At 36.7% G+C, this 144,179-nt stretch overlaps 1 protein-coding gene across 9 annotated transcripts; it reads left to right on the top strand.

Annotated features, from left to right (window-relative positions):
* The first annotated feature begins 458 nt into the window (after positions 1 to 458).
* Positions 459 to 116,378, top strand: LARP1B (La ribonucleoprotein 1B). Of its 9 annotated transcripts, none has more exons than XM_045799000.2 (19): positions 459 to 590; positions 9,197 to 9,255; positions 9,668 to 9,727; positions 11,988 to 12,177; positions 15,205 to 15,345; positions 19,545 to 19,688; positions 19,930 to 20,095; positions 23,505 to 23,649; positions 29,822 to 29,996; positions 34,882 to 35,054; positions 37,563 to 37,928; positions 85,418 to 85,541; positions 93,820 to 94,031; positions 94,487 to 94,593; positions 107,277 to 107,437; positions 107,812 to 107,956; positions 111,766 to 111,875; positions 112,597 to 112,724; positions 114,309 to 116,375. In XM_045799000.2, exons 3-19 carry the CDS (start codon positions 9,686 to 9,688, stop codon positions 114,552 to 114,554), a joined length of 2,775 nt encoding a protein of 924 aa, XP_045654956.2. In that variant the 5' UTR covers positions 459 to 590; positions 9,197 to 9,255; positions 9,668 to 9,685; the 3' UTR covers positions 114,555 to 116,375. The 9 variants fall into 9 exon arrangements, with proteins under 9 accessions (XP_045654956.2, XP_045654957.2, XP_045654952.2 ...); XM_045799001.2 differs by lacking the exon at positions 459 to 590 and adding an exon at positions 672 to 780; XM_045798996.2 differs by lacking the exon at positions 459 to 590 and adding an exon at positions 697 to 1,567.
* The last annotated feature ends 27,801 nt before the right edge of the window (positions 116,379 to 144,179 follow it).

The raw sequence follows: 144,179 nt of genomic DNA on the forward strand, positions 1-144,179 counted from the left end.
GAGCACTTTAAAAATATTTCATTCGAGGGTGGAAATGAAGGCGGGAAGTGCACTAAACCAATTGCCTGGGCAAAGGTTTCATAAACAGTTACCTACAAATTACACAATTTCCATTCTGGACGTGGCTCAGGATTACAAGTGATCGAGGTGCCCCAAAACCTCAGGGGGAAACTTTTTCATCGGGCAAAGCGACTGACACAGAGAGCAAAAGACCTCCTCCGGGACCCTGGCCCGCAAGGAACTGGCCCAGGGTCGCCCGCAAAGACAACCCCTCCTCAATTTAGCGTCCTGGCCTGGGGCAAAGCGACCGCCCCCGCCCGTTGGGCGCCACGTGCGTAGGCCGCCCCGCCCCTCGCCCGCACCAGGCAGAGCGCAAGCCATTGCGCTGCGAGTCACAGAGGCCCGGTGAGCGCCCCGCCCCTGCTCCCGCAGTCCGGGCTGCGGTAGCCCGCGAGCGCCGGAATCGTCCAGTTCGCCCTCCCTCCCCCTCGGCTGGCCGCTGGGGCGGGGCCGGCGCTTAGGCCGGGCAGCACCCGGACCGGCTCGTCAGTCAATCACCGCAGGCGGCGGCCTGGCGAGGGCAAGAGCGGGTGAGTAGCCACGTCACGCTCCTCCGGGAGGCCCCGCCCCCACCCTGTCCTCTGGGACCGCCCCTTCCACGCCCCCGCCTCCGCCCCCGCCCCCTCGAGCAGTTACCGGCTGTGGGGGCACGCGCCTCCTTGACTCCGCTAGAGGTCCTCCAGCCCCTACTTGCAGCGCCTCTGCCACTGCCCGCGCCAGGTGAGGGCTCGCGGCTCCGGGCTGCGGCTCCCGGCGCTTGTTGGCTGGCTCGGGGCGTGCGCCTGTGAGGCGGGCTGGGCCGGCGGGCGGTTAGCGCTCCGTTCCACGCGGGGAGGGGCGGCACGCCGGGCGCTGCACGGCGTCGGCCGACGCGGGCTGCAGTGGCGGCCGGGCTTTCGGGTTTTCTGCCCCAGGCCGGAGCCAGTCGGTTCCCCGGCGGAGAGACGGGCAGTCGGACTCCCTGGCCCCAGGCCCCCCCCCCCCCCCGGCTGGGGTGGCTGGGGCAAGGGGACGATGTCTGCTCGCGCCGCGGTGCCCGCCGCTCACTCTCGGGGAGAGCTACCCGCGGTGGCTGCTGAGAAGGAGTCGCTGTTGGTAACGGCGAGTCGGCAGGCCGAGCAGCTGTCCCCGCCCGAACGGGAGGGCAAGGAGGCGGCGAGTGAAGAGAGGGCCGCGACAGCCATCATCGCGGGTGCGCGGGGAGAGCCGTCGCCGGCCCTGGTGCTGGGGCACAGTGTGCCCCAGGCGGCCGTGCCCGTGAGACCCCTGGCGCTGCACCTGGCGCACAAGGCGCGCGGGCCCGGGGGCCCCTTCGGCGGGGAACCCCTGCCACCGCTGCCGAGGGACCCGCCGGCCGAGGACGCCTTGGAGGATGAGGCGGCCACCGGCCCTGAGGAAAAGCTGCCGCCGCCGCCTAAGGAGAACCCCTGGACCAAAAAGCCTCCCCAACACCTGTCCCCTGCCGGGACGGGACCAGCGCCGTCCCCACTGGAAACCCTGGAGGCAGGTCTGTGGTTTTTGCGGTGGGCACTGGGAGGGTACGTGCGGAGGTGATTCGCTTGGCTGTAGAGGCTGTCGTGGGGCTGGGGGAGGGGCAGGCCTCCTTTCCCTGACAGTCGGAGGTATTTTGTTCCAAGGTGTCATTCACTCTGCCTATTTACATAAATGGACATCTGGGAAGGGAGCGGCAGGAAGAGGTGGGACCTCGGGTTCTCCTTGACTGGTGGGGGCACTGCGGGAGTAACGTAGCTGAGCCGCTCGGCTGGCGCGGCCTCCATTGAGTTTTGCCCCCTCCTTCCCCCACAACGTGGTTGTGACTTGAGAAAGCTAACTTTAGGTAGATAGTGCAGTTCATCCTATAGAAGAGTTTTCGTGGACTTGTAAAAAAAAGGGGGGGGGGTGAAGCAAGTCGGAACAAGGGGATTTATAAGTGGAAGCGCGATTGTAATTTTCTTCGTTGTGAAATAATTGATAAGCTGAAAATCTGTTTTGGAAACAAGAAATAGTCATGTTAAAAATGATACTATACTGTAGTTACTAACAAAATGCTTGGAATTATGATTGTGGTGGAAAATAATTGAACAGGATAGTTGACGTGAGAGTGGATTGCACATTAGGTAAAGGTTATAGTCTTAACATTCGGTTAGCCCTCCTTCTCTTCAGAGGAGGTTAGAGTATGCCGCAGCATTTGAGAGCTGACCAATACGGAATGGCCCTGGGTGCTTTATTTTGGTTGTAGTTTTTTTTTTTTTTAAGTTTAAATGGAAATACTAAATAACAAAGTAGTATCTCCTAGCTTTATTTTCTAAATTACGTTTTAGTAAGTTAATTGAACTTTTTATATAGAAATTACAGCTGCTTACTTGCATATCTTCACTTTTCTTAAAATTAAAGGTTAACAATAAAATGGGGAAGATGTGAGCATGTTTACAGGGTTGTGAGGATCAAGTGAATTAAAGGATGTGGTATAACTGTAAGGTGATTGTTATAAATACATTATATTGCAGGTATATTAACATTTCTTCAGAGGAACTCCAGTAGAGTGAGTTAAGTGTTAATTTCTTTAGCTTTTACATGGTAATACCCATCATTCTTGATACGTTTTGACACTTGCAGAAAAAATTACTTAGAAATTTGTTCTAAATTTAATATTACCGTCATTCTCCTAGCTGCAAAGATTTGTTTGTTTACTACTATCACTAACTGAAGGAAACAAAAATCTTAAGGCGTTATCTCCGTAAATTTAGCAAAGACAAAGAAAGCTCTTAATGAACCTTAATGGGCTGTCCAACCTCCCTACTTCTAGACTTACACACAATTATAATCTATATTCAGTGAACTACCAAAAAATGAACTTTTTTGATTGTAAAGTTAATTTGACACTTTTTAAAACTTTCAAGGTAAGACTCAGGAATCTTAATTGGAAATGTCCTTTTGAAAAGTATTTAACAGTTTAATTAACCTCAGGTGCCTTCATTGGGGATCTTAATTTTTGTTGAAGGTTAAGAACAAGGTGGTGCTTGAGCTATGTTGTGGTTCATGGGAATTTCGATTTTGCTGATGTCTCTCTGTAGGCAGTTCTTTCTGTTCTTGGAATCCATTCTGTGCTTAGGGGAATACCATTCTTCACTACTTGGAGTAGTGTAGTAACTTAAAAACTCTCCCCAGTACTGGCTGTGCTACAACAACTTCTATTTGTAGTTGGTAATTTAGAGATTATGGTGTAGAAATGCACTGTTCTGAGAGACTTGGGTTCAAATGCAGATATTGTTACTAACTAGCTAGTCAACTTTTGGCAGTTTTTCTGGGCCTTGTAAATGAATGAAATGGGTGTAATTCATCTCTTCCAGTCAATACCAGAGTGCCATCTATAACCTGGGGTGCCTTGGCTTCCTGTTTTCCTAAGCAAATTTGCAACTTTAAAAACAGTGATATAGCAGAGGACCTTTAAGGTTCAGAGTAGGTGCAAACCAGCGATAATCTATTAGTAGGGGGCCTGTATAATTTATCCTACAAACCAGGATACTAGAGAGGCCCAGAGAAGGATATTAATTACGCTGAAACAACAGACTTAAACCATGCTTGTCCTGGCCAAACCTGGATCTACTATCACTCTCTTAATGAGGTGGAGATTTCATCCACAAAATTTTGCCAGAGAGTTTATTATCAGAGATGGGAACATTATAGGAAATGAAAAGGATTATTTTGGGACAGATAATCATGAATTTTCTCTGTTAGAACCTGCAGTTCTAATTGAACTGCAAGTGAATCATTTTTGCTTCTTCAGCCCTTCTGAGACACTTTATTCCACTTTTAGGATGGTTTTGGCCTGTGTATTGCTGTTTCTCTTAATCTAGATAAGGCTTCTTTTCAACCAAAGCCTGGTTCATCCAAGAGGCCTAGAGTAGTGTCACAGCAGTTTTGAATTCAGTCAGGAGACCAGAAAGGATTGTCCCCCAATCTGTCCTAACCTTGTTTAAAGTACATTTATTTTGGAGACCTGTATTAAAATCACAGTATGGGATTTATTAATTTCTTACTTGTGGCTATGGCTGTATTCTGCATATGAAAAAAAAAAAGCTTTCTAATATAATTTCAGTTCTTTTACTCAAACATGGTATATAAAAATACTGATTTTTCCATCTTTTTCATCTTTAGTCTTCTCTGACCTCACCAACTTTCCTTTTTCTTAATGTCTGCTTCCCAGAAACCTCAAATAAGCTTATTATTACCCTAAAAACATTTTAAGTAAGTTATATAAATGATACATAAATACATTCTCCTTGTAAAAACAGAAATTTTGATGTCTCCTTCAAGAAAAGAGATAATCATGCTACCTGTTTACTGAATATTCTTTTAGGTCTTACTTCCAAATATAGTGTTTTGTATATGCATTTAGAACATAATATCATCTTCCATTTCGTTTAAAGTTGATTGACCCTTTTTATTTTTTGTCTTTACAATAAGTGAGTTTGGGGGCATCTGGCTGGCTCAGTCAGAACTTGGGGTAGTGAGTTCAACCCCCCCCCCCCCCCACCATTGAGGGTGGAGCCTACTTTAAAAGTTACATACCTCTTGCATATATGTCTCACTTTCTCTAGGATAGATAATGAGAATTGGAATTGTTAGGTCACAGGGTATTTGTTAGTTGACAGATTACTCTCTAAAGTGACTGTACAGAGCAATACTCCCACTTATAGAGTACGAGAATTAAATAGTTTTTAAAATGTTTTTTAAAGCACTCACTGTAGCAAAACGGCATTTTACTACTTTCTCCCTTAAATATAAAATTATGTGAAATATTGGTAATTTTCAGCACATTTTCTTAATTAAAACTTTGCTAAAGATTATAGCTATGGGGGCGCTTGGGTGGCTCAGTTGTTAAGCGTCTTCCTTCTGCTCAGGGCTTGATGCCGGAGTTCTGGGATCGAGCCCCATGTCAGGCTCTTCTGCTGGGAGCCTGCTTCTTCCTCTCCCACTCCCCCTGCTTGTGTTCCCTCTCTCACTGGCTGTCTCTCTCTCTCTGTCAAATAAATAAAATAAAATCTTAAAAAAAAAGATTATAGCCATAAAAATTAAAGTGAGTAGAATTGTCCCTGTCACGTTGCATCTCCCCCCCCCCCCCGCAAAAAAACCTACTTAAATATCCTACACATTGGTATATTAGTTGTTAACAAGAGAAGAGAGTACTTAAATCGGGAGGGAACCTCTAATGTGTCTGGTCTTATCCTACCTTTCTAGCTTTTTGTTTATGTTCCCTTCTATGTACCCTGTGTTTTGGATAAATGCCTTAGGTTTTCTTGCATGTTAAGGTTTTGGTCATTATCCTTCCCTTTGTTTTAATTCTCTTTATCCCTGAAAAATAAGTCAAATGCTAACTTTGTATGTGGTCTTCTTGGCCTCTCTGAGATGCTCTCCCTTTAATAGTTCATAGCTCTCTTACAGAAATTATCCCTAAGTGGCTTGTACTGGGCACTTACATATTCACATGTTTTATCTCTTGTTCTAGTTTGTAATGTTCTTTGAGGCAAAGGCTGTCTTCTTGATGTCTGTGTATTGTCCACAACAATAGCTTTCTTTTAAATGGTACTCAATGTATGGACTTTATTAATTTGAAAAAAATCTTTTTAAAATTATGATTAAATGCAGTCATGCTGTAACAGATGTCTTTCTTATGGGGTTAGCCAGAGTCAGTCTTTAAAGAACAGATTATATTAATGACTCTCAAATTTTAATTTGCTTAGGAATCCACTATGGGTCTTGTTCAAATGCAGCTCTGATTCTGTAGGACTTGATATTTTGTATTTTTAGTAAGTTCCCAGATGATGTCAGTGACGCTGATTCACATATCACAGTTTGAATAACAAGGGATTTCAGTCCTAATGATGCACAATAAATCACTGTTAACAATTAAGGATGTTGCATCTACCTCACTAGGTAATAGTGTTGCAGTTTTTGTTTTCTGTGACCAAGCCCTTGAAATGGATTGTTTTCCTTATCAATTTAGAATTATAGGTTATAGCTTGTAGATTCCCAGAGTTAAAGAATAACAGTTTAAGGTGCTGGAATATTACTCAAAAAGTTGCAGTAGTATAGTGAAAAATAGAGATGAAGATCACACACTGTTCATGTATATTTATACATATATTTGAAGCTACTAGCAGCTTTTTTTACATCTAATCTGTTTGGAAAAAATTTATACATTTTTTTTTTTAATTTTCTAGGCTGGCTTGCTTTTTCAATATTACGTTTTCTCTAAAAACATGCAAAGCAATTTCCTCCATTTTAGTTAAAACAGGAAACTTTTAGTTAAAATTACTTTTCTTAGGCTTGTTTTACCTGTTCTATATGTATATAAAATACTTTTAAAACCTGGTAGGCTTCTTTCATTTCATACAGACATCTTTGTACCTTGTCTTTCTTTCCAGGTAATTTCCCAGAATTGGAATTGTTTTATTAAGAGGTACATAGATTTTAAATGACAGATTACCCTGGAGAGAGTATACTACTTTACACTATTACTAACAGCATGAGAGAAATGACCATTTCTTTCTTTCTTTCTTTTTTTTTTTAAAGATGTTATTTATTTGATAGAGAGCAAGCACAAGCAGGGGGGAGGGGCAGAGGAAGAAGCAGACTCCCTGCTGAGCATGGAGCCCAGTGCGGGATTCCATCCCACGATTCTGGGATCATGACCTGAGTGGAAGGCAGAAGCTTAACCAACTGAGCCATCCAGGTTCCCAGCTTACTATTATCCTTTAAAATGAAAAAGTCTGGGTTGATGATGTGGTCTAAGTGAGCAGCACACAGGAGTTCTTTATGTTGAACTTGGAATTAGACAAATGTGTCCACATGGTTGGTGTTGCATGTGCAGTTGCGGCACGTTCTCCTATATGGTTGAGGAGGCTGTCCCTCTGAAGATGACACGCATGAAAAAGCAGCCCACAGTGCTTGCTTTTTGTGGACAGCTATCCCCCAAAGGAAAAAGAGGAAAAGATGCTGGCTTCGTAGGTTCAGTTTTTTTCCTAAACTCATTAATCAGGAAACTTAATTGTTTCCATGGGAGGAATTAGGATTTGGAAACAGGAATGTTCTGGGAAAGTCTTCCTCTTAGAAAAGTAAATTAACTCTTAAGGACCATTTAATAACAAGTGTTAAGAAATCACTGTTTGTATTCTAGAGTATCCAACCACCTTGGCCAGCATAGTTTGTCAGGTACTCTGTGATGAGATTAAATTATTATATTGATAACATGTACATAAACATCCTTGTTACCGTGTGTACATAAAGGTACTCCATTAAAATGTCAGCATTATTGATGCCTCAGAGTTAAATGTAAATTTCCTGAGGAGGAATTAAAGTTGAGAGATTAAAGAAAAATTCAAAATTTTGAGTCCAAAAGAATTTGCTAAAATCAAAATCTCTTCCTTTTTAAAATTTTTAAATGTGCAAAGAAATAAATACTCCTCCCCAACTTTTTCTTCATGTTTAGCTAGAGGTTATAATCAATGTCTGAGTGGAGTATGGAACTGTATTGGTTTTTAAATCAATAGATTATTAATTTTTTTCATGGTCAAGTATCTTTAAAAATTTTGTTAGTAACTTAATTGTGTCATTTAGTAATGAAGTTAAAAAGTTTATTTTTATGTGGTCAGAATAATTTTTTATCTTTAGTTTCTGACCTTAATTTTGTGATTATTAATGTCTAATTGATTTGTAATAAATCTAAGTAAAATCTGCTTGGGTGCCCTCTTCCTTATTATTTTCCATTTCATCAAATATTTTGTATGAGGCTTTATTTTGTAACTAACAGGCACTTAACTTACTTAGCATTATTTTGGGACATGTTTTCCACTTTGAGGGGAAAGTCCTCCAAATGTTCTATATTGTATAACTTTCATAAAATATACATAGTATATATAGAACATGCTTCAGTCAAATTCTAGATAATGTTCAGGCAAATACTGTTCTTTATTAAATGAGATTTTTTTTCCTGTCCCCATTTTTTGTCCTGTTTACCCATATTTTTTAATCTGATTTTTCTTAATGAAATGTTTTATTCTTACACATTATACATGTATACACATATATATGCATACTTAAAGTATAAAGAAGAATAAAAGAAATACCTGTGTACTCGTTATTTCGCTTCAGGAATAGAATTACTATAATATTCAAGATTCTTTTATGTCCATCCCTGGTGACATCTTAATCCTTCATCCCTCTTCCTCTGATAAGTTCTCTATGTCTTTTTAATATTTGCTTCTGAGTTTTAACTCAAAGATTGCTTTATTCTATGAATTGGTCATTGCTGTGATTTTTTGGGTTCATGTTTTGCTGGATTATTATGTTTTTCTATAGATACAGATCCCAATTCTGCTTTTCAATATTTACTTTAGATCACGTTTAGGTAGGTGATACACCATCTGATCATCTTGCTAAGTAATGAACCAAACTAGAAGATAGTGTAAAGTTTCATTTAGAGAGAGAGTCAGTCTCTCTTTGTCTCTTTATCTATTTTATTGTCAACCACTGTCTTATTCAAGATGGGACAAGTGGTGATACTATGATAGTCTTGTACAAACTTATTGTTTTTATGACTTCATCTGTATACAACCTATTGTGGTTGTTAAACTTGTTTGTTTTCAAGGACAAAGAGTTTGAAGTCTTCTGATTTATTTTTGGATAGTCCTGGATGAAAGTCAGTGTATGAATTATATAGAAAAATGTATCCCTTTGGGAAATGTTACTGACTTTACTGTATTAAAATGTGTTATGTTTCTAATTTTTTCATGTATTCTGTCAGAAAAAGGATTGGTCTGTCAGTTTAAGTAAACTGATTATTTCTCACTTTTGATTTGTGAATACCAGTTTGAATCTGTTTGAACTGTAGTTGACTTCTTGTTAAGAATTTGAGTTTCAGAACTTTGGATTTTGTTGGAAATGACGACACTGGCTTACTGAAATTCATATAATAGTTATTTTGTTAAATATATTGAATTAATTGTAAAATTAAAATTGTTAAATATATTGAATTAATTGTAAAACCTAAAAAAACCTGAAAAAACTAATTCTATGTTTTTCTTTTTTTTCTTTTCTTTTTCTTTCTTTCTTTCTTTTTTTTTTTTTTTTTTAGAGCTCAGTTCCCCCAAAATTATAAAAGCAGGAAAACCCAAGACAAAGAAATCCAACAAGGTATGTTTTTAGCTATATTCTTCTTAGCTATGTTGATTTTGAAAATTGGTATTTTAGAAACTCTTATTAGAATATTGTGTACTTTTCTTCTAGTTGTATCATTGATGTTAGGTTAAAGTTAATATACTAGAGAATTGTAGCTTTTGTCCAGATCCTATGTATATTAATTTATTCTGTTATCCTATGTAAATCAATTTAGTGTCATTAAATAGTGCTAGACGTTAGATCATAAGACCCAAGCATTATTATATTTCAGTGTTCTGTTGTTTGGAGAGGTTTTTGAATTAATTTGGCAAATGCCTGCATATAATTGTTTGTAGGTGATTTTTAAAATTGCTTTCACTTTTAGAAAATATTTTTTCTACTTAAGATTTCTAATTTGCAGATATAACACTTATTTATTACTTCTTAGGCTAGTGATTTCAGCGATATGGCGAATTGGCCAACACCAAGTGAATTAGTGAACACTGGAGTGAGTATTGTTTTAAGGCTTTTTCTTAGTAAAGGGAAAATATTCTCATTTCAACATGCAAAATTTATTTTATTTCACATTTAGAGAATTACATTAATAAAGTGCTGAAAACTTAGCAGCTATCCCTTTTATAGTCTAATCCATTTTTCAGATACCTGATTTTATTCATCACATTTTCATCTCATTGTATTCTTAGGAGGTAATCTTATATTTGGAAGGGGTGGTTACCATGCTGTTATCTTCATGTAATATCTATAATTAAAGAGATTAAAATTTTTAAAAAAAGATTTAATTATTTGAGAGAGATAGAGAATGCCCATGCATGGGCGTGAGGGAGGAATAGAGGGAGAGGAAGAGAGAGAATCTCAAGCGGACTCTCTGCTGAGCTCAGAGTCTGAGGTGGTGCTCTCCATCCCATGACCCCGATCTTAGCTGAAATCAAGAGGCCTGGTACTCAACAGTTTGAGCCACCCAGGTGCCCCAAAAGAGATTAATTGTTAATGAGTCTAAATTGAAGCCCATTTTATTTCATAATTTGCTATATTTTTTTGATGTATAATCTTTTCAGTATGTATTGAAGTGCTGATTATACACACACACACACACACACGGATTTATAAGCAAATCAAATCAAGAAATGTTTAATGAATGGATTTTTAATTAATTATTTTTTTAAAAAGATTTTATTTGAGAGAGGTGGGAGGCACAAGCAGGGTGGAAGGGGAAAGGCAAAGAGAGAAGCAGACTCCCCACTGAGCAGGGAGCCCGACTGGGGCTCCATCCCAGGATCCCAAGATCATGACCTGAGCCGAAGGCAGACGCTTAACCGACTGAGCCACCCAGGTGCCCCAATTTTTAATTTAAACTATGAAAGAAACTGAAAGATGCTTCTGAGATATTCTGTCAAGGGGCTTTTTATTTATTTTTTTAAAGATTTTATTTATTTAAGAGAGAGAATGAGTGAGAGAGAGATAAGGAGCAGACTCCCCACTGAGCAGGGAGCCCGACATGGGGCTTGATCCCAGGACTCTGGGATCATGACCTGAACCAAAGGCAGACACTTAACCAACTGAGCCACCCATGCGCCCCAGACATCAAGGGGCTTTTTAGAGGAGCGGTAGCATATATGGTTATCTGGTTACATGTTTTCATTTGATACTACACTTTGCTATTTGTAATTTGTGCACTATTGGTTTGTAGTTGTGGATATATATTGATTTAAACAGCTTAATTAGTGTGTAAATAACATCATAAACTGCATGTGCAGTATATAGTTTGCTAGGTTTTGACCTATACATATACCTGTGAAACCACCACCAAAATCAAGATAATGGACCATTACCTCAGAAGCTTCTTCACACTCCTTTATAATCTCCCTGTCATATTCCCCCCATCAACCCAGGCAACCACTGATATGCTTTGTGTCACTTATAGTTAATTTGCATTTCTTACAATTTTATGTAAGTGGAGTCCTACAGTATGACTTTTTTCCCCTGGCTTTCCCTTAGCTTAATTATTTTGAGATTTATTTATGTCAGTTATGTGTATTAGTTCATTCCTTCTTATTGCTGAGTAGTATTTCATTTTATGAATGGAATGTTTGGTCATCTATGGATGGACATTTGTATTGATTCCAGTTTTTGGCTGTTAAAAATAAAGCTGCTATATAAACACTTGTGTACAAAATTTTGCATGGATATATTATGTCATTTTTCTTGGGTAAATACCTAGGAAGAGAATGGCTGGATTGTGTGGTAGCTACTTGTTTAGCTTTTTCAGAAACTACCAAACTTCATTCCCACCAACAGTGTATGAAAATTGTAGTTGTGTCACATCTTCACTAATATTCGATATAGTCAGTCTTTTAATCTACTTGTATCGGGTATGTGGTGGTATCACATTGTAGTTTTAATTGGCATTTCTCTTGACTAATGATGCCAGCACCTTTCCATTTACATTTGCTATTGGCATATGTTTTTGTTGAAGTGTCTGTTCAGTTGTAGCCCATTTTTTTAAAAAATTGAGTTGTTTTCTTATTACTGTATTTTGAGAGATCATTATAGATTTTGGATCCAAGTGCTTTATCAAATACTGAGCAAATATTTTCTCCCAATCTTGACTTTTAACAGTATTTTTTGAAAAGTAGTTTTTTTATTTTTGCTAAAAGTTGTCATTTGTTTTACAATATTTAGAAAAGGTTGACTAACCACAAATTTTTGGATATATTAGTGAAAATGTTCATGGAAATTATTTTATTCAGAGGAACTTTTTGCACTGTCAGAGTGTCATCAGCCAAGGAAATAAGAAACCACAAAACAGAAAAGAACGAGAAGAGAAGATTGAAAAGAGAATTAACAGTGAGAGCAAAGAAAGCCGGGAAACAAAATTGGATGGTCCTGGTGAAAATGCCAGTGAGGATGAGACTCAGTCGAGTAATCAACGAAAGAGAGGTCAGTTCATCTATAATTTCATTTTTTCTAGCAGTTTTATTGAGATATAATGGATACATAACATTGTGTAGTTTAAGGTACACAACACAATGGTTTGATGTGTGTATGTGTGTGTGTGTGTGTGTATAGTGAAGTGATTTCCACAATTTTAGTTAATATCTATTACCTCCCAGTCACAATTTTTTTTAAAGATGAGAACTTTTAAGATCTAGTTTCAGCAACTTTCAAAAATAGTACAGTATTGATAACTATAGTCACAACGCTGTTTATTACATCTCCAGAACTTATTTGTCTTATAACTGGAAGCTTGTATCTTTTGACCACCTTCACTCATTTCCCCCACTCCTGGCAACCACCATCTGTTCTTGGTTACTGTGAATTCAGCCTTTTTAGAATCTACATGTAATTCAGATCATACTGTATTTATCTTTTTAACTTATTTCACTTAGTTGTGTTGCAAATGGGAGGATTTCCTTCTTTCTCATGACTGAATATTATTCCATTGTATATTTATACATCATATTTTCTTTATCCATTCATCTATCAGTGGATACTTAGGTTGTTTCCATGTCTTGGTTAGATGGTCCTGGTGAAAATGTCACTGAGGATGAGGCTCAGCCAAGTAATAAATGAAAAGGAGGTTAATTTAACTATATCTTCATTTTGATTTTAATTTTTTGAAGAAAGTTGTAGTAATGAATTACATTTAATCAGCTGATTCCTAGTAGTCACCAGTGGGTATTTTGGATTTCTTCAGGATACCATCTGCAGTGGTAACTGATTGGCTTTTGTAACATTCTTGAACCATGAGGCTTTCCTTTTTTGTCCTTGACTTGTACTCTATGTAAGCATATAATGAAGTTGCACTTACAGAGATAGGTGTGTGTGTGTGTGTGTGTGTGTATATATATATATATATATATATATATATATATATATATATGCATTTTTTTAAAGATATATTCTTGAAAAGTTGTGTGATAATTATTTTTTAAATCTATTGGAACTGCTCCCTGTTTTTTAGGGAGGTTTTTTTGGGGGGGCTGTTAAAGATTTTATTTATTTATTTGACAGAGAGTATAGCAGGGGGAGCATTAGGCAGAGGGAGAGGGAGAAGCAGGCTCACTGAGCAGGGAGCCTGATGTGGGGCTCGATTTCAGGACCCTGGGATCATGACCAGAGCCAAAGGCAGATGCTTAATGACTGAGCCACCCAGGTGCCCCTGTCAGGGAGTTCTGAGAAAATGTTTTTCTAAGAGAAAAGTGAGAACAATTTTGGTCAACTTTTTTTTGTCATAGCATTTCCCCATTAAATTACCCTTTGAGGAAAAAATAGTCTTTGTATCCTTTTCCATATTTTTTACACAACTTTTCATGTGTCTAGGGACAGATTATGATTTAACTGCTTTGTAAAAGCATATACTCATTCAGTGTTCTGAGCCTAGGTTCAAGTGTCTTCAGGGGCCTTTAGGCAGAAAAGTTCTTTAAACTGTTGGAAGGTCAGTAGCTGCGACAAGGTGAACATTGGGAAAAGTGACAGTAGATGCTATGGGAGAGGTAAGGAAGGTCTGCATTGTACAGGGCTTTGGTAGTGTGGAATTAGAATTTTATTTTGAGTGCTATGGGAAGCCATTAAAGCATTTTAATTCATGGAAGTGAAGTGGCATGGGAGGGGACATTTTATAATGAGGTGTAGTTTCCAGCCAACTTCTTTAATAATGGAACTAACAATCTACTGTATATTGAGCACTTATTTGAATTTTTTTTTTAATGAATATCTAATCCTTAGCTGCAGTAAGCATATTAGGCTCACTTGATACAATGAGCCAAGGCTAATTGCTCAAAGTGGTTGGCAACAGGAAAACCATGTGGTTGTTAGGAAAAAATTTCCCCATTTCTTAAACATTTTTATCACTTACCTTTTTCATGCTACTTAGATACGTAAGTCTTTTTTGACTGTCTAGAAGTAATAGAGATGATAGGTCTGTCATCCTGCTTTAAAATTTGTCTTCTGTGTTAATTGCTTCAATTAAAACTGATCAGCCAACACTAAAATCCAGGTTTTTATAGATAAATTCATACAGGAATTATGAGTTGACTGTCCTTAGAGCACCCTTTTTTTTGTCCTTTAAAGAAGAACTTGTTTAATACCAGAGAATCTCACTGATAGAATTTATAGTACAGAATTTAAAGAGGTTTTTTTAAGATTCTTTCATATTCTTTTCCTCATCTGTGAGTAGTTTGCAGGATTTATAGGAAATCAGCATTGTAGTTGCATACTGATAATTCCCTTTTCCTTAATTACCTTGGTGGTTTTTTTTCCTTTATGCCTGAGTCCTGCCGTTTTAGTCAAAAATATATATTGAGTAGAAGACTAAATATTTTGAAACCTTAACTGTGGATTCCACAAATTAAGTAATCTTCAGAATTTCATTATAGTATAACAATTACTCTATCATTTAGTCAACCAGAGAAGTTAAATTGCTGTATCTCTTAAGTTAGGAAGGTGTGTAGTAGCTATAAAAAGATTTCTCAAATGCAGTTAGACAAATTTTGTACTCTAATTTTGAGAAACCTCTTTCATTATTAGTAATGCTAGATAAACCAATATTTTGGACAATGACTTGAAACTAAAAGTGTTTTGAATCATTAGCCAATATTTTTCAGTGTGTGCCTTATAATGTCTTATCAGATATACCCCATTCTAAAGTGAAAGAGTCAGGTATTAGGAGTAGTGTTTTTACATATACTGCTTATTCATCAGAATTAAGAGTGAGCATTTTGCTTGAAAGTAAAAGAATACCAATGATATTCCATCAACTGGCTTTTCACATGAATTTTAGAAATAGTTGCACAGGTAAGTTTATAAGGAGCTCTGTAAAAAGAAAATTATTTTGGTTCTCTACAAGAACCTTTAAGGACAAACTAAGTCTCCCATTTGGTTAAAATTTAGCGTCCTTTCAGAATTGCAAAGCTTTAATGAAAATTGTACAGTGTCATTAAATGATTTTATTTGGTTTTCTTCAAGCTAATAAGCACAAGTGGGTACCACTCCACTTAGATGATGTAAGACCAGACAGTCAAGAAAGACCAGGATCCCGGAACAGCTCAAGATATCAACCTGAAGCAAATAAATCATCACATAATAATAGGAGAAATGATACACGAAGTAAGTTGCATTCTAAGAGAAGAATGACACTAAAGAACTTAGTGTTAATGTTCATAATTTTAAGACTGTATAGTATAAACTATCTGAGAATAAGTTGCAGACATTGTGCCCCTTTTAGCACTAAATACCTTCAGAGTATATATCCTGAGAACAGTAATGCTGTCCATAGGCAGATTTTCCCCATAATGTCCTTTTCAGTTTTTTTCTCCCTCCTTTCCAGGATCTAACCTGAGATCACACATTGCTTTTAGTTGTCTGTTCTGTTTAGTCTCCATTAATCTGAAACAGTTCTGCTTTTGTCTTTGATGACATTGTTTTGTTTTCGGTTTTTTTTTTCTGAAGACTTTGAAACAGTTAGGTGGTAGATATCTCACTTTGGATTTTCTGGTGTTTCCTTATGATTAGATTTGGGTTATCAGTTTTTGGCAGGAATACTGCAGAAGTTAAATGGTTTTCTTCTCAATGCATGGAAATGCACATGATCTTGGTTTATCTTATTGCTGATATTAATTAACTTTGAGCACTTGGTTAAGATAGTATGCTCCAGGTTTCTTTATTTTAGAGATAGTTTTTTCTTCTTTATAATTGATATGTAATTTGTGAGAGAGACTTTGAAATTTTGGAAATACCCAGTTTTTCATCAGACTTTTCATACGAGCTTTAGTTTCCCTTGATGATTCTTGCCTGATTTAATTAAATTATCATCATCATTGCAAATGCTGATTTTTCTTGCTGTATCATTACTTCTGTATTTATTAGTTGGCACTCTACTATAAGGAACAAATTCCCTTATTATCAATGTGGACTCATGGCTTATTTTTTTGGTGGATTATAATCCATTACCATGATTTTTTAGTTTAATGTTCAGATTGTCCCAGATTTGGCTAGTGGGAGCCTCTTATGGGTAGTTTCTGGCTCTTTTTTAAAAAAATCAACTTTACTGAGCTGTAAATTATACATGTATAAAATACATTCACATTTAATGTTACAACTTAAAGATCATTCCCCCGATATAGTATTTCAACAGGATTTCTCACATTTCAGAAAACAGGAGGACAGTAGGAGGATATGCGGCAACAGTTAGATGAGCATTTGGTTTTATAGGTCTCTGCTGAAATCTTAAGTCTGATAATTTTTTTTTCTAGTCTGATAATTTTTTTTCTAGTCTGATAATTTCCAAAGCATGCATGTTGTCCTGTGAATGGTTTGAGAAGGCTTAAGAAAATTTTAAAAACTAATACTACCTACCACTTAAAAGTTTCCACTTATATTATGAAAAACTTTAAACACACCAAAAGTTGAAAGAATTGTACAGTGAATACCTAACCACCACCTAGATTTAGTAATTTTGCTATATTTAACTCACCTATCTATTGAATTATTTGAAAGTAACTTGCAGACAATCATGACACTTCAGCACTGATGTCCAAAAAAAAAGCAGCATCTAGGAAAATCAACAGTTATTTCCTAATATCATCTGAAATCTAGTTATATTTACTCAGCTACCCACAAAATATGACTTTAAAATTATGAAACTTGTCTACTGAAAAACAGACATTTTGCCTTTGTATCGTTGTTTCTCAAATATATCACTTTAATGTTAAAGAAGTAATATATATTCAGAATTAACATTTTTTCTTAATAAATATTGGGCATATAAGAAAACGTGAGGGTTTTAAAGAACAACAATATAATCAACTGGGAACTGAGCACCAGGTTTAGAAATGTGATTACCATTACCTTTGAATTTCCCTGTGTGCCCCTGCAGTTTCATCCATTGCTTCTCTTCTCAGAAACAAAGGCCTGAATGTTTGTTTTTTGAGTAGTTTTTACATGAAACCGGCATTCAGTATGACTGCATTAACATATTCTTTGGCACTGATTTTTTTCACTTTAGTCTAATTTTCTTAGATTCATGCATGTTGGTGTGTTGCTGTGAGTCCTTTTCCTTGCCAAAGGGTATTTCACTATTTGATAAAATCTGTTGTTGGTAGACCTTTGGGTTATTTCAGTTTTTTGAAATTAAAGTGCTGCCGTGTACATTTTTATGTATGTTTGCCAGTAAAGATGTCCAAGAGGTTCTTTGGGGTAATTTCTTCAGACTGCAGCCCATGAGTGCATGATGAAATTGGTGTACTGGGTCATGATCAGGTTTTTCAAAAAATTGATAGATTCTAGAGTACTTCACTCAAAATATATTTTTCATGACAATTGTGAGGTTTTTTTTTTTTAAGGTTTTATTTATTTGTTTGAGAGAATTAGCAGTGGGCAGGGGCAAAGGGGGAGAGAGAGAGGCAGACTTCCTGCTGAGCAGGAAGCCCAGTGCGGGGCTTCATCCCAGGACCCAGAGATCATGACCCGAGCCGAAGGCAGACACCCAACTGACTGAGCCACCCAGGTGCCCCCCACAATAGTGTTTAAATTATAAAAAAAAAAGTTTTGTGTGTTCTAGGGTGTAACATACAGTAAGGCTTCCTGTGGGATGAGGCAGACGTGTTTGAAAAAGACAACTGAGGGCTTCACAGGGGAGGGGAGTGGGGGATTGGGATAGGCCGGTGATGGGTATTAAGGAGGGCATATATCGCATGGAGCACTGGGTGTTATATGCAAATAATGAATCATGGAACACTACATCAAAAACTAAGGATATACTGTATGGTGACTAACATAACATAATAAAAAATTATTAAAAAAAGAAAAAGAGTATGTTAAGATACGCATTAAGGTGGAATTGTAGCATCTAGGGCAGTGATTCTCAATGGAAGTGGTTTTCCCCTACCCCGAAGGGGGCATTTGGCTTTGTCTGGAGATACTACTATTTTTCCACAACTGGGGGGTGGAGGGGGTGAGTGCCTGCTACTGGCTTCTAGTGGGTAGAGGTCATGGATGATGCTAAACATCCTCCAGCCCCCCTATACTAGAGAGCTATCTGGCTCGAAATGTCAGTAGTGCCAAGGTTTGAAAAACCATGGTCTCTAGGATATATATATGTACCTTTGAATTTATTTGATTATTCCAAATTGTTTTTTTCAAAGTTGATGTGCCTGGCTTTGTTCTACCTTTTTCTGTCTTGGTCAGTGTTTGGAATTATAGGATCTTAAAATTTTGTCAGCCTGGGGTAGATCAAATACTCTGTCTTAATTTGCATTTCTCATGACCAATGAGGCTGAATGCTACTTTCTGTATTTATGGTCCATTTGCTTTTCCTGTTTGCGTTTCAGCAATTTTTTCCCATTGAGTTACTGTGTGTGTGTACAGTACATGTGCACTAATGCATTCTATATGTATTCTGGATATAATTCCTATATTGTACTGAAGATATCTTCTAGGTTTTTTTTTTTTTTAAGATTTTATTTATTTGAGAGAGAAATAGAGAAGAGAAATCATGAGCGGGAGGAGGGGGACAGGCCAACTCTTGGCTGGGCAGGGAGCCCAGCGCTGGGGGTTGCGGGTGGGGGTGGGGGTGGTGGTGCTGTATCCCAGGACCCTGAGATCATGACCTGAGTCAAAGGCACACGCTTAATCCACTAAGCCACCCAGGTGCCCCTCTTCTAGTTTGTTTTGTGTTTTCATTTCCTTTTCTCTTTCTTTCTTTCTTTTTTTTTAAATTTATTTGATAGCGAGAGATAGGCAGCGAGAGAGGGAACACAAGCAGGGGGAGTGGGAGAGGAAGAAGCAGGCTCCCAGCGGAGAAGCCTAATGTGGGGCTCTATCCCAGGACTCTGGGATCACACCCTGAGCCAAAGGCAGCCGCTTAACGACTGAGCCACCCAGGCGCCCCTCATTTCCTTTTTTCTTTAAAAAGAATGTCTTTTACTTAAATTGAGACAACCTTTCCTTAAACATTTTGTGAAAAGTTTGTTTTTTTTAAGTTTTATATAATGCAAACTCACTAGTGTTGGAACTTACTGAATCTTCAACAGTATCATCTTGACAAAGGACCTCTATCTTTTTAGTGTGTTTTTTGCTTATTAAGAATGTCTTCTGTATATGTCAGTATTTTTATGGGCCGTCTTTTATGGTAGGGATATTTTGATAAATTCCTATGAGATCTTTTAAATTTCTGTCTATCTGAAGAATGCCTGGTTTCTAGTAACTAGTTACAAGGTGGGGAGGGGTAGTTACCATGTTTTCTTAAAAATAATCACATTTTTCACCATTGCAAATTGGAATTATAAAAATATTTTTGTTTTTAAAAGGTTGGAGGCGTGATAGAGAAAAGAGAGACGATCAAGATGACGTTTCCAGTGTGAGAAGTGAGGGTGGTAATGTCCGAGGTTCCTTTAGAGGTCGAGGAAGAGGCCGAGGACGGGGAAGAGGACGGGGCAGAGGAAATCCTCGATGTAGGACATGTATTTTTATTTTGTTAAATTAGTTGGAGTTTGAAAAAAGTGTGCAAGCCCTCTTTTCCCTACTATCCCATATAATGTTTTAACTCATTCCTTTTGGTCTGATAATAAAGATGGTTTTATATTTGTTATTCCTTGAAATACTTCACTTTGGATTTTTCTTTATGGTGACTGTTTCTCTTTTTTTTTTTTTTTTAATTTGTAATCACCTTTATTTTTCTTTACTCACATCAAGTGAACTTCGATTATTCATATGGTTATCGAGAACACGGTGAAAGGACTGATCAGCCATTTCAAACAGAACTTAATACCAGTATGATGTATTACTATGATGATGGTACAGGTGTGCAAGTGTATCCTGTGGAAGAAGCATTGCTTAAAGAGTATATTAAACGCCAAATGTAAGTCAGACATAGACTGGATAGTAACATCAAACTTTAATATCATTTATAGTGAATACATTGTGACACATTTTCTAAACTGTTTATTAGTAAAATTGGAAGATTTTAATAGTATTTTGTGTGTTTTTTTTTTTTTTTCCTTAGAAAATGTTAGTAAAACATGAAGTATTTTTTTAAAAACTTTTATTTGGTTCATGTTGTGCTATATAAATGACTCCTGCTTTGTCTACTGTTCAGGTATTTCTCTGTTTAAGGAGTATTAGTTTAAAGAATATTGTCAGGGTGTAATATGAGTGATCAAATATAAGAATATAAAACTGCTATGTATATATGAAGTTGAACAATGCCTGGCTTATTATTTGCAAATACATTTTTATATTGAAATTTGCAAATGAACATAATGGCAAAACACGGTGACATTTTTTTTACTTAAATGATTTCAGAATTCTAAGTTTATTTTTTAACTTTTAAGTTCTCTTTCTTTATGACACATATTGAAGGGGAACTACCTCATCTTTTTTAGTTCAGACTTTTTACTCTAGTTCTCGTAATAGTTGCCTTCTGAATACTGAAGTTAGAATATTTTATTGTAAGAAAAAAATAACCCTGTACATATTAGTATTATATAGGATGTTTTGCATATTTATATAATGTGTTTAAATGGTGGTGAGAAAGATGTCCCCAAGTGATTTGCATAACCAGTTTGTTGAAATTTGATTATTTTTTTTATTCTTACAAAGTGCAGGTAAAAGGCTATTTTTGAAAGGGTATAAGCATCTTAAAAATATCTTCCTTTATTTAAGAAAGAAAATTTACTCTGTTACTAGAAAATAGTTTTTTCATCAGCATCATCCAGGCATCTTCCTGGGATGCCTTCATGGTGGATTTGATTGGCTTGCATACAATATGAAGCAACTTGTTTATTTTGTTCTTGCTTCTTCTGTTACAGTTGACGCAAACACTGAAGAAAAGGGCCTTTTTATGGGCAGAAAGTGCCTGGCATGTGGCTATCAACTTCAAACCACTATTCCTGTCTTTTTTGTAACTCTTGCTGCCAGGTCCCTTCTGAGACCTGACAGTGGATATGCAACTCCATGTCAGGATAATCGGCCTCCAATGTGCTCATACAAGTGAGGGAGGAGCAGAGCTACATCAGTGTTGACAAAATTTCTGATCATGCAGTGTAGAATCCAGAGCTTCTAAGGTAGGACATGATAATGTCCCCTAGGACACTGAACAAAATGTCAGACACAGCCCTGGGCATGACTCCTTTTTTTGTTGATACTGTTTTAGCAATAGGATTTTTGGCAGATGGTAGAGCACCAGGTTTAGAATGGCTCTTTACTGTTAATCGTTCTTTGATTAGTGGAGTCATGCTTTGAGGAGTCATGCGTTTGACTTTTTTTTTTTTGAAGTTTCTCATAGATAGGCTCAGGGTTTACATTTTTCTCTTTGAGAAGTTACTGAAAAACTTCCTTGCATTTGTGGAAAATTGTGCTAAGTGTATTTTGAAGTAAGAAGTTTAACTATATTATGGATGATTGCATTTTAAAAATTATTTTAACTGAAAATATATCAATAATTTGTCATTTTGGTGTCAGAATATTAAAAATTTAAGATCTTGATTATTTCTAGCTTCTGAATCTGTCATTCAGATTTAGAGATGAGTAGTTTGTAGTCCATTAGAAGTTTAAAAATATATATACTGTAGGTAATAGGGTGATTTATGAGTTTATTCAAATACTAAGGTTTTCACAAAGTACTAGAATAAAAAGGCATCTTATTACTTCAGAGAAGTTTTTGTCTTAAGAACCGTTTTTACTTGTGACTGAGTCAAATGTCTTAATTTGTGAAAATTTAGAATTTAAGCAATATGTATTTTGTGCCTACCATGTCAGGCACTGTGAAAAGGACTTTTGACGTGTAACAAAAATTAGAACACATGTATTATGTGCCCACCACATGCCAGGCACTGTGAAAAGGGCTTTTTGAGGTATAACGAAATCAGAGTGGTTTTTTCGTCAAGACCTAAGATTTTTTTTCTTCAGTGTTTAAGATGAGTAAATGATTTACTGGTGTTAACTGAGATGTCAGTAGTATTTCACTGATCTCTAAGGGAGCTTTGCACTTTGATAGTTGGATAAATATCTGAGTATAAAGAAACAACTTGTGTATTTATATTTCTAAAATAAGATTTTTTTCTCCCAGTGAAAAGTAGCTCAAAGCCATTTCTCATTTATGGGTGATTATTTTTTCAAAGTTAGAATTTGACCTAAATATTTCAGGAGTATCTTTAGTCACCCAGTGTTACACCAAAGTATATGATTCGGTGTGCTTTCTCATACTTTGCCATCGATCTTTGAAAACTGTCTCTGATTTGGAAACATTATAGGATTATTAACCTGTAGGCCATGTTATCATTGATGTCATGTATTTCTCTTGTATTCTTTTGTACATTTCCCCTCATTTGTCCTCTTGGTCTCTCTAGAATTCTTATTTTTCTATATGGAGGCTGTAATTTTAAATGTGTTTCTCAAATGGCATTATTAAATATATCCATATTATCTTTGTATCTTGGAACTTATAGTTATTGATTATACAGTTTATCCGTTTACATTCTCTCTACTTTCTTAGAGAAGATCAAGATATTTAAGCTTTTTCTGTATTTTTACCCCTATGTACCTCATAGTATCATAGATATTCCTTGACTAGGTATATATTCTGTTCACTCTTAATTTTTATAGTTCTCTCCATCAAAGAAAGAGGGAGATCTTGCAAATATATAATTATGTGTGTGTGTACACCTGTGCTCATGTATTCACTAAATTTTTACTCAGCATTGTGCTGATTGCTAGGATTCTGAAATATTAAACAATGTCAGTATGCTGCCAATTTAGAAAACAAAACAAAACTGTAATCTCTGTAAACCTGACAAAGGGTACTTCTCAAAAATAATGTTCTTCTCAGTGATGGGGAAAAAGTTGGAAGGCAATCTGTTGATCTGTGTTTAGATCATTAGTGTTTAAATGAAGCAAGTCAAAGTAGCTTTTAATGAAAATTTTCACTTAATTGACTCATTTTAGAAAATCAGTTATTGAACTATCTTAAAATGCTGGTTAATTCTTTATACTTAGGTAAAGTTGATCTAAGTAGAAGTTAATGTTACATTTTTGGAAGGGAATCCGTATTCTCAAGTTCTTTCTACTTATGAATAAGAAATTATAAACTCAGTAGGGTTTTGCTCTTTCTTGTATTTACCCTATATCTAAGTTGTATTAAATCTATATGTTAATAAAATAATTTTAAAGCTGTTGATATATAAGCCATAGATATTATTTCCTGTTGAATAAATGCATTAAACTTACATCTATTTCTTCTTGTTTATGTTTCTTTTTTTTTTTTCTTTTAGCGAATATTACTTCAGTATAGAAAATTTAGAACGGGACTTCTTTCTTAGGAGAAAGATGGATGAACAAGGTTTCTTGCCTATTTCCCTGATTGCTGGTTTCCACCGCGTTCAGGCTCTCACTACAAACCTTAATCTCATTTTAGAGGTAATTATTCATTGACAAAACAGTTATAGAAAACAGTCTGTACTTTCCATTCAGTTATGCTGTGACCTAAAACGTCTCTAAGAAGTATATTAAAAACCTCAAGAAAAAAAAACACAAAAATAATCTGTAGTTGCCTAAGGCTTAGACTACATTTCATGGCTTTCTTTTTTTTCATTCTATAAAACCCAAGTAAATGCCTAACCTTGGAAACCCCTCAAATGGGGTTTACTAATGATGTTTCCACCTATTTTTAACCTGATCCTTCAAACTTGGACCTTCTTGAGTGTGCTTGGTCCTTTAGTCTTCTCAGTTGCTGCAAAATAGCATGTATTTCTATTTATTAAAATTTTGAGAATATGTCCTATGCTATAGAAAGGCTAATATATTTTATTGTACTTTATTTTTTAAAAGATTTTATTTATTTATTTGAGAGAGAGATAGGGCACAAGCAGGGGGAGCAGCAGAGGGAGAAGGAGAAGCAGACTCCCCCCTGAACAGGGAGCCCGATGTGGGGCTAGATCCCAGGACCCTAGGATCATGACCTGAGCCAAAGGTAGACGCTTACCTGACTGAGCTACCCAGGCACCCCTAGAAAGGCTAATTTAAAACAGTCTTTCTACTTGTATTCTTAATGCTTTCATTAAATTTTTTGTGGGTCCTGTTCTACAAATGCTTTGAACATTTTTGGTTTTCTGTTCCCTACATACGTACAATCAGATTTGTCCTTTTGCTATAGTTTTGTTAGACTTCCATTCTTGTGCCCCTCTGTAGCCAATCCCTTTTCCCATGCACAACCCCTGGAACCACTGATCTGATTTTTGTCCCTTTAGTTTTGCCTTTTCCAGAATATCATATACATAAGTTACATGTTTGTATGTAGTTTGTAGCCCTTTATTTCTGATTTCTTTCACTCAGCATAGTGCTTTTTAGATTTATTCATGTTGTACATTATCAGTAGTTTGTTCTTTCTTATTGATTAATATTCCATGGTATGGATGTACCACAGTTTATCCATTCACTTGTTGATAGACATTTAGATTGCTTTATTCATAATCTCCAAAAACTGGAAACAGAAAGGTCTTTGTGTGGATATATGTTTTCATTTCTGTTGGGTAAATATTGAGGATTGTGATTGCTGGCATGTATTGTAAGTGTATTAACTGTAAGAAGTATGTCCAAAGTGGGTTTGCATTCCACCATTTTGTATGAGAGTTCCATTTGTTCTATAGCCTCATCAGCGCTTGGTATTACCAGTTTTTTTGAATATTAGGTATGTAGTAGTTTCTCACTGTGGTTTCAGTTTGTATTTCCTTAATGACTAATGATGCTGAGCATCTTTTTTATGTGTTTATTTGCCATCAGTGTACCTTTTTTGTTGAAATGTCTGTTCAGATGTTTTGCCTATTTTTAATGGAGTGTTTGTTTTTTTATAATTTAATTGTAAGAGTTCTTCTGGATACAAATCCTTTGTGTTTTATAAATATTTTTTTCCCAATTATTGGCTCAACTTCTTATTTTCTTAACAGACTTCTTTAGCAAATTATTTTTGAACGTGTGTGCTCCAGACTTTAAAAACTAGCTACAGAAAGCTTCAAGATTTCAGAAACAATAAAAACTAGTGATTTGTTATTTGTTGGTGTATAATTAATGCATCTTTGATTTATGAAAGAAATTACTTCAAGTACTACTGTTATTACATTTGTTTATTTATAGATGCCATCTAAATAGTTTCTGTACACTATAATTTGATCAGAAAAATATTATATTCATAGTAGGATGAGTTTATTAACTACTGCCATCATTTGTACTATAGCAAAGATCTATCTCAGTTGTCATTTTCAGTGAATTTATTACTGATTTCCCCCACTCTGTGTACTTCTGTAGGAATCTGGTTGTAATTTCATTATCTTATGGTTTTTTGGTCTGTTGGTATCCCCATTAAGTCCTCAGGCATAATTTTTAGGTTATTGATTATCTGTTTCCTTATAACTTACAGCAGTAGGGAAGGGATATTTAAAAGAACTTTTGCATTACTGTTATGAATTTACATATAAGCGCAGTGATTTAGAACAGCATAGGTCTGCATTCACTTAACATTTATTCACCTACCATTGGTTACAGCGGGAAAGTTGTCCTTTTTCTGTTATGAATGTAAGGTTTCATTGGGCTTTGCAATAGAACATTGATTTAGAGCACGAACTTGAGAACCAGCATACACATCCTTGTAGTTTGTGACCTTGGGCAAAGTCCTGAGACTTCTGTAAAGTGGAAATGGTAATAATACATACTTCATAGGTTGTCTTGAGGATGAAATGTGTAACAACAGTATCTGGCATAAACAGTAAGCCCTAAATAAGAATTTGCTATTATTGTTAGTCTTCAAGGAGTCCCTTCTATTGTTCAGTCCTTTTTTTTTTTGGATCTTCATTTCAATTCTATCAGCATTTTGTTATTATGCTCAAGTCTTCTTTCCTGAAAAACTATCAAAAGAAGCAAAATATACTTTAGTTCACACCCCTGTCTGTCCCAGTTGAGGTTTTCTACATAGCCAGTCTTACTGAATCTGTTTCCTTCCATTCATTTTCAGCTTACTGTACTTTTTGTTTACTTTGATACATATGTATTGTAATATGATTGGTATTGTGATATTTCTCACATAATTATAGTACAATATTGTTGTCTGTAGTCATTATACTGTGCATGAAATCTCTGTGGTTTATTTACTACTTGTTGTAAGTTATTACCCTTAAACAACATCAGTCTTATCCCCCATCACCTGGTAACCACCATTTTACTCTTTTTTTTAAATATGTTTCACTTTTTTAGAATCCACATATAAGTGATATCATATAGTACTTGTTTTTCTCTAACTTACCTCATTTAGCATAATGTCCATAAGGTCCATCCATGTTGTTGCAAATGGCAGGATGTCTTCCTGTCTCGTGGCTGAATAATATTCTGATATATATGCATGCCACATTTTCTTTAACTCTTCATCTTTTGATGGGCATTTAGTGTGTTTCCACATCTTAGCTACTGTGAATAATGCTACACTAAACATGGGCATGCAGATATCTCTTCAGAATCCTGTTTTCATTTTCTTTGGGTATATACCCAGAAGTGGAATTTCTGGATCATATGGTAGATCCAGTTTACTGCATTCTTGATTCTTGCTCCACAGCTGAGAGCTATTTGTGACTTCCTTTTTTTTAAAATTCAATTAATCCTTGATATTTAGCTGATCAGTTGTATAACTTTTCAAGTTACTTAACCTCTTCATGCTTGTTTCTTATTGTTAGAAAAGGACAAATAATACTTAAACTATCATAGAGTGTAAGGGCTTAAGAGAAGTAAATATATTTGTAAAGTCCTTAGAACTATTTTTGTACTTAATCTGAAACTGTTTTCCAAATTGGCTGACTGTGGTTCCTCAGAGTGTATGCTGCTGTCTTATCTTTAAGTCTTTGCAAATGCAAATCTTTTCTCTCAGTACCTCGCAGAGGACCAGGAACTAGGAATACATTATCCGTGTATTCTAACATTGGTAGTTGTTCATAATAATAGATACCATTAAGAGAAGGGCCAAAATAATAGTTAGAAAAACCTTCAGGTATCCAGAATATTAACTGTACACTGTAACTCATTGTTCAGGTGTTCAAGATAATCATGGTTTGGTTTTAATAAAACACTTATTTTGTCTAGATCTTTTCCTTAATTTTGTGTAAACATAATGTCTGTATGACGTTTTTAAGGTATAAATCACAACATTCACTTCTGTTCTCTTTATTTTCTTCCTGAACTTTTTCAATAGGGAATAAATTCCCTTTGATTTAAAATTCAAAGGGTCCATAGTGAAGAATTTCCTTCCCATCTTTTACCAGTTGTCAACTAGTTAAACCTTTCTTGGTGACAATCAGTGTTACTTCTATTTTGTGTATTATTTCTCCCGAGATAGTACATGTTATATACTACGTATATTGTTATGCCGCTTCTTTTTTTAAAGCAGCATGTATTAGATTATTCAATAGTTGTATATAAAGAACTTTGGGTTTTTTCCCCCACTCAATTTTTTTCTTTTAAATTGAGGCATAATTTATACACCCTATATTAGAAATCATAGGATTACATATGACTTTTCTCCATGTATGTGTTGTGTAATTGCCCCCCAGATTAAGATTTTTATAAAACATTTTCAGCATCCCAGGAAGCTCCCTTGTGCCCCCTCCTTGTCTGTATCACTGCTCTCCTCAAAGGTAATTACTTCTCAGAGCTCTCTCATTTGTTTTTTAATTTCATCTCATCAGAGGTATGTGTATTCTTTTATATCTGACTTGTACTTATCATTTCTGTGAGGTTTACCCATGTTATTGGTGTGTAGCAGTCCATTATGGGGTAATATTTCATTATATGAATATAACACAATGTATTTTTCCATGCTACTGTTTATAGGTACATGGGTTCTTTCCAGTTTGAGTCCGTGGTACTGTTGTGAACGTTATCGTACATATTTTTTGATGGTCATATGCACTTATTTTCCTGTGACATGGGTAACAGGAGATACACACACACAGCTTTTGTAGATACTGCTAAACATTTTTTTTTCCAAATTATTGAACCAATTAAAGCTACCACCATTGAGAGTTTCACTTGCTCCATATTATATCAGCGTATTGGCAATCTTTTACCAAACATGGTTCTGAAAAATTGTAATCCAGTAGGAAAGTTTGAAAGATTTTTTTTTAAATTCAGGTATAAATAGCATGCTGTAAAATGCAGGAGTCTTAAGTGTTCGTTTTGGGTTTTGAAATTGTATAAGCCTGCCCCCGAAAAGAAATAGCCCATTCCTCTAAGAACGTCCTTAATCGCCCTTTCCAAAAGTCATAGTCAAACCACCCCCACCCCGAACCCTCTGCTACATCCCAAATCACTTTTCTGATTATATTAGCATAGATTAATTTTGTCTGTTTATTTGTACACATTTGTGTGAATGGAATTCTTCTGTCTCCTGGCTCTTTCATTTGTAGTTTTTGAAATTCATCCATGTTGTTGCAGGATCTGGATTGTGTGTATACTGGTTTTTGCTACTAGGGTGTCATTGCTTCTAGAATGTTCAGGAGACAAAACTAGGAAAATATATGTTAGAAAAAAACAGCTATTACCAATTCAAACCCCTTATCATAGACTTCTTCCATATTTCCTTTATTCCATATTTCATACTCTCTATTTTTTTCAGAGAGTATCCTAATTCCCATTGAAAAGGTTTGTTTTTAAATTTTAGTAATTTTAAAGTACTGTCCAATTTTGAAAATATAACTTGAAAAGTGAGTACTATACCAAGGGCATACAAATGTAAAAGTAATACATATGAGTTGTTCTTCCACTTAAAGGTAGTGAGTTTTAACTTTTATAAAATAACAAGTATTTATGTTCAGTTTTTTAATTATATTTGTATTTTTCCTGATTTAATTTCTAAAAGGTGAGTACTCTTGAATTTCAGATAAAATTCAGATCAGTAAGTCCTTTATTTTGAGGAAATGTTGTTCTAGTTTTATTTTATCATTAAATTGCAGCATGTTTATTTTTGCAAAGCACTACAGCCTACTGACTAAGACTTAGTGGTAGACAAGAAATTATTTGAGTCCTAGTCTTACCTCATACTAAGTCTATGATCTTTATCAGGTTATTTCTTTGAGCCTCAGTTTCTTCATCTGTGTACATTATAGGATATTGTGAGGAATGTGTATGTGTTGTTTCTTATCATTTAATTAATGGTGGTAGTTATTAAAATAGTGCCTAAATTTTATTTGGCAGTATTATATTAAGGTAAGAAAAAAAGAAATATGAGAGAAAAAAACTGAAAATAAAATTTAATTATGGTAAAAGTAGTTTGATTCTAGTTGATGTAATAATCCTTAAATGCCTGTTCTGTTGTGAAAACCAAATTATGTGCTGCATGGTATGTGAGGTTATCATATCTATTACCTCTCACAGGGGCAAATGATTTAAAAGTTTGTTCTAAGTAGTTAATTCATTGATATTTTTAGAAACATTTACTGTAATAATGTCTGCTAATTTCAGATTTAAAAATTATTTAGGTTACTAGAAGTATAGGATGTACAATTACAGTTTTTTGGATGAAAGTTCTTTAATAGTTCAAAATACCTATTTATAGGCACTGAAAGATAGCACAGAAGTGGAAATTGTCGATGAGAAAATGAGAAAAAAGATAGAACCAGAAAAATGGCCAATTCCGGGCCCTCCTCCACGTACTGTGCCACAAACAGACTTCTCTCAACTGATTGATTGCCCTGAGTTTGTACCAGGCCAAGCCTTTTGTTCACATACAGGTAACAACTTTCCTTTTAGAGCAAGCCGTGTAATGGTGGGCTATTTGGTCCAATTTACCAATCCTTTAAAAAAGTCTATTTAGATTGTACAGGAAAGATAAAGATAACGAAATGATTTTTGATGCTCTAAATTCTGTTCAGCCATAAATTAAAAAGGGATTTAAGAATCATGGGTAAAGCTCTGCTCTATTCTTAAATTTTGTGTACTTTGTCATGTATGGAATTTCTACCTATCTTCTTAATATTACTAAATAATTTTAGATATGTTGTGCCAGTTTCCTCTTGTAAGATTGGAGTAGTCTAGTAGGATGAAGTAGTTTAAAAGTCCGAAGAGTGGGGCTGACTTTAATTTTGTTACTAGTGTGCTTCAATCCTGTCTTGTAAAGGCAGGATGACCTATATTCAAAAGCAGCATTGGGGTACTGTTATCAAATTATTACAAGTAATAGATTAAAGAATTGATGGTAATTAGAATTTCCAAAAAACTGCTTTAATATTAAGAATTTTTTCCTGGATCATTTTTAAGACATTCCCTCTTGGGAAAAAATGTGTGTGCTTAAACTTTTTTCAGTCAGGGTGATGATCTACTGATGCTTGGATGTCATTTGATCGAATATGCAGAGGAATAGGTGACTCACTGAAATATTATAAACATTGGAACAAATCGAGCTGCAACAATGAAAGCGACCAGACTTCTATGCAAGAATGTCTACTCCCAACTCCTTGTGGAGGAGGTTGGGCCACCACTACAATGGAGATAAACACGTTTGTGATGATAATGAGAGAGACACCAGAGGACTGCTGTTGTTTTTATGGGAGCCACCCATTTGTGTGTAATTAGCCTGAGCTGCATGTGCTGCTTTTATTTACGGTGGGAAAGTTAATTACCATTCTGGAAATATTGCAAGATTCTGTCTTTTCCTTCCAGACTTATGTTCCTGTGTCCAGATTAATAAAACAAAAATAGAGAGGCTTGAGTGGCATTTCCCAGATTGTTAGGTCTTTTGCTATTTGATTTGCCCTTCAGTATAGTGTACAGTGTACAACTCACATGTTGTCATAATATTTCACATGGACTATAAGATGTGTTAATGTGGACACTGAGGGATAAGAAATTTGAGAAGTAAACAATATTTTTTTCTAAACTCTTCAAAATATATATTTTTTTATACATCAGTATGTGAGACCTGCCATCAATAAAGTACCAATGGACAGTCTCACAGATATTTTTATTTAGTGTTTCATTTGATTGTCAGCTCTCTGTGCCTCTAACCCTAGCAAGCAACTTGGGCAGGTGTTTTAAAAGTTGAAGAAAAGTGATATTTTTTAGGTTTTCTTAAAAAAGACTTAATGTCTGATTGTATAAGTTAATTTATTTGTGTAAACTTGGGGTCCAAGATGACATTTTTAACGTGCTTATGAACAGGCATTAGGTGAGTTAGATAAAAAATTTTTCCACAGGATAGCTAAGATAGGTCAGTCAAGTTGGTGATGCCTGTTCATTTAACCATTTATGAAATATTAATAAAATTACAAGAATAAAATCACAATGGCTTGTACATTTTTGTGTTTTTTAAATATACACTCATTTACATCTCACATACATATTGCCAAAAAAAGTCACTGTATACTTAAATGTCAAAAATTTTAGGTTCTTTAGATTATACATCTGTAACTAGATGGATAATGAAGGCGTATAGAAAGAATGTTCTTAGAGTTATGGACATTTACATTACGTCATAGGAATAAATGCATAAATTCAGCCTTTTCCATGAATTTCCATATTTCCGACCTTAATAATTACCCTCTGATGAGAAAGCATTAGGTCCTAAATTCAATAGAGAGTAGTATGTCACCAAAAATTTGAAATGGATATAGGAATAGGAAAAGTAGATTGTGTTTATTTGTACCTGTGGGTAAAGAAACTTTTATCTATATTCCCCTCTTAAAAGAAGAGTCTAAATTTCAAAAACATAACCATTGATGTATACTTCCTGAGGGATTTATATGGTAAAATATTTAAACATTTTTGCTGTTGTTTTTTTTTTAATTAAAGAAATTAAAATGTCTATTTTTCCCTCTATGGAGGTTGAATTGTGTAACATGAGTTCACCTTTGCACTGAACAGAGAGGACCTCAATGCACCAGAAAATGTTGATTATGGGAATGGTAAGATGTTAATTTTAAAATTTAGGTTTTGCAGTTCAGTGGATCGTATTGCACTATCAACTCTTTAAGTAAAAGGATTTCATTCATCAAAATTGAGAGGGTCAAGTCCCTGACCATCTTGGGGTTTTTTGTTGTTGTTTTTGGCTTTTTGGGAAATGTGTAGGAGGATCCCTAATGATTTTTTTTTTAAAGATTTTATTTATTTATTATTTAACAGAGAGAGAGACAGCCAGCGAAAGAGGGAACACAAGCACGGGGAGTGGGAGAGGAAGAAGCAGGCTCATAGCGGAGGAGCCTGATGTGGGGCTCGATCCCATAACACCGGGATCACGCCCTGAGCTGAAGGCAGACACTTAACAACTGCGCCACCCAGGCGCCCCCCTAATGATTTTTGAATAAGCTGTGGGATTTCCTTTGAAAAGTTGCAGAAGTATTCTTCAATGTGCCACACATAAAGTATATTATCCTTTTAAAGCAATCTATATCATTACCTGGATTCAGGGTAAATAAAGAAGTCAAACTATATAGATAATCATGGAATATATAGGGTGATTTACCCCTGGAGAGTCATGTTAACAATTTTCAATTAATGAAAACAGCAAAGATAAATGTTTTTCTATGTTCTCACAAATTAGAGCCTGTAAGTGTCAAAGTGTGTGTCTAATTTTTTATCTGTAAGTTTAATGCCAAATGATCCAAGTAATATTCAGACTCATTGGTTCTGGGAAGATTAGGGCTTTACTGTTACCCTTAAATGTTTGAAATGTTTTTGTCATAAAAGAAAACAAATCATATAGAGCATATGTGTAGGTAATTATAAGGTGAACATTTCCCTTTAAAAACTCAGACTACTCTTAATTTTCTTGTCTTACCCAAATTCTTTGGTATTTTAATGTTTAATTTGTAAGCACGTGTTGTGGATGTAGTGAAACACTTGACTTCATAGTAGAAACATTCAAGCTTAGCGAGCATGTAGAGATGATTATATAATAAAGTTAAGTAGGTGTTTGAAGATTAGATTTCTGTGTTAAAAATAGTAGTTAACTGATTTCCCTACCATGTGCCAGGTGCTGTTCTGATCATTTATACACGAACTATCCATAGTAATTTAGTTAATTCTCACAGTTGCTAGGGTGGTGGTTCTTAGTCTATTTTTAAAGCTACGTTCACTGCATGAGGATAGGTGATTTATAGTTTTAGAAATAAGGTTCTCTGCTGTTAAATGTTTTCCCAATACTATAACTTCAATATCAATATTTGTAGCCCAAACCTAGCATTTCACCTGTACTACCTCTGTGGATCAATTGATGATATGTGTACCACTAATTAAGAAAGTGTAAGCAGCAGTGTCAAATAGAAGTATGTTTGGTATACGTGTAATCCTAATAATTTTAATAGCCTGAAAACTACAAAACAAATGAAATTAATTTAAAAACATTTAAAATATCTTAATATACCCAAATATTATAACATTAGCATAAAAAATTACAGATCCATTTTACCTTTTTAGTTATTTTGTACCAAGACTTTGAAATCTGGTATGGACCTTAACACTTATTGGCACATTTTAGGACTGCCCATGTTTTAAATGCTCTGTGCCTCCATACGACCAGTGGCTATACACTGGACAATGCAGTTTTAGAGCCTTTTTCATCATGAAGCAATGTACTTTTAAAAAAAGTAATATAGTAATTTGACATTTGAATCTTGGATCTAATGTGTTTATGGAGAGAATAATAACACTTACTTGATTCTAGCATATAGATGGAAGTAAAATCTTGGAATATTCTCAAACCCAAAGTCCTGGATTGTCCCTTTGCATTTTCATTTAGCAAATAAAAGAATTGTTGCTGTTCATTTATTTCAGCTTTCTCCACGTAATATTCAACTTCGCAATATTTTCAAGTAATTTGCTTTGGGGACTAAGTGAAATGATATTTAGAATTTCAGAGTATAAATTTGTATTTAAAACTCTCTGTCCAAAGGAACTACATATTGCATTATAACTTAAGTATTTTAGACTTTCTGGGAAAAGATTTGTAAAGGAATCAAATAGGATTTTATTTATAGAGCATGTAATTATTTTGATTAAGAGATAGTGTGGAGAAAAGCATTTTTAATTCCAATAGCGTTTTTAAATGTTTTAAATTTTATTACCAGAGCAGTGCACTTTAATGATGTGACATTCTACTCTTTACAGTATCCAGTATGAGCTAAGTGGGCACACTGCATTTGGGTAAAACTCATTAAGCAAAGGAAATGTGAAGTGTGAATAATGACTGCCTTGCTATAGATTGTAGCGGAATAGTGAAGGACTGATACTGCCTTGAATAAAATATGCATTTACTCTGGCTTAATAGCATTTGAGATTCCATAATTTTATTATAATTGATAGATTTTAAGATTTCACAGGGAACTGACCCCTAGATTAAATGTATTATCACAATTAGTGGCTCAATTGATATGCTTAAGAAGTTTGAATGAATGTGATCTGTGTAAGAGTTGGTGACATTTCTTTTATCTATTATTCACTGGCTTCACTCAGATTCATCTTACATTTCATCTTTTCAGGTTTGAAAATCATTGGAAAAATTGTAATTGAGATATGATTTATCATGTTTTTGTGGAAAAAAAAATCAAGCCCAAGTAAAGAAAAAGAAGTGTTTTATAAGTAAGAAAACCATTATTTTAACTAAGTACTAACTTAAAATTTTAGAGTCTGCCCCAAATTCTCCAAGAATCGGAAGTCCACTGAACCCAAAGAAAAATACTGAAACAAGTAATCTTCAAGCAATGTCTAGAGGTTTGTCTACCAGTTTGCCTGACTTGGATTCAGAACCTTGGATAGAAGTTAAAAAGAGACATCGTCCATCTCCAGTGAAATTGAAGGTAAATTGTTATAAACCAAGTGAAGTGTAGTACATTCCTGGGTTGAGTGTAAGGCCAGTGTATTTTGTTTGTCAAGTAAATACATAAAATTTGGAAGAGTTTAAAAACTTGTAAAAATTGGCTATAAGTAAAAACTTAAGGTTTATTCAGTAGTTGAAAATAAGTTATACTGTGTTAATTTTAAAAATTTATCTTCTATTTCTGAATATGATTTAAGTATATTTTGAATGTGGTCTTTTTACTTGTGACTAATTTAAATTTGAATAACTTTTTTAAAGTTATTAAATTTTTCTAAATTGTGAATTTATATTACAACCTTGTTATATACATATATACATATATATACACACATATACACACATATATATACGTATGTATATATACATACATATGTATATATGTATATGTGTGTATATGTGTGTGTGTGTGTGTATATATATATGACCTTGTTAATTATTTATAAAGGGTACAGATTAGGCATATGTGTGTTTTTGGTGATTTTGTGTACAGTAAAAAAGGAAAAGAGAATTGATTTCTTAGGGGCACATGAGGTAGTGGGATGTGTGGTTATGAAACAGCAGAAGAGATTGTTTATGGTAGAACTGCTATATTTTTGACTCATGGTTGGATACACAAAATTTCAAATGTGATAAAAATTTCTCTGATATAAACCATAAATAAAATGAGTACAAATAAAGCTGGGGAAATCTGAGTAAGATTAATGGGTTATTTCAATGTATATCTTGTTTGTGATATTTTGCTATACTTTTGCAAGATGTTACTATTGGGAGAAACTAGGTAAAAAAAATGCGTATGATTTCTATTTCTTATGACTGTATGTGAATGTACAATTAACTCAAAGTATAAAGTTTACTACAAATAAATGTGGAAACAGTGGTACTCAAATGATTCAAATATTGGAAGTAAGCTGTGTAAGGAGAAGGTCACTAAAAATAACAGGACCTAGAATTGGGAAGGATAAAGAAGGCTATCATACTGAATATTCTAATGAACAAGTCTCTCTATCCTTACCATCACAGCATGAAGAAGGGAAGCATGAAGGGATTTAAGAGTGGTTCTCCACTGGGGGAATGAGAGAGTGATGAAATTTTGCTCCATTGGGATATCTGGCAATGTTTGGAGACATTTTTGGTTGTTAAAACTGGGAAAGTGCTGTGGCATCTTGTGAGCGGAAGCCAGAGATGCTGCTAAATATCCTACAGTGCACACACCCCCCCGCCCCGCCTAAAAACCGAAGAATTATCAAACAAAACATGTCAGTAGTGCTGGGTTTGAAAAACCCTGATCAAAGATAACTTTTTAATTAGCTGTGGTGGTTAAACATAGCATATTTAAATGTTAAATGAGGTGGTTTCCTTCCCCTGCCCCGCTTCAGGGGACATCTTAAAAGCCTAAAGCAGCTGTCTAGGGGTGCCTGGGCAGCTCAGGTGGTTAAGTGTTTGACTTTTGGTTTTGGCTCACGGTGGCAAGATCCAGCCCCATAGGGGGCTCTTTGCTTAGCACAGTCTGCTTGAGATTCTCTCTACCTCCCTCTAACTCCCCCTCTGCTCCTTCCCCTGCTCCTGTGCATGCTCTCTCTCCCCCTTAAAAATAAATAAATAAAAGTCTTTAAAAAAAATTCTAAAGCAGCTTTCTCAAGACAAGATTTTCTAAGGTTCCTGATTAATTTCTTTTTTTTAATTATTTTTTATTTATTTATTTTTTTGGTTTATTTTTTTTTATGTAAAGTTTGATGATTCATTAGTTGCATATAACACCCAGTGCACCATGCAATACGTGCCCTCCTTATTACCCATCACCAGCCTATCCCATTCTCCCACCCCCTCCCCTCTAAGCCCTCAGTTTGTTTCTGAGTCCACAGTCTCTCATGCTTCATTCCCCCTTCTGATTACCCCCCTTTCTTTATCCCTTTCTTCTCCTACCAATCTTCCTAGTTCTTATGTTCCATAGATGAGAGAAACCATATGATAGTTGTCTTTCTCTGCTTGACTTATTTCACTTAGCATTATCTCCTCCAGTGCCGTCCATGTTGCAGCAAATGTTGAGAACTCGTTCTTTTTGATAGCTGAGTAATATTCCATTGTATATATAGACCATGGCTTCTTAATCCAGTCATCTGTTGAAGGGTATCTTGGCTCCTTCCACAATTTAGCTATTGTGGACAATACTGCTATGAACATTGGGGTGCATATGGCCCTTCTCTTCACTACGTCTGTATCTTTGGGGTAAATACCCAGTAGTCCAATGGCTGGATCATAGGGTAGCTCAATTTTTAACTTTTTAAGGGACCTCCACACTGTTTTCCAGAGTGGCTGTACCAACTTGCATTCCCAGAATAATACTGGCTTGATTTTCTTTTATAATTTGCCTGCTAACTAGTCACTGAGCATACAGGCTTCATATTACTAACTTGTAACATTATTATGTGATGTTTATTTTTAAAGTGATAAAAAAGTTTGAATATAAAATACCATTTTCTTCCTTTAGGAATCATCATCTCTACCTGAAGAGGCATCAAAACAGCTGTATCCTTCAGATGAACAAGAGCAAGAAGAACTTGATTTTTTATTTGATGAAGAGATAGAACAAATAGAAGGACGAAAAAACACATTTACTGATTGGTCTGATAACGATTCAGATTATGAAATTGATGACCAGGATTTAAACAAGATTTTGATTGTAACTCAGACACCACCTTACATGAGAAAACATCCTGGAGGAGATCGAACAGGCAACCACATGTCTCGGGCAAAAATTACATCTGAACTTGCTAAAGTCATTAATGATGGCTTATATTACTATGAACAGGATCTGTGGATGGAAGAAGATGAAAACAAACACACAGCCATAAAGGTAATATTTTCTGGCTAACATTTCGGCTGATACTAATTTTTTTTATATATTTTGCTCCCTGTATTTTTCTAAACTTGAGGCTTTATTTTATTAAATTTTGAATATGAATAAATTTAATTTGGAAAAATTCCCAGAATATGTCGAATAGTCACAACCTGAGAAATAATTTTACTAAAGTGACAGTGAGGTGAATAATTACAAAAAAACCAGCACTCATTTACTAAAACCCTTTTTTCAGGTGAAAATAATAAGAAGGCTCTTTCGAATAAAAAATCCTGAAGTTATGGAAAAGCTTAGTTTATATGCTGATTTCTTACCCTGGCCTATAATCACCTCAGCTAAAATGAGTAGGGCTTTAGAGAAGGGTTACTTTTGTTGGTCCCTTCCATTGTTCTCTCCTTTGTCTATGGGGTACACTTTATGGTAGTGGAACTGGTTGTAGACAAGGATTAAAGATGATAATGGCTGATTGTCTCTCCTTGCCCAGTCATTACTATGGTACTAGGGGTGCTCTTTGAAACCTTGTTCCAACATCTTCTTGAATTTCACCCCACATCCTAATACCTATCCTAGTTATTAAGGTAAAATATGAGAACACTACATCAAAAGCTAATGATGTACTCTATGGTGACTAACATATCATAATAAAAAAAATATGAGAGAACCAGAGTAGTCTACTGGCTATCTGCATTCCTTTGATATGAATTTTAGTGATAAATATAGGGATTAAAGGGATCTTTTTCTGCCATTAAAGAAAGTTAAATATTTGTTTTGGGGATAGAATAATAAAGGCAAAGTTGTATAACTATACTATGCCAAATAGAAGAGAGATCTTGGTCAGAAATAGTTACAGTTATAGGAAGAAACGTCTGCCAACTGGTGATTGACTAAAAGGGACTGGCTGTCCATGGAGGTTTGTATCATTAAGAAGGAGTGTGCTTTCCTTCTTGGCTCTTCATTTCTTTTTCTTTCTGGAATTTCCATCAGTGCACTCACCCCCTTAACCTTCTCTAGCCATTGCGTTTTTGGAGACCGTGCCTCAGGTTATTGTAGCTTGTCTGTAACTCAAGAGCCTGAATAGTTCTCTGTCCTACTACTGTGAAAAGGAGGTTTTTTTTATAGTTTCTTGGTTTAAAGTCTTTTCTTGTCTAAGCATTGTTATTTTGTTTGTGATACTTAGGTTCTATAAGTAATCTCTAACTTTTGGAACAGAAAGAGCTAGAAATAAATTTAACTAATAATAGGTTAAAATTATACTCCCTCCATTCCCTATCTTTCTACCCTGATTTGTTCTTCACCATCTACCATTCTGTATATTGTACTTCTTTTCTGTTTTGATCACATGGGTATAAGATCTATGAAGACAGGAATTTTTGCCTTATTTTGTACACTACTATATCTCCACTGCTAGAACAGTTCCTGGCACATAGTAGCACTCAATTCATATTCATTAAGTGGATAAATGAGTTATGGATTAAACATTATGAAATAACCAAAGAAAAGCTAACCACCGTATATAATATTGGTTCTGTGGGGAAATTTTTTGAGTTCCAAATAATGAGCTTTCAGGCCATCTTGAGAAACATATTTGTGGGTGATTATTTATTTGCTTTAACTAAAGTGTAGGCGACAATAAGGAAAAGCCATGTATTGAGTTAATTAAAAACCTACATCTGCGCACTTAACCATGAAATATTTATGACTCTTAAGCATTATGGGTCTGTTCATAAGTGTGTTGTATTTTAGCCTGATCCATATGTACATTCTTATCACCTGACTTATTTTCATTGTGTCTAATTCTGTGTTCAAAATGTAATTTCTGATTAGAATTGTACTTTTCCTGTGGGTCTGCTTAAAGGAAAAGAAGACCATGATTTAATATATATTTGTTAAACTCCTACTGTGAACCAGACATTGTGCTGGGTCCTGGGCATGGAACGGGAAGATAACAATAGGGTCTATACATGCCTGGTTCTTACAAATAATTGGAAGGACAGACATTAAAATAAACCCACAATAAATACTTAATCATAAATTATAATAAATGTGCTAAAGGAAAGAACAGGATGCTACTGGGTTGGGTTGTCAGGGAATGAATGCCTGTGTGAAAGTCACAGTTACAGTGTGATCTGAAGTATGAGTAAGATTAAACCCTGCAAAGACCAGGTAAACCATATTCTAGGAGGAGGAAACAGCAAGTAGCAAGGATCTAAGGGAAGGAAGAATTGGGTGTATTTTAAGAACCAAAAAACAAGTCCATTTGTTTATAGTGTTATATAAGAGGACAGTTATGGCAGTATATAGGCAGAAGTCTGATCATACAAACGTTTTGTGGGCCATGTGAAATAGTTTGGAATTTATCTAAAGTTCAAATAAAGTACCTTAGAGGGTTTTACACAGGCAACAGGGCTTAATCTAATTTTTCTTTTCATTTATTTATTTATTTTTAAAAAGATTTTATTTTAGATAGACAGCAGAGGGAGGAGCAGGGGAGGAGGGAGAGAGAGTCTCCAGCAGACTCCACGCTGAGTGTGGAGCCTGACGTGGGGCTCAATCTCATGAACCTGGATCATGACTTGAGCTGAAACCAAGAGTCAGACACTTAACCAACTGAGCCACCCTAATTTTTGTTTTTATTATTTTTATTTTTTTTAAAGATTGTATTTATTTATTTGATAGAGAGAACACAAGCAGGGGAAGTGGGAGAGGGAGAAGCAGGCTTCCTACTGAGCAGGGAGCCCGATGTGGGGTTCGATCCCAGGACCCCAGGATCATGACCTAAGCTGAAGGCAGATGCTTAACGACTGAGCCACCCAGGCACCCCACCCTAATTTTTATTTTTAAAAGATAACTCTGGTTATTATGGTGGAGAATGAATTAGATAGGTACAAGAGTGGCAGAAGAAATCCACTTGGGAAGCTATTAAAGTAGTCTAGGAGATGGCTATTGATAATTTAAGGTAACTTGGTAGCAGGGGAAATGTTGAAATAAGAAAACCCACATCTGAGCCCTGAGGAATCATCATTAGGAGTTATAATAGGAAGCGGTGCTATAGAAGCCAAAAACCGACTTCAAGAGGAAAGAATAATCAGATGTGTCAGGAACTGGACAGATTGAGTTAGATGTAAATGAAAGGAATGCCAGATCGATAGGGTAGTTCAGTGATCTTTCTGACTTCGCAAAAGGATTTTTTACTGGATCCAGAAGTTATATTGAACTGCACTAGACTGAGTATAGGCTTTCTGTTCCTGCCATGTTCTTACTGCTAAAAACAACTCAAATGGCCTTTCAATAATAGATGAGAAAACATCTTAAAATCCTTGAAGATTGGCAAGGTAAGTTATTATCAGAATAAAACCATAGAGAAGTGTGGAGTGTTGCCCTGGAGACCATTTTGGAATTTGGGGGAATTTGAAGAATTCAACTTTCCAGAAGCCCCCCCAAAATAAAGGGGGAAAAGGCACAAACTTAGGACTCAGCCATAAGTTGGGGATTCCAGAAAATCTTGTATTAAATTGGTACCTAAAAGAAATACAACCTCAATGAAAGATAACATGCTTTCTCACCTGCTCCTCTAGGGGACTACAAGAAATTTCCCTAGTTGTGCTGAACAGACTAAGAAGAAAAAAACGGCTTAGAATTTATAATCATCCAACTTAAATGCATAGTATCTAGATGACTACATAACCACTAGTCACGAATTTAAAGTGATTGTGACCTGTTAATTTCCCAGAAACCTAGCAGAAGCCAACATAGCTCCTTTGTGAGGACATTCACTTTTATCCTAGACCTTGAATAATTTACTCAAATTATCTTAAAAGGAACGTGAACAACTCACAAAAGTAATAATCAAATAAGGAAATGTGGTACCACATGTGAGAATGAGCAAAGCCATACCCTGATAATTTAGGTAATGGAATTATGAAACAGAATGTGGAGTAACTGTTAATTATGTTTAAAGAAATAATATGTGCAGGGAAGAAGAGATTCTGAACAGTAACATTCCTAGAATTTCTGCAAGTAAAAATAGTTAAGGTTAAAATTAACTCAATTAAAGGGATTAACAGCAGATTAGATAGAATTAGAGAATCAGTGAGTTGGAAGTTTTACAAGTTTTACAGGAAACTACTCAGAAATCACAGGGAGGCAAAGAGAGTATATGAAAGGCTCTGTAGTGATATTCTGGAGAGTCTTTACTATTTACTACATTTCAGATCAAGTTGTAGAATTTAACATCTGGATTTTATTTTATAGCTTTTATTTCTGAGAAAAGGTTTAAAAAAGCAAGAAATATAGAATACAGAGTGATAAAAATGGTCTAAAATAGACATTTAATCAGAATTTCAGAAGGAAAGGTTAGAGAAAATGGGCAAAGTCAGTATTTTAAGAGGGACTTTTTCTGAATTGAGGAGAGGTACTGGAGTAGAGCAGCCAGGGGACAACAAAAGACAGATTACGTTTAAAGGTAGGAGAGTGAACAGCTGACAGCTGATTTTCCAACAGTAAACAGTTGACTGCAACAGACAATGGAATGATAGTAGTAATATACCAAGGGACATAACTATCAACCAGTTAATTGTATGCCTTGCAAAATGTCTTTTAAGTAAGAGGGTGAAATATAATGAAAGAAATTGTAACTTAGGAGAGCCTCATCAAAGGAGATTGCAGAGGTGGAATAAATGAGTTCAGATGCCAGGTATATGGAAAGGACTGCAGAGAAAAGGAAGAGATATGTGAATAAATCTAAATATTAACTGTATAAAACGGTGTCTTACAGATTTAACATTAACACGGACTTGGAAAGAGCAATTAAATGAATAGTATTGAAGGGTACTTTTTTGTGTAGGAAAAAGATACTGATTAATTTTTAAAGTTTTCATGTTGCAGTTTGAGGGCTACCCATTCAAAAATAAAATTAGATGAAATAACTGTGAAACTAGGAGAAAGGGAAAATGTAGAATAGGAAAAGGGCTTCCAGCACAAAAATAAAGTGGTAGGTTTATTTATCTATCTGAGCGAGAAAGTGTGAGCCACTGAGCAGGGTGAGGGGCCAGGAGGTAAAGGGAGAAAATCTCAAGCAGACTTGTGCTGAGTCCGGAACCCAATGCAGGGCTTGATCTCATGACCCTGAGATCATGACCTGAGCCAAACCAAGAGTTGGACGCTTAACTGACAGGCACCCCTAAAGTGGTAGATTAGTGGTAACCCAAATGTTTAGATAGCAAAAATAATAAATGTCCTCAGAGTATATGTTAATAAAATCAGTTGTGTTACTTATATGTGACTTCAGAAAGCTAAGGGAGCATACACCATAAAGTAGTAACCAACCAAAATCAATCTGTAGATTCAGTGTAATCCTTATCAATATCCTAACTGGCTTCTTTGCAGAAATCAATGAGATGATCTCAAATTCATATTGAAATTCAAGGGACCCAGATAGCCAAAACAATCTTGAAGAGAACAAAGTTGAAGAATTCTTATACAGTCCTCATGTTAAAACAGTGTTGTTATTAGGATAAACATAGACAAACAGCTCAGTGGTGAAGAGAATTGAAAGTCCAGAAATAAACACGTATGTCTATGTTCAACTGACTTCTGGCAAAAGTGCCTAAACCGTTCATTCAATAGGGAAGGAATAGTTTTCTTAACAAGTCATCTTGGGACAGACAAGTGGATATCCATATGCAAAAGAATATATTAGATGCCATCCTAACTCACCATGTACAAAACAATTAACTCATTTGAATTAAAAATCTAAATATAAGAGCAAAAACTATACAAGGATATTACAAGGAAACAAAAATCTTCATGACTTTGTATTTGACTGGTTTCTTATATGACACCAATAGCACAAGCAACAAAATTGGAAAATCTAAAAAAAAAATCTTACATTTTGTCCTTCAGAGGGCACCATGAAGAAAGTGATAGGGAAAGAAAAAAAGAAAAAAAAAAAAACCCAGAGTACTATTTACATTAGCACCCCTTCCCCAAAATGAAATAATGAAGTATAAAGCTAATTAAATATGTCAGATCTATAGGAGTAATATAACTGTTATGAAAGAAATTACTAAATGAGACATGAAGCCTCAGTAGTATTAGTTTTCCCCCAATTGATCTGTAGATTGAATGCAGTCCCAATTAAGATTCCAGGAATTTATTTTGTAGATACTAACCAACTGCTTCTAAAATTTATACAGAGAGGCAGAAGACCAGATTGCCAGTACATATTGAAGAACAGTCAGAGAACTGATACTTCCTAACTTCAAGAGTTACTATAAAGCTACAGTGATCAAGACAGTGTGCTATTGGTAAAAGAATAGACAAATCAATGGAACACAATAGAGAGTCCAGAAATACACTTTCAGTAATACAGTAAACTGATAACTTGACAAAGGAGCAAAGACAGTACAATGGAGAAAATAGTCTTTTCAACAAATGGTGATGGAACAACTTGACACATAGATGGAAAAAAATGAATCTAGACACAGACCGTATATTTTTTCACAAAAAGTAAGTCCAAGTGGATCAGACCTACATGTAAAACACAAAACTACGAAACTTCTAGAAAATAACATAGAGAAAATGTAGATGATCTTGGGTTGGTTGATGACTTGTAAAAAAAATATGTAATTATCGGGCACCTGGGTGGCTCAGTTGGTTAAATATCTGCCTTTGGCTCGGGTCACGATCCCAGAGCCACATTGGGGGACCCTCTCCTCTGCCCTTCCCCCTGCTTGTGAATTCTCTCTCTCTCAAATAAATAAATAAAATAGGTGTACCTGGGTGGCTCAGTCGGTTAAGTGGCTGCCTTCAGCTCAGGTGATGATCCCAGAGACCTGGCATCTAGAATAGCATTGGGCTTCCTGCTCAGCTGGGAGTCTGCTTCTCCTCCTCCCTATGTTCCTACCCCCCTCATGCTCGCACACGTGTGCTCTCTCTCTGTCTCTCTCCATTTCAAATAAATAAAATCTTTAAAATTTTTTTATGAAGTAAAATTTTATTTTTATTTTTTTTAAGATTTTATTTATTTATTTGACAGAGACAGAGACAGCCAGCGAGAGAGGGAACACAAGCAGGGGGAGTGGGAGAGGAAGAAGCAGGCTCATAGTGGAGGAGCCTGATGTGGGGCTCGATCCCGCAATGCCGGGATCACGCCCTGAGCCAAAGGCAGACGCTTAACCGCTGTGCCACCCAGGCGCCCTGTAAAATTTTATTTTTGAGAGAGATCATGTACATGCGGGCTGGGGGAGGAGTAGAGGGAGAGGGAGAGACAAAGTCCAAGCTGACTCCATACTGAGCCTGATGCGGGGCTCAATCCCGTGACCCTGAGATCACAGCTTGAACTGAAATCAGGAGTCGTACACTCAGCCAGTGGAGCCACCCAAGGTGCCCCTGGTTGATGACTTTTTAGATTAAATTCCAAAAGCATGATCCATGAAGGAAGAAATTGTTAAGTTGGACTTCCTTAAAGTGAAAAATTTCTGCTCTGTAAACAACAGTGTGCATAGTGAGAAGACACCACATACTAGAAGAAAATAGTTGCAGAAGACATAAAATGGACTGCTATCCAGAGACCCGGAGTTAAGATGGCGGAGGAGTAGGGGACCTCTTTTTCAGCCGGTCCCCTGAGTCGAGCTGGATAGGTACCAGACCAGCCTAAATAACCACAGAACCAGCCTGAGACGCAGGAAGATACATCTGGATCTCTACAAATGAACATCTCCAGCGCTGAGTATTGAGGTACGAAGCGGGGAGCCATGAAACTGTGCACAGATATCGGAAGATAAACGGAAGGGGGAGGGAGCCGCCGCGTTCGGGCGCCGGGAAGCGGCAGCCACCTGCACCGGGGAGCGGGCAGACTCGTGGTTGGGACTCGTGGTTGGCACCCGCGAAACAGCAGACTGAGACCCTAAACCGGGTGCGCGCGCCACCAGGCTTCTCACGGAACTCCGGAATCGCGGTGTGCTCACTGGGCATAGACTGAGACCGGGAGACCCGGGCGCGTGCGGGGCGGCTGGCGGCGTTAGAAACACAAAGGACAGAGACGCGCCGGCCCTGGAAGCGAGGGCAGGGACGCCGGGTGTGGGGCGCACATCCCGGACGCTGCAGGGTTGAGCAGCACCAACAGTAACAGAGTTAAAGTGGCCAGAACATCAGTGGAGAACGGGCTGCAATCCCTCTGTTCTGTGACAATTCAGCCTCTGCTGCTCTGACTCTCAGAAGAGGCACAGCAAACCGCCAGGGAAAGCTGCCAGAGAACAAAAGCCTGGAAATACCGGCTCACAGCGTGCCCATCCCCATCCCCCCTTGCAGGGGACATGGAGACTCTACCCAAACAGGGTTGCCTGAGTACCGGCGGGGCAGGCCCCTCCCCTAGAACACAGAAGGCAGGCTGAAAAATCAAGAAGCCCACAACCCGGGGCGCCTGGGTGGCGCAGTTATTGAGCGCCTGTCTCCAGCTTAGGGTGTGATCCCGGCGTTCCGGAAAGGAGTCCCTCATTGGGCTCCTCCGCTGGGAGCCTGCTTCTTCCTCTCCCACTCCCCTGCTTCTGTTCCCATTCTTGCTGACTGTCTGTCTCTCTCTCTCAGATAAATAAATAAATAAAATCTTTAAAGAAGAAGCCCACATCCCTAAGATCCCTATAAAACAAGGGGCACGGCCTGGGACCCAGTCAATAATTTGGGCTCTGGACAACCCCGCAACCTCTCCTCATCAGAATGACAAGAAGGAGAAGCCCCCCCCCCCCCCAGCAAAGAAAAGACAGTGAGTCTGTGGCCTCTGCCACAGAAATAATGGATATGGATATAACCAAATTATCAGAAATGGAATTCAGAGTAACAGTCAAAATGATGAGGAGAATTGAAAAAACTATTAACGAAAAGGTTACTGAGAATATAGAATCCCTAAGGACGGAAATGAGAGCGAATCTGACAGAAATTAAAAATTCTATGAGGCAAATGCAGGCAAAACTAGAGGCTCTGCTGGCCAGGGTCACAGAAGCAGAGGAATGGGTTAGTGAATTGGAGGATGGGTTAATAGAGGAAAAAACCAAAATAGAAGCTGCTCTTAAAAAAATCCACGCCCACGAATGTAGGTTATGGGAGATTACTGACTCAATGAAACGATCCAATGTTAGAATCATCGGCATCCCCGAGGGGGTGGAGAAAAACAGAGGTCTAGAAGAGATATTTGAACAAATTGTAGCTGAAAACTTCCCTAATCTAGCAAGGGAAACAAACATTCGTGTCCAAGAGGCAGAGAGGACCCCTCCCAAGCTCAACCACGACAAACCTACGCCACGTCACGTCATAGTGCAATTCGCAAATATTAGATCCAAGGATACAGTATTGAAAGCAGCCAGGGCAAAGAAATTTCTCACGTACCAAGGCAGAGGCATCAGAATTATATCAGACCTGTCTACACAGACCTGGAATGAGAGAAAGGGTTGGGGGAGCACTTTTAAAGCTCTTTCAGAGAAAAACATGCAGCCAAGGATCCTTTATCCAGCAATGCTGTCATTCAGAATTGATGGAGAAATAAAGACATTTCAGAATCGCCAGTCATTAACCAATTTCGTAACCACGAAACCAGCCCTACAGGAGATATTACGGGGGGTTCTATAAAAGTAAAAAGGCCTCAAGAGTGATACAGAACAGAAAGTCACAGCCAATACAAACAAAGACTTTACTGGCAACATGGCATCATTAAAATCATATCTCTCAGTACTCAGTCTTAATGTGAATGGTTTGAACCTTCCCATAAATGCTACAGGGTTGCAGATTGGATAAAAAGACATGACCCATCCATTTGCTGTCTACAAGAGACTCATTTCGAACCCAAAGATGCATTCAGACTGAGAGTAAGGGGATGGAGTACCATCTTTCACGCAAATGGACCTCAAAAGAAAGCTGGGGTAGCAATTCTCATATCAGATAAATTGGATTTTAAACTACAGACTATAGTTAGAGACACAGAAGGGCACTATATTATTCTTAAAGGAAGTATTCAACAAGTGGATATGACAATTATAAATATATATGCCCCCAACAGGGGAGCAGCAAGATACACAACCCAACTCTTAACCAGAATAAAGAGACATATAAATAAAAATACATTTATAGTAGGGGACCTCAACACTCCACTATCAGAAATAGACAGAACACCCTGGCAAAAACTAAGCAAAGAATCAAAGGCTTTGAATGCCATACTCGACGAGTTGGACCTCATAGATATATATAGAACACTACACCCCAGAACCAAAGAATACTCATTCTATTCTAATGCCCATGGAACATTCTCAAGAATAGACCATGTTCTGGGACACAAAACAGGTCTCAACCGATACCAAAAGATTGAAATTATCCCCTGCATATTCTCAGACCACAACGCTCTGAAATTGGAACTCAACCACAAGGAAAAATTTGGAAGAAACTCAAACACTTGGAGACTAAGAACCATCCTGCTCAGGAATGACTCGATAAACCAGGAAATCAAAAATCAAATTAAACAATTTATGGAGACCAATGAGAATGAAAATACAACAGTCCAAAACCTATGGGATACTGCAAAGGCAGTCCTAAGGGGGAAATACATAGCCATCCAAGCCTCACTCAAAAGAATAGAAAAATCTAAAATGCAGTTTTTATATTCTCACCTCAAGAAGCTGGAACAGCAACAGAAGGACAGGCCTAATCCACGCACGAGGAAGCAGTTGACCAAAATTAGAGCTGAAATCAATCAGAAGCCAGAAGTACAGTAGAACAGATCAACAGGACTAGAAGCTGGTTCTTTGAGAGAATCAACAAAATAGACCACTGGCAAGACTTATCCAAAAGAAAAGAGAAAGGACCCAGATTATTAAAATTATGAATGAAAAAGGAGAGGTCATGACGAACACCATTGAAATTGGAAGGATTATTAGAAATTTTTATCAACAGCTATATGCCAATAAACTAAGCAATCTGGAAGAGATGGAATCCTTCCTGGAAACCTATAAACTACCAAGATTGAAACAGGAAGAAATTGATTTCTTAAACAGGCCAATTAATTATGAAGAAATTGAGTCAGTGATAAACAACCTTCCAAATGACAAAACTCCAGGCCTGGACAGTTTTCCTGGGGAATTCTACCAAACATTCAAAGAAGAAATAATACCTATTCTCCTAAAGCTATTTCAAAAAATAGAAACAGAAGGAAAGCTACCAAACTCATTCTATGAGGCCAATATTACCTTGATCCCCAAACCAGGCAAAGACCCCCTCAAAAAGGAGAATTACAGACCGATCTCCCTAATGAATATGGACGCCAAAATCCTCAACAAGATACTTGCTAATAGAATCCAACAGTACATTAAAAGGATTATCCATTATGATCAAGTGGGATTCATACCTGGGATGCAAGCGTGGTTCAATATTCACAAATCAATCAGCGTGATACATCATATCAACAAGAAAAGACTCAGGAACCATATGATCTTCTCAATCGATGCCGAAAAAGCATTTGACAAAATACAGCATCCTTTCCTGATTAAAACCCTTCAGAGTGTTGGAATAGAGGGTACATTTCTCAATCTCATAAAAGCCATCTATGAAAAGCCTACTGCAAATATTATTCTCAATGGGGAAAAGCTGGAAGCCTTTCCCTTAAGATCAGGAACACGACAAGGATGCCCACCCTCGCCATTATTATTCAACATAGTATTAGAAGTCCTTGCAACAGCAATCAGACGACAAAAAGGGATCAAGGTATTCAAATTGGCAAAGAAGAAGTCAAAATGTCTCTCTTCACAGATGACATGATACTTTATATGGAAAACCCAAAAGAATCCACTCCCAAACTATTAGAAGTTATAGAGCAATTCAGTAACGTGGCGGGATACAAAATCAATGCTCAGATATCAGTTGCATTTCTATACACGAATAACGAGACCGAAGAAAGAAATTAGGGAATCCATCCCATTTACAATAGCACCAAAAACCATACGTTACCTTGGAATTAACCAGAGACGTAAAGGACCTATATTCTAGAAACTATAAATCACTCTTGAAAGACATTGAGGAAGACATAAAAAGATGGAAAGATATTCCATGCTCATGGATCAGAAGAATTAACATAGTTAAAATGTCCATGCTACCCAGAGCAATCTACACTTTCAATGCTATCCCGATCAAAATACCGAGGACATTTTTCAAAGAACTGGAACAAATAGTCCTTAAATTTGTATGGGACCAGAAAAGGCCCCGAATCTCCAAGTAACTGTTGAAAAGGAAAAACAAAGCTGGGGGCATCACAATGCCAGATTTCGAGATGTACTACAAAGCTGTGATCACAAAGACAGCATGTTACTGGCACAAAAACAGACACATAGACCAATGGAACAGAATAGAGAGCCCAGAAGTGGACCCTCAGCTCTTTGGGCAACTAATATTTGATAAAGCAGGAAAAAACATCCAGTGGGAAAAAGACAGTCTCTTCAATAAATGGTGCTGGGAAAATTGGACAGCTACATGCAAGAGAATGAAACTTGACCACTATCTCACACCATACACAAAAATAAACTCCAAGTGGATGAAAGACCTCAATGTGAGACAGGAATCCATCAAAATTCTAGAGGAGAACATAGGCAGCAACCTCTATGACATCGGCCAAAGCAACCTTTTTCATGACACATCCCCAAAGGCAAGAGAAACAAAACATAAAATGAATTTATGGGACTTCATCAAGATTAAGTTTCTGCACAGCCAAGGAAACAGTCAGAAAAACTAAGAGGCAGCCCACGGAATGGGAGACTATATTTGCAAATGACACTACAGATAAAGGACTGGTATCCAAGATCTGCAAAGAACTTCTCAAACTCAATACACGAGAAACAAATAAACAAATCAAAAAATGGGCAGAAGATATGAACAGACACTTTTCCAATGAAGACATACAAATGGCTAACAGACACATGAAAAAATGTTCAAAATCATTAGCCATCAAGGAAATTCAAATCAAAACCACACTGAGATACCACCTTACGCCAGTTAGAATGGCAAAAATAGACAAGGCAAGAAACAATTGTTGGAGAGGATGTGGAGAAAGGGGATCCCTCCTACATTGTTGGTGGGAATGCAAGTTGGTACAGCCACTCTGGAAAACAGTGTGGAGGTCCCTTAAAAAGTTAAAAATTGAGCTACCCTATGACCCAGCCATTGCACTACTGGGTGTTTACCCCAATGATACAGACGTAGTAAAGAGAAGGGCCATATGCACCCCAATGTTCATAGCAGCAATGTCCACAATAGCTAAACCGTGGAAGGAGCCGAGATACCCTTCAATAGATGACTGGATTAAGAAGTTGTGGTCCATATATACAATGGAATATTACTCAGCTATCAGAAAGAACGAGTTCTCAACATTTGCTACAACATGGACGGCACTGGAGGAGATAATGCTAAGTGAAATAAGTCAAGCAGAGAAAGACAACTATCATATGATTTCTCTCATCTATGGAACATAAAAACTAGGAAGATCGGTAGGAGAAGAAAGGGATAAAGAAAGGGGGGTAATCAGAAGGGGGAATGAAACATGAGAGACTATGGACTATGAGAAACAAACTGAGGGCCTCAGAGGGGAGGGGGGTGGGGGAATGGGATAGACCGGTGATGGGTAATAAGGAGGGCACGTATTGCATGGTGCACTGGGTATTATACACAACTAATGAATCATCGAGCCTTACGTCAGAAACCGGTGATGTACTGTATGGTGACAAACATAATATAATAAAAAATCATTAAAAAAAGAAAAAAGAAAAAGAAAAAAAATGGACTGCTATCCAAAGTATTTAAAAAAAAAAAAAATCTCAGGGGCGCCTATGTGGCTCAGTCATTAAGCGTCTGCCTTCGGCTCAGTGCGTGATCCTGGTGTGCTAGGATTGAGCCTGGCATCAGGCTCCTCCGCTGGGAGCTTGCCTCTTCCTCTCCCACTCCCCCTGTTTGTGTTCCCTCTCTCACTGGCTGTCTCTCTCTCTGTCAAATAAATAAAATCTTTAAAATAAATCTTAAGACTTAATTTGAAAACAACCTGATTAAAAAATGGACCAAAGATCTGAATAGACACCTCACCAAAGAAAGTTACACAGTTGGTGAATGAACATATACTCTACATCATATCATCAGAGAAATACAAATTTAAACAATGAGATACTGCAACACACGTGTTAGAATGGACAAAATCCACATCCCTGAAAACATCAAATGCTGATGAGGATGTGGAACAACAGGCATGCTTATTCCTGTTGGGAATGTAAAATTGTATAGCCACTTTGGGAGACAGTTTGTTTCTTAAAAAACTAAACATACTCTTACCATACTACATAGTAATCACCTCCCTTGGTACTTACCTAAAGGAACTGAAAACTTCCAGCCACACAAAAATCTGCATATGTTGGGGTAGCTGAGTGGCTCAGTCGGTAGAGCATGTGACTCTTGGTCTTGGGGTTGTGAGTTCTAGCCCCATGTTGAAGGTGGAGTTTACTTTTAAAAATCTGTATATGTTGTTTACAGTAGCTTTATTCATAATTGCTATAACATTGAAGCAACCAAGATGTCCTTCAGCGGATGAATGGATAAATTATGGTATATCCAGATAATGGGATACTATGCAGTGCTGAAAAGAAATGAGCAATCAATGGAGGAATTTTAAATGCATATTACTAAGTTAAAGAATCCAATCTGAAAAGGCTACATAGTGTATGATTCTAAATATTTGAGATTCTGGAGAAGAAAAAGTATGGAGATAGAAATATCATTGATTGCCAGAGTTTGGGGGGGAGTAAATGAATATGCAAAACAGAGGAGTTTTTTAGGGCAGTTAAACTTTTCTGTTTAGTAGTATAATGGTGAGTACATGTCATTATACATGTATCAAAACCTGTCAGATACACATACCAAGAATGAAACTTACGTAAACAATGGACTTTAAGTGATAATGATGTTTCAATGTAGGCCCACTGATTGTAACAAATGTAAACAAATGTAACAATGCAAACAATTGGCGCAGAATGTTGATAGTGGGGAGTCTGTACTTTCACGTAATTTTGCTGTGAAGCTAAAAGTGGTATAAAAACACTGAAAAAACAGGTTAGGAGAAAATGGTTGTGGATCATGTTTTTAATAAAGGACTTGTATTTGTAATAAAGAACTCTTACAACTCAATAATAAAAAGACATCCCAATTATAAAATGAGCACAGAAAATGAATAGACTTCTTTTCCAGAGAAGATATACAATTGACTAATAAGTCCATTGAAAATCTGTTGGTTATTATTAGCCACCAGAGAAATGAGGAATCAAAACCCCTATGAGATCCCACCTCCTACCTACTAGGAAGATTATAATAAAAAGGGTACATTCACAGTTTTGGTGATGATGAAGAGAAATTAAAATCCTCATAGACTACTGGTTAAAATGTAAAATGGTCCAACTGCTTTGGAAAGTAGTGTGGCAGTTCTCAATAGGTTAAACATATATTTGTCTTATGACCTAGGAATTCCATTTCTAGCTATGTACACAAAAGAAATAACATATGTCCACACAAAAACTTGTACACGAATGTTAATTGCAAAATTATGAAAGTGGAAAGAACCCAAAGGATTATCAGCTGATGAATGAATAAACAAAAAGTGGTATAACCTTATAACAGTATTATTTAGCATTAGGAAGAAATGAATTTACTGGTACATGCCGCAACATGAAAACACAATGCATGGCTCAGTCAGTTAAGCATCTGCCTTCGGCTCAGGTCATGGTGGGGTTCTGGGATCGAGCCCAGTGTCTGGCTCCCTGCTCAGCAGGGTGTCTTCTCCCTCTTCCCCTCCCCTTGCTCATGGTGTGTGCGTGTGCTCTCAAATAAATAAAATCTTTAAAAACCATAAAAAAATCCAGAGATTTTCTGCATAGCAGTTAGTTGGAAATAGTAACTTTTTAAAAAATTAAACTATAGTAGACTTACAATATTAGTTTTAGGTGTACAGCTAGCTAGTGATTTGGCGATCACACACATTACAAAATGCTCACCACAATAAGTGTAATTACCATCTGTCACCATACAGTGTTATTACAATATTGAGTATATTCCCTATGCTGTACTTTTCATTTCTGTAATTTATAATTGAAAGTTTGGACCTCTTAATCCCCTTCACCCACTCCCCTGGGGTAACCACTAGTTCTATTTATAAGTCTGTTTCTGTTTCTGTTTTTTGGATTCCACATGTAAGTGAAATCACATGTTGTTTGTCTTTCTCTGACCTACTTAGTATAATACCGTCTAGGCCCATCCATGTTGTTGCAAATGGCAAAGACTTCATTATTTTTTATGGCTGAGTAATATTTCAACATATATGTACAAATGTGTATCTACGTGTGTGTGTGTGTGTGTGTGTGTGTGTGTGTGTCTGTGTGTGTCTGTGTGTGTATCTCCCATGTCTTGTTTATCCATGCATCTGTTGATGGACTCTTAGGTTGTTTCCATATCTTGGCTACTGTAAATGATCCGGCAATAAACATGTATCTTTTCAAATTAGTGTTTTCCTTTTCTTTGTGTAAATACCCAGAAGTGGAATTACTGGATCGTATTAGTATTTCTGGTTTTAATTTTTTGAGGAACCTCCATACTGTTTTCCATAGTGGCTACGCCAACTTACATTTTTACCAAACAGTGTACGAGGGTTCCCTTTTCTTCACATCCTCGCTAACACTTGTTATTTCTTGTCATTTTGTACTAGATGTTCTCACTGGTATGAAGTGATATTTTATTGTGGTTTTGCTTGGCATTTCCCTGATGATTAGAGACACCAAGCATCTTTTCATGTCTGTTGGCCTTCTGAATATCTTCTTTGGAAAAATGGCTGTTTAGGTCTTCTGGCAATTTTTAAATCATACTGTTTGGGGGTTTTTTGGTGTTGAGTTGTAGGAGTTCTTGATATAGTTTGGATATTAACCCTTTATCAGCTGTATCATTTGCAAATATTTTCTCTGATTTAGTAGGTTGCCTTTTTGTTTTGTTGATGGTTTTCTTTGCTGTATAAAAGCTTTTTAGTGTGGGGCACCTGGGTAACTCAGTCAGGTGTCTGACTTGATTTGGCTTGGGTCGTGATCTCAGGGTCGTGAGATCCAGCCCCACATGCTGGGCATGGAACCCACATAAGATTCTCTCCCTCCCTCTCCTGCCTTCTCCTTCTACCCATCTTGTGCACGCATGTGCTCTCTAAAAAAAAAAAAAAAAAAAAAACCAAAAAAATACAAAAACCTTTTGAGTTTGATATAATCCTAGTTTTTTTTAATCTGTAGTGACTTTTATTTTATTTATTTATTCATTTATTTATTTATTTTATTTTTTTAAAAAGATTTTATTTATTTACTTGACAGAGAGACAGCCAGCGAGAGAGGGAACACAAGCAGGGGGAGTGGGAGAGGGAGAAGCAGGCTCCCAGCAGAGCAGGGAGCCCGATGTAGGGCTCGATCCCAGGACTCTGGGATCACGCCCTGAGCCGAAGGCAGACGCTTAACGACTGAGCCACCCAGGCGCCCCTTAAGATTTTATTTAATTGTATAAAATGGTCATGAGGAATCTGTTTATTTTCTATGACTACCATAACAAATTATCACATGTTTGGCAGCTTGAACTAACATGAATTTATTATATAATTTTATAGATGATTAGTGCAGGTGAAGTCAGCTGGTTTCTCTACTCCAGGTCTATAAGACTGAAATCCAAGTGTTCCTGCCTGAGCTCTTACTTGTAGGTTTTATGTGAGAATCACTTCCAAGTTCACTGAGATTGCTTACAGAATTCAGTTCTTTGTGGCTATATGTAGATTTGAGGTCCTCCATTTCCTTTTTGGCTGTCTGGAGCCTCTCGCTCAGCTCCTTTAGACCACTTGCATTCTAGGTTAGATTGCACTGTCTGCCTTCAAATCAGTAACTGGTGGGGGAGCCCTGCTTTTCATCTGTTTGAGATTTTCTTCTGCCACGTCTCTTTCGTCTAGTTCGTCTAAGTCATCTGCTTAATCCAGAGTAAGCTCCCTATTTTAAGGTCACTTATTGGAAATCTGAATTACATGTGCAAATTCCTTTTTGCCATTTATTTAACATAATCACATGTTACAGAGATTGGGATCTGGATATCGTTGAAGGACCCTTCTGCCTCCCATAGGATATATCTTTTAGAAGGTAGACCTTTGAAAAGGTAAACGTTTTAACCAGATTTTAAGGAGATTATTGTAATAATTAAAGGTGTTTATAATAAAGACAAAAGTAAGGGGAGAAATCCCAAGTTGATGTTTGAAAGATCCAGTGTAATAAAGAGGGTAATTTCCCTAAAATCAATTCAAAAATTAATTAAATACCAGCAAGTATTTCAACAGATTTTTTTCAAAGGAACTTGATAAGCTGATTTTAAAATTTATATGAAAACGTAAGGGACAAGAAATCATACACACACATAAAAGCAGGGCAACTCGTTCTAGCAAATTAAAGATATGGGCCATAGCAATGGAATAGGAAGTCCCAAAACAGTTGCATGCATATATGCACATGGTAAATGGCAGGTAGGATTACAAATCAAGGAGAAAATCTGATTTTTAATATGTGGTTCTGGGAAAATTGTGTGTGGGGGAAAAAAGTGAAATGACAAACTTCTGCCTTCTAGTGTCATCCAAATTTATTTAGTGAAAGGCAAAAGCAAAAAAGCTGTTAAGCTATAATAGTAAAAGATCTTCATGATCTCACAGTAGGGAAAGGTTTCTTAAGTGGACACAAAATACACAACCATAAAGGACAAAAATTGAAAAATTTATCACAAAGAATTTTTTATGAAACATCAACAAGAATGCATACATAGTTCACGAGGTGAAAAAAAAATAGTTTCCATTCATGATGTGATAAGTATTGTAAAACAAATGCATAGGGGCACCTGGTTGGCTCAATTGGTAGAGATGCAACTCTTGATCCCAACGTCATGAGTTCAGACCCCATGTTGGGCATAGAGATTACTTCAGGAAAACTTAAAAATGTAAAGTACAAATCAATAAAAGATGCAGTAGAAACTGATTATAAGACATGAACCAGCATTTCACAAAAGATGAAGCCCAAATGATTGAAATCATGGAAAAGTGTTCAACAGGGGCCCCTAGGTGGCTCAGTCATTAAGTGTTTGCCTTCGGCTCAGGTCATGATCCCAGGGTCCTGGGATCAAGTCCTGCATCGGGCTCCCTGCTCAGTGGGAAGCCTGCCTCTTCCTCTCCCACTCCCCCTGCTTGTGTTCTCTCTCTTGCTGTGTCTCTCTCTGTCAAATAAATAAATAAAATCTTAAAAAAAAAGAAAAAGTGTTCAACATTATTAATCAAGAAGATGCAAATTAAAATGTCAGTGAAATATTTCATGAAATCCATGTGAGCAAAATTAAAACAGACAAATGTTTGGGAATATTTGGAACAAGAACTTTATTAATCTGTGGGAATAAAAAATGTAAAACCATATCTTATGTTTACCATCTGTACTTAAGAATATGCTCTTCAGGGGCACCTAGGTGGCTCAGTCACTTAAACGTCTGCCTTCTGCTTGGGTCGTGAACCCAGCGTCCTGTGATCAAGCCCCACATCGGGCTCCTTGCTCAGTGGGGAGCCTGCTTCTCCTTCTGCCTGACACTCCCCCTGCTTATACTCTCTCTGTGTCAAATAAATAAAATCTTAAAAAAATGCTCTTGAGTTGCATTGTTCCAGTATTAACCACCTGTGTTTATTGAGTTTTCAAAATGTGACTAGTCCAAAAGGAGATTTGCATTAAATGTACAATATTGGATTTTGAAGTCTTAGTTAAGAAGAATAAAATATCTCAATGATTTTTATAATTATTGCATATTGAAATGATTATGTTTGCTTAAGTTAAAATACTAAAATTTGACTGTTTTAAAAATCTTTTTAATGTAGCTACTGGAAAATTTAAGATTACTGGCGGTTTTCATTATGTGTATATTAGACGGCACTGCTCTAGAGGAACTTAGAAGCGTTCATCAGTAACAGTACATAACAGTTCATTATATTCACAGGTTGGAAATAAACAAAATACCTGTCAGCTACTGACTGGCCATGTTATGTATACAGTGTATAAATTATATAGTAGTGAAAAGGAATCACAGCTATAAATATCTTTATGAGTGAATCTAGAAAACAGCTAAGTAAGTATAAGAAGTTAAGAAAGGTTGTATACAGTGTATGATTCCATAAAGCTCAAGGGCAGGTCAAATCAAACATGTATCTTTCAGAAATGTATGTATACATAGAAGGTCATATAAAGAAAAGAAAGGAATGATTGATCAGAATTTCAGGTCAGAATTTTGGTGATTCGGGGGGAGAAGGACTAGGATACATGGGTTCTAATGTATTAATGGTATTATGTTTCTAGTTGCTATATGAATGTTTTCTGGATAAGTTGCACATGTATATTTAATACATTGTTCTGTATGGCATATTTCATAACAATATTTAAAACCAGCTTAGCATGAATTGGGATTTGTGGGACAAGAAGAGGCAAGCCAGAGCCGACTAATTCACTTCTTGGAGCTGCAGGGTTGTTGCTCCTTGGGCTAAAACTCAAGGTAGGTTGAGCCTGTCTGTTTTTTTGTATCTAACTATTCTTCTTGTCCAGTGGTCTGCTTGGGGTCGTGGTGGAAATTTGGACAGTGTTGAAGGCACTATCAATAGAAGACGTACAGATAGGCCTTCCATCTCAGAGATGTGATGGTGGGCCTCAGTGTCTTTTTACTCATGTTTCTCGCTTGCCTCTGGGCCCATGAAATTCAGGATTGCCCAGTCTACTATCTCTCATGATAACACCCCTTAACTAGAAATCATTAGCTTGAATCTGCAGAACCAGGAAGAGGAACCTTTACAAACCAGTTCCTCAATCATTGTGCTCTCTGTCCAAGTTGCTTATCTGGAAACCCAAATATGCTCATACCCTTGTTTGCAGCATTTCAAGAAGAACCTTCAAATTGAAAGCTTCAAAATCACATCGGTCAGCCTGCTTATCTCATTTTTAGGCTCGTAACATTTGCTCTTGTACAGTATGCCAGCTTTGTCCAGTACTTCCTGGAGTATTATGTGAAGTTACCACTGGTGGTCTAAGTGTCAATTTCCAGAGGTCTTCTTGGAAATACTGGCTTTGTGTTGTATAAGACAACATTTCCAGTTGCTGAATGACTGAGACCATTGCAGAAACATTGTTGAGAGAGTATACTGAGTGGGGGCTCTCTCTTCTGCCTTGACTCATATAATGTTTTGGAATTGTGGATACCCAGTGGCTGCTCTTGATTTTGCTGACTACTTCACTGTGTCTTGCCACATTCCCCTTACAAATGCAAGTAGGCCCTTGTCTGTATTTGTTGCAGATAGTGGGAGGAACTTCAACTGTGGTGAAGTCTTTGGTATGTAGCTGGAAATGGTATACAAATTCACCAGGAGATAACACATCATCACCTGGCAGACATCATATTGGCATATGGCATCATATTGACTTGGCAAGAAGAGTCATCTAAATTTTCCCTCACCACAGATTGAGCTGTTCCTCTTCTCACTAGAGGAGAACAACAAGTTGAGAACCTCTCTGACAAAACTGAGGCCTATTTCTAACCAAGAATCAACTTGTGTGCAAGTTCACGGAGTACAGTTTTGGGACCAAAACCTAACTTTTATGAATCTCAGATGGGGATCATTCTTCTCTACCTCATAGGGTTGTAAAGACTTGGAAACTGTAAAGACTGGGCATGTGTGAGAAGGAACAAAGGCCGTATAGTTGTATGGGGCTAGTAATAATTAATGAATGATGCCAGGGCAGGGGAGACCAGGAATTTGAAGAATGCAGAAGCTTCAGGCTTTACATAGAAATTGTGACATCAAAGTATAGTCTTTGGAATTCTTCCTGGGCGCCACGATGTTAGACATTCCCATGATTTTGTATATTTTAAAATGTAAATTTTTTTTTTTAGATTTTATTTATTTGAGAGCGCATGAGCAGAGGGAGTGGCAGGCAGAGGGAGAAGCAGACTCCCCGCTGAGCAAGGAGCCCAATGTGGGACTGGATCCCAGGACCCTGAGATCATGACCTGAGCTGAAGGCATACTCTTAACTGACTGAGCCACCCAAGTGCCCTACGATGTGAAATTCTAATAGCTTAGTCTGAAAGACTCTCAGCTCACTTTCTTCTCTTCACAACATGAGGCCCCAAATCAAGTGTATCACTATTTCTTTAGAAATGTTTTGAGGGGTGCCTGGCTGGCTCCATTGGTAGAGAATGTGACGCTTTTGGGGTTGTGAGTTTAAGCCCCATACTGGGTGTAGAGATTACTTAAAAATAAAATCTTAAAATTAAAAAAAAATGTTTTGAATTGACTTCCTGCTGGAGAGACAGGTGAATCAGGAGACCTGATTGCAGGTTTTGCCCCATTATTTAAATTCCAGCCATAATCCCTTGCATATGTCAGTGTCTTATTTTGACATACATACTTCAAATGTGGTAGCTTTATAATAAATTAACTCTTTTCCAGGGATTCAGTCATTAACATATATTTGAGCACCTGCTACATGCCAGATGGGTGCTGGGAACTGGGAATGTGGTAGTGTACATGACTGACTACTGAAAATACAGTCTCCCAGTAATTTATAATGATGGTGTCATTGGGAGTAGGGTGGGTAGATGGAGATAATTAGACCAGAAAATCTATGCAATAGATGACTACCATAACTGATCATTGAATTTAGTTATGAGCCTCTTCATAAACAGGAAAGAAGAAGCTTGCTGAGTTACCTCAGTGGAACAGTTGGGGGAAAAGTCTGAATGAAGAAATGACTAGTGGAAATATGAGTATAATACATTCAAATGTATGTGAGTATTAAATATTATATTGAATAATATGAGTATTGAACTTTGGTATAAGGTATTGGAGAAATAGTACCTAAAGGGACATAAACAGAGAGTGTGGGGTATGTATGTGCGTATATTAGTATATTTTTAAAGAATGGAAAATACTGGAATGTTTACATGGTGATGGGAATGGTCGAGTGGAAAGGGAGAGTTGAAAATACAGAAGGGAGTAGGAAAATGGGGCTAAGTTCTCAGAGACTGAAAAGGATTCAGAGCATGTGGAGCAGGTTTTGTCAGCCTCAGTACTATTGACATTTTGAATCAGATAATTCTTTTGTGGGGGCTGTCTTGTGCACCATTGGATGGTTAGCATTATCCCTGGCCTCTACCCTTCAGATGCCAATAGCATCCTACCCCCACAATTAAAAAAAAAACAAAACTTCTAGGGGAGTTGTGAGCAAAATCACCTCTAGTTGGGAAGCATTTATACAGAGGTATTAGCCTTCAACCTGATCCTGTCTTTATCTGGAGAGAAGTAGAACGTGGGTGTGGGAGAGTTTGTAGATTTGGTGGTGGAAATATGAGGGAGCAAGTTCCTTCTCATGATTTAACCTTTCTCAGTGAACTGGGTCAAGGTTAATGGGCTGGTGAAAGTGCCAAGAGTGATGAAGATAAAAAGTCATTTTTGTAGAATGAGAAACTGAGGTTCTTAGAAAAATCAGATTCCTAGTGAGCAGTGGGAGACTAGAGGCTATTTCTTTTGGAGGAAGTTTTACTGTAGAGGCTTTAGACCAAAGAAACCAGATAGAGGAAAATAGAGGGATAGTACTGAGATTATTACTGACTTATTTCTAAAACCGATGGATAAAAGACTATGTAGATCTTACTTGATCTTGAGCATTTGGCTTTCTCATTAAACCCTATTTTCTTGCTTTTCTTCCTACTTCTATAGCCACTCTTTTTCAGTTTCATTTACATGCTTATCTTCTCTTTGTTCCTTAAATGCTAGTGATTCCTAGACTTAGGGCTTAAGACTTTCACTACATTCCCTAGGTAGTCTTTCTACTCAGGGCTTCATTCATGACTGTTGTTTTAATCCCAAATCTTTTATGTCTAGACTAGATTTTGATCCTAAATTTCAGATACAGTAGTGTAGCTAGGTGTTTCTTGGGACATTTCATCATATTTGTCCTAGAGGCCTTTAAAGATCAACATGCCCCAAACTGAATTATTTCATGTTTCAAAACCGCCCCCTCTAGTTCCTTTTTTTCTCCAAACAGAACAAAACTCTATATTGCTCTGTGATTCCTATCTTGGTAATTGGCTCTATGATCCCTGAACATTGTCATGGCTACAGCCCTCTTGCCTCACATTAGTCAGTAAGCCTCATTTGTACTCTCATATTTCATGAGTTCTTCCTTATCTCTTTCTTTCCACTTTTCCACCCTTACTGCTCCTCTCTCTCTGCACTGAAGTACTTAGTTTCCCAAAGATACTCTTCTTATCTCTAAGCTTTTCCATATATTTCTTCAAAGTCTTCAAATGCTCTTGCCTATCATCTTTGCTAGACAAACTCCTATTCATATTTCAAACTTGATTGGACATCAGCTTCTTTGAGGATCCTTTCCTGGTTTTTATTTCCTGCTCTTTCCACAGCACCTTATATAAACCTCTGGTATAGCAGAATATAAGTGAAGGAGGTTGATTGAACTGTATATGATTATATGTAAGAGTAAGTTTCCAGGTAATCCTGTGGAGAGTAAGTAAAAATCCTAGATAAAATTATTGGAAAAAAATTTACAAAAAAATAACATTTACTCACTAAATTCCACAGATTAAATGTGAGAATCTAGATGAAAAAAACTTGAGTTCAAGAACAGTTTACTCTGAGGGCATGTACTAAATAAGGTGAAGTCCATTTTGGAATTCATAGCCTTATGAACATGGTACAGGAGATAAACCCTAGGATCCACCCAAATAAGGAAGTAAAATAGGAGACGAGGCTATATCTTCAGTGTGACAGTGAACTAGAAATGAGCTTACCACTTATTTGAAGTACAAAGAGAAGAAACTATAAGAAAAATTGCATACCTGGGTCTTGGTTCTGAATGAAGGTAGGTGGAAAGTGTGTGCTGGTAGTCATTTATGGATATGCAGTTCAAATTCATAATGTATTTTATTAGTCTGAAAAAAGTTAAAACTAACAATATAAAGTAATTCTGGGCTGTTAATAATCACAGGTGCCTGGCATAAGCAAACCCATATTGTCTGTGGAGGAACTTATTTCAGAGGATGGCAGACTCTTCTGTATCAGGCTGGATAGTAAATACCTTTGACTTTGCCAGATATTTTGGCCCATTAGTTGTAGTTTGCTTCCCAGACTGCTTCACTCCAAGCCTCAAAATAATTTCCATAAAATACTTTCTGAAGAAAATAAGTAACCCAGAGAAAAAAATTATTAAACGCTCACAGAAATAAGATACCAAGTGCATTCTACAGCTGAAATGACAGCAGAAAGAAGCCCACAGATACTTTGAATGTTGGAATTACCCAGTCACAGAATAGCAGCCATAGTATATAGAATAAATATTTTACATAGTTCAATTAATAAATGATGAGTTTCAAAATATGAGAAGAGGAAAATAAAAAGCAGATTTGAAAAAAGGAATAGAATTCCTATAAGTGAATGTTCATTTAAAATTAAGAATTCATGGTTGGATTTAATAGCAGGTGAGACAAAGCTGATGAGACACTGAGAATTAGTAAATTGGAAGAGAGGTCATCAGAAATTACCCACAATAAAACAGAGTGCGAGAAAAAGTATGAAAGACATTCCAGAAATGGAGTTAAGATGATCCAATGTACAGATCTAACTATAGAAAAAGCAGGAAGAAAGTTGGGGCTGAGGCAATATATAAAGATATAGGGCTAAGAATTTTCTAGAACTCATGGAATATAAGTTTAATAAATGGAGTTTATTTAAGAATCAGGCTAATTTAACACTAGGATACCAAGTTGCCACATTTAGGGGTTGGAAGAGAAAAATATACACTTAATAGATGTAGCAATAGCATTTGATAAACTTACATGTATTTATGATTTAGAAAAAAGAATTTTCAAGATAGATGTAAGTTTTTATAACCCGAATAAAAATATCTGCACAGGAACCTGCATTTAACATTATCCATAATTGTAAAAAAAATAAATAAATAAAGCATTCAAAGAATAGGATAAAGTTAATAGCTATTTTAGAAATCCTAGAAATCTAAAAATAAATTTTTTAGAATTATTAGTCTGCAGCAGGATTCCTAGATATAAAGATCAATATATAAATGTCTTTTTGCATTTTTTCTAACAACCAGAAAAATGGAAATTTTAGAAAAGCTACTATTTATAATAGCAACAAGAAGTAAGAAGCAGGGGCACCTAGGTGGCTCAGATGGTTGAGTATCTGCCTTCTGCTCAGGCCATGATCTTCAAGTTCTGGGACCGGGCCCTCATCAGGCTTCCAGCTCAGCAGGGAGTCTGCTGCTCCCTCTCCCTCTGCCTTTCCCCCTATTGTGCTCTCTCTGTCTCTCTCTCTCAAATAAATAAAGTCTTAAAGAAGTAAGAAGTAACTAGAACTCAGTTGTAACAAAAAAAAGTGCAAGATTTTTGTGGTGAGCATTATAAACTTTATTTAAAAGATGTAAGAGATTCAAATAGACTGCAAGAATTAACATTGTAGAAATGGTCCTCAACATCTTGATTTATATATTCATTGCAGTCCCCAAAGTTTTTCCCCTCATTCTTTCCTTTACTACCTTCCTATTAGGAGACGCTGATTCCAAAATTCATATGCAAGTGCAAAGTGTTAAAGGTAGCAAAGACACTTTCCGGGTGCCTGGGTGCCTCAGTTGGTTAGGCGTCTGATTTTGGATGGGGTCATGATCTCGGGGTCGTGGGGTCAAGCCTCACATCGTGCTCTGTGCTGGGCGTGGAGCCTGCTTGGGATTCTCTCTCTCCCTCTGTCCCTCCTCCTTCCCCCCTCCACTCTCTCCCCCTCCCTCTCTAAAAAAAAAAAAGTAGCAAAGTTACTTTTAAAAGAAAAAGTACAAAGTTGACTTGCCCTTCTAGATATTAAGACTTTTAATAAAGCTATAATAATTAAAATAATGAAATGTTGGTAATGCATATATAGATAATTTGAGAGAATAGAGAACCAGGAATATTTTACTTATATGTAAACATAGGATGTATGACACAGGTGGTTATATTGCAGAGCAATGGGGAAAGAATACACTACTTAATGAGTCAGTAAGATACATTCATGGGGCAATAAGTGAAATTTGAACCCTGCCTCAAACTACATTTGCATTACTTTTAAGTGGATTATAAACCTAAATGTGAAAGGCAAAACAATAAACCTTTTCTAAGAAAATATCTCAGCCACTTGGGGGGGAGGTGAAGGAAAGCCTTTTTCCAAATGTACAAAGTTATTGATGCATTTTATATCATTAAAAACAGGTATATTCATAAGTGATTGATTAATTTTATTGTATGTTTGCATTTGTGAATTTTTTTCCTGTCATAATTTTCATACTCCTGAATATGGCCTTTTCTTTCCACTCAAAGAATTCATTTTATTGTTTCTTACAAGTCTTGCTTAGTGATGAGGAACTCCTTTAACTTTTGTTTGGGAAACTCTCTCTGCTCTATTCTGAATCATAACCTTGCTGGGTAGAGTGTTCTTGGTTGCGGAGTTTTTTCTTTTCAGTACTTTGAGTATATCATGCCACCCTCTAGTGGCCTGCAAAGTTTGTACTGAAAAATCAGCTGATAGCCTTATAGGGTTTCCATTGTATGTAACTATTTTCCTTTCCCTTGCTCCTTGTAAAATTCTCTGTCACTACTTTTATGCCATTTTACTTACTGTGTCGTGGTGTAAACCTCCTTGGGTGCTCTCTCTGTTTTCGGGATCTGGATTTCTCTTCCCCCACCCCCAGATTATGGAAGTTTTCAGCTATTATTTTGTTAAATAAGTTTTCTGACCCTTCTTTCTTCTTTTTCTTTTTTTTTAAGATTTTATTTATTTATTTATTTATTATTTATTTATTTATTTATTTATTTATTTATTTATGAGAGAGAGCGCACAAAAGAGCACAAGCAGGGGGGAGGGGGGGAGGGAGAAGCAGACTCCCTGCTGAGCAGGGAACCCATTGTGGGACTCGATCCCAGAGCCCTGGGATCATGACCTGAGCGAAACGCAGACACTTATCCAACTGAGCCACTCAGGTGCTCCTTTCTTTCTTCTTTTTCTGGGATTGCTATAATAAAAATCAGAGCAGAAATAGAGACTAAAAAAACAGAACAGATTAATGAAACCAGGAGTGGTTCTTTGAGAAGATGAAAGAAATTGATTAACTTTTAGCTAGACATATCAAGAAAAAAAGAGGACTCAAATCAGAAATGAAGGAGAAGTAAGCAATCCCACATAAAGGCAAAAGATTATAAGAATATTACGAAAACTATATGCCAACAAATTAGACAAGCTAGAGGAAATGAATACATTCCAAGGAACCTATAACCTTACAAAACTGAATCAGGAGTAAAGGGAGAATTTGATCAGACCAATTAGCAATGAAATTGAATCAGTAGCCCAAAAACACAAAAAACAAAAAACAAAAGTCCACAACCAGATGGCTTCACAGGTGAATTCCATCAAACATTTAAAGGAGAGTTAATACCAGTTACTCTAAAATTATTCCAAAAAGTAGAAGAGGAAGGGAAGTTTCCAAATTCATTCTATAAAGCCAGCATTACCCAGAAACTAAAACCAGATAAAGACACCCCAATAAAACAACAGGGCAATATCTCTGATGAACATAGATGCAAAAATCCTGAATAAGATATTAGCAAACCAAATCCAGTATTTTTATAAATTATTCACCATGATAATTGGGATTTATTTCAGGAATGTAAGGGTGGTTCAGTATTCATAAATCAACATGATTCATCATATTAACAGGAGAAAGGATAAAAACTATTGGATCATCTCAACAGATGCTGATAAAGCATTTGACAACTTACAACCTCCATTCATGATAGAAACTCAATAGTTGGTTGAGAGGGAAAATACCTCAGCATAATAAAGGCTGTATATGAAAAACCCTCAGCTAACATCATCCTCAGTGGTGAAAAACAGCTTTTCCTTTAAGGTCAGGAACAAGACAAGGATGGTCTAACACTGCTTCTATTTAGCATAGTACTGAAGTCCTAGCCATAGCAATCAGACAAGGAAAAGAAAAGGCTTCCAATTGGTAAAGAAGAAGTAAAACTTTCATTATTGGCAGATGACATGATACTGTATGTAGAAAATTCTAAAGAAGCCATCAAAAAAACTAGAAATGACTGATGAAAACTACTGATAAGTGAATTCAGTAAAGTTGCAGAATACAAAATTAATATACAGAAATCTATTGAGTTCCCTTACACTAATAATGAAGTAGCAGAAAGAAATTAAGAGGGGCACCTGGGTGGCACAGCGGTTAAGCGTCTGCCTTCGGCTCAGGGCATGATCCCGGCATTACGGGATCGAGCCCCACATCAGGCTCCTCCACTATGAGCCTGCTTCTTCCTCTCCCACTCCCCCTGCTTGTGTTCCCTCTCTCGCTGGCTGTCTATCTCTGTTGAATAAATAAATAAAATCTTTAAGAAAAAAAAGAAATTAAGAAAAAATAATCCCATTTGCAATTGCACCAAAAAGAATAAATACCTAAAAATAAACTCAACCTAGCAGGTGAATGACAAGTACTCTTAAAACTATTAAACACTGATGAAAGAAATTGAAGATGACACAAATAGATGAAAAGTTATGTTGTGCTCATGGATTGGAAGAACGAGTATTGTTAAAATGTTCATACAATACGAATGAAATGTACTACTACAAAGAAATGTAATGCAATCTTTGTAAAAACACCAACATTTTCCACAGAACTAGAACATATAATCCTAAAATATGTATGGAACCGCAAAACACCCCAAATTGCAAAGCATCTTAAGAAAGAAGAACAAAACTGGAGATATCGCAATCTCAAATTTTAAGGTATGTAACAAAACCATAGTAATCAAAACAGGATGGTACTGGCAGAAAAATAAACACATAGATTAATGGAGCAGAATAGAGGGCCCAGAAATAAACCCACACATATATGGGCAATCTACAACAAAGGAAGCAAGAATATATAATGTGGGAAAGACAATCTCTTCAGCTAATGGTGCAAGGAAACTGAACAGTTAGATGCAAAAGAATGAAACTGGACCACCTTTTTACATAATATACAAAAGTAAATTCAAAATGGATTAGGGACCTTAAATGTAAGACTTGAAACCATAGTATTCCTAAAACATAGGCAGTAATTTCTTTAACATTAGCCATGGCAATCTCTTTCTAGATATGTCTTTTCAGGCAAGGGAAACAAAAGCAAAATTAAACTATTGGGACTACACCAAAATAAAAGGTTTTTGCACAGTTAAGGAAACCATCAACAACAAAACAAGGCAACCTACTGAATGGGAGAAAATATTTGCAAATGATGTATCCGGTATGAGGCTAATAGTTTAAATATATAGAAAACTTACACTATTCAGCACCAAAAAGCAGATAATCCAAAGATGGGCAGAGGGCTTGAGTAGACATACAGATGGACAACAGACACATGAAAGATGCCCAACATCACTAACCATCAGGGAAATGCAAATTAAAGCCACAATGAGATATCACCTTATCCCTGTCAGAATGGCTGAAATCAAAACCAAGAAATAACAAATGTTGGCAAGGATGTAGATAAAAGGAACCCATGTGCACTGTTGGTGGGAATGGAAGCTGGTGCAACCACTGTGGAAAATAGTATGGAGGTTCCTCAAAAAATTTAAAGTAGAATTACCATATGATCCAATAATTCCACTACTGGGTATTTACCCAAAGAAAACAAAAACACTAATTCAAAAAGATATATGCACCCATATGTTTATTGCAGCATTATATACCATAGCCATGATATGAAAGCAGCCCAAGTGTGCATTGATTGATGAGTGGATAAACAGGTATATATATAAACAAAATATATATGTAACCAAAAAAAGTGTTTTTTATTCTATATATATAGTGGAATATTACTCAGCCATAAAAACAATGAACTCTTGCCATTTGCAACAACATGGACCTAGAGGGTATAATGCCAAGTGCAGTAAGTCAGTCAAAGATAAATACCATATGCTTTTCACTCATATGGAATTTATACACATATGAAACAAAACAAATGAATAAACAACAACAACCAAAAAAGCCCTAAAAAACAGACTCTTAAATACAGAGAAAAAACTTGTGGTTGTCAGAGGGGAAGTGGGTGAGGGGATGGGTGAAATAAGGGATGGTAAGAGTACACATCATTATGAGCAGTGAATAGTGAATCATTATATTGTACACCTGAAGCTGCAAATTATAGCTTAATAAAACAAAATTTTTAAAAAGAACAACCAAAAAATAAGTGTGTTTTTTAAAGAATATGGAGAATAGGGGGCACCTGCGTGGCACAGTCATTAAGCATCTGCCTTCGGCTCAGGGCGTGATCCCAACGTTCTGGAATCGAGCCCCACATCAGGCTTCTCTGCTGGGAGCCTGCTTCTTCCTCTCCCACTCTCCCTGCTTGTGTTCCCTCTCTCGCTGGCTGTCTCTCTTTGTCAAATAAATAAATAAAATCTTTAAAAAAAAAAAGAATATGGAGAATAGATAATCTTCAAATTGAGAGAATATATTTTTAAATGTATATGGTCCCAAATGATTATCCAGAGTGTGTTAGAATTCTTAAAACTCAATAGACAAAGACAGCTCCTTTTAAAAATCACCAAAAGACAGGGACGTGGTTTTTGGAAAAGAGGAAATCCAAATGACTACTAGACAAATGAAAAAAATGCTTAACCTTATTATTAATTAGGAAGATGTAAATTAAAACCACAGCGAAGTGTTTCATAGAATGTTGTTTTATGTTCTCAGTGTTGTTTCTGTATCATTGATTTTTACTATATATTATTTATTTTTTCTGTTTACTTTGGATTTAATTTGCTTTTGTTTTCTAGCTTCCTAAGGTTGGAACATATTATTCACTAGTAACCCTTTCTTCCTTTAACAATTATTTAAAGCTATAAATTTCTCTAAGCTTTGGTTTAACTTCTTCCAGCAAATTTTAATCTGCTGTGTTGTTATGTAGTTGAAATATTTTATAATTTCCCTTGTAATTTCTTCTTTCATTCATGGATTATTTAGAAATATGATTAACATTTTTTAAGTATTAGAGTCCTTTAAATATTAGATCCTCTTGTGTTAAAATTTTATAATATTTCATTTCCTCTTTTGAATATTAGTTACACCTCTTTATACTTTTTATTTTAGTGGTTAACTCCAGGGCTAATAATATGCTTCCTTAACTTCATAATTTATTTAGAGCCATTACTGTACCACTTTATACTTTTTATTTCTCAGCTAACATTTAATACTTTGAGGCTTACAAATATGTAATTACAAAAATATAATTCCATTATCTATGTGCTATTGCTATTATATTCTTTTACATATATTCTAAATCCCACGTTAAAATGTTATTATTTTGCTTTAAAGTATCAGTTGTTTTAAAGAAATTGTGAAAAGAAAACAAGTCTTTTTTTTCCACCAGCACAAAATAACTTAAATTTTTAAAATTTGAGTATAGTTAACACACAATGTTACATTAGTTTCAGGTGTCCAACATAGTGATCCAAGTCTGTGCTATATGGTATGCTCACCACAAGTGTAGCTACAGTCTGTTACCATACAACACTATTACAGTACCATTGACAAATTCCCTATGGTGCACCTTTTGTCCCCATAACTTATTCATTCCTTAACTAGATTCCTGTATCTCCCAGTCCCCTTCGTCCATTTTGCCCATTCTCCTATCCTTCCCCTGTGGCAACCATCAGTTTGTTCTCTGTATTTATAGGTTTGATTCTGCTTTTGGTTTGTTTATTCATTTATTTTGTTTTTCAGATTCCACATGTAAGTGAAATTATATGGTATTTGTATTTCTCTGACTTATTTCACTTAGTATAATAGTATTTTATATTTATCCTTTTAATTCCTTTCTATACTATGTTTCTGTTTGCTATCATTTCCCTTTCAGCCTGAAGAGCACTCTTCTAGCATTTCTTGTAGCAGGTCTGTTGACAAATCATCCCAGTTGTTGTTTACCTGATAATGTCTTTAATGTCTTTATTTTGCACTGATTTTTGGATGATATCTTTACTAGATACAGAATCTGGATTGAAAAGTTTTACTTTTGGCATTTTAAAGATGAAACTCTGTTATCTTTAGGTCTCTAACTGTTTCTAATGAGAAATCAACCATTATTTGTATTGTTCCTTTGTATGTATTGTCTTTTTTCCCCATCTGACTGCTTTCAGGATTTCCACTTTACCACTGATTTTCAGCAATTTTACTGTGATGTGTCTCAGACTGGTTTTCTTTGAATTCATTCAATTTAGGGTTAACTGAAATTCTTGGACCAATAATTTGAAATTTTTCTTCAAAGCTGAGAGAATTTCAGCTATTATTTTCCCCTGCTCTTTCTTATTCATTATTTTGGGATTTCAATTACATGTATGTTATACCATTTTATAGTTCCAGATTTCAATTACATGTATGTTACACTATTTTATAGTTTCAGAGGTCCTGAGGTGTTTTTTGTTTTCTTACCTTTTTTTTCCCTCTTTGTTCTACGGATTGGATTATATCTACTACTCTGTCTTTAATTTCACTATCTTTTGTCTGCCATCTCACTCAATTTTTAAGCTCATCCAACACAATCTTTTTAGTTTTACAGTTTCTATTCTTTTTAGTTTGCTCTTTCCTGCTGAGATTCCTTATCTGTTCACTCCTTGAGGCTATCTTTTCCTTCAGTTCATCAAACATAAATATGTAATAGTTGCTTTAAAGTCCTTGTCTTAGGGGCGCCTGAGTAGTGCAGTCGTTAAGCGTCTGCCTTCCGCTCAGGGTGTGATCCCGGCATTTTGGGATCGAGCCCCACATCAGGCTCCTCCACTGGGAGCCTTCTTCTTCCTCTCCCACTCCCTCTGCTTGTGTTCCCTTTCCCGCTGGCTGTCTCTCTGTCAAATAAATAAATAAAATCTTTAAAAAAAAAAATAAAGTCCTTGTCTTAAAGTCCAACATTTGAGACATCTGGAAGACAGTTTCTGTTGACTGCTTTTTTTCTTGACTTTGGGTTATGTATTCCTATTTCTTTTCACATCTAATAATTTAAAAAATATTTTATGGAATATTGTAAATGCTTTACTTTAGAGAGTATAGATTATGTCATCTTCCCTTGATGAATGTTGGTTTTTTTTGTTCAGTTAGCTGGCCAGCTTGGAATTGTGTGGGCTTGATTTCCTCTTTGTTTGATCAGATTTGATCAACGCCTTTAGCTTGGCAAAACTTAACCTCTAAACTCTGTCTTACTCAATGTATTGCCAAATTTTGTGTTAGGCTGTGCTAGGAACCTAGAGTAGATCTTTCTTTAGGGTGTGGGCTTTACTTTATAGCAAGGCCTAATTTTTAAACTGTATCTTATCTGCATGCCCTGGGTATTATTGAGTGGTTAACAAGAGGTCTCCATTCTCAACTGGATGTGTATGCTTGCCATTTGCCAATACTGTGGACCTTTAGTATACCTGTTTATCTCAACCCCATAGCAGCCACTTTTGGATATGTCTCAGGGAGTTTTGTCCTGCATGTATGCAGTTTAGCCATCAGGGATCTGACCCTTACTCGAACTTACTGCCCCCTTACCCTTCATAGCTCCGTCTTCTTCAATGTTCTTTTCACAGATTCCATTGCTGCAGCTTCCCAGAATGCTAAGTACTACCTTCTCAGCTCAGGAGGACAGCCATTCTTTCCTTGGTTTGAAGCGTCCTATGCCATGGTTGGGAAATTGTGTCCAAAAAGAGAGCTCAGGTGATGGTGGAATCCACCTTGTGAATTTCTCCTCTCAGAAATCACAGTCTTAGGCTGATAGTTGTACAATGCTAAAAATAGGTATTTTGTATCAGTATGTTGTTATTTTCATTGGGACACTTCGGGTGGTATCAGATGTACTTACTGATATCTTAATAATGATAGAATTTATGAAAAACACAGCTTGCAATTTTCTTATATTGTGTGTTTAGCAAAGAAAGGTTGCTCAATATTGATTGGTCTAAGAATACCTAACTTTGTGAACTCTCTAATACAGTAGAATTAAGTATTACTTGGGAATTGATTCTAGAGTCCTTTTAAGTTGTAAGTTGGGTATAACCAAAGTATTTTTTAAACTCCCTTAAACCACCCATCAGATATGTATTTCATTTTAAGTATAGCCTCACATCATAATGTGCACATGTAAATTTATCATGTATATAATAATGTAGGAGGATTATACTTATAATACTCAAATGTTTCACTGTTTGAAGCAAATTTATGAAAGATTCTAACTTGGTGGCTCTTTATGTCCGTGCTTTCTTCTTAGAGACTAATTTTTAAAATAATGCAAATGCTGTTTCTCTATGGTTCTCAACTTTATTTTTAAAATACAAAAGCCCTTGGGGCACCTGGGTGGCTCAGTCAGTTAACTGACTCTTGATCTCAGCTCAGGTCTTGATCTCAGGTTGTGAGTTCAAGCCCTGCATTGCACTCCACAGTGGGCATGGCACCTACTTAAAAACAAAAAACAAACAGAACAAAAAACCCCTTAATTATAAAATAAGGTCCTTGAGGATTTGGTGTAACTCTACTTGTTTGGACACTTTACTTTCCAGTGATCAGGACATTATTAAAATGTATACATCCTTTTTTGTTTTTTTTCTTATGTGAGTTAGAATTTTAGGGTTTAATTACATTAGTACATTTGTTCATTGAATAGAATGGCAGTTGCATTGCTGGCACATTACAGTTATTGTTATTGCTGCACAAGTATAAATCAAATTTCTTTTTTAAAAAAGTGTATTTGAGAGAGAGGGTGGGGGGAGGGGCAGATGGGGAAGGAAAGAGAATCTCAAGCAGACTCCCCACTGAGCATGGAGTCTGACACAGGATGCAAGATCATGACCTGAACAGAAACCAAGAGTCAGATGCTTGACCAACTAAGCCACCCAGGCGCCCCTAAATCAAATTTTTGTAAGTTAAATGTTAGCGATGGTACTTTACTGAAATTGAGAATTGTTTGGGTAGGTAGGATGGGACCAGACTGTGAAGTATCTTGAAAGCTATGTAGGAATTTAGAATAAGGAGAGTTGTAGTTCTTATAAAGTGGTGTGATCAAAATATGATTTACTGTGGTTTAATTGAACACAATTATAAATGAGTTAAACTCATTTATAATAAAGGTGAAATGAAATGTTGAGCCAAAGGGATATAATTTTTTTTTCAACATTCATTAATGATTATGTTCTAGGCTTTGTGAGAATGAAAAAGTGCCAATTTGGGAAGAGATTTTAAAGAAACAGTTCATAGTGTCAGTGTGATAGAAATAGGAACATTAACAAGGAAAAACTGAAAGGGAATGATATTGGGATTAGATTTGAAAATGTTGACTGGCGTCATGGTGTCTCTTCATGTAAAATGTCTTTAATCTTCTCTCTAAATCCTGTAGATGGTAAGAAAGCCAGTAATGTAGATTTTGGGTTACTTAGTGTAGAAGGGAGAATTAAAACTGGAAAAATTATTGAACTTTTAAGGTATAGAAAAACAGAAGAGGGTACAAAAAAGAAAAGAATGCCCACTAGTACTTATTAGGAGAAAAAATAGGCGTGGTTATGTACAGTTTCACATGAAGAAGCCAAAAAGATAAATGGTTTCTGGGATCATGATCCACAAAAGGACGTATTATCAACTTTAATTTTTGTTTCTACTGGTTTCTTAATTTTTCTAAGGTCATATTCATCCTTAAAAAAATATCTTACCTTAACTGTTCATCTCCTTCTACCATCCAGACTGCAGTTCATATTGATATAAATAGGAGGTGAGAAAGTTGAAGTGCCAAGGGTTCTTTCCAGAAACTTGGCTGAAGGGAACCCTTCCTGCTTCAACTTCCTCTCTTACTCTTGGCAATATGAATTGTAGATAAATGTATACTTCTGAAAGACATTATTAAGGTGTGTTAGTTTCTTATATATTCTATAGACATGTTTATCAGTAATACACATCTGCATTTTATTCCCTCTAAGTCTTTGTTTTGGAGTGTTTCAAACCTTTAGAAAAGTTGCAAGAATAATATAATGAACACCAGTATACTCTTCACCTAGATTCAACAGTTGTTAACATCTTATCACATTTGCTTTTTTCCCTCTACATATAATACATTTATAGATGTACATAAAATACGTGCAATTTCCTGAACAATGTGAGAGTTAGTTGTAGACATTACACCACTTCATCACTACATCTGTTATCCTGTACCTCCTAAAAACAAGTGTATTCTCCTTCATAACCATTACTATCAAACACAGGAAGTTTAGCATTGATAGAATGCTATTATCTAATATACAGTCCATGTTTAGATGTCTCCCAATTACCATAATTCCTTTAAAACTTTTTATTTTTTTTTGATACCAGCTCTAACCAAGGATTAAATATTGCTTTTAGAATTATGTATTTTAATGTTCTTTCATTTAGATGGGTTCCTCAGCCTTTTTTCTTTCATGACATTGACATTTTTTAAGCATCCAGGTTAGTAATTTTGTAAAATTTCCCTCAGTTTAGGTTTGCCTGGCATTTCCATGTGATTAATTTCAGGTTAAATATTTTGGCAGTAATATTACTTAGGTGATGTTGTACACTGTTCAGTACATTACCTCAGGAGATATAATGATGTCAGTTCTAGAATTGGTCATTTGGTTATCAAGATGTGTACCGTATTTCTTCATTGTAAAGGTACCTTTTTCCCATTGTAATTAATGAGTGATCTCTGGAGTGACAATATGAAACTGCTCCCCAGAGTATTCACTCAATGTTTTAGCCTTTATTGATGATATTTGCCTGAATATATTACTAACATGGTGATTATATGATGGTAATTTTTTTTATTTGTTCCCTTTATGTTAATTACTTTGCATTCTCTTATTAGAAAAAAACTTTCTTCTCCATTTTATTTATTTATTTATTTATTTATTTATTTATTTATTTATTTATTTTAGGGTCCGTATGGACTCTGGAATGGATTCCTTTTCATTCCTGCCATTATTCTTTTTTTAAAAAATTATTTATTTATTTATTTATTTATTTATTTATTTATTTATTTATTTATTTTAGAGAGAGTATGGGGGCAAGGGCGGAGAGAAAGGGAGAGAGAGAATCTCAAATAGACTTCCCACTGAGTGCAGGGCCCTATGCAGGGCTTGATCCCATGACCCTGAGATCATGACCTGAGCCAAAACCAAGAGTTGGACACAGCCACCTGAGCCACCTGCTGCCCCTGTCATTATTCATTTTGATGTTCAAAATGTCTCAAATCCGGTCAGGATGACTCATGTACAACTGATATGTCCCCATCTGTTTAGCCCTTTTCATACTTTATGACAAAACAAGGTGGTCTACTTGCCCCTCTCTTTTTTTTCTTGGATGTCCATTTTTTTTATTGTAGATGTATATTCTTGGATGTCCATTTTTTTTATTGTAGATGTATATAGATGTGTTAACCATTTTTAAGTGTACAGTTTTTGCTTGCTTTTTAAATGTGTCCTTCCCTGGTTCTGTCTTTGATCTCTTCTCTTATTACTTTGTTATCTTGTAGTATCTTGTCCACAAGTAAGAGAATCTACTCCCAGGTGTTTGTCATTAACTGTATGCTAATGACTTTCCAGTGTCTGTGAGTATCTAGCAATATATAACCAGTCTATTAGATTTTGCAGCTGTCTCTCTTGTTCCTCAGATATCTCATTTATGTTGTCTCCATTTAAAGAAATTAAAGGAACCTATCCCAAATTTGTCTCCTGTATTTTTAAATTTAGTTTGAATACCTCAGGATTCTTTATCAACTTCTAACTTCCAACATGCAATTTGTCATTAAGCCCTCTCCATTCTTTCCTATTCTTTCCTACTGACTTACGATAGTTCTGGTCTGCATCATCTCTCCATGTGGTTTGTACACTAGGTTCTTGACTCTAGTTTATTCTCTTTCTAGCTTTCCTCTTGTCAGAGTAGTCTTCTTCCTTTCTTTCACCTTTCTTCCTTTCTTCCTAGCAAGTAAGGGAATTTATTACTAGAAGTCCAAGAAGCAGTCCTTGCTTTCAGGCAGGTCTTTATATGAAACTTAAGAGAATGATTTTGCATCTCTCTGCTCCCTATCTTTGGTGTGCTTTCTTCTATGTTAATTTCATTTTCAGTCAGGCTTTCTCCATGTGATTGCAATGATGGGTACAGTTTCAGGCTTACATTATTTTCAAAGTAAATGATCCCAAGGAAAAGAATGTAAATCCCTCAAATTTCTAAGGTACAGATTTGACCTTTCTATATTTTTCTTAATGCTAGTCAGTGCTTCTTTACTCACCCCTCCAAGGTAAAGTGCAAATTCCTTAGCAAATAATAATTTATGATTTGGCTCTTACATATCTGTCTATCTTCATTGTGCCACTGCTTTCAGACTTAAATTTTATACTCCATCCTTACTACATTGCATGTTTTGTTCCCTCTGCCTGCAGTATCTTTTCATATGGTTTGTTTGCCAAACTCCTTTTCATCCCTTAGATTGCAAAATCTAATTCAAATATTATACTCTCAGGAAATACTTCTTCAATAGCTTTTATTGTTATGTACTCCAGAAAAATCACTCTTCACTTCTACTCTTGTACCTCATATGTGCCTATTTTTAACTCTCATACTGAAATGTAACTCATGTTTATAAGTATTTCTTATCCATTTGATTATTAAGATTCTTTGGCCCCTTTTTGAGCAAGGCAAGGTATAAATTTTTAAAAAAAACAAAAATTAGATTTGATTGTACATTAGTTGTGGTAGATTAGCTAATTCATATGAATCCTCCTGCTAAGAACAACTAGGAAGGTTGGTTTTTTAAAAAAATCTTTGTGAAGGCACAGTAGAGCTAACAATATAGTAAAGAATTGTGTGGTCAAAATCTGGAAGAAGGAAATCTAAAGAAGACTGGCATCAGTGTCTGCATTTCCTTAGAGGCATCTGTCAGTTCCAGAAAAAGCAACTGAGAGGCAGAGAAGAGGTTAAAAAAAAAATTCATGGGGCTAGGGTGACAAAAATTGGAATTCAACAACTAGAGGGAAGGGGACTTTCCAGTAAACCTTCCAGGCTTTAGGAACTTTAAAAGATCTGCTTTCAGTGGTCAGCTTCTAATAATTTTAATCTTTCATTGACTCAACATTCTGATGCCTGTAGCCACTTAACTAAAGCAAACAAATCCTTTCTGGAGGAAAATAGCATCCTAGGCCTCAAATTTTTAATAATAATGTCTGCCTCTCAAAAAATAACCAGGCATATTAAGAAGACAAGATGATGTGGTAGGAAAAACAAACAAAAAAGAAAGAAACAAGAACTAGACCCATAGAGATTCAGATAAGAGTTATCAAACAGATTTTAAGTTAGCTATTGGTAATATGATTTAAAAAAAAAACAACAACAAAGGTGGAGAATTTCAGTAGAGAACTAAAATCTTTTAAAAAGAACCAAATGGACATTCCAGAAATGAAGAGTATAATAACTGAGCACAGTAGGTTGCCTTAACACTAGAGAAGTACAGCTGAATGCAGAATTACTAAACTAGACATCAAAAGACTCCAGAGTGAAGCATGGAGCAAAAAAGGTGGAAAATACAGAAAGTAATATAAGACATAGGAGATACAGTCAAAAGGTCTAACATATACTCAGAAGAGAGAGGAGTGAGAGAATAAGGCAGAAGTAATATTTGAAGAGATTATGGGTGGCATTTTGCCAAAACTGATGAGGGGTAACTTAAGAAGTCCTAAGAACTCCAAAGACTATAAATTCAAGGAAATCCACATCAAGGCCATCATTGTAAAACTGCTAAAAGCAAATAGTAAAAGCCAGAGAAAAAGGATAGATTACTTTAAAAGATACAGTTGTTTAAAATTTTTTTTAAATTTTATTTATTTTAGAGCACAAGCAGGGGGAAGGGCAGAGGGAGAGGAAGATAATCTCAAGCAGATTCTGCGCTGAGGGCAGAGCCCAACACAGGGCTTAATCCCACAACCCTGAGATCATGACCTTAGCTGAAACCAGAGTCAGACGTTTAACTGACTGAACCACTCAGGTACCCCAGAGCTCTACACTATTTTGTTTTTTGGTTTTTTTAAAAAAATAAGCCTTACAGCTAACTTCTCAGCAGAAATAATGGAATCCAGGAGGCAATGAGATGATATAATCACAGTACTGAAAAGGAACTAGTGTTCACGAATAAGGTAAATAAATCATTGATTTGTATACTTAAAATAAGGCAAATTTTATGGTATATGAATTATATCTCAATGAATGTGTTTAAAAATGAAGGTAAAATAATTTCAGCCATGTGAAAACTGAGCAAATTTATTTTCAGCAGATCTGCTTTAAAGAAAATATTAAAGGGAGTTTTTTAGGCATAGAAGAGATAGTCAAAAGATTTTAAAAATGACTTGAAAGTGATTCCAGAAGGAAACTTGAAGATACAGAAAAGAATGAAGGGCATGTAAAGGGTAAACATATTTGTAGATTTGAATAAATATTGACAATAAACACAACAAAGCTGTGTAAGTCTATTGATAAAGTGGATTTTTTTAATAAAGATTTTATTTGACAGAGAAAGACAGCGAGAGAGGGAACACAAGCAAGGGGAGTGTGAGAGGGAGAAGCAGGCTCCCTGCCGAGCAGGGAGCCCGGTGTGGGGCTCGATCCCAGGACCCCAGGATCATGACCTGAGCCGAAGGCAGACCTTAGCAGCTGAGCCACCCAGGTGCCCCTAAAGTAGATTTTTTTAAGGCAAAAAGAGTTATTCAAGATGAAAAGGGACACTTTATATGTATAAAAGGTTTAGTTACCACAGAAAATATAATACTTCTAAATGCATATGCATCTAATAACAGCATCAAAATACATAAGACAAAAATTGACAGGTACAAAAAACCAAATTTATAATCATAGTGGGAGATTTTGAGACACCTTTCTTATGAAGAAAGGTGCAAGATTTAGGGAGAAGATAAAAAAAAATCCATAAGGATATAGGAAATGCAAACAATAAAGAAACTGCTTAATTGACGTAATGAAATACTGCATCAACATCTGCAGAATACACATTTTTTTTCAAGCGCACATTGACCCTTATCTCCTACCGTATGCAAAGAATCAATTCTACATGTATTGTGATTCTAAATGTGAAAGGCAAAATAATAAAATTTCTAGAAGATGAGATACTATCTATATGATATTTGAGTAGGGAAAGGTGTGTGTGTGTGTTGCTTTTTGCTTTATGCCCTCATGCTCCCCAAACTTTTAACAATAGAATATGTTAATTTCATAATCAGATGAAAAATTATAAAGGGAAGGTATACAGCATCTATAGGAAGGGGAAAGATTTCCTTTTATAAAATTTTTATTTATTTTGAAATTTTTATTTAAATTCTAGTTAGTTGACATGCAGTACAATATTGGTTTCAGGAGAATTCAGTGATTCATCTCTTACATACAACACCCAGTGCTCATCACAAGCACCCTTCTTAATACCCATCACCCATCCAGCCCATCCCCCAATCACCTCCATCCATCAACCCTATTTGTTCACTATCATTAGGCATCTCTGGTGGTTTGTTTCTCTCTTTTTTTTCCCCTTTTCTCCCTTCCCCTATGTTCATCTGTTTTGTTTTTTAAATTCCACATAGAGTGAAATCATATGATATTAGTCTTTCTCTAGCTCCATCCATATTGTTGCAAATGGCAAGATTTCATTCTTTTTTATGGCTGAGTGATAGTTCGTGTATGTATGTATGTGTATATATATGTATACACACACACACACACACATACGTATATGTATACACACACACACACACACACACACACACACCACCTTTTCTTTATCCATTCATTACTTGATGAACGTTTGGGCTTTTTCCATAGTTTGGCTATTGTTGATAATGCTGCTATAAACATTGGGTTGCAAGTACCCCTTCAAATCTGTATATTTGTATCCTTTTGGTAAATACCTAGGCAATTGCTGGATTGTAGAGTAGTTCAAGGTTTAACTTTTTGAGGAACGTCCATACTGTTTTCCAAAGTGGTTGCACCAGTTTGCATTCCCAGCAACAGTGCAGGAGGGTTCCAAAAGGGGAAAGATTTCTTAACCAGGAAATTACACAATGAAGGAAACGACCTATAAACTGTACTACATTAAAAAGAACTTTTTTCACCAAAAGACACCATAAGAGAGTGAAAAGGCAAGTTCCTTCTTCCACGGAGTGAAAGAAGACATAACATTTTTTTTAAGATTTTATTTATTTATTGGACAGAGAGAGACACAGTGAGAGAGGGAACACCAGCGGGGGGAGTGGGAGAGGGAGAAGCAGGCTTCCCATTGAGCAGGGAGCCTGAAGCAGGGCTCGATCCCAGGACCCTGGGATCATGACCTGACCTGAAGGCAGACTCTTAATGACTGAGCCACCCAGGCGCCCCTACATTTTATAAAGAGCTCTCATAAATCAATAAGAGAAAGAAATCTGTAGAAAAGTGAGTAATAGAATTGGGGGCACTTGAGTGGCTCAGTCAGTTAAACATCTGCCTTCAGCTCAGGTCATGGTCCCAGGGTCCTTGATGGAGCCCTGTGTTGGGCTCCCTGCTCAGTGGAGAGCCTGCTTCTCCCTCTCCCCGCCCCTCATTTGTGCTCTCTCGATATCTTTCTTTCTCTCAAATAAATAAAATCTTTAAAAAATGAGTAATAGAATTGAATAGTCATCTCACAAAAGAGGCTATCCAAAAAATATATATTAAATGTGTTTAGCATATTAGTAATCAGAGAGATGCCAATTAAAACCATAATGTGATTACACATAGATCTACCAGAGTGGCTATATATTTAGTTTTGAGATACATTTTGAGATTTTATTTTGATATGTAGAGTTCTAGGATGTTGGAAAAATAGTACAGAGAGGTCCAGTGTACCCTTCACCCAGTTCCCTCCAAAGTTTATATCTTATGTAATTGAAGCACACTATTAAAATTAGGATATTGACATTTCTTATCACAAATGTGTGTGTATAATTTTTTTTTAAAGATTTTATTATTTGAGAGAGAGAGACAGGCAGGGATAGAGAGAGCACGAGCTGGGAGGAGAGGGAGAAGTAGGCTTCCTGCTGAGCAGGGAGCCCCATGTGGGGCTCAATCCCAGGATGCTGGGATCATGACCTGAGCTGAAGGCTGACACAGACCAACTGAGCCACCCAGGCGCCCTGTGTATGTAGTTTTATGTCATTTTGTCACATGTATAGATTCGTGTAACTACCATCACAGTCAAGACACTGAACTATTTTATCACCACACAGATCTCCTTTGTGCTGTTAGACTCATATTCATGTGCCTCCCCTTCATTGTTCCTAATCCCTGGTAACCACTAATCTGTTCTCCATCTCTATAATTTTGTCATTTTGGTAATGTTCTATAAGTAGAATCATAGATCATGTGATCTTTTGGGATTGATATTTTTAAGATTTTATTTGAGAGAGAGAAAGAGTGCACAAGCAGGGGGAAGGGCATATGGATATACATAGTTTGGTCCTTTTTAGAATGACTACATATTTTTTAACCTGACAATACCAAATGTTGGTGAGGATGTAGAGCAATATGTACTGCTAGTGGGAACATAAGTAGGTACAACCCCTGTGAAGAAGTATTTGGCATTTTCTACTAAAGTCGAAGCATACCACCCTATTCAACAATTTCAGTTCTAGTAAACATTCAATAAAAGGTGTGTCTTTGGGGTGCCTCGGTACATCAGTCAGTTGAGCATCCTGACCCTTGGTTTTAGCTCAGGTCATGATCCCTGGATCATGAGATCAAGCCCCACATCAGGCACCAGACTCTGCTTAAGATTCTCCTGCCCCCCCACTCTCTCTAAAATAAATAAATAAAATCTTTTAAAAATGTACTTGTCAGAAAGAGAACTGTTTTGTAAAAAAAAAAATATTTATAGCAACATTATTTGTAATTGCTATAATCTGGAAAGGAATTGAATGCTTATTGACAGTGTAATGGATTTTTTAAAATTATAGTGTGATCATACAATAGAATACCATAGAGCAGGGATGAGGAGATTTTTTGTGTGCAGAGCTACATAGTAAATATTTTAGTCACAATGGGTCATACATTATGCCAACTACTCTGCAGTTGTAGCAATGAAGCAGACATGCAGTTAAGCAAATGGGTATGGTGGTGGTCCAATGAAACTATAAAAACCTGTTTGGCTTTTGGGGGCTGTAGTTTGCTGACCTCTGCTATAGTATTACAGACTATAATGAATCTCATAAAGATAATTTTGCATAAAAGAAACCATACATTATGATTACATTTTTATAAAGTTCAAAACTGGGCAAAATAAACCTATAGTATTGAAGTGAGCTAATTGTCTTTAAGGAGAGGAAGAGGGTAGTGACGGGAAGGGGCATGAAAGTTACTTCTAGGGTGCTGGTAATATCTTTACCTGAATGGTGATTACAGTCTGTTCACTTTTGATTACTCATTGAGATATATACTTATGATTTATACACTTCTCTAGTGTGTATATGTGTATGATACCTTAATGAATTAGTTTAAAAAGTTAAAACAGAAACATACCACTTGTGTTTCCATCAGGCTAGAACTATATTATTTATCTCTGCCATGTTATAATCATAGCAGTAATTTTTTTTAAGTAGGAATTGCTAATAGCAAGATAAGGGACAGTGAGAAGTAATGACTTTGAATTAGCTTGAAGAGCTTATTAAAGACTTTTGGGAAAGCAGTATCGGTATAGGTACAAAAGCTGAAGTAATCATTTTTTTTAAGATTTTAGTTATTTGACAGAGAGAGAGAGATAGCAAGTGCAAGCAGGAGGAGAGGCAGGCAGAGGGAGAGGGGGAAGCAGTCTCCTGGCTGAGCAGAGAGCCTGACTCAGAGCTCAGGCCCAGGACCCCAGGATCATGACCTGAGCTAAAGGCAGACGTCTAACCAACTGAGCCATCCAGTCGCCCCTGAAGTAATTTAATGTATTTTCATGAAAACATGATAGATCCTAGTTTAAAAGACTAGCAGGATCTAATGAATGGTTTGAGCTGACAACTATTCATGTTTGAAGGCAGAAGGGAAAGCTTGTTTGTTTAGCTGTTAAGAGCAAGGTACTATGACTGTTTTGTAATGATGGTATTTAGTTTGGTCCATCTGACAATTTTGTTATGTTTTTTTTACCCACTAAAACCCTCTTTGGATGTTGTTCTGTAATGGGTCATGGACCCATTAACACTGAGTGATGTAGGTGTGATATAGGGTTTATTGGAGGAAACTAGAGTGCAGGGAGTCTCTCAAACTCTTTTTTGACTTCACAGCTTAGGCCAGACATGAGTGGTCCTCATACACAATGGCCAAATGACCTTACACTGGAGACTGGCCTCCACTCTGTAATCCTCTCTATATATGTAGGTCGGGGCAGAGAACATCTAAGCGACGATGTAACAGTTGTTAGAAAGGGGAAGCTTCAGCAGCCCAAGAGGCAGGGATGGCTTGTTGTACCTTCGAGCTCAAAAAACTCAGACCTACTGAGCCTTCTTGCTGCTAACCTTATAAATGGGGTTTGGAAATGAACCTCCTGGGCCATCTAGATTTATCTTTCATCACATGTTTCCCGTTACTAGAAAATGAAGTGAAAACTTCTTGTGCTGGTATAAAGGTCTTCTAACAGCTTTCTCCCATTTGTATGTCAGGCCTTTTTGCCACTGATTCTACACAGATTTTCTCATTAGCTGAATTATTTTCTAATAAGTCATTGCTATTCTAAGCTTCTCATCTTTGCTCGCATTACCTAATTTGGAATGCTTTTCCCTTTCTCTAAATTTCTCATTCTTGTCCCATCTCTTCTGTGATGCCTCCCTGATGATCTCAATTCATATACCAAATATTACCACTTTTCAAATGCTGCCTAGTATTATTAATTTTTATGTGTACATTTCTTTTTTCCATCTAACTTGTAAATTCCTTAAGGGTAGGGAGCATACATTAGATTACTTCGTACTAGTGGACTTGTGTGTAAATGCTCAACAAATAATGAATGATTAGAATGTATGCTCTTAAATATATTTTAATTAAATAATACTCATAATATTTTGGGTTTCTCTGTGCCTCTTTTAGATTCTGAACATTAATTGTTAATAAGTATGATGCTGGATTCTTTATTAGGACATTTTTTATTCTGTTGCAGTTAAGCTCATTTTTTGAGATTGGTAGCAATTGTTGTTTGTTGGTTACTGTACTAGCCAGTTTAGTAATTAGATTCCTCCATTCTACTTCAGCAAGAAGTTGAGAACTTTAAGAAGCTAAATCTCATTAGTAAAGAGCAGTTTGAAAACCTAACACCTGAACTTCCTTTTGAGCCAAACCAAGAAGTTCCTGTAGAGCCTTCACAGTCCAGGCAAGGTATGTAAATCTGCTTTTGTGTGTGATAGTTTCTGAATAGTATTAAAGCAGTTCTAAATTGTTTTAAAAGTTTGCTTCTTTTTTATCTGTGGAAAACATTTAGGTGTCTGGTAAAAGACTAGAATTTTAAAACTCAACTTTTATTTATCCTTTGGTGAACTTCAGAACATTTTAGAGACTTGAAAGTACAGATTGTAAATTTGTTAAGTCAGCCTTATAGTATAATCCCACCTTACTCTTGGTGAATAGGCAGGTAATCCCAGAGGTTATCTAGGAGTCATCTGTTGTAACACCTGGTCATGCTCAACCCCAGATGCTTACTGAAAAGCAAGCAGGAGTGGTTGGTTCTTTATGTGTCTCATTTGATTTTGAGATTGCTGGGAATGTTTCTCTTCTTGAAATAAAGAAAAATTTTCACTGACTTGCTGATTCCTTAAAATATACCACTAACATCATTCTTTTGTCCTAATGCCTTAGTTTAGTGTGAACATATAAATACATTTGGGAGATACATAAATTAAATCCAACATTTTCAGGCAAGTGTAAGTGATTTTGTTATAGTTTTTATTTTTATTTTTTTAAAGATTTATTTATTTATTTATTTATTTATTTATTTATTTATTTATTAGACAGAGGGGGACAGCCAGTGAGAGAGGGAACACAAGCAGGGGGAGTGGAAGAGGAAGAAGCAGGCTCCCAGTGGAGGAGCCTGATGTGGGACTCGATCCCAGAACACCAGGATCACACCCTGAGCCGAAGGCAGACGCCTAACTACTGTGCCACCCAGGCACCCCTTGTTATAGTTTTTAAATCCAACATTTTCAGGCAAGTGTAAGTGATTTTGTTATAGTTTTTCATGAAGGCAGATTAAAGAAGAACTTTGAATTTGGAAAGCTTAAGCATATGCCAAAATAAAACAAATTGTGTAACGTAATGAAACCCCCAGCTACCCATTTGCTACTTAATTTCATAGTCAATTTCATTTCTTCTCAGCTCCACTCATTGTCTTTACTCCCACTAGATAATTTTGAAGCAAACTTCTAATAATTATTATTAATATTTTTTCATTCCTACATATTTATGTACGTGTCCTTAAAAAGAACTCTTTTAAACACATAAATAACACATACCATTATCACATCTAAAATTAGTATTAATTCCGGGGCGCCTGGGTAGCACAGTCGTTAAAGCGTCTGCCTTCGGCTCAGGGCGTGATCCTGGCGTACCGGGATCGAGTCCCACATCAGGCTCCTCTGCTATGAGCCTGCTTCTTCCTCTCCCACTCCCCCTGCTGTGTTCCCTCTCTCGCTGGCTGTCTCTCTCTGTCAAATAAATAAATAAAATCTTTAAAATAAAATAAAATAAAATAAAATTAGTATTAATTCCTTAATATCAAATATGTAATTAGTGTTCACATTTCCTCAAATTATCACTTAAAAAAAACTGGGATCCATGTGACTTTGAACATTCCTAGGTTGATATGTCTCGTTTAATCTATAGGTTCAAAGTAATTTTTTTCCTTGCAATTTATTGTTGAAGGAACTGGGTTTTGTCCTATAGAATGTCTCTCATTCTGGATTTTGCTAATTGTATCTCTATGGTTTCATTCAGCCTGTTTTCTGGTCCTGAATTTTTTGCAACTGTTATTTTGATACAGAGCCTTGATCAGATTGAGGCTTAAATTTTTGTGAGAATATGTCATAGGTAATTATTGAATATTTCTACCAGGAGGCACATAATGCTCAATTGTCTCTCTTGTTGTGGCTTTAATAGCCATTGATAATCCTTGGTTGGAGCTTTTATGTTACAAGGGGCTGCAAAATGGTGATAATTCTGTTTTTATCATTGCTTCTTAAATTTAGCAGATAGAATACTTCCATAAAGAGAAATCCCCCTAATTGACTATTCGTTTATCCTGAGATAAAATTCTTACAGGAAAGAGAGTAAGTGCTCAATTTTTTCTCTTCGATTACTAATTTTCAAAGTAATGAGCTGGTTCCCTAACATCTTTCATTGATCACCAATGAGGTTTAGGTTTTTTATTCATTTTAAATTATCATTATGGTTTCATAAATGCATTAGATGTGTTTCACTCTAGTTAATTTTTTTTAAGATTTTATTTGAGAGAGAGGGAGTGAGCTTGAGTGGGGGTGGGGGGAACAGAGAGAGAGAGAGAAGCTGACTCCCCGCTGAGCAGGGAGCTAACATGGGTCTTGATCCCAGGACCCTGAGATCATGACCTAAGCTGAAGACTGATGCTTAACTGACTGAGTCACCCAGGTGCCCCTATTGTAGTTATTCTTATTGATACTTTTCCTATTCATCAGTTTATTGGCTTTTAGCTCCAAGTCCACCTTTCATTGCTTTCTTCTGTGATAGTGGAATTGGACATGGTTGCTAGCAGGCGTGATGATAAGTTTTGTCATTACTTGAGTTGCTACTGAGTTGGTTATTGTTTCTAGGCTTTTTCCATTGAAAGAGTTTAGAATTTTTTTTTTAAGAAAAATATAGGGGCGCCTGGGTGGCTCAGTCGTTAAGCATCTGCCTTCGGCTTAGGGCGTGATCCCGGCGTTCTGGGATCGAACCCCACATCAGGCTCCTCCACTGGAAGCCTGCTTCTTCCTCTCCCATTCCCCCTGCTTATGTTCCCTCTCTCGCTGGCTGTCTCTACCTCTGTCAAATAAATAAATAAAATCTTTAAAAAAAAAAAAAGAAAAATACATTATAAACTCATGTTGATATTTTCTGTTCAACTTTAGGATTAAAGGTTTTCATTTTAATTTGTTTGATTTTGTATTTGTGCTGCTTTCTACTTACCATGAAAAAAAAAATCTTTGTTCCTAACCACAGTAGCAGAATTATTTACTTGTTTATCCTTTAATAAAATAGTTTTAGAATAACAATATTAAATAATACTATTACTATGAATACTGAAGGTAACTTCTTTTAAATCTCTTTAAACTTTTATTTTTTTAAAGATTTTATTTATTTATTTGAGAGAGAGAGTGAGCGAGAGAGCACAAGCCTGGGGCAGGGGCAGAGGGAGAGGAAGAAGCAGGCTCCCCACTGAGCAGGACTCTGGGATCATGATCTGAGCTGAAGGCAGATGCCTAACTGACTGAGCCACCCAGGTGCCCCTAAGTCTCTTTAAACTTTTAAACAACTTTGTGCTTAAAAAATTTTTAAGTTCTTATAGTATTCCTTAAGTATTTTCAGCCTAATTACAAGATTTTTTGTCTTGAGTATATTAAAATTGATAATTTATGCTCCTCAGTACATCATGGAGAGAATGGAAGTCCCAAATTAGGAGATCAATTTTACAGTGCATAAAAGTAACAAAAGGTAGTATCATAAAAATCTGAAACCGTAAAAATCAGTATGAAAAAATGTTAATGGCAATAGAAAAAATAGTAAATGAAACATTAAAGTGGAAATTTATACAGAGAAAAACTGAAGGTCAGTAATATGAAAAGATGCTCTCGTCTTTACTTTGTTGAGATTTGCCAATTGAAACCACAGTGACATATCCTATTATAACCCTACAGTTTCACTTCAAGAGATATTCTTATAAATGTTTACTAAAAGACCATTTATAATAACATTGTTCATAATAGAAAAAACAAATGAAAATTTTAAAATGCCCATTTATAGTAGACTGTATTATAAGATGTGCTATATTCATATAAAGGAAAAATACACAGCAGTGTAAATGAAAGAACTAAAGCTGCAGGTGACAAAATGGGTTAATCTTAAAAATAGATGTAATTGAATCTGGAATAAAATAAATATAAAGCTGAAATTAAATTTGATTTTTAATATGGAAATGTTCAGATAAGTCAAAAGTAGAGAGGACTGTTTAATGAACCCCCATGTAGTTATCTTACCTAATTTCAACTATTAACAGTTTGACATTCTTTTTTCATCTGTACCTTGTTCCCCATGTTTCTAGTATTTCATGTTGAATCTCATTTCATTCAAATAAATATAATTTCTTCTACAAGTACTTCATTGTGTATCATGAACATATATATGTGCAGTTTATGTTTGGTTTTCCCTGATGTCTGGTATATATCTTTTTCAAGTTGGTTATTTGAATCAGGAACAAAAAAACATACATTCCATTTGATCGATAGGACAGTTAAGTTACTCTTAATCTGTAAGCATTCCTCTTCTCTTATTTTTCCATGCCAATGACTTGTTGAAGAAACTGGTTAATTTGTCATAAGATTTCTTATGATTCAGATTTACCTGTTTGTATCTTCATACCAATCATTATGTTCCTTTATCTCCCCTATTCCCTATGAACTAGTATTTAGATGTAGAAGATTTAGTATATTCAGGATTTTTATTTCTCTCATGGCAAGACTGTTTCTTAGAAGGAGCTGTTTACTTCCAATTATATCATACAGTGTCTTTTAGGCTGTCTATTACTGCTGCTATGATTGATCATTGGGTTTAAATGTTATTGGCCTGATCCACTCATCATAAAGTTTCCCTTCAACTATTTTTTTCTAAAGACTTTTTTTTTTTTTTAGAACAGTTCTAGGGTCACAGTAAAATTAAGAGTAGGATACAGAGATTTCCCATTTTCTCCCTCCCCTGAGCTTGCATGACCATCATCCATCTGGTGAAGGATGCTGCTTCCTCATAGCAATATCCCACATCAAAGTGGTACATTTGTTCCAACCGATGTACCTACACCAACACATCATAATTACCCAAAGTCCATAGTTTACATTAGGGTTCACTGTTGGTGTTGCACGTTCTTTGGGTTTTGACAAATATATAATGACATGTGTCTATCACTATAGTATCATACAAAGTAAAAATCCTCTGTGTTTCATCTATTCATGTTTCCCCCACCATACCTCCAACCCCTGGCAACCATTGATCTTACTGTTTCCATAGTTTTCCTTTTCCAGAATACTGAATAGTTGAAATCCTACAGTATGTAGCCTTTTCACATTGGCTTCTCTCACTTAGTAATATGCATTTAAAGCTCATCCATGTCTTTTCATGGCTTGATAGCTCATATATTTTTAGCACTACATAATATTCCATTGTCTGGATATACCACAGTTTGTTCATTCACCTACTGAAGGACATCTTCATTGGTTCCAAGTTTTGGCAGTTATGAATGAAGCTACCTAAACATCCATGTGCAAGTTTTTATGTGGACTTAAGTTTTCAGCTCCTTTGAGTATGTACCAAAGAGGGTGAATCCTGAATCATATGGTAAAAGTATGTTTAGTTTTGTACAAAACTGCCAAACTGTCTTCCAAAGTGACAGTACCATTTTGCATTCCCACCACTAATGAATAAGAGATCCTGTTGCTCCATATCCTTGCCAGCATTTGGTGTTGCCAGTGTTCTGGATTTTGGCCATTCTCATAAGTATGTAGTGGTTTTTGACTTTCATTTATATTTCTCTGATAACATGTGATGTGGAACATCTTTGCCTATGATTATTTGCCATATATATCTTCTTTAATGTATCTGTTGAGATTTTTAGATTGGTTTGTTTTCTTATTGTTGAATTTTAAGAGTTCTTTATATATTTTGGATAATAGTCCTTTATCAGATGTGTCTTTTGCAAATATTTGCGGTCTGTGACTTGTCTTATTCTCTTGACAGTGTCATTTGTGTATCAGATTTTTTTTTTCATTTTAGTGAAGTCCAGTTTATCAATTATTCGTTTTAGGGATTGTGTCTTTGATGTTAAATCTCCCTTCAACGTTTTACTAAATGGTTTTAAGAGTTATTGATGAATATTCCCTACATTCTCTATTTCACTAGAGTTGCAAAATGTCATCCTTTTTTTTTTTTTTTTTTTTTTTTTTTAGTCATCTTCTAATTCTGTCATTCTTTCTGTGTTTCTTACCTAGAATACTATAAAGAAGAATATTCCTTTATCAACTCTTTGGTTACTCTGAAATTCAATTTTTCCAGGAAAGGAAGGATAAATGCTTGTTTCTTTCTTTGTATTCAGTTTATCAGTTTTTAGAACAATGAGTTTTGTGCCCTAGCAACCTACAAATGTGATTAAGTTTTAAGGTACCATTATGAATTCATAGAACTTATTTATTTGACATGTTTACTCAATTTCTGTCATTATTTTTAGTGGTCAAAGTACTTCGTTTTTGGCTGGTGGGGTCCACTAAAGTTTGCTGCTGTATCCTCATGACCTATTCTTCTTTTTTAACTTTTTTCTCCTATTTTTCTTTTTTAACTTCATTGTTTTCTGACTCAAGATTTCCCAGGCTCATATTATATTTTGTGCTCCAGGTTTTATTTCTTTTAGAGGACCAGATCAGTGGGAAATGGAATTTGGAAACCAAACCATAATCTGGATGTTAGGAAGCTTACTGTTATTGTTCCTAGATCTTTAAATATTTCTTTTACAGAGGTGCTGAATTTAACATATTTTTCAGTGTGTGATCATAACTTTATCCTTGTGATTGCATGACTTTTTGGTCCAAGAAAAATCTGTATTAACACAATTCAGTTATCAGTCATTTGGTGGGTATATGTTTTTTTCTTAACACTACTGTGGGCGCTGGTATACAAATATAAGATTGTGGCCCTTGCTTTCAGGAAACCACTGGGACTTATTCTTAGCAGCTAATGGGATAATATATAAGAAAATAAATTTTAATTTAATTAATCAAACAATAAATGGGGAAAATGCAAAGGTGGCACAAAAAAGAATTGATTAATTTTATTGGCAGAAGATGTTCAAGGAATGCTTCAAATTCTCAGGGAAAGTAACATCTGTGCTGGGTATTAAAGGAAGGGTATGAGTTCAACTGGGTGTAAAAAGATAAGGGAAAGGGACTTTCAGAAAGAGGAAAAAGCATGTGAAAAGATACCAAGCAACAGAACAGGATCAAGTAGGTTGCTATCTGAGGCACCAAAACTGAGGTGGTGAAAGACAATAGATGAGTCAAAATCAGTAAAGTCTTACTATGCCATGATAGAGACTAGACTTCTCCCAGATGCAAAAGGAAAACACTGACAGATTTTAAGTAAGATACATGAAATGTATCCTAATTTGCTCTTCAGAAAACATTCTGATAACAGATTGGGAGGGGAAAGGGGAAGTTAGGGAAATTAGGTAATAGAGTAGGTAAGTTCACTTTTGAGTTTACAACCTTGTGTTTAGAATAGTGCTTGGCATATAGTAGGCACTCAATAATAGGTGTTGAATGATGAAAAAAAATTTGTTATATGAATCAAAAGAAATCTGAAGAAATCCGTATAGAAACAGAGCTTACATTCTGCTTGCTTACTTATTAGTATCTTATTACCATGATATTTTTACAAACTAATTAATTAATAAGCAAATCAACCCAATAGAAATATAGTCAGGATACAAATGATAAGCTCATGATTGGGGAAATCTGAACGATGACTATACATATGAAAATAGGCTCAACTTCACTAGTAACCAAAGAAATACAAATACCATTTAAGTCCCATAAGATAGAAAAATATTTAAATGTCTAAACAAAACCCAGTCTTAACCAGGGTATTAAATCGCTGAGACTTTTTCATGCTGCTGGTGGGAGTATAAATTGGTGAAACCATTCATTATAGAAATCACCTTGGCCATCAGTAATCAGTAAGTCAGAAGATACATGTGTCATTTTAGACAACATTTCCATTTCACATATGAATCCTAGAGACATTCTCATACCTGTAAAGACAGACATGTTTAACAGTGTTCACTGCAGCATCTTTGATTATACCAAAAATTTAGAAATAACATAACCTGTGTATCTTCAGGAAAATGAATAAATTTTAATATATTTGTATAACAGCATAATCTTCTGGAGTGAAAATGAATAAGCCAAAGCTCAATGAGTAGAATTTGAATAATCAAATCTCAAAATATGACTGTAAAAGCTCATAGTATGATGTCACTTATGTAAAGTTAACTATGCAAAATAATGTTATTACATATATGTATATAATAATAGATAAAAATACCAAATTTGAAAGCCTGGTCGTCTCTGAGGAGGGAAAGTGTAAGGGGGTTGGGGAAGGTTATATAGTGGGCTTCAGCCTATTTTTCTTTTTAAAAAAGTCAGAAACAGATATAGCAACATTAAAACTTAGTAAAGAGGGGGTGTGCAGACAAGTGTTTTTTATTCTTACATATTTAAATGTTTCTAATGAAAAAATCTTTTGAGGGTAGAAAACTTCAGAATTACCTTTGTTCTCAAGTAAAATACTTTCTTAGCATCTAAATACATTTAACTAGTTTTTTGTTTTGCAGATTTGAGTGATGAGTTAGCCCAGCAGCTGTTTGATGTTTCAGAAATATCTTCAGCAACAATGGCCCCTTCATTGCCCACGGCTGTTCCAAAATCTCCTAGAATTTATCCTGCAAGGACACCTAAAACACCTCGAACGCCCAGATTACAAGATCCAAACAAAACACCAAGGTTTTATCCTGTTGTTAAAGAACCAAAAGCTATTGATGTAAAGGTACACAAAATAAGCAGTAATATAAAGCCTGCATTTTATATCCTTTAACATTACAGTATGAGACTTTTTAGTTTCTATTGTGTTTTTTAAAATATATATTTTAGATTGTAAGAATTTGCTTAAAAATGGTATTTTTCCATAGTGATGTTTTTTCAGGTTAAAGAACAACTTTTTTACAATTTGTAGTGTAATTAATGTTGACCAGAAGGTATAATGAAGAATCACACTAAGTTGTATTTCCTTTAATCCTTGTGTTGAAACCTAGCAAAGGACCTTCTCTGTTAAGTTTTGTAACTTGTATATGAGATGTTTGAGTTTTGTGACTTCATGTGATTTCATAATGTGTCATCCACAGTATGAAAATGTTTGAGCTAGTTTACAGTCAGAGGGTTTTAATTTACTTGTGAAGTTCACACTACTGAAATAATTGCAATGTTTGACTTCTTTTTCTTTAGAGTCCAAGAAAGAGAAAAACAAGACATAGTACAAATCCCCCTCTAGAGTGTCATGTTGGTTGGGTTATGGATTCCAGAGATCACGGGCCAAGAACATCTTCTGTCAGGTACTGTATTTGTCAAACAGTGCTTTGTTTTTTATTCTAAGTTTGTTGAAAACAGTTACTAATTAGATATTTGGAATATTTAAAAATTTATATGTTAGCAAAGTATGGAACAATGAAAATAGTTTTTAAAAACAAGCCAAAGGAAGGGAAATAAGTGGGACAATTTTCCAGTAAGTACATTAAGGAATACTTGAGGACAATTTTTTTTCCCATTTAAACTAGTTTCCACAAGTGTGTACTCTTAGAGAAAAAATATTTAAGCTTACGAAAGATTCCAGATTTTCATAGCATAGTAGGTTCTCAGTGAATTAATGTGCTAAACAACCTACTCAAACTATATAAAGAATATGGAAATAAATACTTTAATTTTGAAATTTTTCCTTTTGGGGAGAAATAGATTAGCTGACTGTTAGTATTAAGTGGTTTTTCTTTTAGCTTTATTTTTTTAAAAAAAGACTATTTACCTCAAGAGGGATGATAGAGCAAGCCTTTGATGATGCCGGTTGTGCGATATCGTATGGTATGTTTTGTCATATACGGTGGATGCAGAGGTGATTTGCTGCTAATTGCTTTGTGTTTCTTGTAAACTCGTTTTGTGTTCGTGTAGATACTTTTCAGAATAGTTATCTGATCAACTTTCTAAATGAAAGCTTTAGGAAAAAGTGTTATTTGGTTAGTAGAAGGGAAGAATTAAATCGTTTTATTCAAAGAAAAGCTAGTGAGTTTATCATGATCTGAAAATCTCTACCTCTGTCTTTCCAGTGATATTTGGTACTTTTACATTTTGTTCTCATTAGATGTATTGTCCTTAAAAGATAAAATGTGTATATGTTTTTTTCACACCTATTGTATACTTATGGTTATTGTGTTCTAAGTGATTTTGAGAGTTTATTTTCCACGGTATTTTTTTAAAGATTTTTATTTATTAGAGAGAGAGAGAGAAAGCACAAGCAGGGGGAGGGACAGAGGGAGAAGCAGGCTCCCTGCTGAGCAACGGGCCCAATGCCGGATTTGATCCTAGGACCCTGGGATCATGACTTGAGCTGAAGGCAGACGCTTAACGGACTGAGCCACCCAGGCACCCCTCCAGGGTAATTTTTTTTTTTTAATCAGGGCAGTATATTTAGAGATTAGCAAATAATGGTGAAAGATGTTTAGTCAATAACATTTAGTTTAGTTAGAACATTTAATGGAACGTTTAGTTAGGAATATTTTCCTTACAATTCATTTTTTATTACATTATATCTTTTGTTATTAATAATTCATCTGTATAGTGATTTATTCATTTCCAGGCACCACTCCACCTTCTCCTACAAGTAAAATGTATCAGGAAAGCAGGGGCTTAACATTGTGTTGGGCACTTCCCTAGGCACTGTGAGTATACAGCAGGGAACAAGATAATTATAGTCCCTGCCTTTCTGGAGCTTAATTCAGGGGTGACAGACAAGTATTTATAATAATGACTGTAAACTTTTAAAATTGACCTATTTTTTAGAGTAGTTTTAGGTTCACAGCAAAAATTGAGTGGAAGGTACTGAGAGTTCCCTTATACTCCCTGCATTCCCTGCCTTCCACACCACAGTCTCACCCACTATCAACATTCCTATCTTTAGATCATCTACATTAATGTAATTATGGATGTGGTTGAATTTAAATCTACCATTTTATATTCTACTTTTCTCATGTCTTCTTTGTTCTTTTTCCTTCCATCTTTTGAATCAGTTGAATTTTTATTTTATCTCTACCATTGGCTTCTCAGTTATATCTTATTTTTTACTGGTCTTCGACTGTTCATAATATACATTTCAACTTAGTCTACTTTCAAATAATATTATACCACTACATTTATAGCATAAGAATCTTAATACCGTGGAGTTCCATTTTCTCCCATCATCTGTGCTATGCTTTGTTATTACTTTTCTTAGATAGTTATCTTTTAAAGACATGAGAAATTTTTATTTTATTTATTTGTTTATTCACAGAGATATTATTTATTTGAGATAGAAAGAGAGTGCATGGTGGGGGTGAGGAGGGAGAGGCAGACCCCCTGATGAGCAGGGAGCTAGATGATCAGAGGATCCCTGGGGCTCAATTGCAGGACCCTGAGACCATGACCTGAGCTGAAAGGAGCTTAACTGACTGAGCCACCCAGGTGCCCCAATGTGAGAAATTTTTAAAACATTTGCTCTCATTTTTACCATTTGTATTGCTCTTCATTTCTTATTGTACAGGTCTATTAGGAGTGGATTCTGTCAACTTTTGTTTATCAGGAGAAGTTTGTTTTTTTCTATTTTGAAAGATACTCTTATTGAGTATAAAATTCTTTGATGGATCTAGGTATGGATAAGGTTATATGTGTATATATGTTTGTGACACACAAGGTTTTATCCTGCTTGTGGTTCTCTGAAGTTATTGGATTTATTGTTTGTTGTCTTTTATTTAGTTAGGAAAATTTTCATCTCTTATGTCTTCAAGTATTTTTTGCCCTGTGTTCTTGTTGTTTGTTCCTCCTTCTGGGAATCCAATTACATGTACATTAGACCATTTGTTAATATCTCACAGCTCTTAGATGATCCAGGGTTTTTTTCTACTTTTTCTCTTTGTAATTCACATTGGAAATTTTGATTGACCCATGTTCAAGTTTACTTTCTTCAGCTGTGTCCAGTCTCCTGATAAGTTTGTTACAGGGATTTTCCATTTCTGATATTGTGCTTCATATATTTTGTAATACCATTTGACTTTTTAATAATAGTTCTCCTTTTCCTGCTGAAATTCTATATCATGCATATTGTTCTCCTTTCCATGAGTTCCTTCTACATATTAATCTATTCATAGTTATTTTAAAGTCCACTGTGTGATCATGCCAGTAGGTGGGTCATCTGTTGTAAATCTCGTTCTGTTTTTTTGCATTATCTTTTGATTAAAAATTTTAATTTTCTTGTCTTTTTTGTGTCTGTCTTATAAATTTTGATTGAATTCTAGATTCTTGCTCTTAGACTTATTTTATGCCTCTAATATCTCCAGATCTCAAACTGAGTAAACCCTGATCTTTGTTCCTAATCTGCAGAATGTTGCTAAAATAAATCCTGATTGATATGAATACAGATTCATATGCTCCAGTTATAGTTATATCCCCAGTACAGTATTATAAATATTATTTTCCTTCTATGATTTTTTAACATTTTCTTTTCTCTAGCTTATTTTATTATAAGTATAGTATATAATACATATAATATAAAAAGTATGTGTTAATTGTGTAAGTTATTGGCAAGGCTTCTGGTCAACAGTAAGCTATTAGTAGTTAAGTTTTTAGGGAGTCAAAACTTACATGTCGATTTTTGACTGTGTAGGGTGTCAGCACCCCTGCATTGTTCAAGGGTTAATTGTATAAACATATATGTAACTAATACCAGCCCCTCAAGATCTATGAAGCAAAAATTGGGGCACCTGGGCAGCTTAGTCAGTTAAGCATCCAACTCTTAATTTCAGCTCAGCTCATGATCTCAGGGTTGTGGAATCTAGCCCCGTGTCAGGCTCCGTGCTTAGGAGGGAGTCTGCTTAAGATTCTCTCCCTCTGCCCTTCCCTACCACTTTCTCTCAAATAATAAATACATCTTTCTTAAAAAGATATATGAAGAAAAACTGAAAAAATTGGAAGGAGAAATAAACAGTTCTGCGAGAATAATTGGAGATTTCAATACACTATTTTCAGTAATGCATAGATCAACTTGACATAAGATGAGTAATAAAATAGAGGACTTGAACAACACAATAAACAAATTAGACCTAACAGATATATAGAGAATATTCTCCCCTACAACAGCACACACAGGACATTCTCCACAATAGACCATGTGTTAGGCCAAAACAAAAACTTCAATAGATTTTAAATGAAATACCATATAAGGTATTTTCTCTGACTGCAACGGAATGAAGTTAGTAGAAATCTATAACAGAAGTAAAACTGGAAAATTCACAAATATGTGGCAATTAAGCAACATACTTTTAACCCATGAGTCAAGGAAGAAATCATAAAGGAAATTAGAAAATACTTAGAGATATATGAAAGTGAAAACATAGCATACCAGGTCTTAATGGAATGCAAGGAAAGCAGTGCTCAGAGGGAAATTTGTAGCTATAAATGCCTACATTTAAAAAGAAAAGAGATCACAAATCAGTAACCTAACATTATATTTTTAAAAACTTGAAAATGAAGAACAAAATAAACCCAAAGCTAGCAGAAGGGAGAAAGGAAATGTTGAAAATGACAGCAAAAATAAACAATAAAGAGAAGAGAAAAACAGTAGAGAAAATAAGTAAAAACATGTTGGTTCTTTGAGAAGATCAACTAACAAAGTTTCTTTAGCTAGACTGCCAGAGAAAAAAGAGAAGATGCAAATAACTAAAATCAGAAATGGAAATGGAAACATAACTAACCAAGCTTACAGAGATGAGGATTCAAAGAGAATAGTATGAACAATTATACATCAACAAATTAGATAACCTGGGAGAAATGCACAAATTCCTCAAAACATACAAATTAAACTGATTCAACAAGAAATAGAAAATCTCAACCCATACATAAGAGTAAAGAGATCAAATCAGTAATCAGAGATCCCCTGATTCCAGACCAAGTGGCTTCACTTAAAGTGAATTCTACCAGATATTTAAAGAAGAATTAACACTAATCCCTTTCAAACTCTTCCAAAAAAATTGAAGAGAAGGGAATGCTTACTCTATGAGGCCTGCATTACCCTGATACCAAAACCAGATAAAGACATCACAAAAAAATAAAATTATATAACAGTGTCCCTTATGAATATGGATGCAGAAGTTCTCAACAGAATATTAGCAAATGAAATTCAGCAGTTGTCAGGGGCACCTGGCTGGCTCAATTAGTAGAGCTTGCGACTCTTAATCTGAGGGTTGTGAGTTTAAGCTCCACGTTGATCATGGAGCCTACTTTAAATAAATAAATAAATAAATAAATAAATAAATAAATAAATAAATAAATATCTTTTAAAAATCTAGCAATATATAGAAAAGATTATTCACCATGACCAAGTAGAATTTATCTCAGTAATGCAAGGGTGGTTCAACATAAGAAAATCAGTGTAATATACATATTAATAGAACTAAGGAAGTGACTGTGGCACCTGGGTGGCTCAGTCAGTTAAGCAGCCAGCTCTTGATCTTGGCTCAGGTCATGATCTCAGGTCCTGGGATCAAGCCCCACATCAAGCTCTGAGTCTGCTTAAGGATTCTCTCTCTCCCCCTGCCCCCACTTGCACACACACTCTCTCTCTCTAAAATAAATAAATTTTTTTAAAAAAGAATTAAAAAAGAATTAAGGAAATGACTACATGATTATCTCAGTTGACCTAGAAAACACATGTGACAAAATCCACCATCTTTTTATGATTAAAAAGTCTTTGAAAACTATGAATAAAGGGAAAATCCCTCAACATGATAAAAAGTATTTTTAAGAAACCCACAGCTAACATTATACTCAATGGTGAAAGACTAAAATCTGTCCTCCTAAGGTCAGAAACAAGACAAGGATACCTGCTTTCACTGTTGGTATTCAACATTGTATTGAAAGTTCTAGCCAGAGCTGGTAGAGAAGGAAAGGAAAGACATCAAATTAAAAAGGAAGGGGTAAGGGGCACCTAGAATGGCTCAGATGGTTAAGCATCTGCTTTCAGCTCAGGTCATGATCTCCAGGTCCTGGGATCAAGCCCCGTGTCAGGCTCCCAGCTCAGCAGGGAGTCTGCTTCTGCACTCCTCCCCCACCGCCCCGCTGTGCTCTCTAGCTCTCTCTCTCTCAAATGAAAAAAAAAAAGTCTTAAAAAAAAAAAAAAAAGGAAGGGGTAAGACTGTCTCCAGTCATAAATAATGTGATTCCATACATAGAAAATCCCAGGGGATCAATGAATAAGATACTACAGCTAATAAATTTGGCAAAGTTACAGGGTACAAAACACAGATCAGTTGTGTTTCTATATGCCAGCATTGAACAATTTGAAAAGGAAATTAAGAAAGCAATTCCGTTTATATTGGCACCTAAAAGAATTAAATACTTAGGGGAAAAAAACCTAACCAAAGAGGTGGAAGTTTTGTATGCTGAAAACTACAAAACATTGCTGAAAAAATTACAGCAGACCTAAATAATTGGAAAGACATTTGCTGTTCATGGATAGGGAGACTTAACATTGTTAAGACGTCAGTGCTATCTACAGTGATCTATAGATTCAACAAAATCCTTATCAGAATTCCAACAGCCTTTTTTTTTTCTTCCAAGTTTTTATTTAAATTCCAGTTAGCTAACATACAGTGTAATTTTACTTACAGGTGTAGGATTTGGTGATTCATCCCTTGCATACAAAGAGTCCAATGCTCATCACAAGGGCCTTCCTTAATACCCATCACCCATTTAACCCATCCCCCCACCGGTCTCCCCTCCAGTAACCCTCAGTTTGTTTCCTACAGTTAAGAGTCTGTTTTATGGTTTGCCTCTCTTTCTTTATTTCCCCCGCATTCATCTGTTTTGTTTCTTAAATTCCACACCTGAGTGAAATCATATGGTATTTGTCTTTCTGTGACTGACTTATTTTGCTTAGCATAATACTCTCTACCTCCATCCATGTTGTTGCAAATGGCAAGATTTCATTCTTTTTTATAGTTGAGTAATATTCCATTGTGTGTGTATATATATATACACACATATGTATATGTATACATACACAGACACAACACATAATCTTAATCCATTCATCGGTCGATGGGCATTTGGGCTTTGTCCATAATTTTGCTGTTGTTGATAATGCTTCTATAAACATTGGGGTACATGTGCCCCTTTGAATCAGTATTTTTGTATCCTAGTAGTGCATTTACTGGGTTGGAGAGTAGTTCTCTATTTTTAATTTTTTGAGCAACCTCCATACTGTTTTCCAGAGTGGCTGCACCAGTTTGCATTCCCACCAACAATGTAAGAGGGTTCCCCGTTCTCCACATCCTTGCCAACATCTGTTGTTTCCTATGTTGTTATTTTAGCCATTCTGACAGGTGTGAGGTGGTATCTCATTGTGGTTTTGGTTTGTATTTCCCTGATGATGAGTGATGTGTCTGTTAGCCATCTGGATGTTTTCTTTGGAAAAATGTCTATTCATGTCTTCTGCTCATTTGTTAACTGGATTTTTTGTTTTTGCATGTTGAGTTTGGTAAGTTCTTTATAGATTTTAGATACTAACCCATTTTCTGATATGTCATTTTCAAATATCTTCTCCCATTCCAAAGGTTGTCTTTTAGTTTTGTTGATTGTTTCCTTCACTGTGCAGAAGCCTTTTATCTTGATGAAGTCCCAGCAGTTCATTTTTGCTTTGTTTCCCTTGCCTCTGAAGACCTGTCCAGTAAGAAGTTTCTATGACCGATGTCAAAGAGATTACTGCCTGTGTTCTTCTCTAGGATTTTGATGGTTTCCTGTCTCATATTTAGGTCGCTCATTCCTTTTCAATTTATTTTTGTATATGGTATAAGAAAGTGGTCCAGTTCCATTCTTTTGCATGTCGCTGTCCAGTTTTCCCACCACAATTTGTTGAAGAGACTCTTTTCCATTAGATGTTCTTTCCTGCTTTGTTGAAGATTAGTTGACCATACAATTGTGGGTTCATTTCTGGGTTTTCTATTCTGTTCCATTGATCTATGTGCCTGACAACCATTTTTACAAAATGGAAAACCTTATTCTCAAATTCATGTGAAATTGCAAGGAGTCCTGAGAAGCCAAAACAGTCTTACAGAGAAAGAATAAAATCGGAGGACTAACACTTCTGACTGTGAAAGTTACTACAAAGCTACAGTATTAAACTAAAGCACCTGGGTGGCTCAGTCAATTAAGTGGCTGCCTTTGGCTCAGGCTGTGGTCCCAGGGTCCTGGGATCAAGCCCCACATTGGGCTCCTTGCTCAGTGGGGAGCCTGCTTCTCCCTCTGCCTGTCATTCCCCCTGCTTGGGCTTGCTCTCTCCCCCATCCCTTCAATAAATAAATAAAATCTTTAAAAAAAAAAAAAAAAGGTGGGGGAGGACTTTTAAAGAAAAAAGAAAAAAAAATTAAAAAAAATTATGGTCCTGGCCTAAGGACAGACAAGTGGACCAATGGAATAGACTAGGAAGCCTAGAAATAAACCTTCATATGTCTGGTCAGTTTATTTTCAAAAAGGTGCTAGAACTGTTCAGTAGAGAAAAGGACCATCTTTTCAACAAACGCTACTGGGAAAACGGAATATCCAACATAGAAAAGGATGGATAAGGATGGATCCAGACCTTATACCCTGTACAAAAAAATTAACTCAAAATTGATCAAAGACCTAAACTTAAGAGTTAAAAGTATAAAATTGTTAGAAGAAAGCATAAGGGAAAATCTTCATCACCCTGGGTTTGACATTGGTTTCTTGAGTATGACACCAAAAGCACAAGTAACAAAAGAAAAAAATAAATCATACTTCATCATAATTAAGAACTTTTACGTATCAGAAGATAGTATCAGAGTCAAAAGACAACCTACTCAATAGGAGAAAATATTTGCAAATCAAATATCTGATAAGGGATTAATATTTAGAACATATAAAGCGCTCCAAAAACTTGACAACTAAAAAAACCCAATTCAAAAATGGGCAAAGAATTTGAATAGACATTTCTTCAAAGAAGATATACAAATAGCCAATAAGCCCATGAAAAGATGTTCAGCATCATTAGTCATTAGAGAAATGCAAATCAAAAATCACACCACTTTACACCCACTAGGATGGTATTATGGTTTCTCCTTAAAATTATATGTTGAAAGCTTAACCCCCAGTGTGATTATATTTGGAGATAGTACAGCCTTTAAGGAGACCCATTAGTGTTAAATGAAGTCATGAAGATGGGCCCTAATTTAATAGGACTGGTGTCTTTATAAGAAGAGGAAGAGACATGAGGGATCTCTTTCTGTATATACATAGAGAAAAAGCCATGTGAAGACACGTTGTGAAGGTGGCTCTCTGTAAGCCAGGAAGAGAAGCCTCACCAGAAACCAATGTTGCTGGCACTTTGATCTTGGACTTTGTAGGAGTGCTGACAGTACTGACTCCATCTTTTGCCTTCCATCTTGTTCTTGTCTGCACAGTGACCTTCCACAACCACCTGTTCCAGGCCTATTGGAGGTTACTATGTGCTCTAGCTGGAATGAGGGATGGTGTATAGATTGCGCCACTTTAGATAACTAGTAGAGATCCCTCTGGCACACAGATGGTGCTACTTTAGAGAAGTGCCCTTTGACCTCACCACAATGATCCCCTCACTCTGTAAATTCTGTAGATTAAGGTCTGAACTTTGTGGAAAATAGCTGCACAATGCTGAGATCATCTGTCCACCCGATCCCCCTGTCAGTAAGTTGCTCTAAATAAAAAACTAAACAGTATGGAGTGGCTTGCTTTGTTTTTTGGTCTCAAAGTGCCTCCTCAGTCCAGAGGATATTTTACTGCTCTTCCTCCACCTTCTAATAGACTTCTGGCTTCCAGAACTGTAAGAACATAAATTTCTGTTGTTTAAACCACCCAGTCTGTGGTATCTTGTTATGGGAGCTGTCTAATGTGTATAATTTTTTTTTTAAACTGAAAATATGGGGCACCTGGGTGGCTGAGTTAGTTAAACACCCGACTCTTGATTTCAGCTCAGGTCTTTTTTTTTTTTTTTTTTTTTAAGATTTTATTTACTTATTTTGACAGAGAGAGAGGCAGCCAGCGAGAGAGGGAACACAAGCAAGGGGAGTGGGAGAGGAAGAAGCAGGCTCCCAGCAGAACAGGGAGCCCGATGCAGGGCTCCATCCCAGGATCCTGGGACCACGCCCTGAGCCAAAGGCAGATGCTTAACGACTGAGCCACCCAGGAGCCCCTCAGCTCAGGTCTTGATCTCAGGGTCATGCCCCATGTTAGGCTCCATGCCCAGCATTGAGCCTACTTAAATAAATACATACATATATACATATATACCTGAAAATAAATGTTTGTGAGGGTGTAGAGAAATTGGAACCCTTGAGCATTGTTTGTGGAAATATAAAATGCCACAGCCACTGGAAAACAGTTTGTCATTTTCTCGAAAGGTTAAAGCATATAATTACCATATGTTCCAGCTATTCCAATCCTAGGTATATATTCAAAAGAATTGAAAATGGAGTTGAACGAACATTTTTATGTCCATGTTTACAGAAGTATTATTCATAACAGCCAAAAGATGAAAACAACCCATCTGCATCAACAGATTACTGCATAAACACAATATGGTATATACATATGATGGAATATTATTCAACCATATAAAAGAATGAAAGTTTAATTTATGCAACAACAATGTAAATAGACCTTGAAAACATGCTTAGTGAAATAAGTCAGATTCAGAAGGGTAAATATAGTATGATCCCACTTGTATGTGAGGTACCCTGAATAGTCAAATTAAAAGAAAGTAGAATAGAGGTTATTGGGAGCTGAAGGGAGGAGGAAAGGGCTAATTATTGTGCAATAGAGTTTTTGTTAGGGATGATAAAGAAGTTTTAAGTATAGATAGTGGTGATGGTTATATAACATTGTGAATATTTAATGCTGATGAATAGTAAGCATGCTTAAGAGGGATTAAAATGAAATATTGTGTATATTTTACCATACACGCAGACATGCACACACAAACTCCTAAAAAATATCACCACTGATTTCATTAGAAAAGTCTTTAAGTATTAGTGGAAACTATCAGGCTCATGGTAACAAATACAAGGTTTCAAACACTCTAATATTTGCATGAAAGCTCAGTTTTCCTTGACATTAAAGATTCATTTTGTTCATTTTCAAGGAAATGTCTAACACAAAATGAAGTCTGAATAATCATAATCTGTTATTTTCTAATTAAAAATGGTGTTCCATGAAAAAAATCAATTAGGTCAGCTCACAACTTTATCACACGAGTGCTTTGACTTAAGACAATTATCTCAGTTTGAACTGCTCTAACACATATGTCAAGGACTGGGTGGCTTAAATAACAAGTTTATTTCTCACAGTTCCAGGATGAAGGTGCCAACAGATCTGGTGTCTGGTGAGGGCCTGCTTTGCAGATGGCTATCTTGTATCCTCACATGGCAAATAGCAAGCTATCCATGTTTCTTTTTATAAGGGCACTTACCCCAATCATTGGAACTCTACCCTCATGACTTAATTACCTCCTAATACCATCATATTAAGGGCTAGGAATCCAAGAAACATTCAGTCCATAAATATAGCCATTGTACTTTGATAATGCTGCAAAAGTGCTTTATGTTTCATCCCATTTTTTTCAAGATTTTATTTATTTATTAGAGAGAGAGTGGAAGGTGCTAGGGGGTAGGGGAGAGCAGAGGGAGAGGGACAAGCAGACTCTGAGCTGAGCATGGAGCCTGACTTGGGGCTCGATCTCAGGACCCGAGACCATAACCCAGGCCGGAACCAAGAGTTGGACCCTTAACCAACTGAGCCACCTAGGTGCCCCCCATTTTTTTCTAATTGTGATTGAAAAACACATAAAAAATTTACCATTTTAACCATTTTTAAGTATACAGTTCAGGAGTGTTAGGTATATTCACATTGTTGTGAAACATTTCCAGAACTTTTTCATTTTGAAAAACTAAAGCTTTTGTCCCGTTTTGTCACACACAATGGTACTCAAGGCTTGAGATTTCATAAAGTCAATTTTGTTTGCTCTATCAAGAACATATTAAGTTGAGCCTGACATTTTTAAAAACTTGCACATGCATTGAAGTGAATAATACAATCACTGGTATGTAAAGTTTGATACCACTCCCTTAATTTTCGTCAGCGGTTTTATACACCATTGTTTTAGTCTGTCAGTACAAATGTGAATGCTGTGAAAAGGGCAAATAATACCTTAGTTTTATTGTGAAAATGGTCTTGAGTTGCAAACTTTCTGAAGAGTTCTTGGGAACCCCTCCAAGCATCCACAGACCACACATTGAAAACTACTGATTTAGATCAGTGTCTTAAGAAGGTCACTTTGAAAACAAAAACAAAACAAAACACAGGAAGATCACTTTGGCCGTAGGATAGAGGAGGGAGATTGGAAAAGCAAGGAGACCAGGTAGTTTGAGTGAAAGAGGAAGAAAAGCCCGCATTTGCATAATGAAATACAGACGAAAAGACTGATTTTGGAGATATTTCAGAAGTGGAATTGATGTACAGAATTGCAAGTATGTCTTTGGACTGATGAAATTATTGCCCTTGTGCCAGATTTTATTTCTCATTTCCATTTATCCAATTTACACGATTTACTTATATACTCATGAAAATTGAAAATTTCTCCCACGAGAAACTAAACTAATAACGGATCTGGAAGAGGAATAAGCTAGCTATTCAGTTATCTGTTCTACTTACTGCTTTAGTTTGGAATTTATAATCATGTTCTTAATCATCTTCTGAATATACCTGTATGTTAAACACAAATAGCAGTTCATATAGAGATCTTTATGTCATTAGTTTAGTTTTAGGGACTAATGTCTTTTCCACTGTTCGGATTCAATAACAAACAAATAGCACAAATTGTTTAAACACTTGGTTTAAACACTTGGTTCTTGATATTTCAGTTTGAAGGCTTTTTTCCCCCCTCCTCAAACAGCAGTTCAAATGCTTCACCTTCAGAAGGTGCACCACTGGTAGGAAGTTATGGATGTACTCCTCATTCATTCCCAAAGTTCCAGCACCCTTCTCATGAACTTTTGAAGGAAAATGGCTTTACCCAACAAGTGTACCACAAGTATCGTCGAAGATGTCTGAGTGGTAAGATGCTTGTCCTTTATGTAGCTATGTTTAAAACTAAAATATAATATTAAACAAATGTGACTTTAATATCAGGTTAAGATATTCTTTTATTTTGTTATAATTACCTTAATAAGTATTCATGTGTTTTGTAGCTTAAATACATTAAGAAACAAAGTTTAGCATATTCTTGTTACTATTGATGAATGCTTCAATTTGGGCAATGAGTCAGAAAATGGATTAATATTTGTCCCTTATTTAGAAGAATCCCAAATACATTTTGGAGATTAATATGTTTTATCTTTCCTTATTTTAAGTTATGTAAAATGTCTGCTGTTTTGACTTTAATAAGTTTCTTTAACAAAAAAATGTTTTATTATTTTAACTTCTTCCAGAGAGAAAACGCTTGGGAATTGGCCAGTCCCAAGAAATGAATACCCTCTTTCGTTTCTGGTCCTTTTTCCTCAGAGATCACTTCAATAAAAAAATGTATGAGGAATTTAGACAACTTGCTTGGGAAGATGCAAAAGAAAATTACAGGTCAAATATTTTCTCACATTTTTACCGTTAAGGGGAGTTTTCAAAAAAATAATATAGAAACTAGTACTGAAGTAGCCCAGTTTTGAACTATGAAAGTAGCACAACATAACTAGAGAGAGAGCTGTATTATTTCCTATTGCTGCATTGCAGATTATCCCAAAACTCAGAAGATTAAACAACAAACATTTATTAGTTTACAGTTTCTAAGGTTCAAGACCCTAGGAACAGCTTAGCTGGGTGGTTCTGACTTAGATGTCTCATGTGCAGTCAAGGTGTTAGACCAGGATGCAGTCTCTGAAGACTTAACTCAGGCTGGAGGATCCTCTTCAAGCCTATTCACGTGGCTGTTGGCAGGAAGCTTTAGCTTTTCACCACGTAGGCCTCTTGTTGGGCATTTAACAGCATGACTTCATCCAGAGAAATGATCTAAGAAAGATGGAGAACTTCCAAGATGGAAGCCTTGGTGTCTTGTATAACCTATGCTTGAAAGTAACATGCCATCACTTTTGCCATGTTGTATTGTTCACACAGGCCAACCCTGGTACCATACCTGGTAGGGGGAGACTACCCAAGGTTGTGAATACCAGGAAGTAGGATCATTTGGAACCATCTTAGGGGCTGGCACAAAGCCAAATGAAATTTGAAAGAGCCACTAGAGACTTCCCTTGCATATGCATATACATCCCTAAATTGATAAATACTTAGAGCTAAACTAGTTGTTAAGATGCCTTGAGCCAAGAAAAAATAAGGCCTCTCACGATATGTCCAGACTTATCTATCAAATCTCATTTTTTCCTAGTAGTGCTCTAGTTCTCTTAGCAACAATGGTACAGAAGGTGTTCTCTGAATGACCCAAGCTCTAGCCTCTTCATGTCTCTATATATACTCTTTTTCCTCCCTCTGCTTTGCTAACTCATTCTTTTCATCCAGGTTAGACCTTGTTTCCTTAAGAAATGTTCAGGATAAATTTTGCTCATGCAAACTATTTATTCCTGGAAAATGGTAGGAGGAAGAAGAGATGGAAAGAAGAGAAAAAGATAATTTTACACTTACTGTTTATTCAAATTTACCATTCTTCAAGTTCTACTTATAAATCTTAAATAAGAATATATTGTTAATCAGTTATTGTGATCTTTGAGAGGAATACAAGATGCTGCAAATAAATTTTTCTGGAAAAAAATTACATTTGCCCTGACTTGTATAAAAGTAAAAACTATTTAATTTTCATCCAGAATCTTTATCTTGATCAGGAATGACAGATACATGGTATGTTTACCTGTATTTCTTTCTCTTCTATTATTACTGACTGACATCTCTAATCAGTCCCAGTGCTGTTTAATGTTGTTCTTGAATTCAGATTTGTAGTCTTCTCAAAATTTTAATAAACTGCCAGTTTACCAGAGTTGGCACAAAAGGCAAAATTTGCTATTTCTGATTTTGATGTTCTCATTCAAGCTGTGGTGTGCTACCCGTTAGTGGGATGTGAAGTCAGTTTAGTAATTTGAAAAATATCAGACTACATTGAACATAGTAAGGCTAAATTGTTTCACAATTAATACATACATACAAATTTAAGAATTGTTTGCAAAACTTATATATGCTTTTATGTACACACATTATATATGGGAGTGTTGTGTTGACTTGATTACCAGATAAAATATTTTTCTTACTATTGGACTTAGAAAAGTTTGAAAGTCATTGTTATAATTAATCTCACCGTATTTTGCTCTTTTTACGAACGGCTTATTTGTTGTTCAGGACTTTCTAATAACCTTTCTGATATGCCCATGACTACCCAAGTCTAGGTTGGGAGTTGTTCTGTGTTCTATAGTCATCTCTGTATGTTTCTAGTAGCTTTTCAACACACAACTTTGGGTCTGTTTCTGCAGTGTTGGTGGATCAGCTGGATTAGCTGTTCCTTAGGAGGTATCGCACAGTGGTTAAGCATCTGAAGGCTTTGAGATCAGGCCTAAATTTGAATTCCATTCTGTTAACTTACTGTGAGCTTGGCAAGTTATTATTCCCAGTAAGCATTAGGTTCTTTATCCATAAAGTAGGGGAAATTATGGTAGATACCCTTGTAGGGTTATTGTGAAGATTAAACAAAACAGAACGTGTAAAGGTCTTAACATATAATACAGAGTAAGTGCTCAATAAATTGTTACCGTTATTAGAAAGAAGATCAATACTAAATCTATCTATTGACTAAATTTAGCCCAAGATGGTTTCAAGAAGGAAGGAGAGAAATAACCTTTATTATGTATCTTCAGTGTGCCAGCTCTGGTCTAAATATAATGCCATCTATTCTTAAAAAGTAGGATATTGTTATCCCCATTTTTAGGGATATAATTACGGGCCTAGAATTCAAATATAGTTCTTTTTGCTTCTCAGCCTTTATGTTTTTCCACTTACCTAAGCTGTCTCATAATGAGGGGTAAATGAATAAATAACAACTGAGAGGCTGGCCATTTGCCCCTGATCTTCACTCCAGCAGTTATGCTGCATAGTTTGGTTGTTATTAATGTCATACTTTTGGTCTTTGGATTTGGTTTACTAAAAAATGAGACTAAAAATTCAAATATTGTAGTAGTCTATTGGTCTTTACCAATATAAACTAATATATAACTAATATCAATATAATATCCCATAAGAGAAGTATCAAGGCAGATTTGTCATTTCTGAGATGGTGGTTCTTTAGTCCTTAGTTCCCTTAGCCTTCAGTCGTACAAGCTCAAAGAATAGCATCACTTATGGCTACCAAAGCAGAGAGCGCAGGTCAGTGTGTGGGTGTGTAGTTGTTAGTCCTACATTTCTCTTGGTGGCTTGTCAAGAAACCTATTTATTCTTCTGGATAGACCATCACTTTCCATCTTGAAAATAAGCTAGTTACAAAAGGCACAGACAGACACCCCTTGTGAATAAAAACTAGGCAAAATGATGTTAACAGTAATGAAGAAATTGTAGTCTTTGTTCCACTAAGGCACTCAGAACAACTTAAGGTTTCTAACTGAGGAATCTTTTGATTGTGACATGTTTTAGTTGAGTAAGCTAGACATGGTCCTTTTACTGCTGTCTTGTTGACTTGGTTCATTCTCATGGGTTCAACTCATCACCATTAATTGAAGGTTGAGCCCATGTAGTTTGCTAATCCACTGTCCAAAATTTATCTTGGGGTCTCTAGGTAGTTATAGAAGAATATGAGGAAATTTGTTTTCTGATTTATATAGTGATTACAATTATTTTAGCAAAATATCTTTTATGAAATGTACTTTATAACTAAAGCAGGGAAGATGTATTAGGAGCCATTTAATTAGGTTTGTCATTTATAGTTGAATGGGTCAACCACACATAGGGTCTAGGGCACAAGAGCATAGTCTTTATCTCTCTTGAGTAAAGATTATGTTCAAAAGTATTTAAAACCATGCACCATTATAAACCTTGATTTGGAAAAAATAAGAAACATTCCCAATGTCACTAAATCTTTTGACCATTTCTTCAGAATACCAAGGAGAGATCCTCTGTCCAAAGGAATCATACTGTAGTTGTCCACGGGCTGCCTCATCCTGCAGGTTCCCAGTATATTTTCATGAGGTGCTATGGCCAAGTGAACAAAAATAGCAGAGCCATCTATGGATTACTAAAAAACCACTTCAGCTAAAAAAACTGCATACTAAAAATTACATGCATTTAAACCTTTTTTTTTTTTTTTTTTGCTTAGGGTTATTTGTGTCACGTTTGCCTGTATCTATGAGATGTTTGCATTGTCATAGCAAAATTTTTATTATAAACCTTTTATTTCCTTTCTACAGGTATGGATTAGAATGTCTGTTCAGGTTTTATAGTTATGGACTGGAAAAAAAATTCAGACAAGAAATTTTTAAGGATTTCCAAGAAGAAACCAAAAAAGACTACGAATCTGGTAAAACAAAACAAAGCAAAAAAACCCAATAATCTTATTCTATTTGGAAACTGTAAACCTGAGTCAATAAATAGGGAAGGGGTTCATAACTATTTTCTTCAGAGTAGGCCATTTAAGACCTTCAGGCCACTATTATGGTTCTTGATGAAGAATGGGGCATCATATAGTAAGAAGGTCATTCCTCTGAGGGGTTGGAAAATAAACACACCCAAGTGTTTCCTTTATGGAATAGTATTTTGCCATTTTTCCCTTGACAAACATGAAGATGATACTCACCGATGTTCCATTACATGAAAATTCTTTGTAAAATCAGCAGGTATGCTTGGAAAGATGGAATAGCGCAGTGGGTAACAGTGTAAGCTTTGGGCTAGATCCATATGTAGGTCTGAATCCCATTTTCACCATTTGGTAGCTGTGTGACCTTGGTTAAGTTACTTAACTTTGTTAGCCTTACTTTACTCATCAGTAATATACACAAGAACACTTATATTACAGGTTTGAATATAGTTCAAATTAGTTTAATATATAAAAAACACTTAATACCTCTTATAAAACAACTGCTTACTAAATGTTAGCGCCCATTATTATTACAATGTCTTATTCTCAAGATCTAAAGTCTATGTTGGAAGATAAATGGTTAATTGCTGATGAGGTCATGTTTAATATGAATCATTTTAAATTTTCTATATAATTAATATTGTATATTTTTCTTTGTTATTAGGTCAACTATATGGATTAGAAAAGTTTTGGGCTTATCTAAAATATTCTCAATCTAAGACGCACTCTATTGACCCAAAACTTCAGGAATACCTCTGTAGCTTTAAGAGGTTAGAAGACTTCCGCATTGACGTAAGTTTTAAGTCCTTTCTTCTGTGGTCTTTTTATTACCTTCATATTTTGAGCTATCAGTGACTTTCTTAACTTTAGTTTTACAATTTTTATTTTTTTAACTTCTTATTTTGAAATGGTAATTTTCTAGTTTTTAAATTAAACTTTAAAACAGGTGCAAAAATAGTACAGAGAATTCCCATATACTCTGTTTACCTGGATTTCCCAAATGTTAACATCTTATGTAACCACAGTGCAATTGTCAGTTCACTTTAATTTTGATATGCCCCTGTAACTAAACATTTTATAGATTTAGTAACTTTTATGTGAATGTTACAAATTTCTCACTAGCATTTCAAAAAGTTTTCACTTTCCATATACTTTTATTTTATACTTTTCATAGTATGTGCTGATATGACATGGATTTAAGTTTCTCCACATAATAAAATTAAGACAAGAATGTTATGTACATATATAGAGACAGGAGAGTAAGCTTTAAACAATTTGATTTCAAGAGGAAAAGGAAAGCATTAAAAAAAATGAATGGGATGAAAATAAGATAAAGGAAAAGAAGGAAAAAGAGAAATAAGAAGAATCAACAGAACAGAAAAGAGAGAGGTGAAAAGAATGCTAGGTCCATCTCTACTTGGTGTTGTAATTTGTTTGTCTTATATTTTGTGTAAATAGGTTTGATGGCCCAGGGACAGAATTAATAGAAGTGCCTGTCTCTGGAATTAAGATGTTTCTGGAGTGGCCTAGCCAGTTCTGTCACAAAGACATCCTTGCTCTGTAATAGTGACTTTTTCCCTATCTGAACAGAAACTAAGAATTCAGGCCTCCACTTTTAAGTACAACGGAAGATGGGAGAAGGAGGGTATGGACTTAACTTGTCTCCAAATGAAAATATTAGATCCCAAATGTTTGTAACTGGAAAGGCCTTAAAAGCTGACTTTTTTTTGGGTGCAGAATACCCTTTCACTGCCTACCCCCTCCTTGCTTGCAGTCAGTCTGAGGGGATTTGGGAGCTTAATAGATATTTATGTTTGAAAATGTTTAAAATTACTACCACCAATAATGCTCTCCAGTTTCCTTATCCTAGAAATCCTAGATAAACCTTCAGACTTGCTAAATATTATTTGATTTGGTATCTCTTTTTTCCCCCTGCTGCTTTCATTTATCTGTTAAACATTATCATTCAAACAAGCCTAGGATAGGAGTTTAGGGCTGGAAGGGACTAGAGTTACAAATGCTTTGCAGTTGACAGAAGTTGAAAAAAAAAGGAAAATAGCCTCTTGGGAACATTTTCTTGGAGGCAGGGACCCCAGCCTTCTATTTATCCCCTGCAATGTAGTTCAAATCCTAAAAAATACAAGACTCTTAATAAATATATGTTGAGTGAAGGAATGAACAAGTACTGGTAGGCTGATTTAGTTAAGGAGGAAATTTAAATTTAATACCTTAAATTGCTGTTAAGTTTTTGTTATACTAATAAAATCTACTGAAATGCCAACATAGTTTCCTTCTTTATTGAAAAAGTCTGACCTTAGATTATGAAGGGAGGAAAAAAAGTAAAATTGTCACTATATTGTCTTTCCTAATTTGCAGCCCCCTATTAGTGAGGAATTTGGAAGAAAAAGACATTCATCTCCTTCTGGTGAGGACAGTCGTCGTCATAGACTTCCATCTAATTCCTCTACCAAGCCACCAAATGCTGCTAAGCCTACGTCTGCTAATCAGCTTCGGGTCCCAATAAACTGTCCCAGAAGGATTACTTCACAGGAGTCCAGTGACAATTCACACCAGAACAGTGTTGCCGCAGTCTCAACAGATGGTGAAGTGCCTGAGAAATAGACTCTTACGAAAGTTGTTTGCCCTTGAAATCGACATTTACATCAGTATTTATTTGGGAAAAATCTTCTGATGTTTAATTGTGATAGTCACAAAAAAGAAAAAGGAAGAAAAGTGGTAGCATTTTTTTCTAACAAGATAAATTCTAAAAACATTCTCCCTGGTGTCATGAGCAAGGATAGTTTTGGTGACCTTTTATAGAGATCCTCTAGTAATGTATTTTGGTCTCAGTATTTCTTTTTCAAAGCAATTGTTTACAAGAACAGCATTCCTTAAATATATACAAAAACAATACAAGGAATGCCTAACATTTCAGCTCATACTTCTTAAAGAAGATATAGTATGTTGTATTCATCTCTCCTATAGAGCTTTCCTAAAGAATCCAATTACCCTGTTATCAATTCATATTTGAACTTATCAAAAACAAAGGAAGATTACATATATCTTTTTTAAATTCAAAAAAAGAATATAAAATGATACATTTGCTTTTCTTTTAGATATATAGCTTAAGGAAAGTTTTTTTGTTTTGTTTTGTTTTTGTTTTTTTTTTAACCAGAATAGAATTATATTGCAGTTAAATTTGCTGGGTTTTGGTTTTTTCCTGTAGTCATACCTCATGATTTCCATAGTTACTGTTGTGCTGGTGTGGCGTTCTCAGTTGACATCAGCTGGTTACATATTAGAAGAGATTTACTCTTTGTGACTTTATAATAAACCTGCACAAGTAATTGAAAACTTGGTTGGGATTGGTTGGAATATTGTTCTAAATCCGTTAAATCTTGCCCTGTTTTGAATGCATCTGCTGTTCGTACATCTGCAGGTGGGTATGTCACAGGCAGTCAGATTATCTTCAATTTAAAAGAAGTACTTAGTTTTTCCTTTTTGTTTCTTTTAGTTTTGTTTTATGCTCATGTTTTCAAGAGTTATAGCAAATTGATTTCTAATTTTTATTCCTCTTGCAACTGATGTAAATGATAGTTTCAGTTTTTGTGGGAATTAAAAAAATAAAGCACTTATTCTAAATTATTGGAATTGATTTTTAATTATTTTGTTTAGAATATAGTTGAAAAGCTGTAATATTCAAATTCTGCTGGTAGAAGACCATTATATTTTGAAAATGAAGTTTCAGTTATGAACTTATCCATTTTTATTTACTACATATGTTTTCTTGGCAGAGCAGCTAGTTTAATACACTAAATTATTATTTTCTTTTTGATGTCTTGTTCTTATAGAATGACAAGATTGAAATATATATAATCTTTGGATAAATGGGCTATTCATCAGGAACTAAGAGATTTTCATTAATTATTACCACTCATAAATGATAATCTGAAGTTTTATATTTAATATTTGGGGGTCACTTTAATGTGTTAATTTTAAGAAACAGTCAAATTTGAAAAATTCAGAAAATAAATTTTACTTAGAGATGTTGGAAAGAGAATGCAAAACAACTAAGGGGTTAGAATAATAAATTTCTAAATGTTTTCTTAAGTGGATATGTAGTTCTGGCTTTTCACTAAGAAATTTCCAGACCATACTTACTAGCTTTAAGGGGGTCTCTTGAAATGATCTAAAAAATTTTCTCAGTATCCTTTTTGTATTGAATACATACATCGGAAGCCTGTATTTAAGATTATTTCTACTCGCCTAAATATGCAAGTGTAAATTCGATTGGAAAATTGTATATTTTATAGAAAATATAGTAATCAAGAGTTTTGTGATGTGTAATTAGAAATTTTATCATTATTTTGATTATAAAAGTAATATGTGTAACTGGGAAATTTAGAAAAGCACAAAGAAGAAAATAAAGTACCTTTTTAAAAAATAAAAAAACAAAATCAGTATCATGATATACAAATAGTGTTATAACCTGCTTTTTCCATATGTTAGAGGTGAGCATTTATTGATGTCATTATTTCTACACTGAGTTTTACAAGTTATATAAAATTCCAGCATATACTTCACATCGCATCATAGTTTATATTTAATCTCCTATTGTTGAACTTTAGCATGTGGTGAGGTTTGAGCTGTTACAAACAACAATTTAATCACATCCCTACAGGTGAATTTTTGTGTATATATCAAGTTGGAGTTGCAGGGAGGTTCATATTATGCCACTTCACATTTTTGAAAAATGTACCTTAGTACAGTAACGGTTTTGTCGTAAAAGGGAAAATCCTCTTTGGGTTTCTTTCAGTTATCAAAAGAAAGTACTAAGGTCTTTTGTAAAAGTGAAGTGGTGCAACGAGAACTTGAGGAAAGTCGGGGGTGGATACTTCTCTTAGGCCATTTCAGCTTATTAAAGTTTTTTTTTATATAATTATTTTTTATTATGTTATGTTAGTCACCATATAGTACATCCTTAGTTTTTGATGTAAAGTTCCATGATTCATTGTTTGCATATAACATCCAGCGCTCCATGCAATATGTGCCCTCCTTAATACCCTTCACCATGCTAACACATCCCCCTACCCCCTTCCCTTCTAAACCCTCCGCTTGTTTCCCAGGGTCCATAGTTTCTCATGGTTTCTTAAGAGCACTCTACTTTCAGATAGCAGGAAAAAGCTGTACTGTGAGCATAAATTCGCAGGAGCTGAAATTCTAGGTAAACATGTATTCCCATTTAACACACTCTAGAATGGTTGCACAGTTTATATTTCACCAACAGCATCTGCTTTCCTACATCCTCACCAACAATGGTTATTTTAAATCTTTCTCTTTGATAGATTGAGAAACAAAACTTATTATTTTAATGAGGTTACTAATGAGTGATAATTTTTATTGTTTATAAACTACATTATTTGTAGATAGCTTGATCATATCCTTTATGTCTTCCTTTTGTGATTATCTTTTTCTGATTTATAGAGCTTTTTTACTTATCAAGAACATTAACCTTTTCCTTTCTAATTTTGTTTCTGTATGCTTGACAAGGTATGTATATTTTGGGGTAAATTTTTTTTTTTTAAGATTTTATTTATTTGACAGAGAGACAGCCAGCAAGAGAGGGAACACAAGCAGGGGGAGTGGGAGAGGAAGAAGCAGGCTCACAGCGGAGCAGGGAGCCTGATGCAGGGCTTGATCCCAGGACCCTGGGATTATGCCCCGAGCCATAGACAGACGCTTAACGACTGAGCCACCCAAGCATCCAGCGCTCCATGCAATACGTGCATGGGTAAATTTTTTAAAAAACTTACTCCTTAAATTTAAGTGTAAAATTCAAGCAAATAAAAGCATTGTTATTCAATGAAAATAAAAACATTATTGACTATAAATCTAAATAGCCCTACCCAAAATTTATGTAAGTCCTTAGATACTTGATGATTTTGCGATTTTAAATTTTATAAGTAAAAAAAGCAACATTAATATTATTTAAATCCAAACTACTTATTTTTTAAAGAAATAGGTGAGGCCATATTTAGAATTCTTTATACTAAAAGTAATTATAAGGAAGAAAGTTATGCTTTAAAATCGGTATTTTAGTTTTAAAACAGATTTTATGTTTTAAACTTATTTTGCCAGTTTGGGACTCCACTCGGACATTCTCTCCTTGACACTCTCTGACATGCTTTTCCTTGCCATTATACTAAATGATGTTACCACTTTCCTTTCTGTGCTTGAATCTTGTCTTTCAATTAATTTTTTAGTTCTTATGAAACTGCTTGTTTTTATTTTGTTCTTACACAGGAGACTGATCCAATAGTGAGTAATACCTAATTATATCACCACTAGATGGCAGAATGGAATAAGTCAAATCTGTAGTCTTTTGACAGACGTGTGTGTGTGTGTGTGTGTGTGTGTGTGTGTGTGTGTGTGTGTGTTGGAGAACTCTCGCTCCATCTTATCACCGGTGACATATAATTAAATCAATAACTCTTGCATTCCTAATAGTCATATGTGTTGCAACAACTCATGATTACCTTGTTAGGGCAGTACCAAACCGGGCTTAGTTATTAGTAAATAAATATAGTAACAGCAGTAAGACTTGTGTATGGTTAAAGATAAAAGTGCTATTGCTTTGGTGTTTTGTCCTTTTCTTTTCAAGTTGGAAGTACTTCCTTAGCATTATTTGTGATTAACTCTCGAGATGTAAACAAGCAAGAAAATTGTTAAGATACATCTGTTTCGATGTCCGGCTAACCCAAGCTGTACAGTTAAATCACACACGTGAATGGATCCTGCCTGAAACATGAGAAACTTAAAATTACATATTACTCTTACAATTAGAGCAAATTGTTATCACACAGCTAGTTGAATGGCAAAACAAGAGTTTGAATTCAAGTAGTTTGAGTTCTAGACCCCAAGCTCTTATCTTAACCAGACTGTTCTTTTTTTTTTTTTAAGATGTTATTTATTTATTTGACAGAGTGAGAGGCAGCGAGAGAGGGAACACAAGCAGAGAGAGTGGGAGAGGGAGAAGCAGGCTTTCCAGGGAGCACAGAGCCTGATGCGGGGCTCAATCCCAGAACGTTGGGATCATGACCTGAGCCGAAGGCAGACACTTAAGGACTGAGCCACCCAGGCGCCCCATTAACCAGACTGTTCTTTAACATCAATCTGAAATATTGAAACATGGACACTGACTCTAAAAGTCAACTGCAATGATTCTTAGCTATTATAAAATCAAGATCAGATTCTTCTGGTTAAGACTGTAAACTTTTTGTATCATGGACATCCTCTGCAGTAATGGATGGTCTAGTAGAATAAATATATACACATTGAGCGCTATGTGGTAAATCCTCTTTTGGAGGAAAATCATGATTAGGGAACAATATAATTTGTGCATTTAAATGTTTTCCCAGAATGAGGTACGGTATATAAAAACCAAACTGAACATTTTATCCAGAACATGATCATAAATTTTGTGTTACCTTAGGGTTATTATTGTCAACTAACAATACTGTAGTATTCATAAATAATGGTATGTTAGTCTCAAAAAAGCTTGAAGGAAACATACCACACAATTAACAGGAAGCACCTCTGGCTTTATACTTTACCAATTTTCTGAATTCTGTACAATGAGCCTTTTTTTAACTTGGCCAATTAAGACATGATTTGGTTGACAGAATGGTTTCCACCAATATACTATACATATTTGCTTCAGTAAAACAATGTGCTCTCTGTTGTTTTCATTTTGTTTTTTTTCATGAGCCGAAGTTAAAATGCTTAACTGACTGAGCCTCCCAGGTGCCCCTCTCAGCGTGTTTTAAGATACATTAGACATTTGGGGAGCCTGGGTGGCTCAGTTGGTTAAGTGTCCAACTTTCGACTTTGGCTCAGGTCATGATCTCAGGGTCTGAGATTGAGCCCCATGTTGGGCTCTGCACAGTCATGGAGCCTGCTTAAGATTCTCTGCCCCACTTTCTCACTCACTCTCTCTCAAAAAAAAAAAATAATAATAAAAAGGATACATTAGACTTTCATTACAACATAATCATAGTACTGTAATATTTAATGTTAACATGTTCTGGTTTCCAGTTGAATGCTGGTATAATCTAAGAGGAGACTACCTTCTATGTCAATAGAAGGGCTTTGAAAGGAGGAGGGACTGTGAGACCCCAAAATTTAGTGTGTAGAATTTTATATACTTACGAGTTCTTCTGGGGAGATAATCCATGGCTTTGATCAGATTCCTCCAGAATTTATGGTCCCAAGTAAGTATAGTAGCCACTGCTGTAAAGATGACTTCTTTGTTAGAAAAATGAATTGAATCCTTGATCCCCTAAGTTCAGTCCTTCATCTACAAAACTGCATTTACTTTGTTATAAAGATTAAATATAAAGCATTTAACATAATATCTGTTAAAGCATTTAGTAAACACTAGTTATTTAGGGCTAAGCACTAGACAAGTTATTTTCAGGAATATAAAGGTATTTTCTCCAATAGGCTATGAATATTTTAAATCTCATATGAAATTAATCTCAAAACATTTTAGTAAAGAAAAATCAGATTCCTTTTAATGATTCCATTGTCATGGGGCACCTGGGTGGCTCAGTTGGTTGAGCCTTTGGTTCAGGTCTGATCCTGGAGTCCTGGGATTGAGCCCCGTGTTGGGCTCCCTGCTCAGGGTGTCTGCTTCTCCCTCCACCCCTGCCCCTCTGCACCGCTTGTTCTTGCTCACTCTCTCTCTTAAATAAAATTTTAAAAGAAAAATGATTTTATTGTCCTAGGGTAATGAAATTATGAACACTTTTCTGTACGTGTGGTGGCTCACTTACTTCAACAAGGGAAGGAGGGTGCTTAGATGCTGGTATTTCTACTGACTTCAAACAACTGACAAGGGTGTGAATTTCTGAACTATAATAATGTCTCACTTTTAGTTCTCTCTTATTTATTAATAATTTTGCTGATTATGTTTTGCCAGCATCACCCTATATTACTTTTGCCTCGTCATAAATATCCAGTCCCTGAGCAGGATATGAGAATCTGCATTTCCATGACCCATGGCCTCTCCCAGGCTCAACGACACTCCAGTGGCCCCCAACCCCCACTGCCAATCACTGCCTCTCAGTTCCTTTTGTATGAACCAGAGTATATAATCTAAGGACCAAGGGAGGCATAAAAATTTCTCCCAAGTTTGTCGAAAACACTTAAGAAACTTCTTTGGGTTGTCAAGGTAGTATGGTATAATGCAACAGTACTCAAATTGGGAGTATGCGCAGGAGTACATAAATACTTTCAGAGGAGTTTACGTAGACATAAATAATTTTAAATGAATCAATTTCCAGATTCTCAACTAACTTATGTACTCTTTTGTAAAAGTGATTTCTCTAATAATATGTTTGCATTACTAATAGACTCTCCCACTTCATAAGAAAAGGCATTGCTCTTACCCATCCCAAATATCTCTAGATGTGAAAGCCATTATGGGCCACGCAAAGGTGAAAACTTCTTTAATGATTCATTGAGCTCTCATAAATTCAAGATTTGCTGAATTTGTCTTTAAAAATATTTCTGTTAAGAGTAAGGCTTTGTTTAATTTGCTTGGTGTTCAGTGTGTTAATCAATGAAAGGAAATCTTTCAAGTTATACAAAATCTAATTACTGTCCTCATCTTATTTCATCGGATAAAATGTTTAAAATTTCCTACTTCCTATTTACAAGAAATATTTTAGCAGATTGAAATATTCCCTTTCATTAGATTTCTTTAAAAAGTTGGATCATAATTCTTCTCAAGACATCCACTTCCAATAAAACTTGTAGCAGAGATGTCAAGCTGTTTAATCCATGTCTCCTTTTCCCTGGTGCACATGGCTAGACTACAAATCCATCTTCCTCCTCTTTTTGTTTTGCCAGTATAACTGGTTCTGGGTTTTAGAAGGTAGAGGAAGTAAGGGGCACCACTTCTACACCTGCCTACATGCCACCTCCATGCTCATTTTTTTCCTTTTTGGGCTATGAGGAAGCCACATGTTGAAGACAGCAGAGCCCCAAGATGGGAGGAGCCTGTGTACCCGTATTCCCACCTATCCCTTTGGGGTCTCTGTATTATCAAGTCTTCCTGATATTAGTCTTCTGTATTATGCCATCAAGAATTTGGAGTTTGTTAACAGTAGTAGTATTACCTTAACTAATAATACAAAATTTACTACCTATGTTTAGTAATTACCAAAATGTATATGTATGTTGTCTTCATCAATTATGTATATTTGTAATCCGGAAGAAAAAATTTTTATCAATTAGAACTACTTGAGGTCAGAAGAAAGTAAAAGAAATTTTAAATTATATACATATTTTTGTTATATATCTGGTGATAAATAAGCAGTGGGAGTTATGTATAAGTGATGAATCACTAAATTCTATGCCTGAAACCAATTTTACCATATATGTTAACTAACTAGGATTTAAATAAAAACTTAAAATAAAAAAAGACTTTCAAACATTAACATGTAGAAAGATAAAAATATGGAGAAAATTGAATGGAAATACAAGTTCAAGGAGAAAAGAGAAGGGTTTAAATTTTCTAAATGTTAAAAAAAGAGCTTGCTCATTTTATTTTATTTTGAGAGAGTGTGAGTAGGGACGGGCAGAGGGAGAGAATCTTAAGCAGGCTCCATGCTCTGCGCAGAGCCCACCACAGGGTTCGAACTCATGACCCTGAGATTGAGCCCTATGTGGGGCTCTGTGCTCAGCGGAAAGTCTGCTTGAGGATTCTATCTCTCTCTCTCAAATACATAAATCTTTTCTTTTTTAAGATTTTATTTATTTATTTATTTGACAGAGAGAAAGACAGCCAGTGAGAGAGGGAACACAAGCAGGGGGAATGGGAGAGGAAGAAGCATGCTCCCAGTGGAGGAACCTGATGTGGGGCTTGATCCCAGGACCCTGGGATCACACCCTGAGCCAAAGGCAGAGGCTTAACGACTGAGCCACCCAGGCGCCCCTCAAATACATAAATCTTTTAAAAAATGGATATAATTAGTATATTCGGGTTTTACTGGATTCACTTAAAAGGTGATATTTATAATTATTAGCTCAGTATTTATAATATGCTGGAAATTATGACCTTTGCAACTATTAAAATGAAAAAAATTAAATGTCAACTTAAAATTTTGTAAGGGATACATAAGTTTTGAAAATTAGGGGTTTTTCAAGCAAAAATGTTTGGACATTGATGAGAGGAGGGCAAATGCAGACTTTGGAGTTAGGTAGCTCTGCATTCAAACTCTGGTTCTGCTGTATCACTGGGCATGTCATGTTGATCTATGGGCCCTTACTCCTAATATTTAAATAAAAATGCATGTAAATTACTATCAAGCACTAACTTGCTCTTGCTATTAAAAATCTTAAGTATTTCTAGGAGCGAGAAAAATTAGCCATTCAGGTGAAAATTAGTTCATCAAATCCTTTATTTCTGAGAGTGAATGAAAAATTAGGTACAGAGGGGAAAGAACTTTATTTGGGAGAGACGGGATAATTTGGAGACATAAGCCTGGATCAAGAGAAGAAAGTCTGCTAGCATGGCAAAAGGGTACTGGAAGGGCCCTTGTTGGGAGGACACTAGGAAGGATAGCAAGGCTGTAAGTAAAGGAAAAATGAAAAAGGAAGCATAAATTTGCTTTAACTTACGTTGGTTCTAGTCTACCATGCAATTAAAATAGCTCTCAAATTTAAAAATTGCTCTAAAGATCGCTTTTAAGTTGCTGTAATTATTTTAAATGCACTATAAATAGCATGTACTTTATGAATCTCCTCCCTTGTATTCCATGTCACTTCTATTTTAAGTAGCTCTAGAGTGATACCAAAGAGTTAAGTAGGTCAACTGCTGCCTGTGTTCGTTTCCTTTATAATTCTTTTAAATCTCAAGAGAATTTAAGACATTAAATGCGGCACCTTCTTTGCCTAATATCTCTGATTATAGCTTAGTACTAAGGTAGCAGATGAATGCTAGTGGCCAGGGCTAGAACAGAAGCTGGGGAGGGATTGCAAAGGTCATGCCTGGTAAACAGGGCAAATAGTGTCACCTGACCTCTGTTACTTTGCACACGTTTGCAAAGATGTGCCTACTAGTCATGAAAGCATTAATTTTTAATAGCATAAGGTTAAAAACAACTTGACTATCCAACAATAAGAGACTTGATTGTTATAATACAGCCATATAATGGGATATCATTGAGTAGGATAACTCAACAGTTGATAAGGAATAATGGGATATTCTCATATAAGGAATAATCTACAAGACAGGTTAAATGAAAAAGCAAGGCTCACAGCAGTGTGTCTAGAATTCCACCTTTTCATTTAACAAATACACATATCTGCTTGCATACAAATTGAATAACCCTAGAAGGATAAATAAGAAAGTGATTAATAATGGTTGCCTATGGGGAGGAGAACTGGGTAACTGGAGGGTTAGAGAGGAGGGAGACTTTTTACCCTATTCTATTCCTTTTAAATTTTGTGCTATATGTATGTTATTAAAAACAAAAATTTAAGTTCCTAAGCTTCACATGGCTAAGAAATTAAGATTTATTACTATTGACTCATTGTAACATCCCCTTTACGTTTTGCTGTAAAGACAAATAGTACTAGCAGCTGTATCTATATCCGTATATCTATATCTAATCTATCTATATCTTCCAGACTTTGGGATGTTGGGATTTTATGCAGGAGATAATTATGCTGCTTCTCCTTCAGTGCTCCAAACCAACTCAGATACACCCAGGAGTGAGACAAAAGGAGCAAAATATCTATTACTACCAGTAATGCTGGGTTGGACAACTGGGTTTAATAGCCCTTTGCTCAGAAAGTTAAACAAGCCCATCCAGAGACAGCTGGACAAATGCAGGCCTCCCCTCAGAGGGAAGTAGCTCACCATTTAGAAGGGGATGAGGAGATGAAGAGGGAAAACTGGTCGTTCTAGGGAGTTTGGCCAGTTCAGAGGAAAGGAGAGGCGAGGCGAGCTGAGCCGGGCACCTCAATTCCTTTGCCCGTCTCACCAGTTACTCACGCATGGGGAGGAGTGGAGAGCAAAGAGGAGGGGGAACAACTTTTCCCAGTATACACTCCTGGAAGGTTTTTAGTGTCTATTCTGTGGACTCTGGCAGGATCACTGGGAAAAGGAAAGACTGGTTTCTCCTATCACCAGCCAGCATTGCTGCCATCCAGGGCTCTGTGTGGTGCTGATCCCATGCCAACTGATCTCTGCTAATGCCGCTGCAATATCTGGTCGTGCTGGTCTGATTACCGTCCCTTGCGTGCCTTGCACAGCTTCCTGCCTTTTGCACAGTTTTCCTGGTCCTTTCTTCCCCTCAGCTGCTGCCCATTTTTTTCAGACCCAGATTCAGCTCTGCCTTGGCAGCTCCTTGCTCCTCTGAGCCCATTCAGAACTTGTTCCCTGATCCCTCCATTGGCCCCCAGCATGTTTCCTATCTTGTTACATTTCTCCTTATGGCTCTAGGATCTACTACCTTAGCTTTTCAGTCCTAAAGTGATTGATTCATGAAAGCTTAACTTCAAAAAAAAAAAAAAAAAAGAGAGAGAGAGAGAGAATGAGAGAGACCCTATGGGCTGCAGTTATATAATTTATACATGGGAAACTGATAACTTTTGACTCATTTTAACATCCCAAATGCACTATAGAAGACAATGTGTGGTGGAGGAACTGAGACATCCCTTCCCAGGCTGTGGAACTCAGTGTACCATGAGGTAAACTTAATCTCTTCCCTGCTCCTAGCTCTTGTTTCCCAGGATACTATGGCAATTGTTTGTTCATAGATGCCCCATAAGCTCTTGGAGGCGGCTGAGAATTAAGTTGCTTATTAATTCATTTAGTCTTGACCTACATATGGTTGAATAATCACAGGGCCATCTGTCCTCCTTAATTAACATGCAGAGACGAGGAGATTTCTCTCTACCTTCTGTGGATCATGTGTGAATCTTGTCAAGAGGGCCCCCAAACGACTTGCTGGCAGAGTCCTGGCAATTGCTTATAAGTGAAACCAGCAACTAATAGGGAGGGTTTTTGTTGTTTTTGCTTGTTTTGTCTTTCAAAAAGGCTTCCTGTTGTGACTAGCCCTTGCTATTTCACCAGCCCAAAGGCAATCTCATAAATGAATAAGCGGTGGTATATTTCCTTTCAGTTTCGGAGATAGAATGGGAGATTTTTCCCGGATGCCTATGAGTTCCGACTCCCACAGGCTTGCACATTTCTCACAGGGTCCTCACGCTTGCCTGTATGAAATACATGGACTAAAGCAGTCTTACAGAGCACTACTTCCTCTTGGTTGTTGGTATGAGATGTGATGGGTTAAAAGCTGTCAACTAAAACTAGAAAAACCCTGAGGCACTCAGGCTGGCTCAGTCAGTAGAGCACGCGACTGTTGATCTCAGGATTGTGGGTGTGAGCCCCGTGGTGGGTGTAGAGATTACTTCAAAATAAAATCTTTTAAAAAATAATAAAAATAAAACTGGACAAACCCTTACTGATAAACGTGGAGTTGAAAGTTTGGAGTATCTGTGAACTTTTATGATGAGAAAATTCTATTTAATAGTTATCCAGGACCTGACCAAATGAAGACCTTCATGGCTCTGGTGAGATGAATGACCAAACAGTCATGCGAATGATAATAGCTTCCATGTTAGAGCGCTTAGCTGTGTAGCGCCAAATGCTCGCTATCTCTTGAGCCTCAGTATATCACTGTGACTTACACCGGGCAGGGGTATAATCATCATTTTACAGATCAATGAAAATAATTAAAGAGCCCTAGAAAAGTGAGATAATTGTTAAGAATCATTGCTTTGAAGTACAGAGTTGAAACTAAAACCCCGATTCTTGTCTCCTCATGAAGCGCTCTTTCCAAGAGAGTACCCTGATGGAGTTCCCATACATCCCTTAATTGCAGTACTCTATGCCATGACCATTTATTTATATTTGGGACCACAGCTGCATTATATCTCTATGAGTGCAGACTAAAAAGACATTGACTGGGACCTTGCCAGAGTTGAAGAACTATGAGAGAGGATGAGTTTTGAATTTTCTGCTTTTTTTCTTGACTGCATCCACCACATATTCAAGTTCACCTGCATAAAAATGATGGACTATCAAAACAACCTTGAAAAATAAGAATAAAGTAGGAGGGCTCACACTTACCAATTTCAAAAAGTACTACAAAGCTACAGTAGTCAAAACAGTGTGGTACTGGCACACAGACATATAGACCAATGAAATAGGATAGAGAGCCTAGAAATACAGGGTCAATTAGTTTTCAGTGGTGCCAAGACCATTCAATGGAGAAAGGATCATCTTTTCAACAAATGATGCTGGTAAAGCTGGATATTCACATGTGAAAGAATGAAGTTGGACTTTTATATCATGTACAAAAAATGTTGGTATTTTGATAGGGATTACATTAAATGTATAGAATGCTTCGGGTAGTATAGACATTTTAACAATATTTGTTCTTCTAGTCCACAAACATGGAATGTTTTTCCATTTCTTTTTGTCCTTCTTCAATTTCTTTCATAAGTGCTCTATAGTTCTCAGAGTACAGATCTTTTTCCTCCTTGGTTAGGTTTATTCCTAGGTATCTTATGGCTTTTGGTGCAATTGTAAATGGGGTCGATTCCTTGATTTCTCTTTCTGCTGCTTCATTATTGGTATAGAGAAATGAAACAAATTTATGTATGTTGATAATGTATCCTGCGACTTAACTGAATTTGTGTATCATTTCTAGCTATTTTTTTGGTGGAGTCTTTTGGGTTTTCTACACAGAGTATCATGTCATCTACAAAGAGTGAGTTTGACTTCTTCCTTGCCTCCTTGCCGACTTGGGTGCCTTTTATTTCTTTGTGTTGTCTGATTGCTGAGGCTAGGACTTCCAGTACTGTGTTAAATAACAATGGTGGGAGTATCTCGTTCCTAATGTTGGAGAAAAAGCTCTCAGTTTTTCCCCATTGAAGATGTTATCAGCTATGGGTCTTTTCCTATATGGCCTTTATGATATTGAGTATGTTCCTTCTATCCCTGCTTTCTTGAGGGTTTTTTATCAAGAAAGGATGCTGTATTTTCTAGAATTTTTCTGAATCTATTGAGATGATCATATGGTTCTTATCCTTTACTAATGTGGGTTTCACATTGATTGATTTGCAAATATTGAACCACATTTGCAGCCCAGGAATAAATCCCGCTTGATCATGGTGAATGATTCAATGTAGCTAGCATCTTGTTGAGAATATTTGCATGCATGTTCATCAGGGATGTTGGCCTGTAATTCTCTCCTTTAGTGGGTCTTTGTCTGATTTTGGGATTAAGGTACTGCTGGCCCTTCCATTTCTATTTTTTGGAACAGCTCCAGAAGAGTAGGTATTAATTTTTTTTTTTTGAATGTTTGGTACAATTCCCCTGGGAAGCCATCTGGCCCTGGACTTTTGTTTGTTGGGAGATTTTTGATTACTGATTCAATTTCTTTTTTGGTTACGAGTCTGTTCAAATTTTCTATTTCTTCCTGTTTCAGTTTTGGTAGTTTATATGTGTCTAGGAATGTATCCATTTCTTCCAGATTGCCCAATTTGTTGGCATATAATTGCTCATAATATTCTCTTATAATTGTTTGTATCTCTGTAGTGTTGTTTGTGATCTCTCCTCTCTCGTTCGTGATTTTATTTATTTGAGTCCTTTCTCTTTTCTTTTTGATAAGTCTGGCTAGAGGTTTATCAATTTTATTAACTCTTTCAAAGAACCAGCTCCTAGTTTCATTGATCTGTTCTACTGGGTTTTTGTTTGTTTCTATATCATAAATTTCTGCTCTAATGTTTATTATTTCCCTTCTTCTGTTGGCTTTCAGCTTGGTTTGCTGTTCTTTTCCTAACTCCGTTAGGTGTAAGGTTAGGCTGTGTATTTGAGACTTTCCTTGCTTTCTGAGGTAAGCCTGTATTGCTATATTCTTCCCTCTTATGACTTCTTTCTTTTGGGATGAATTTGTCCATCTTGTCATTTTGTCTAGGTCTTTTCTTCTGTGTGTTAGGAGAGCCTATTATGTTTCTTGCTCCTGAGAGTAATGACTTTATAAAGAAGAGGTCATCTACTGTCCAGGACCTGTTGCTTCAGGAAGTGTTCTGGTGTCAGGAAGTGTTCTGGTGTGTGCTGTGTGCACTCTGCCGCTGTGCTCTGGCTGTTCTTCCCCTCAGGTGAGTCCTCTGCAGAGTTCCTCCTTGCCTGCTGTGGGGAGCGTTTGGACCTCATCCAGAGTGGTGAGTTTTAACTAGGTGTGCTCTGGTCTTTTTGTTAAAAGAACTCTGATCCTATTTCCACTAGAGCTGAAGCTTTGCAGCACTCTGTGGTCAGTAGACTTGGCGTGTGCAGGGGGTTTGTGTTCGTCTTCTGGGGGAGGGGCCTGCTGCTCTGGTCCTTTTCTTGCCGTAGGAAAGAAGGCCCTGCAGAGTGCAGGGGGCAGGGCTTGCTGTAAGTGGCCCAGGCCTCCGCCTGGCCTTGCGCCGCTCACTGCAGTCAGTCTGTGCTGATGGGCGGGGCAGAAAAATAGCGCCAGCCTCTCCCGCACGCCTGGAGAGGGGAGTTGAGGTCTGCCACTGGCCAGGAAGCCCTCCTGGAAGACTGACTCATCTTTCCTCGTGTGTCCCAGGAGTCAGTCAGACCCAGGCCTTCACCCTGTCTGTGTTTGGGCCATCTGCCCACCAACAGCTTACGGCACTCATATGTTAGCTCAGGCCTGCTGGCTGAGTTTCCGAACTCCAACCTTAGGGACCAGCATGGCACTGACCCACACTGGTCCTCTGGGGGAGGATCTTGCCACACTGGGTCTGGTGCTGGGTTGTCCCAGAAGGGCAGTCACGCCAGCGTGCAGGAGCTCGGATTTGAGAGTAAAGTGCAGGAAGCAGCCCGAGTCCAGGTTAGCCGCCCTCAGCAGCTGGCTCTCCCCCTGTGCTTAAGGGGCAGGGCACCTTAGTGGTGTCTGCAGCCTCTTCTGAGAGGCAGTGCCACCTCTCCCAGATGCACGCCAGGAAGGGGGAACCGTCTCTCCCAGTGCCTCCCGGGGGTCCTCAGATGGCTCCATTGCTCCCGGGCCTCGGCCCTCCTTCCGCAGGAGCCCCGCCCATAAGCCTCCGCACGAGGCAGCGCGCGGACTTCTACGACTCCAGTCTGAGCTCTGCTGCTTAGAAAAACTCAAAATAATCAGACCCTCTTGTTTCCCCAGTCAGCGGTGTTGGGGAAATGTTTTCCTAGTGTGATCCCCTGTGCACTGCTCTCCCCCGGCCCCCACCCCTGTCTCTGTGTCTCTTTATCTCTCACCTCTCTCCATGATCAGGGTTCTCGCCCCTCTGCAGCACCTGTGATCCTTTTCCCCCAAATCATATCTCCGCACCTCCTACCTCCCATGATGTGGCCTTTTCTCTCCCTCTAGCTGTGCGGTTTGTTCTCTCAGTTCTCAGATTTCTTGGGTGTTCAGAATGATTTGATACTGGTCTAGCTGTGCTCGAGGGTCGAGGAAAGCCGAGGGTGGTCCTGCTACTCTGCCATCTTCACTCTCTTGGCAGGATTTTTTAACGTATGTTATACTGAATGTTTTTTGAGTGAAGGTGTTATTTGAACAGAATTTTGAGATGAAAATATGGCAGAAAGAATGGGCAAGCATTCCTATAACAACTACACTTAAGGAACAGGCAGATTCCCCGTTGGAGCCGAGGGCCGATGCTGGTGTATCGTATTAAGGGAAGAAAGAGTATTTGGGCAGGAGAAACAACTAGTGAGAAGTTTTGATTTGAGCGGTCTTTGGAACTCGTTGTGGGATACTGGGAAAGAGATGGAGTTTTGGAGAAGATGGCTGACATCACTGTGTAAAGAATCCTTCAGATGGGAAAGAATGAAAACTGGCAGCAAGATAAGCACTCTGAACTAGAGTAATATTGTCAGAAAGGAAGACAAAATTTAGAGGAGTAGGTAGGATGGGCATAGAACATCATCTCTGTGTGGATTACTCCAAAAGCTTCCTGAATCCCCACTATACCAAATGGTATCATCACCCTCAATGCCCTCACCATCGTCAACATTATCATCATTAACCACAGTAGCAACGGTTATGTTATGTTATCAGAGCCTACCAGGTGCCAGCCACTAGCCAGGGCTACAAATAAAAGTTTAAGACTCTGCTTTCAAAGTGTCTAGCAAAGCCATTAGTCCTTCCCATCCTTCTCTATCCTGTTCTCTGATGCCAGACTCTCCTTTTGTAAGTGGCACTTTAATCATGTCACACAGTGTCGTTGAAAAGAAATTCCCTAGCATTTATGCCTTCCAAATTATATTTTGGGATCTTAATGTATTTTTCAAAATTTTTAAGATTTTATTTATTTTATTTGTGAGAGAGAGCATGCATGAGTGGGAGAAGGGGCAGAGGGAGAGGGAGAGAGAGAATCTTAAGCAGAATGCACACTGAGCATGGAGCCCAACCCGGGGCTTGATCTCTTGACCTTGAGATCATGACCTGAGCCAAAACCAAAAGTTGGATGCTTAACTACTGAGCTACCCAGGCGCTCCTCTTAATATATTTTAAAAATAATTTTATTTCTTTTTAGAATAGGCATTACCTTCACGTGGCTCAAAATTTATATCAGTTATGTGGAGAAGAGTCTTCCTTCCCATGTGTTTTTCCCACTTCCCCCATTTATTTCCTGTGTACCCTTCCAGAGGGTTTCCCAAAGCATTTCTAAAGATGCTTTAAAAAAAAATAAAGCAGGTTTTATTTTTTCTAGAGCAGTTTTAGGTTTACAATAAAATGAAAGGAAAGTAAAGAGATTTCCTATATGCCCCCTACCCCCACACATGCGTAGCTTCCTCCATCACCAATATCACTCACCAGACTGGTACATTTTTTACCAAGGATGAACCTACATTGACACATCATATTCACCCAAAGTCCAAGTTTACCTCAGTGTTCACTCTTGGTGTTGTATGTTCTTTGGGTTTGGACAAATGCATAATGACACGAATACATCATTATAGTATCATATAGAGAGTTTTTACTGCCTGAAAATTCTCTACTCTGCTTATTCATTCCCCACCCTCCATCCCTGACAACCACTGATCTTTTTACTGCCTTCGTAGTTTGGCCTTTTCCAGAATGTCATATGGTTGAATCATACAGTATGTAGCCTTTACAGATTGGCTTTTTTCACTTAGTAATATACATTTAAGTTTCCTCCATGTCTTTTCATGGCTTGACAGCTCATTTATTTTTACCACTGATTAATATTCCATTGCCTGGATGGACCACTGTTTATTTATCCCCTCACTTACTGAAGGAGAGCACGGTTACTTCCAAGTTTCGGCAAGTGTGAATAGAGCTGCTATAAATGTCCGTGTGCGGGTTTTCGTGTGGACATAAGCTTTCAACTCTTAAGTACCAAAGATCGTGATTGTTGGGTTGTGTGGTAAGAGTATGTTTAGTTTTCTATGAAACTTCCAAACTCTCTTCCAATGTGGCTGCAGCACTTCGCATTCCCTTCAGCAATGAATGAGAGGGCCTGTTCCTCCACATCCTCAAAAGCATCTGGTGTTGACAGAGTTCTGCATTTTGATAGCGTGTAGTGTGTCTCTCACTCTAATGGGTGCGTTGTGTTGCCTCACTAGTGTGTCAATTTGCTAACCGTGCCTTTTTACTGCTCCCTACACCACAAGCACCGTTTTCTCTGTGGATCACCCCGAGTCTCCGAATATGCCTTGGTTGATCTTCTTCCAGCCAATAAGGCCCTCCTCCCCTACTCTAAACCGATTAAGTCAGGAAATATCATGGGTTTCTCAAAGAAGCATACATTTCTGTGATTTGGGCACTAATAAACAAAAAAAGGAGAAAGAGGAAAGGAACTAGAATCTATATTTTAAGCCCAGAAGTCAGGGGGAGACACCGAAATGTTTTTGCTACCTCTTTCTCACACTTATTTAAAAACAAAACAAAGTACTGAACGTCCAATACTTTAAAAAAAAAAAAAAGACTCTATACAATATTAAGACTTTAAGATCACACTCTTAACACCATTACGTGTCTGCTCAGGGCTAATTTCAGTTTGATTTATTTGACCATATTTGGTGAATCCCACTTCCCTTGGGAGAAGCAGTTATCAAAATTATCTGATTCGTAATAAGATTAAGAATATTCTGGCACCCTGCGAAGGAGGATTACTATGTACAAAAGAGCTGTCCAGAGAAAGTGGGAGAGGGTCATGGCCCCTGTCTTCCTGGCTGCCCGTCAGGTTACCCCTGACCCAGTAGTTAACAGAACTTGCAATAAACGCATACTGTTAAGACGTCTGTCACCCAACTGATAACCTCTAGAGAGCCTGAGACTGGTCAGATAAGCCACTTTTGAGGATAATATTCTTGTCCTGAAAACTGAAAAGTGCTAAATGGAGTGAAATTATCTGTCAGATATAACTTACTAGCTTGGAAGATCATACATATGCATTCATATGAAGATTATATTCTAGTTCAAGGACTCCCCAAAACTTCAATATATATTTTTATATTTTTATTTCTCTTCATTCTGTAAAGGAATTGAGGTAGTTAAAAGAATTTTAACCTTATGCTAAATGAAAATTAAAAAAAAAACAAAAGGTTTAAAGCTAGGATAGCATGCAGACTAATAGGTCATAATAGGTCAAATAGGTCAATTAAATTCGGACTGCAAATTTTTTTTTTTTTTAAGATTTTATTTATTTTTTTGACAGAGACAGAGACAGCCAGCGAGAGAGGGAACACAAGCAGGGGGAGTGGGAGAGGAAGAAGCAGGCTCACAGGGGAGGAGCCTGATGTGGGGCTCGATCCCATAACGCTGGGATCACGCCCTGAGCCGAAGGCAGACGCTTAACCACTGTGCCACCCAGGCGCCCCTGGACTGCAAATTTTTTTGTGCTGCTTAATAGCCAAGGTAAAAAGAGAAACATGATAGTTCAAAACTTCACATTCCATTAAAACAAAATTCAATTTCTGTTATCCTGTAATTCTGTTATTTAGGTCTGTAAGACATTTGTGTAGGTTTTCATGTATGGGCATTAAAGGACACATGAACATCCTTAACAACATTCGCCAATGAATACAATAGTAGGTCTTGTCTGTAGTTTCTTCCACCATTTTTCTATGTTAAACAATGGTGTAACAGTATACATAATTCAAAAAGATGATCTGAAGGAAGACAATACATCCATATGCAACTCTGTGATGATCCAGGGAATAAAAATGAGATAGCTAAAGAAATGGAGTAACTATTTGTTCTTTAAGATGTACTTCTTGGGGCGCCTGGGTGACTCAGTTGGTTATGCATCTGCCTTCGGCTCAGGTCATGATCTCCAGGTCCTGGGATCGAGTTCCGCATCGGGCTCCCTGCTCAGTGGGGAGTCTGCTTCTCCCTCTCCTTCTGCCTTTCCCCTCCACTTGTGCTCTCTCTCTCTCAAAAGAATAATGAATAAATTAAATCTTTTTTTTTAAAAGATGTACTTCTTGCATATTTCCTTCATTTGGACTTTTAATAAAAGTTGAGCAGGAGCTGATGGATGCGTTAATTAACTATATGGGGGGACTCCTTCACAATGTACGTATATATCAAATCACCCCAATGAACATTTTAAATATCTTTACGGTTTTAATATCAATTATACCTCAAAAAAGCTGGCATTTTTTTTTTTAATTGAGCAGGCCAGAACTTAATACAGAAAATTTTGCATGGGCTGACATTCAGATATTCTTTGTAGTATAAGAGAAGATATAGAGATTTTCAGAATCAATCAAGAAATGAAAGGAGTGGCAACCTTTAGAAAAACTGAGGGCCCAGTACCATGAACATGCTATTTTTTTTTAAATTATAGTTGACACACAATGTTATATTAGTATCAGGTATACAACATAGTGATTCAACTTCTCTATACCTTATACTATGCTCACCACAAATATACCTACCATCTGTCACCAGACAACACTGTTACAATACCTCATGAGCATATTTTTTATTACAACTTCCAGAAAACCCAAACCAAAATAGCTTAAAGACCTTCTTTTAATATTTCTTACTTCCTAAAAATTCATTTAGAGCTATCATTCTAAGTACTGCACAGGCGAATTCCATAGATTTAGGCATATAGTGTTTCCATGATCACTTGAAACCCTTATATTTAAAAATATTTTTTATTTTCTAAATACATGAAAATTTCAGAAGGTATCCTTTGGTTGTTAACTTCTAAGTTTATTGTATCATGGTAAGGTTATCTAATCTGCATAGCAATCCCTCAGAATTATTTAGATTTACCTTTGACCTCATACATGAAATGTTTTTTTTGTAAAATTTTCATATCTTAAAAAGAAAGTGTATTCTCTGTTGGATGTAGAGTTTTACGCAATAGCTTGACCATACTGAATGCATTGTTCAGGTTTTAGATACAGGAGTTGTGTAGAACTTCAGATATCACTTCCGGGAGAAAGCTGTGGATGAGGAAATTCTGAATTGTTTTAATTTAAACCAAACTTACTTTCATGGAATTGACCAAGATTATGGTTTCAACCACCAGGGGTGTACCAGTTATCTATTGCTGCATAATAAATCATCCCCAAAAGGTAATGGCTCAAAAACACCATTGTTCCTTTGCTCAGTTTCTGTGGGTTGGCAATGGGCAGGGCTTACCTGGAGTGGTTCTTCTGCCATTCTTGCCTGGGGTTGCTCATGCAGCTGCCTTAGTCTGGGGATTGCCTGGGGCTGGACCACCCAAGGTGGCTTCACTCACATGTCTAGTGACTCTTATGAGATGGCTGGGCCTCTTTTGCCACATATCTTTCATCCTGGTCTTCTTCATATGATGGTGGAAGCTTTCCAAGAGGATAAGAACAGAAGCTGTGACATCCCTTGAGTCCAGGCTTGGAAGTCACATGCACTTCTACCACATTCTGTTGGGCAAAGCAAGTCACAGGGCCAGTCCAGATTCAAGGGGTGGGGAAATAAATTTCACCTCTTGATGTGAGCTTCAAAGAATTGGGGGCCATTTTACATCCATCGTAAAGGGAAATGCAGGTTCAAAATAGGAATTTGAGTTGGGTTATAAAAAAAGGGAAATTCTGGGGGAGCCTGGGTAGCTCAGATGGTTAAGCGTCTGCCTTCCGCTCGGTTCATGATCTCAGGGTCCTGGGATCGAGCCCCCCGTCAGCCTCCCTGCTCAGTCGGGAGTCTGCTTCTCTCTCCCCACTCCTCCTCTCACTCTCTCTCTCAAATAAATACAATCAAAAAAGAAAAAGAAAGAAAGAAAGAAAGAAAGAAAGAAAGAAAGAAAGAAAGAAGAAGAAGAAGAAGAAGAAAGAAAGAAAGAAAGAAAGAAAGAAAGAAAGAAAGAAAGAAAGAAAGAAAGAAAGAAAGAAAGGGAAATTCTATATATTCTTGAGCACATGGTTTGAATATAGACCTGCTCCGTATGGTTGCAAAGGGGCTATGAACAAAGTTTTCATATCTTTGTGACAGATGTTCCAGAAGGACTGAGAGCTTCCAGGGAGGATATCTGCCTGACTCTTTGCAGTGAGTTATTTCTTGGCCACTGCAATATCCTGGTGGATGCCAGGTAAGAAATTCATTTTTAGAGCCCCATAAACTTAGGTCCTGCTTTGATGAGGAGACATATAAAGAGTGTGACTTTTGAATAGACTAGGGCCGTGATTTATCTAAGGCCTGAATGGGTAAAACTTGTGTGAAACTATCCCTTTTTTATGTGACGTTCATGGTACCTGACTTGTTTCTGCAAGATAAGGCCTTGGCTGAACTTAACTGTGAGGGAAGTCCTGGTGACTGCAAAGTTAATTTTCAGAAATGAAGCCAGTTTGGAGGAGAATTTTGAATTCTCTTACTTTAAACACCACATCCAGAATGAAATGGGACAGGGTGAAGTTGGAGTTATAACATTCTCTGAAAAATCCATACCTGTGTTTGGAGTTCACACACTCGGTTCTTGTGATCTCACCAGGAAAGTAAAAGTCTGTGCTTTTAGGAATGAAGGCTGGGGAAGATTTCTCCATTTGAAAAACGCTATTTTGGCCTTTTCCTCTTTTGGAGTTGCCTCACTTTCTCTCCTAACAAATCAGATCAGCTCTCTCCTCCCCAGGATTCTTGGGGGACTTACATCTTGTGCATGGAATGGATTTGGATCCCCTAATCTGCTGCTGGTCTCCTTTCTGCCAACTGAGTTAGACAGACGGGAGCACTGAAGGGCACAGAAGGCAAAGGATGCAGTCATTTGACAGTACACCATTCTAACCTTCATCCTGCCCGCCACCTGACACCTTCACAGTCCTATTTGTAAGAATGAAAAGTTCAGTACTCCTGCTGGGTTCTCTGGAATGTTCCATGCTGTTCCTTCCTGATGATGAAGCAAAGCACCATACATTTAGTCTTGCGATTCGCTTGAAAACTCTCACCAGGACCCCGATTCCTTTGTCTTAGAAGGCAGAGTGCATGTTTGTCATCCTTGGAGTCCCCTGGCGAGTACGCTGGCTGTGATGTTGTCTTCTCAGAGTGCTAAGAGTGTTTTCCACCTGACCGTGGCTGGTGCTCTGTCTCCCGCGGAGGCCTGGTCAGACAAGCTGTGTGTATACTTCTCGGGAAGGCTGACTGTTGTGAAAACCTTTGCCACATAAACAGAAACAAGGCATTGGCTCATTTAGATACAATCGCCAGCAACTTTTCTCTTATAACCTCTGAAACACAATTGCATCAGCTCGGACATGTGACGGGGAAGAAGTATCAGCTCAAAAACCATCTGGTTAAGAGTGAGGAGAACTTTTCAGGTTGGCAGATGGCTAAGTGTCAAAATGCCCCAGGCACATCTGCCTTGGTCCCCCATTCCTAAAAGATTCACAAGCTGAGGAGTTCTGATCCAGCCTCAGAAGGATGGGTTTGCCCTGGAAGAAGCTGGCGTGATCCTTCTGGAGCACCCTCAGGGGCTTTGGTGTTTCTCAAGCTAACCTAACGATTAACTGTCACTTTAGGACACACCTAAATTAGTTAAAAGTCATTCATTCACTTATTAATATTTATGAGCAGATACTGTGCTAGGGCTAGGGACGCAAAGATAGAAAAGACTCAATTTCTGCCCCTAACAGCTCATGCAACAGGGTGAGGATCTAAGAGAGGGTGGGAAGAGAGAGACACAGAGATGCTGATAATACAAGAACCCCTTCCTCTACCTTTTTTTTAAATGTGAACTATACTTTGCCCTATGGGAAGTAAAGGTCTAATTGATTGCTTCATTCAATCAGCAAACATTTGTTGAATGTCTGCTTTGTGCCAGGCCCCGTTCCAGGTGCTAGGACTGTAAGGGAGTCCATTTAAGGAATGGCTTGAGGATAAGGTTGGGAAGATCAGAGAAGCACCCTCCCTATTCTGTCTTCACCCTTTCCCGACTGCCCTCTCAACTCCTCCTCTGGGGAAGGATGCCAACATCAGGAGATGAGGCGGCAACAACTTCTCATCCTTTCTGGGTCCAAAGGAGGACGTCCCCACAAAAAGGAACTTCAAAAGTAATCAGATCTACAACGTAAACATCACCTTCAACCATGCCAATCATTTGTTTCCCCTGGCCTTTCTTTAAATACACATGCGGGTTTGCTCGTGGCGCTGGGGCAGCACCGGAAGAAGAAGGGAGAAATAGGACAGCCAGAATATGGTAACTTTGCCAAGCACCAATTGCTCGCATCTGTGTTGGGTCATCCTCTTCAGTGAACGCAAGCCAAGGCTCAAAAACGAATGGAGGCTACCAAGGCCTGGGTGATGGCAGGGTCTTTTCTCCTTCACCATCCGATACCCGGTGATGATATCTGTACAGATAGTCCCATAATGCTTTTCACCAAGCAGAGTTCTCCCCCCCGATACTTTAGTTTACTGAATCATGTAGAAAAAGTGATAAACTGTTTCCATAAACATAGATATTTCTTCTAGGCACTGAGGAGCTGTTTGAAATTATTTCATGGAAAATGAGACTTGAAGTGGTTGACGAAAAGAGGTAGATTTTGTCTGTAATATGAAAATATTTCCGGGGCGCCTGGGTAGCGCAGTCGTTAAAGCGTCTGCCTTCGGCTCAGGGCGTGATCCCGGCGTTGCGGGATCGAATCCCACATCGGGCTCCTCCGCTGGGAGCCTGCTTCTTCCTCTCTCACTCTCCTGCTGTGTTCCCTCTCTCCCTGGCTGTCTCTCTGTCACATAAATAAATAAAAAATCTTTAAAAAAAAAAAAAAGAAAAAGAAAATATTTCCAAAACGTGTAAATGAGTTAGACAAACAAGTTTGCAAAATCACATACAGTAGGATGGATATCATTTATGTTAAAAAAAAAAAAAAGAGGGGTGGGGACAATGATAATGGCTAATATTTTATAGTGGTTGCTATGTGCCAGATGCTGTTCTCCCTGCTTTTCTAGATGAACTCATTTGATCCTCAAAATGACCCCAGGAATTAGGTATTAATATTAGTCCCATAATAAAGATTTGAAAACTGGGTCATGGAGAAGTTGAGTGTCTTGCCTAAAGTCACACACCGAGGATTTAAACTGGAACTTAAGCTTTGCAATATTTCTACAGGTACAGCCACATAAATACAAATGCTTCAAAAAAAGATCAGAAAAATACACACTAAATGGTGTCTTTGGAAAGGAACCAAGAATAGGAGGTGGGGCAGGGTCATTTTAAACATTCTCTTAGCTGAAATGTTTGAAGCTACCCCCAAAAAGAGAATGATTTCATGTTACTTCTGTTAAATTTATTTCTAAATAATTGTTTAAATATTTAAAAAAATCATTCTTGGGGTCAATGTAAGTGATTTTGACTAAAATTACTAGATTATGCTCTTTTCCTAAATTTCACATTGATTTTGGTATTGTTGGGAGCAGAAGAATTAATTGTGTTCATCTTTCCTCTTGGTCTGTCTCATGACTTTTTTTAAAAAAGATTTTATATATTTATTTGAGAGAGAGAGAAAGAGAGAAAGAGAGCACATGGGGAAGGGGAGCAGCAGGCAGAGGGAGAGGGAGAAGAAGGCTCCCCGAGGAGCAAGGACCCTGATGCAGGACCCTGGGATCATGACCTGAGCCCAAGGCAGACGCTTAACCAACTGAGCCACCCGGGCACCTGTCTCATGACTTATGATGAAGTCTTATTTCAGAGATTAAATAAAAATTATTTCAGATTTTATGTGGAACAATGGGAGGCATATTGGTAATTTCATGGTTAAAATGTCTTGCAAGTTCAGAAACTGAAGGCCAGGTGACCATCTCAGATCAAGTATTAGGTACTGAACCAAGTTAAGGGATCTGTCATTTATTACAAAAATGAAAAAATTTGAAGTTTCACGTGTACTAATGATTACGAAATAGTAGTTAGGCTTCTCCAGAGAAACAGACCGATAGGAGCCAGAGATAGAGCTATATCTAAATTTTGAACATATAGATATAAATATAGATATATCTAAATCTCTGAATATATAGAAATTAAATATCTATATGGAGAGAGATTTCTCTCTCTATAGGAGATAGGTAGACAGACAATGAGAGAATAATTTATCTTAAAGAATTGCCTTAAACAATTGTTGGTGCTGGCAAGTCTCAAATCCATCGGGCTGGGGAGCTGGGAATTCAGGTAAGAGTTGATGATGCAGTCTTGAGTCTAAAATCTACGGGGCAGGTCAACATGCCAAAAACTCTGGCAGGATGTCTCTGTGGCAGTCTGGAGGCAGAATTACTTCTTTTTTTTGGAAATCTCAGTCTTTGCTGTTAAGGTCTTCAACTAGTTGGATGAGAGCCACCCACGTTGTGAGGGTAATCTGTTTTTACTTAAAGTCAACTGATTGTAAAGATTTTATTTATTTATTTGACAGAGAGAGACAGAGAGAGAGCACAAGCAGGCAGAGCAGCAGGCAGAGGCAGACAGAGAAGCAGACTCCCCACTGAGCAAGGGAGCCCGACACGGGGCTCGATTCCAGGACCCTGAGATCATGATCTGAGCTGAAGGCAGGTGCTTAACCGTCTGAGTCACCCAGGTGCCCCCCTTTTAAAGATTTTATTTATTTATTGAAAGTCAACTGATTGTAAATGTTAATCACATAAATACCTTCACAGCAATATCTAGACTAGTGTTTGACCAGACAGCCAGGCACCACGGACTAGCCAAGTTGACACATAGTTAACCATTATGAGTAAATTCCAATTTGAACTGAATTCTGACGGCTCAAGAACATGTATTTTCGAGATAATGTGAGTCCAATGATTTTTTTTTTCATTTAGGATGACTGAAGTTTGAACTTACTTTAAGAGACTCAGTCATTTGAGGAAACTCTTTGAACAGTACATTTCTAATATATTAAAGCCATTCTAATCACCAGTTTTGCTTAACACAAATTGAGTCGTGAGATGATTCTGAATTATTTCGTGGCAGTTGAGATAAGGTTAACTGAAAAATGCACACAGATCTGTGAAGCTAAACAGCAAATACACTGGTAAGCTCACGGTAATGGAGCAGTTTCAATTTTGCTCCGAAAGATAGTTGACTTGTACACGGTGTGCGTTGTGCCCTTCAGTGAGCGTGGTCAGTAATGAGTTGTTTTCAATTTAATACAATCACTTAGTTCTGTCTCTGACATCTCATCTACAGATTAATAAAGTTATACAAATGATTTTAGGATAAACTGCACCCCACACGTTTAAATTCTAAATAAATGATGATTTGGGCCTGTGAGAATATTAATAAAGGCGGACCTATGCCTCCTGGCATTATTGCTGAACTTAAATATTGCATTATTGCTCTGTTACTAAATGTAATACTTTGTTACTGATAGATAAATTGTGGGAAAGCTAGTAAACATTTTTCAGATTTAGGACTATAGGTTTAATTAACAAAAGGTTATTCAGATTTTCACTTTAAAGAAAAAGAAAAGTAAATATCACCTAAAAAGATACTTCAAATGTCTTTCCACCATGGCAAAGCCGAGGAAGAAGGGATAATGTGCAGTGCATGTCATGGGGTCGTTGACAGCCTTTATCTTGTTTCTCACCTTTGAGGTAGGGATTACTGGTTCCTTTTACAAATGAGGAAAATTAGGCTCAGACAAGTTCAGAAATTTGCTCAAGTTTGCCAGAAAGCAGCAGATCTCCTTCGAGGCCTAAACTCATGCCACTAGACACAGCTGAAACACAGAAGGAATTAAAATGCTTGCTCCTGCATTTCTTACGTAAGAAGGTGATTTATTCCTATCTTATCTTGCTTTTGTCTCGTTTTTCACTGTTAGCACAGGTTTTAAGGGCAAAGGTCTTCCTCTACAAATAAGGCATTTCTTCCTAGGCAAGTGTAGCAGGTTGGACTGTTTTCATTATGTTTTTATTACATTGCAGTTTATTTTGGGCAAGATCAATTCAACTTGTCTCTTTCTAAATTACCCCTGGAATAGACTGGCGACTGCAAGTCTCTGTAATGGGAGTAGTGTGGATAGAGGCGGGGGTTGGGGAGCACGTAGTGGAGGGAGCAAAGGACTCCTTGGGGGGGGGGGCGTGGCGTTCCAAAGGCACTGATGGATGTTTTTAGTTATAAGGGGGAAAAAAAATGGAAGTGCTCTCCTTTTCTCCGTGTTTTTCCTTTGGTCACCCCTTTGATGCAGCCTGTACACTGTAGCTGCTGCGAAACAGTTTTGATTAGATAGGCACTCAGGTCAGGGTTGCACCGTGGTGTTCTCGCCTTCGTCTACTTGTGCTGTGAAGATAAATCTGTATTTTGCAGTTGTCGAGTAAGTGCTGCTAGATATTTTTGATTGCATAGTTCTGCCCTTGAATTGTATTCATAAACTGAAAGGGTACTAGAGATCATCTAGTCCAGTGGTTTCCCAACATTTTTTTCTGTAGCGCAAAGACTTCAAATTCCTACTTGCAAGCCCAGGAAGCGAAGCCAAGCAGACACGCTGCTCTCCTGCAGTTCATAAGCTCTCTTCCAAGTCTTTACAATGTTTCCTTGGAGCCCCCGTTTTAAAACTACTGGTATGTCTACTGTCTCATTTTATAAATGTATTCAGCAAAAAACATTTTGAACAAATATTGTGTGTCCAGCACTGTACTAAGTTTGGGGAAAATGGGGCCTGAAATAGGAGTATGTTCTGGTGCCTGGCTCCTCAGGGGACAGATGATTACAACACAATAGTAAATCACTGATACAAATGCACCTGTGATATCATGGAGTCCTGTGATGGGGGGCTCCCTAATTCATTCTGGGGGCATCGAGTTGAGTCTGAGCCCGAGTCTCTAAGACTGAACAACGATCTAGGAAGGCAGTTAATTTGGGAAGGTGTGGAGGACAGAATTCAGACTGAAGAATGGAGTGGGTAAGTCGTCAGGGGTATATTCTTGAAGATACAAGTTGTTCTATGTAACAGATAGTGCTGTGGGAATTGATGAAGAGGGCATAAGCCTTGCCTTGATTCTTTAGAAAATAGGGAGCCACTGAAGGCCTTAAGGAAACGAGCTCAAATTTACATTTTAGATTGCCAACAGGGACTCTGAATCTGATGAGAACAAGGGAGGTTGGAAGGTAAGTTAGGAGACTATAGCAGTGGTTCTCTGCCACGGAACATAAGAGCAAGAGCAAGGTTAGGGGGAAAAAATGATGCATTCATGTTGAGGTTCTGGGTAGAGATGTCCAGCAGACCTCTTGTCTGAAGCCTAGAAGAACACACTGTGATCCTATATACAGAAAGGACTGGAGAGATGCAGGAAAAGGTTAAGTTTGCCTAACTCTTCGTTATTTTCTTAATCTTCTTCTATACCCTGAGCATATATTACTTTTATAATCAGGGAAAAGCATAGTTTAGTTTTTAAATTGATTTAGCTTCCAAACTTTGCTATTTTCTTTAACCAGGTTGGGACCATACCATATGTGGAATATCCTGCATTTTCAATAAAAATTCTATTTGGATGATACTATGTAGCCATTAAAATCATGCTTGTAAAATAAATATACAAATATTTACCAGTCTTCTTACACCAAACTTCATGATTTGGTTCATTTGGTTGGGTCCTATGCAGATACAGTGACAGAAAAATCTCGAGACTAAACCAGTCTTTACAGCATGTCAGGCGCTCTCTTGAATGCAGTAATCACAGGCAAACGTTCTCAGTCCCGCGTGATGGTATA

Source organism: Ursus americanus, chromosome 13 (genome assembly GCF_024610735.1).
Source record: "Ursus americanus isolate L20-20 chromosome 13, mUrsAme1.1.p, whole genome shotgun sequence".
NCBI lineage: Eukaryota > Metazoa > Chordata > Mammalia > Carnivora > Ursidae > Ursus > Ursus americanus.

Bases quoted from the DNA above. Each gene is read 5' to 3' on its own strand.
- LARP1B (XM_045798996.2), top strand. From the start codon at position 1,075: ATGTCTGCTCGCGCCGCGGTGCCCGCCGCTCACTCTCGGGGAGAGCTA. The intron at 20,096-23,504 runs GTAAGTCAGACA...TTTTTCTTTTAG, and splicing joins GAGTATATTAAACGCCAAAT to CGAATATTACTTCAGTATAG. The intron at 111,876-112,596 runs GTAAAACAAAAC...CTTTGTTATTAG, and splicing joins CAAAAAAGACTACGAATCTG to GTCAACTATATGGATTAGAA.